This window comes from Medicago sativa, chromosome 7 (assembly GCF_051527215.1).
Source record: "Medicago sativa cultivar Bolivia chromosome 7, Bolivia_mono, whole genome shotgun sequence".
In the NCBI taxonomy this organism is placed as follows: domain Eukaryota; kingdom Viridiplantae; phylum Streptophyta; class Magnoliopsida; order Fabales; family Fabaceae; genus Medicago; species Medicago sativa.
Window position 1 is genome coordinate 74,567,937 of NC_140755.1, and position 121,099 is coordinate 74,689,035.

At 33.1% G+C, this 121,099-nt stretch overlaps 13 protein-coding genes and 1 non-coding gene across 61 annotated transcripts in view; 8 read left to right on the plus strand and 6 right to left on the minus strand.

Moving 5' to 3' along the window:
* The window catches only part of LOC146908422 (rRNA-processing protein fcf2-like), a 7,241-nt gene extending 6,165 nt beyond the window's left edge, over positions 1-1,076 (minus strand). Inside the window, exons 1-2 of the mRNA XM_085723251.1 lie at positions 901-1,076; positions 186-414 (exon numbers count right to left, since the gene is read on the minus strand). Of these exons, the coding sequence (XP_085579377.1) occupies positions 186-412 (227 nt within the window). The 5' untranslated portion in view covers positions 413-414; positions 901-1,076. The remainder of the gene's footprint in view (positions 1-185; positions 415-900) is intronic.
* A 728-nt stretch (positions 1,077-1,804) lies between these two features.
* Positions 1,805-2,596, plus strand: LOC146908423 (uncharacterized). Its single transcript, XM_085729268.1, has one exon. It carries the CDS (start codon positions 1,805-1,807, stop codon positions 2,594-2,596), a length of 792 nt encoding a protein of 263 aa, XP_085585394.1.
* Positions 2,597-3,772: 1,176 nt separating this feature from the next.
* LOC146908424 (RING/U-box superfamily protein) lies at positions 3,773-9,706 on the plus strand. The gene is made up of 8 exons (XM_085723252.1): positions 3,773-4,542; positions 4,679-4,755; positions 4,869-5,037; positions 5,535-5,623; positions 5,813-5,977; positions 6,655-6,732; positions 8,168-8,271; positions 9,315-9,706. The coding sequence occupies exons 1-8, from the start codon at positions 4,047-4,049 to the stop codon at positions 9,418-9,420; spliced, it is 1,284 nt and encodes a 427-aa protein (XP_085579378.1). The 5' UTR covers positions 3,773-4,046; the 3' UTR covers positions 9,421-9,706.
* Positions 9,707-10,847: 1,141 nt separating this feature from the next.
* On the minus strand, positions 10,848-14,088 carry LOC146908425 (heat-inducible transcription repressor). Of its 2 annotated transcripts, XM_085723253.1 has the most exons (6): positions 13,751-14,088; positions 13,277-13,450; positions 12,997-13,116; positions 12,655-12,828; positions 11,959-12,129; positions 10,848-11,490 (listed from the first exon to the last, which is right to left on the minus strand). In XM_085723253.1, the coding sequence occupies exons 1-6, from the start codon at positions 13,985-13,987 to the stop codon at positions 11,143-11,145; spliced, it is 1,224 nt and encodes a 407-aa protein (XP_085579379.1). In that variant the 5' UTR covers positions 13,988-14,088; the 3' UTR covers positions 10,848-11,142. The 2 variants fall into 2 exon arrangements, with proteins under 2 accessions (XP_085579379.1, XP_085579380.1); XM_085723254.1 differs by lacking the exon at positions 13,277-13,450.
* A 10,018-nt stretch (positions 14,089-24,106) lies between these two features.
* Positions 24,107-27,075, plus strand: LOC146908426 (RING/U-box superfamily protein). 2 transcript variants are annotated; one of them, XM_085723255.1, is made up of 2 exons: positions 24,107-24,281; positions 25,231-27,075. In XM_085723255.1, exon 2 carries the CDS (start codon positions 25,235-25,237, stop codon positions 26,795-26,797), a length of 1,563 nt encoding a protein of 520 aa, XP_085579381.1. In that variant the 5' UTR covers positions 24,107-24,281; positions 25,231-25,234; the 3' UTR covers positions 26,798-27,075. The 2 variants fall into 2 exon arrangements, with proteins under 2 accessions (XP_085579381.1, XP_085579382.1); XM_085723256.1 differs by having other exon boundaries at positions 25,235-27,075.
* A 1,879-nt stretch (positions 27,076-28,954) lies between these two features.
* On the minus strand, positions 28,955-33,546 carry LOC146908427 (Auxin efflux carrier family protein). Its single transcript, XM_085722626.1, has 11 exons — positions 33,461-33,546; positions 33,012-33,309; positions 32,854-32,933; positions 32,068-32,192; positions 31,741-31,862; positions 30,941-31,150; positions 30,733-30,807; positions 30,474-30,574; positions 29,727-29,779; positions 29,427-29,615; positions 28,955-29,196 (listed from the first exon to the last, which is right to left on the minus strand). The coding sequence occupies exons 2-11, from the start codon at positions 33,201-33,203 to the stop codon at positions 29,075-29,077; spliced, it is 1,269 nt and encodes a 422-aa protein (XP_085578752.1). The 5' UTR covers positions 33,204-33,309; positions 33,461-33,546; the 3' UTR covers positions 28,955-29,074.
* A 531-nt stretch (positions 33,547-34,077) lies between these two features.
* Positions 34,078-38,190, plus strand: LOC146908428 (stomatal closure-related actin-binding protein 3-like). Of its 44 annotated transcripts, none has more exons than XM_085723274.1 (12): positions 34,078-34,425; positions 34,685-34,806; positions 34,911-34,964; positions 35,105-35,174; positions 35,298-35,448; positions 35,534-35,663; positions 36,449-36,543; positions 36,646-36,673; positions 36,817-36,904; positions 36,999-37,115; positions 37,357-37,420; positions 37,887-38,190. In XM_085723274.1, the coding sequence occupies exons 9-12, from the start codon at positions 36,837-36,839 to the stop codon at positions 38,049-38,051; spliced, it is 414 nt and encodes a 137-aa protein (XP_085579400.1). In that variant the 5' UTR covers positions 34,078-34,425; positions 34,685-34,806; positions 34,911-34,964; positions 35,105-35,174; positions 35,298-35,448; positions 35,534-35,663; positions 36,449-36,543; positions 36,646-36,673; positions 36,817-36,836; the 3' UTR covers positions 38,052-38,190. The 44 variants fall into 44 exon arrangements, with proteins under 44 accessions (XP_085579400.1, XP_085579384.1, XP_085579404.1 ...); XM_085723258.1 differs by having other exon boundaries at positions 35,308-35,448; positions 36,999-37,139; XM_085723278.1 differs by having other exon boundaries at positions 35,329-35,448.
* On the plus strand, positions 37,831-41,577 carry LOC146908429 (vacuolar protein sorting-associated protein 32 homolog 1-like). 3 transcript variants are annotated; one of them, XM_085723305.1, is made up of 5 exons: positions 37,831-37,969; positions 38,374-38,532; positions 40,278-40,369; positions 40,472-40,586; positions 41,012-41,577. In XM_085723305.1, the coding sequence occupies exons 2-5, from the start codon at positions 38,497-38,499 to the stop codon at positions 41,201-41,203; spliced, it is 435 nt and encodes a 144-aa protein (XP_085579431.1). In that variant the 5' UTR covers positions 37,831-37,969; positions 38,374-38,496; the 3' UTR covers positions 41,204-41,577. The 3 variants fall into 3 exon arrangements, with proteins under 3 accessions (XP_085579431.1, XP_085579432.1, XP_085579433.1); XM_085723306.1 differs by having other exon boundaries at positions 37,853-37,969; positions 38,405-38,532; XM_085723307.1 differs by having other exon boundaries at positions 37,922-37,938.
* A 13,520-nt stretch (positions 41,578-55,097) lies between these two features.
* LOC146908430 (uncharacterized) lies at positions 55,098-57,500 on the minus strand. The gene is made up of 3 exons (XM_085723875.1): positions 57,315-57,500; positions 56,459-56,904; positions 55,098-55,713 (listed from the first exon to the last, which is right to left on the minus strand). The coding sequence occupies exons 2-3, from the start codon at positions 56,884-56,886 to the stop codon at positions 55,218-55,220; spliced, it is 924 nt and encodes a 307-aa protein (XP_085580001.1). The 5' UTR covers positions 56,887-56,904; positions 57,315-57,500; the 3' UTR covers positions 55,098-55,217.
* A 3,315-nt stretch (positions 57,501-60,815) lies between these two features.
* LOC146908431 (calcium-binding allergen Bet v 3-like) lies at positions 60,816-62,648 on the minus strand. Its single transcript, XM_085723876.1, has 2 exons — positions 62,104-62,648; positions 60,816-61,419 (listed from the first exon to the last, which is right to left on the minus strand). The coding sequence occupies exons 1-2, from the start codon at positions 62,298-62,300 to the stop codon at positions 61,080-61,082; spliced, it is 537 nt and encodes a 178-aa protein (XP_085580002.1). The 5' UTR covers positions 62,301-62,648; the 3' UTR covers positions 60,816-61,079.
* Positions 62,649-69,831: 7,183 nt separating this feature from the next.
* On the plus strand, positions 69,832-69,918 carry LOC146908432 (small nucleolar RNA SNORD25). Its single transcript, XR_015021029.1, has one exon. It is a non-coding gene; the product is annotated as a small nucleolar RNA SNORD25 (small nucleolar RNA).
* Positions 69,919-95,753: 25,835 nt separating this feature from the next.
* Positions 95,754-96,773, minus strand: LOC146908433 (uncharacterized). Its single transcript, XM_085726594.1, has one exon. It carries the CDS (start codon positions 96,673-96,675, stop codon positions 96,040-96,042), a length of 636 nt encoding a protein of 211 aa, XP_085582720.1. The 5' UTR covers positions 96,676-96,773; the 3' UTR covers positions 95,754-96,039.
* A 3,691-nt stretch (positions 96,774-100,464) lies between these two features.
* Positions 100,465-102,730, plus strand: LOC146908434 (F-box/kelch-repeat protein At3g23880-like). Its single transcript, XM_085727542.1, has 2 exons — positions 100,465-102,023; positions 102,380-102,730. The coding sequence occupies exon 1, from the start codon at positions 100,681-100,683 to the stop codon at positions 101,971-101,973; it is 1,293 nt and encodes a 430-aa protein (XP_085583668.1). The 5' UTR covers positions 100,465-100,680; the 3' UTR covers positions 101,974-102,023; positions 102,380-102,730.
* Positions 102,731-104,713: 1,983 nt separating this feature from the next.
* Positions 104,714-115,240, plus strand: LOC146908435 (mediator of RNA polymerase II transcription subunit 33A-like). The gene is made up of 11 exons (XM_085727543.1): positions 104,714-105,364; positions 106,925-107,272; positions 108,240-108,544; positions 108,708-108,799; positions 108,886-109,249; positions 109,413-109,623; positions 109,706-109,820; positions 110,725-110,886; positions 111,945-112,593; positions 113,033-113,239; positions 113,957-115,240. Exons 1-11 carry the CDS (start codon positions 104,973-104,975, stop codon positions 115,075-115,077), a joined length of 3,966 nt encoding a protein of 1,321 aa, XP_085583669.1. The 5' UTR covers positions 104,714-104,972; the 3' UTR covers positions 115,078-115,240.
* The last annotated feature ends 5,859 nt before the right edge of the window (positions 115,241-121,099 follow it).

Consider the following 121,099-nt stretch of genomic DNA (forward strand, 5'->3'; position numbering starts at 1 on the left):
ATGGATCAAACAACATCATAATGCTCCATCATATGCTAAACGAAATATATTTGATTAAAAACAAAACCTGTTACTAAATGCCCCGGTTAGTGTAAAAATGATATAGACAATCTTCAATCAAAAGATTTCAACCTTAGTTGCATTAAGAAACAGTAACATACTTAAGATCATAATCTATTGCATACCATTGTTTCCCAGCAGTATCCTTAACTTGCTGTCTAAGTAACTTGTTTAATTTTGTGGGATCGTTGGGAGGAACAAATAGGCCATTAACCAATTCTGAAATGGGTTTCGAAATAGTGGTACTTGTTTGAGATGTGGTATGAAATGGATCACCTTTTGACTTTGACAGAGATGGTATAGGCAACTGTGGTTGCCATGAGAGGCCAACCACTGGCTTTTTCTCTGGCATTCCTGAAACAAAATGAAATGCACAGTGAAATTCCAAAACCAAATCCAAAATGATGTGAATGAAATAAACTTAAGGCCTGAGTGATTCTTTTAGTTGCAATGGAAAAAAAAAACTTAAGCCTACATAAAACTACATAAAATCAAAGCTCAAGTAAAATCATTCACAACAAAACCTACATAAGCCTAAAAAATCAAAGCCTAAAAACTTAGGCTCAAATAAACTTAAGCCTAAAAAAACCAAAGCTCAAGCTGAATGATAATTCATAAAACTACATAAAATAAAATCATTTAAAAAATGCAATGAAAAAAAAGCCAAATATTATATTATGTCAAACAAATAAACTTAAGACCTAAGTAATTCTTTAGATGGAAGAATCTACCAATCAGTTTCACAAAAGTGATGACATGAATGAAATTGAATGCACATAAACTATTGTTGGCAAAAATACTAATAGTCATTCCAGAAAATTGGAGAATCAATTGGCTTACCTTAGAGAGTGAGTCGTTGAGCAGGAGGCAGTAGCTGGTTGTTGTCTTGTTTGTTGAGAGACGTGAGGAAAGAGAAGTGAAGGCAAAATTGCCTTCTGTTTGTGGAGTAATTCTGGAAACCGCCGTTCTCTCCCCAGGCTCGTTTTTCTTTCTCTATGCTTTTATTTCTTATTTATATTTTAATCCCTGCAAATAGAGGTATTTAAATTTTAGTCTATGAATTTATTAATAATTTCAAAACTTACCTGCAAATATTAATCACTTAAAATTTAGTATTCCGACCAGATTTGTGAGAGCGATTCATATTTTAAGTGATTAATATTTGTAAGTCAGATTTGAAAGGATTAGTATGTTTAAGGACTAAAATTCAAATGATCCCTATTTGCAAGGGCAAAATGTATAAATAAGCCTGTACTATTAGTAAGTTCAAATGATCGATGTTTTAAAAAATTAAACTAATAATTTTGAGCAACTGCTTAAAATCTCATTTCACATTATGTAGTCCTCAAATTAAATAAGTTTTCAAAATTATTTCTTTTTGACACCAAAAGTTGCATACAGTAAACTAGTTCCAAGAAGATTATCCCATAGCTGACCACTTCTAAGTTCTAAGAAGTCGGTTTAAATTAGTCTAAACACATTCATTTGACTAGCCTAACTACGACATGCATATAAAAAGTAAGATAAAAGTATAAAATAGTGAAAATAAATTTGTTTGATTCATGTATGTCTTTTACAATGTACAAGATAAACATTTACATGCAAATATATTCCTACTTACCAGAATGATGTGGCATACAACATCTAGCCTCACTTGTATAGTTTTGTGGGTAGTGCATTGGTTTTCCATCGTTAAGGATTTCATGGCACCCCACATTTGACTATCAACTTCCTCCTTCACGGCATGTTAAAATGCTGGGAGAATTTCTCAGGTTACAAAGATTTTGTCCGTGAGAAGTGGAGTAGTTATCATTTGGAAGGTTGGGGTGGTTTTGTTTTGAAAGAAAAATTGAAGTTAATTAAAAGTGATTTAAAAGAATGGCATCAACGTCATTCCAAGAATTTACCGTCTAGGATCTCAATTTTGAAGGATCGTATTTCCACGTTAGAATTGAAAAGTGAATCCGATAGATTGGAGGATGAGGAGTTAGAGGAGCTTCATGATCAGTCTGCGGAATTGTTCTCGCTATCTCGGATAAATGCTAGTATTTGTTGGCAACAGTCGCGGATGCAATGGTTAAGCGAAGGAGATGCAAACACAAAGTTCTTTCACAGTACCATGTCTAGTAGGAAACGCAAAAATGCTATTCAATTTATTATGGTGAATGGCGGCCTTGTGGAGGGGGTTGAAAATGTTCGATCGGCTGTTTACTCTCATTTTTCTACTCATTTCCAGTCTTGTCCCGTTAATCGACCGACGATGTTTAACCTTCAATTTCAGTCGTTAACCACTTGTCAAGGTGCTGGTTTGGTTAAACCTTTTTCGGTGGAGGAGGCGAAGGCTGCTGTTTGGGAATGTGATAGTTATAAATGCCCGGGTCCGGATGGTATTTCCTTTGGTTTCATTAAAGATTTTTGGGATATGTTGAAGGAAGATATCATGCGTTTTTTGGTGGAGTTTCATAGAAATGGAAAATTGACCAAAGGCATAAATAGTACATTCATAGCTCTTATTCCTAAGGTGGACAATCCTTAACATCTGAACGACTTTCGTCCTATTTCTTTGGTGGGTAGTATGTATAAAATTTTAGCAAAGATACTTGCAAACAGGCTCAGAGTGGTGATTGGTTCGTTAATTTCGGATTCTCAGTCGGCATTTATTAAAGGGAGGCAGATTCTTGATGGTATATTGGTGGCTAATGAGGTTGTCGATGAAGCAAGAAAATGCAAGAAAGAGTTGATTATGTTTAAGGTTGATTTTGAGAAAGCTTACGACTCTATTGATTGGAGTTATCTGGATGATGTGATGGTGCGAATGGGGTTTCCGACTCTTTGGCGTAAGTGGATTAAGGAGTGTATTGGGTCTTGAAAAGGTCATAAATGTGCAAAGCTTTCCACAAACGTGTTTCCTTACTTGTAGTTATTTGTGGTTAATAACACTATACATATGTAGCATGAGTTTTAAGTCTCATTGTCTAGTTCTACCGAGATTTAACCGAGTCAGAGATCCTAAAAACTCACATACTCTGCCAATAGACTTAAGAAATAATTAACTTTTCCAACTCGGTTTTCTTAGCCTTCGCCTAGCCTTCCGTTGACTTAGAGAAAAACTCACATAACCTTTAGTCGTCTATATGTTGATATCTGCTAACAAGTTAATTATTTAAGGTGTAAACATGAAGAAAGGAAGAAAATGGTGTGGGTTATCAAATTTAACATTCATGAGGGGTATGGAAGACATACACATTTTGAAAGAACTAAAATACCTATTAAAATTCGATAAAACCAAACTTCAACTCCAAATTCTATAACGACTAAAAACATATTTAACCATTAATTTATTTTATGTGCTTCGTATAGATGTATGTACATGTATCATGTATGTGTTCTTTTAGAAAAAAAATGTATCATGTATGTGATCCGCACATACACATACACATACATACATGAGATTTTTTTTTTTTTTGAAGAAAACATACATACACCCTCCGGTCACTAATATAAACAAAAATCTAATTTCTAGGTTCATTCAATCAATGATGTATGTAGTCTTTATTATGGGCTACATACATCATTTATTGAATGAACCTAGAAAGTAGATTTTTGCTTATATTAGTGACCGGAGGGTGTACATGAGATGAAAAATATGAATTGGGGGGATGAGAAAGCAAAGCAAGTATAGTATCCGAAATGGTTGCTTCTCTTTTCTTTCATCTCTTCTTTGTCACATAGCTCTCCCTCTCTCCTCTCTCCCTCTCTCTCTCTGGCGCCATTCTCCCTCACAACACACCAGAGAGCGAGCGAGCGAGAATCACAACGAAAAATCACACAAACCCATTTCACCAATTTCAACTCTTTAATTTTTTCTTCAATCAATTTTCACCCTTTTCAAACCCAAAACCCTAACCCCCTTTTCGTCAACGTCAACGCTTTTACCCCAAATTTTCAATTTTTTTACATGATTTCGAATTAGGGTTTGGGATTTCATGCCAATGGAAGGGAACGGAGCATCATCTTCATCATCGAGAAGATATGGATTCCCGTCGGCTGCAAGCATAATTCAAGCACCGTTATCAGCGCTTTTGGAATATTCCGGTATTCTTCCGGCGAGGTCAAACCAGCAGCATCAACCAATTCCCGATTCTGCCCCTAATGATGGCGAGGTTTCGATTAGGATCATCGGTTCTAACGAGCAAGATAATCATCGGGATGAACAGGGTAGTCCACTGGTGGTGAATGATGGTGGTGGTGGTGCGGCTGCGATGACGAATTCCTCGGAACATGGCGATGTTGAGGGCGTTTTGAGAACAGGGAGTGGGAATGTTGATGCAGAAGCAGGTGGTGGTGGTGGTGACGCTGGTGCTAATGGGAGAGATTCTTCTTATCAAAGATATGATATTCAACATGCTGCTAGGTGGATTGAACAAGTCTTGCCCTTTTCTTTGCTTCTTTTGGTGGTTTTCATTCGCCAACATTTGCAAGGTTCATTCTCAATGAAAACCAAACTATACAAATTGTTTCTTTTACTCTTTTTGATTTGATTGGAAATAATCTGTTTAAAGGGGTATTTTAGTTTGGTTTCCTTGTTTATGAAGTTTGGTGATTTTTGTGGTTGCAGGGTTTTTTGTTACCATTTGGATTGCTGCTGTGCTTTTTAAGTCAAATGACATTCTGCGGAAACAAACGGCGTTGAAGGTACGAGAGTTTGTGATTCTGTGTTCATTGTTTTTGAGATGTGGGAAAAAGTGTTGTTAATGTGTATAAATATTGTGTTGTTTGTTGATGTATGTAAATATTGGTGACTGCAGGGAGAGAGGAAAATGCCAGTTTTGATTGGAATTTCGATTGCTTTTGCACTTCATGTGGTTGGTGTTTATTGGTGGTATCAGAATGATGATCTAATGTATCCGTTAGTCATGCTTCCTCCCAAGGAGATACCGCCTTTCTGGCACGCTATTTTCATCATCATGGTGAATGGTGTGTTTCTCCCTCCTAATATTACTGGCTATGTTTCTCACTGCTTATACTTGTATGCTTGTCTTTTTGTTCTACTAATGGCAATCTTATGTTATTTAGTTTTTCCTTGCAATTAACCTGCTGCTGTTGAGTGTATTCAAGAGAAAAAGTTCAAATGTATCTTACTTTACTCTATTATGTAGGGGTTTGTACTTCCATTATGTTTCCATTGAAATATATCTTCACAAGTGCTCAATTGATTCTTGTTTCTGAGTGTTTTTTTAATTTTTTCCCTATTAGTGGTCACAGATGTTTCACAGAATGGATAATTTTTATTCTGTCCATCATTTACTAGTAGCATGGACAATTCATTCCAGCCATTTCCAGTGATCTCTTTTGACCTGTTAGCATGAAAACTCTTAGAGGCTGCCCAATATGAAATTATTTGTTCTTTGTTTGAAATTCAATGGGCGGAGGATTAATTTAATTGGTTTACAAATTGTATTTTAAAATTTCAGATACTTTGGCGCGCCAGGCTGCAATGGTAGTCAAGTGTATATTGTTAATGTATTATAAGAACAGCAGAGGCCGCAATTATCGTAAGCAGGTGAGGTAATAAATTATGGAGTACTAGGGAAATTTAACCCAAGTGTTTGATGTTTTGGGAAAAGAAGAATATTTAAAGATGACATTTTTCTTTCCTTCTTTAAATTATATTATTATCAAGAGTTTTGGGTTCAGGATCTGTCATTCTCTTTCACATTACATTCTGATTGTACCTTCATTCATTAATCAGGGGCAAATGCTGACTTTAGTTGAATACCTCCTCTTACTTTACCGAGCCTTGTTGCCAGCACCAGTCTGGTATCGTTTCTTCCTGAACAAAGAATATGGAAGCCTCTTTTCATCACTGATGACAGGATTGTATCTAACATTTAAGCTCACATCTGTCGTTGAAAAGGTGAGTTATCCCCTCAATTTATGTTTTTATGTATGTAGCCATGTTTAGAGAGTATTCTTATAGCGTCTCTCACTCGCCTAAATAGAAACAAATATTTTCAGGCTGTGCATAATTCCATTATTTAAACCTTTTCTTTTCTTTTCCTTTATTTATTTGTTAAACTAAACAATGTGATACTAAGTTCTGTTATCTTGCTTGTGGGATAGATCAAGCTGTAAATATATAATATTTGTAGAAACACGCGCCTCTTTGTTAAAACTGTTAATATCAGCTTCAGTAAAAAAGGATGGAAGTTACCTCTTTATTATATTGATGTAAGCATACCTCATCGATAATGAGTAGTTATAAATGAGTCTCTCAAAGGCTTCCCCCCTCTTTTTGATTCATGGTTAGTACCAACAACTATTTTTTAACATTCCTACTATTGGGCTTTGAGGATTTAGAAGAGTTTAAGTTTTTAAGTGAAGTTTGTGAGATGTTTTCTGGTTTGTTAACTGTTTTTACTCATTGTTTAATCATTTGTGTGGATGTGCTAATGATTAAAACTATGATGAAGTCATTTAGATAGGCAACAACGTAATGCCCTTAACTTTTTTTATTTACAATAAAAGTACTGTACATGTATAGCATGGGTTGGCATCTGGTGGTTCTTCTCTTAACTGTGTATTGCTTTTCAGGTGCAATCCTTCTTTGCTGCAGTGAAAGCATTGTCACGTAAAGAAGTGCACTATGGGGCTCATGCAACATCAGAGCAGGTACTTGGTGGCCATCATATGATCATTATTGATCTTGGTGTTGACCAATCAATTGTTAAATTTTCAGTGTTCATCCATTGTCTCTGCAAATTACCGTTTTTGTTAAATGACAATTTGTTGATATTTGATCAGTTTGCTGACCTGTTGTTTCGTGTTTATTTTCCCAATTTTGTTTGTGCGGTCATCTATATTGTTACAGAGAGGGAGTTCAGTTAACTCCTCTCCAGTATGTACAATGTACTCTTCTATAAACCCTAGTTTTTTTTTTGGCTAATCAATAACTTTTTTTTCTGGTGAACATTGGCTAATTAATAAGTGGGTTTGTCTAACATGTGGAATATTGCACATGTTAAAGCAACAATTATTTATTAAAAAGTTACTCCCTCCATTCCTTTTCTTTTGATGTTTTAGGTGATTGCACAAATATTAAGGAATCATTAAATTATAGGAATAATTGTATGGTTTATACTAAAATACCCTTACTTACTCCTTGATTTTTTTTTTCTCAAAATTCTAATCTCCTTAATTATTGAAACTCACCACACAAATTGCATTTATTATTTAAACTTCCAATTTTCAAAGTGTGTTTATCAACAAGGGTAAAATTGGATAAAAAGTATTAAAAATTCTAAAACATCAAAAGTTTTGGAATAAAGTTTAAGCTCTAAAACATCAAAAGAAAAGGAATGGAGGGAGTATATCATTAATATAAAATGCACAAGTTCCAATATAAACTTACTATTTTGAATTTCTTAACATGTACAAATTTGCACATGATCAAAAACCCTTAAAAAATAACTACAATTGAAACATGAAGCGAAAATTGACATTCTAAACCAGCAACAAAGGATCATCAATCCACCATTGGTGTGTACTATATACTTGACGGAATTTCTAATCTTTTTTTCCAACATCTGTAGTTTTAGGCTACCTTTATGAGTGGTGTTTTTATTATTTTTAAGAAATAATGCCATCATCATTATTATTATTTGCTCTGTGGCTGGCATGGCTTTTCATGTCTAGTTTTGAAAAAATACTTATTGAGCATTATAAACCTACAACACAAGCAAATATGAAGCCTTAGTTGTAGCTTGGTTGGGGAAGATATTTTCAACCGGTGTGTATGCATTGTTCACTGATTTGATAAGCCCGGTATTTTTGCCAGTGTATTTGCTTAGAATTGAGTATCACCATGATTATCAAATGGGTAGGGAGTGCTTTAATTTTGTTTAATGGTTGTAGGATTGAGACAAACTTGAGTAAAAATTAACACTAGGAATTGTTGATTGCTTTTAAAGTTTCACGGTCCAATTGATTATGAGATCTAATGTTTATGCACTTCTCATTCTTTCGGGTGTGTTATGAGCTTTTTAACCTGCTATATGTACGTATGGGAGCAGCAAGTTGTTCATGCAAGTAATTTATCTGATGACAGGTCATTGCAGCCGGTGATCTTTGTGCCATTTGTCAAGAGAAGATGCATGCCCCAATCTTACTTCGTTGTAAACACATTTTCTGTGAAGACTGTGTATCAGAATGGTGAGACTTGCTTTGCTGTTACTTTATGCACTACCCTGCATTAGAATATAAAATTGACATTTACATTAGAGTCAAACTAGTAAGTACGGTGCTTATATAAGAAAAGCAAGTACCACATGGGTAGTTTACAAAAGGGTTAATTAAGTAAATGGTCCCTATAAATATTCAGAATTTTGTTTTTAGTCCCTGCAAAATAAAATCACACTTTTTAGTCCCTATAAAATTTTCCATCAACATTTTTAGTCCCTATAAAATTTTTCCATCAGCATTTTTAGTCCCTATAAAATTTTTCCATCATCATTTTTGATCCCTAAAATGCTTAAGGAAAATGTCACAGGGACTAAAAAGTGTGATTTTATTTTGTAGGGACTAAAAACAAAACTGTGAATATTTATAGGGACTAAAATAAGCACCGTACTTACTAGTTTGACTCTAATGTATTTTAAAAGGTATCAATTTAAAAAGGTATTTTAAAAAATCAATTTAATTGGTAAATATAAAAATACAGATTTTAAATGCATTTAATAGTTGAATTATGTAGATATTAATTAAACAAGTCACATGACTGAAAGGTCATGGGTTCAAGTCCTGGAAACAGCCTCTTGTGTAAAAAGTAAGGCAAGGCTGCGTATAATACGCCAAAATGGTGGGACCCTTTCCCTGTACCCTGCGTATGCGGGAGCTTAAATTCACCGGGATGCCCTAAAAAAATATTAATTAAACAAATCAAGTGGAAATTAATATTGACTTGATTTGATTTGACATGTATGGCTGTGATGATGACACATGATTTCAGGATACGACGTGACTTAGTGATGCTAGAACCTAAGATTTAAATTTAATAATTTGGGGTAGATATGCTAAAGTCCCACCTGATTGCCACTATTTTAATCATCTGGTCTACAAATGTAGTTTGGGTTGCTTTCTTAATTTTAGTATTAGGGTCAACATGTTTTGTAATTGCATTGCTTCATGTTTGTTACTATATTTAATTTTTCTTCATATGTTTATTTGGGCTCCTGATTATCTATCTTATTTGCCAGGTTTGAGAGGGAAAGGACATGCCCATTGTGCAGGGCTTTGGTAAAACCTGCAGACCTCAGGTCATTTGGTGATGGCTCTACTAGTTTATTTTTCCAGTTATTCTGAAATCATATACACAAACCAGGAAGTTTTTTCCTGCTTTGAAGCTTTACTTTTCAAAGCAGCATTCCTGATGGATATACATCAACACATGTAAAATTCACTAGAGTCATTTTGGAGACACTCTGAGAAGATGAATGCAGCTAAATAGAATTTAACTGGTCACCTGTTATTCATATAATGTACTTTTATGAGGTGAAATGTATTATATGACCCTGTAAACTAGGAAGTTTATTGAATGTATAATTAAATGTGAATCTTCATTTCCAAGGAATGAAGGTCTTTCTCCCAACTGCTTTCTGTCATATATTGTGAATCAAATTAGCAGTTATATTTTTATTTTATTTTTTTTAATTTCTCTGCAATTGGTTTTTGAGACTCAAAGAAGTGTTTGCTCCACTATCAGGTTTTGGTTAATAATCTCACATTTCAGTGAAGTTAATAGATGTGTGATACTATTATGTGTTGTGGCCATTTCACGGAATTTAAAAGCAATATGGCATCTCCATTATTTTCAAGTCTTGGTTTAGCTAGATTTAGAGATATAAAGAAATGGTCTGGAGTGTGGAGATATATTCTTATGCTTAGAGTTTTCTCATAAAAGCACAATCAACTCAACCATAAGCTATTTAAACTCAAGTTGGATCAAAATGAATGTTAATGACCAGTGGCCATTACAAGTTAGTAAAGATTTGTCATCAAATGTATGTATGATTTGATGAGTAATCCTAGAAAGAAACACACTCTTAACACAGTTACTGTCAAGTGGGTTGATAGTAATATAATACACTCTTAACACTCTTAATACACACATGCTCGTACGTTTGCACGCGCACACACTATTTATATAATTTGCACCCGACCTTATCTTGGATCGCAACTGATTTCAATATAATACATTGTTTTATTCCTTTCATGGAGCATTTTATTCTCTATAACTTTTACTTTGATAGATTAGAAGCATTATCATATAGAGACACAAAAGTTGACCTAAATACAACAAAAAGGAATATTTGTAATTTCCGTTACATAACAATGACATAATTGATATTTTAACGGAAAATGAGGGGTTACCTAAAAAAACTTAAAATGAGGGGTATTCTTGTGATTTGCTCTCTCTCACTCACCATTGGCAACCTCCCATTCTTGATGGATTCATTTGGAACTGACATGAATTCTTTCTGAAGTAATTTCCTCTACTTACCTAAGAAGGCTTTATGATGTTCGGATCAATGTACAATTCTAGAGCTTTTAGGTAATTTATAATTCGAATAATGCATTGTTTCATTCCTTTTATGGAGCATTTTACACGAGCATACAACCTGACCCTGTTGTCATTTTTAATATTCCAGAGATAGGATAAATTGAGCTGATATTTGATGAAGGGTGTGATAACCTTCATTTTCCTATAATTGAATAATACATTTAAAATGTTAAAGGAAGCTATAATATTTGTAATTTTCATAGGCCATCCAACAAAATTTGATCAACCAATACATTGAAAAAATTAAAGGAATTTTCCAAACCAACTATATAGAACCAGTAAAGTTACACACAACAAATGTGGGTTTTCATCAAACACTCCCACCCTCCTAATTCCTCAGTCCTCACATCACATTGCAGTTAGGTATAATAAGTAAATGAACATATGTTACAAATCATGCATACATCCCTTAAAACAAGAGCACCTCATCTAAGGCTATAACCCTATGAACAAAAAAAGGGTGATCATTTTGCTGCATGTTGAGGAGGTGACACACTAGTAGGAGTCTCATTTTCTTCTGATGTACTCTTATCATCATCATCATCTTTTGTTGACCCAAGAACAACCTCGTCAGGCGATGTCGGTGATAATGAGTGTGGTGAGACAGATAGCAACCTAGTGACTCCATTGACATCCATAGGATATAGCTCTGTGACTTCTTCCATTCCTTCATCCAGATACACCACATCTTGCATTGTCAGCTGATGGTATTCTACAATTTCCCTCAGGAAACGGTTTTCTCTTGAGTATGTCTCATTTTCATTAGCCAAACGAGCTTTCTCAGCTAGAAGTGTTTCAAGCTGATGCCGGATCTGAGAAGATCACAAATTCAATATCAGAGTTAAATTTCAAATGGCGGCGGCGGCGGCAGCAGCAGCAGCAGTAGTAGTGTAGTAGTTATGCATGCATTATTCATATACATGATGTTACTTCTATTTTATGCATAAAATACATGGATCCAACTTATAATTTGGCCTATTTGGATTGGTTTTATTTAAGTTTATTTATTGACATGAACATTAGTGAGACTGTTTGAGGGAGTTTATAGAGACTAGTTATGGCATGTTCTTAAACAATTTTCATCTTACTCTATAATTTCTCCATGATAGCTTATGAAAATAGCTTATAGTTTATACGAAAAATAATTTAACGTTATTTTATCATTTGTTATAGAAATAGCTTACGCACAAGCGCTTACTAAATCTTGTTTTGTCAATATGAGTGCTTTATTGGATTCTAAACACAAAATTCACACAGATAACCAACAAACTAATTATTACCAGATCATCATCTTCACGGTTATGTCCCTTGTCGCTGCCCTCTCGTTCCCTGAGTAATTTATTTTCTTCTTCAAGTTGAGCAGAACGCGCTTTAGCAAATGCTAAATCGGCTTTAACGGTTTTTAACTCTCGAAGAAGTAATTTTGCTTTTGCAGCTGTTGCCATTGCCACCTGAAATACAGCAAAAGGAAATGTAGCTTGTTTGGTTACATGAGAAACTCAAAAAGTTAATTCTAATAAAAAACCATCGTAAACTCAATTTTCTATTCGCTATTATAATCAGAAGCAAAAGTTTGAACTAGTACTCCTGCATCCAAATCAAGAAGAGTTTAAAATCTGTACACCGATATCACAAGCACGTTTTGCATAGACATCTAATCATATTTCATTATCTTTTCACATCAGCATATTATTTCTTAAAACCTATTAAGACTGTGAGAAGATGATGAAATATGATTCGAAGTCTGTCGCTATAGGTTTTTGCAGTAAATAAAGTCTTACATGTAGAATATGTATGTGCCATTTGTTGAATAAATTTAAATTAATCACATGATATGGAACTAAGAAAGGATTATACTAACTTAAATTTCTATTAACAATTCCATAATCATATAAGATGTTCTATCATCTATGCCTTCACTACAAGAATTAGTGAGGCCGCAACCATTACACATGATTACACAGTTGGCACCTTACGTCTCGAGATGCCTTGAGTTGTGTTTCATGGCGAGAAGGACACTGTGTCTGATCTGATTGCTGCCATGGATTCCTCATTTCTGCAGTTTGGTTTATGTCTTCAGGGCCATTTCCTCTTCGCCTGATTTGATATCTCAGGTCTGCTGTCTTACTCTCCACCATTGTTTTGCCTTCCTGAAAAAAAATCAAAAGTAACATTGAACTAAAGAATGTGATATATAAATTAAATGTTAAGTGAGTTGTCAAAAAAATCGAAGATATCAATAATTTGATGTACACTATCGAAATTCGGAAACTCATCAACAATTATGTATTGTGTTATTCTTACACAGACAGATTTACCTCAAAAGCCTTCTCAAAGGTGTCACCTAGCTGATTGAGGGAAGTAGTAATTGCATCCAAGCCCTTCCGAATCGAAGGATTGTCCATTCTTTTATTATAGTCAGACGGTTGATATAATGGCTTGAATAACCATACCAAAGCAAAATCACACACAAATAAGTTGATTCCCATTCAACTAATAATGTAAATGACAAACATACATTTAGCATCATTATATTATATGATATGTCATATCATATTATATCCTTGCATTGCATTGAACACAATAAATGGTAATCACCTGAGTTGAAAAAGGACTTGTAAAGGTATTAAATGAGTGTGATTTGAGTGTTTGAGGCATGGTGTCTTGTTGTTGTGGAGCTGGATTGTTTTCATCCAACATTGATTTGGCTTTATGAGCCAAAACACCCCAGAAACCAGACTTAGAGTTGTCATTTCCATAAGCATCAAAGCTCTGCATTAATGCATTCATTCAAGTCATTATATTCAATCTTTGATCTATCTATCTATCGGTCGGTCGGTCCATTCATATTAAATAGATAATGTAAACAAATATTTTCCATTAAAATATATGCTACAAATTTGTAAATGCAATCAACAACATAATATAATACGATTTGATAGTCAAATTGATTAATTTCATATTTTACCAAAAAAATATATATTAAAAATGTCGATATGCTAAGTTTAACACCTGATATCAAACGCATATAGATTCATATATGAAATCAATCAAGAGTTTCCATTGACATACCGTGGATCTATGATGGTCAGGATGAGAGGGGTCAAATGCAAAGGAAAGAGCAGGTTGACGACGAGCAGTAGAGGCTTTGATGGCTTGAGCGGCGAGGGAAGAAGAATGAGAAGAAGAGAGGGAACGTGAATAACCATTTTGTTGATCAGAATCTTTAGGAGGATCATCCAATGATGAATGAAAATCTTCTTTGAATGTTGAAGCTCTTGATATGCCTTGTCTTCTTCTGTACGCCATCTTTTCTTTTGCTTCCAAAACCTGATTGCCTTAGAGAGATAGAGAGAGAGAGAGAGAGAGAGATATCCCAAAAAACAAGCAAAAGTGTTTGATTATCATTCAACTTCTACCTAACCAACTCTTTCCGTTTTTATCGTTTTTTTAGGGGTCATGAAATCAAATATCAACCTAAATATGTATAAACTACATTAATCAAATATAAATTAAATAATAATATTGTTGCTTCTCTAAGACAGATCATACACACGTACAAGCAAAGAGAGTTAGAGAAATAAGAATAAATATAACTTTAATGAACTGTAACGATTATGTATATTTAACTTTATATAATTATATGATAACATTTTTTTAAACATTTTCCAACATTTTAGTAAGAATTTGATTCATATACACTTTATACTATCCAATTATTAAAAATATTTAACTTTAATCATAACAAATTCTAAAGTCACGCATGAACGTGTTTTATTGCTAGCGCAAAATATTTTACATTAACGATGTATTAAAATTAAACTACTAATTTGTAAATCTTTCAAAAATAGCATTTCATGATAGTCAAGTTCATGAGGGGTCACCTTTCTTTTTCTTTTAATAATAATTCCATTTACATCATTATTTTTGTTGATCATGTTTATTGTAAAAGGTTGTGCATCCTTTTCTCCTTTTTATCTATACAAGATGATTATGGACTGACAATACTCTCAAAAGAAAAAAAATAAGGTCAAATTGTTATAGCATAACCCTATATATATATATATATATATATATATATATATATATATATATATATATATATATGATTTTGCTAGAAGACACATTTTATGAAGGTGTCTTTTAGCAGGTTATCCTATAAACATTTGCTAAAAGACACCAACTAATTTTTATTAAGGTGTCTGTTAGCATGTTATAACTAAAAAGTTGATAATCACACTTTGAGATGTTGAATGCTAAAAGACACCTTCATGGGTGTCCTCTAGAAAAACCCATAACTTTTTTTCAATAATTATATTTGTTTTCAGGGTTTTTTTTAAAGGCAAAAAAAAAGCCTTTGGTGACAACTCAACTTAAAAGACCCCAGCTAAGCAAAGCTGTTTCAATCACATATCGAATGAATTATTATTATACAAACACTTTTCACTTATTGGGATCGATTCTTAAGTTTTTTCCAAGAGAAAATTGGAGATGCCTTTCCCATTAAATGAAGCAATTCTATGCCCCCTATTGTAATTGTTTTGTTTAGCTTTTTTATTCACTTGAGTAAAAAAAAGAGCTTTTAGATTCACCTTAATTAAAGAGTCCAAGACCCAAAAAAAGACATTTTTTTGGTAGAGTTGAGTATTGTAACAGAAATCTGCATGATTTGGTTGGCCACAAAGTGTAAACATATATAACAAACAATCTTAACTTTCAAAGATTCTCTTTTATAAACCACTAAATTCACCATTTTTAGTGGAATTTATGTTTGTTGGATTTTTGTTGTAAATTTTGAAATTTAAACAAACAATTTGTAAGAGATGCATTTATATAGATGTTATAAAAAGTAGTTATATAGTTCTTTTAAGTTAGCCCTAAATTTAGATAATTTTAATGATCATACCATCTATGAAACCATCTTGAATATGCTAAACGAACTTAATGATTTTTTTTTTTTTTGAGGGAAAACGAACTTAATGATAATCAGTCCATTACAACGTTGAGTTCTTAATTTAATTTGAAACAAATAAGATCTAGTAGGCATGTATATATAGTGCATAATCTTAGACAATAAGGTCAATCAATTATGAGAGGATTAGACAAACTATCAAGAATTACAATCTTTTTTTTTTTGTTTGTTACAGAATTACAATCTATTTGATTTCGAGGTAAGTAATTCTGAGGATCAGATAAAACCAAAAAAACATTATGAGGATTACATATCGATTGTGATAATCATATTGATATCTATGATTAAGTTACTGTTATAATTCCATCAAATGGAATCAGTACCTTATAGATACACACAATTTTTGTTATGCAAATTATAGTGTTTATTTATTTTAATTCAACAATCCATGCATCCTTGAAGGACCGCTTAAAAGAAACTCTAATGAATTCTTGAAGAATTCAATACTAATGCATCCCCGAAGGATTGCACAAACAAAATTTTCTTAATGAATTATTGAAGAATTCAACATTAATACTAATGCATCCCTGAAGGAGTGCACATATAAAATTTTCTTAATGAATTCTTGAAGAATTCAACAGTAGTACTAATGCATCTTTGAAGGATTGCACATACAAAATTTCTTAATGAATTCCTGAAGAATTCAATACTACTGCATCCCTAAAGGATCAATTAAAAATATTTTTTTTTTATGAATTTCTGATGAATTCAACAGTGATGCATCCTGAAGGATTGCACAAATGATTTATCAAATTTAGTATGTAGTTCTTGCAGAACTCAAGAATTTATTAAGAAGTATATATCCCCGAAGGATTGTAAAAGTACTACAATTTTCGTTATCATTATCGTACATTTGTTCTTAATGTTCATTTTTAATAGTTGTATTTTAATTTTGTGATGAATAATATTTGAATGTGCAAAAATGACTACCATTTTTAAATCTATGATATCACGGTTGCATAAGCATTAGCATGTGAATCCATATTTGTGAAGGAGCAAACTTTTTCTATAACAAACTAATGATGCAATCATGTTACACGTAATCACAGTTTTCCATTTTGATATGAACAAAGTTTTTCATTTTGATATGAACAAAAAAAATTATGGAACAAATAAATTAAAAATAGACACGTAATGATAATTAGAGCACAATTTTTATGGAACAATTAAATCAATGGACACGTAATGTTTTCTTGTTGCTTTTAATCCGTAAGAAATGACACATTACACTGTCAAGAACGAACTATCAATACTCCCTCCTGTCCTTATTATAAGAAACAATTTATTTTTTTGGTTCATTGTATAAATGATGTATGTAGTCTATATTTACAATAAGATACATTAATTATTTTATGAACCTAAAAAGTCAACTTTTTCTTATAATAAGATAGGAGGGAGTAGTTTATTTGTTTATACTTTGCGGAATAATACCTCCTTTTTTGTTGTTTGGAAAGTAGTATGCAGTGCTAAGTGTGTGTTTTGTTTTATTTTCAGTTCTGATTTAGTATAGATATCAAATAGTTGGAAATTAGATCCAAAATTGTTTTCTAAGTTCTCTATATATTTGTTGTAATTGCTTTGAACTTTTCAGAAATAATAAACTAATTCAGGATCAAATAGTTGGAGATTTGATCCAAAATTATTTTTTTAAATTCTCTATAACTAATTCAGAAAGATAATGTAAATATTGAAACCAGAAGACTTAAGTTTAATTTGGTAGAATTTATGTGCTAACCACTATCGTTATATAAGGAAACATATTTGATTAGTATAAGTTTTTTTTTCTTCCTCAAACATGGAGATCATTTTTGATATAGTTCTTGAAGAACTACAAATTTAATAGTAAAGCATCACTTTAAGATTGTTCAAAGAATGAAATTTTCTTTATCATAGTTTATGAAGATTTCGTTTTAAGTTCCTGAAGAACTACGCATATACATCTATGAATATTTATTTTTGAGTTTCTAAAGAACTATACATTTAGACCATGATCATAATTTATAAGATCTGTTTGTTAATCCGATGAAAAATATATCATGAAGGTTAGATGTTGCATTCCTGAAGAACTACACATTTAGATCATGATAGAAATTTAAAAGATCCATTTGATCTTCGCATTGATGTGAAAAGAAAAGAAGAAAAAAAACTAAGAGACAATATGGTAATTTATAGACCACTCAAATATGCTCTTGAAGTAGCAAAATTGAGAAAACATCTTCAAAAATATTTTTGAAATATTAGTTAAATTTATAATTTAGAAAAGAGTGGTTATTGATTAAAATAGTGAAAGGTCACATCATAAATTGAACGTCATTCCTAGAAGTGAATGATTCAAAGTCATAAAGTTCCACTAGTATCATCTTAGATGAGTTGGAAAATTAGTATTTGATCAAAAATTTATTTTATTTTATTATTTGATCAATGAATTTATTTTATGAGTTAATATTTTAAAGTTCCATTATATGTTTTGTTTTCTTTTAGAATCATGTAAGATTGCTTTCTTATTCTATGAACAAATATATTTGATTATGATTTTATTTTTTTTATTCCACAAGATTTTTATCTCGTAAATATTATATGAAAGATATGCATGCTTTATTATTAAATAAACTTATTTGATTTTGATATTACATGTAATATAAACTTTGGAGATGTCAAACTTTGAAAATATTTCTTATTGACAATTTGTGTAGCCTAATTACTCACCTCAGAAATGTGTATGATTTATATAGTCTTATTTGTTGGGGTGATTTTGTGTTTATCTTATGCAAAAGATAAATCAAGGTTTTAGAATATTTATAGCTTCACTTGGATATGATATTTTCAAATGGATTAGAACAAATGAATCATATGTTATTGTAAATCAAAAGTTTACAAATCATGTTTTAAATGCTCATTCTTGAGTATATTAAACAATCTCGGAAGGGTTGCTCAAATAATGACTTATCTTGATCATTTATAATATAGTTTCCGAAGAATTGCATGACTAATAAAGGCTCCTGAAGAGCAATTGTACTATTACATGAGGAACAATGTTACATATTAAGATTGCATTTTTATAAATTTTATTGAATTTTAAGATATTAATCAAAATGAATATCATATGAAAAATGGAGATGTTAAATATCTTTATATTACGAAACACACGATGGAGAAAATTAGTGTAGTGGAAAAGTTACTTGTTCCTCTAGTTTTTACTACACTTATATTAGTGCAATTAAAACGCACATTATGGTAAACCAGAAGTTTACATATTATATTAAGTTTTTCGTTGGCAAGACCGGTTGGTTATCCTAGATCTATTATGATGCAAAAAGAGTTAATAATTTCTATGTACATTTATTGAAGAACCAGAAGATTCTTTAAACCAATAATATTTGTGTAATATTGATTCTCAAATAAAGTTAAAAAAAAAAATTGATAGAACTTATATAAGATGATATTTGTAAATTAATACATCTATCTTATGGATCATTTAAATATTTTATGATTTTATTGATGCATCAACTACATGATCACATGTATGTTTGTTGTCAACTCACAACCAGAAGTTTGTGAATTTGTTTTCTCAACTAAGTTGACTAAGAGTTTATTTTATGAACTTTTCAGAAAACATTTGATAAGTATCAATTATCAGTTGAAATTTATATTGAACAACTTGTAGCATATGCTCGTAAAATGGACTTGAAGATCCGTTCTTTAGACGTCTAAAGTTAATTGTATGATTGATACTTACGAGACAATATCTTCTAAACTCTACTTTGGGAATCAACAATCATGAATGTTGATATATTGATTCGCATTAAGCCAACAAGTTAGCATATGTAAGTCATCCCCTTATTTTATAATTTATTTTAGGTTAACAACTTAATATTTCTCATCTAAGTAAATTTTTGGATGTGTTGTGTCTATCACAATTGCTCCAATGTAATGCACTTAGATAGATCTTGAAAGAATATTGGGAAAATATATTTGATATGAATCTTCATCTATTATCAATAGTATTGAGCCAACTTGTTTACAGCCCGGTAGGCTGATTAAAAATTGATGAATTAGTTTTCCCAATATTAAGGGGAGTGAATAAGCAGCTGAAAATATGAACCTGAAGTTCAAATGGATTATTTGAAAGGAAATATTATTGTCTCATCTTGATCCTCGAGATATAACTCATTTGCAAAGTTAAGCAAATAAAATAGCAGCTGCTAATGCTCCAAACAAAATATATGTCCCTGTAGGATTATTGCGAATGAGTCTCAACCGCATATGAAGTGTTGTAGACCAATCGGTTCCAAATATAAAAAATTCTCAAATAACAAAAGGAGCCAAAATGAAAGATAACCCAAATGAGGATATACAAACTCTAAAAGAGTCATTTGACAAAATTGAATTTCAAGTTCCAGAAGAACTAACCAGGTATCTGAAATTTATGAAAAAGAAAGAGATCTCGATAAATTATGTCATGAATGGAATATGATGGATCCAAAATGAAAGTAAACGTTGATAATGTTTTTGCATATAACATAGCGCTATATGTGATGAGTGATAATGAGGATCATGAATTAAAGTCTATAAAAAATTATAGAAAAGGGAAATATCTGCAGATGGAATGAGACAATTCCAGTGAAATCAAACTCGCTTTATAAAGCTGAACTTTTTGGACTTGTAGTCCACACACTTGAAGATGTGAAGTTAATTTGATATATATGATTTTTCGCGCGAAAAAGAATTATATTGATAAAGTACATACATATAGAGTTTGATATATTCACCGGAAGTGAATGGTAAATGTCTACATTTTATTTTCAAGAGACATATTCACCTGAAGTGAATTCAAAAAATTTTATTGCTTGGTTAAGTTTAATAGCACATTAAAGGCTCAATTTTTATGAAAGATATGTTACAATGTATTTTTATGGCTCACTTGAAATTGATGATTATATGAAACTCCATGAAGGAGCTGATTTTCACGAGACATTGAAGAAATGACATCATATGCCCATCCTAAATATTTGAAAATTAATTTGTTATCAACATTTTAATGACGATGGTATAAAACTCTTGAAGAGATTCTAACATCTATCGATGATAGAAATATTTGAAATTAAATATATTGCATGCTCAAAGTTTGTTTGGATTTGCAGATTTATTATTTAAATTAGATTTTGTGCATCAAGAAACTTATTTGATATGGACAAATCTAGTTGATTATATACTATAACGATTGTGATGTCACTTGATGTTTGTATAGATAATGTCCTCAAGAAAATGATAAACAACTTGAATTGGTCCTGAAGTACCATATCTTAGCTCAAACGAGGACATTAATGTATTTTGTTAATTATATGTATTGTGGTATTTTGTTTTATCAATATTAGTTAATGCAGATATCATAACAAAGTCAAGCATATGTTTTGTATCTTAAAGAAACAACATAATCAAGGAAGTGAAGAATGCTCTTTTATTAAGGATGATGATTTTACAAATACAAGAAACTTGTGGATTTTTTGAAGGGGATCTTGCAACAACTCAATATGAAGAAACTTCTCAAGCACATCTAATTTGAAGAAGACTATGAAGATAAACCAAATCTTTCAACAAAGTCGCTGCAAGTAAACTTTTGAGTAACTAGAACAAATATTATTTGACTTTCTTCATCTCATATATGATTGTCTTTATGAGGGGGAGACATAAATATGTTCTGCACTCTTTTTCCCTTAACCATGGTTTTGTCCCATTGGGTTTTCCTAGTAAGGTTTTTAACGAGGCAGATTATCACACACAAAAGGGATATTGTACTCTTTTTCTTTCACTAGAATTTTTTCCTATTAGGTTTTTCTCTAGTAAGGTTTTAATGAGGCATATCTTCGATGGACATCCAAGGGGGAGTGTTATGAATATTATAAGTGGATGTCCATATAACAAATAGGTTAATGGGCCATACCACTAGGTTATTGGGCTTAGTTCATATGCTACTCTATTTCCCTATAAATAGAGCGCATCGTAACATTAAAAAGATGATCAATGAACAAGAATACTTCTCTCTATTCTCTCTTCTTCTCCTTTTCTCTGTTACGATCTCTATTTACTTATTTTCATAACACGTATTTTATTGTCTTATCAAATCGTTACATTACATTAGACTCGAGTTAGCTTGATTGTCCATATAATAAGAAGATATAACTTAGGATAAAATACAGGAAGACATGATGCGATAAAGAGATAGGATTAATCTTAATAGCTCAACAAATAAAAGATTAATCCCCTTTTTAAAAAATAATTATCCTGACTATAAAAAAAATACAATTATTTATAAATCTATTAATTTATAGATAAGTTGACTTGAAATATCCCCTAAAAAAAGTAGAAAGATGATTTGATATTTTATAGTCTACATATCTCCCGCGGTCTTTTAAGTTAGATATTTGTAATTTCAATTGATTTGATAGAATATATTGATACAATACAAATTCGTTAAAATAAAAAATGATGAATCTCCGAACAAACTGACAACATCCATGTTAATAACAAAAAACAGAAAAATACAAAAGTATACAAATACAACTATATTCAAGTCTTCAGAATATCTATACCTCCGAATCTACAATGTTGGCTACGCCAATGTCCTTGATTGTATATATGTTGAATCAAAGCTGATTTGACAATCTGAATCGAACAAACACTTGAACAAGATGAGAAAGACAAACAACGTCGCACAAAGACAACAAACAAAACATTGCATTAAGGCGACGAAATCACGAGAGAAAAAAACTAAATAAATGTGAAAACACTTATTTAAATAAAAGGGTATGAGAAAAATAATTTAAAGGAGTCATTTGAGGTTAAAGATTGATCGTAAACCACTCTTTTTAGTGGATGAAGAAAGAGAAACTAGAGTTTTAAGTGATGACTCACAAAATAGAGTGTTCCACAAATAGTTGTTGCAAAAAAATAAAATAAAAACTTAAAAATTAATTTATTAAAAACATCTAACTTATTGGTAAAAAAAAAATCTAACTTAAAGACATTGCTAGAGGTATTTGTCATATATTTTATATAAAATTGTGACATTATTAATGAATGTTTTTTTTTATAAAAAAAAAAGATGTTAAAAAAAAAAGATGTTGGAACAAAATTAGTTTGCACAATTCTTTTAAAGTTTTGAGGATAACAAAGTATTAAGGAATAATTGGATATGCTAATTTATGTTCAAGTGTGTAGGACTATGTGTTAAAATTTAACAAGGCCTGAACATGTATAAGAGCATCAGAAGCACAAGAGAAGCTCAAAGACTATGGTAGAAGGTCTGATAAAAAGTTAACCAGAAGTCAACACCTTGGATCAAAAGAAAGGATGTTACTCAGAAGCTGAAGATCTTCGTCAGACTCTGAAGACCTCCCAACTCTAAAGTACAGAAGATCTTGAGGGACATAGACTCCACATCAGATTTGTCCTCTTCTGTAGCTGTCTCTTTCAAAGTCTGATAATACAGTTTGTCCTCTTTTGACCACGTGTAGAAACAAACAAAAAACTTCAAGGACAAAGAGAATGAACGGATAATTTCAGTTTCAGCAAAGAAATTTCAAATGTCTAATCAACGGAATTATCCATATAAGGCAAAGACCCAACATTCTTGATTTGAAATTTCTCAACCGATTCTTAATGCGCCGACACTCTTCTCCAATGTCTCTCAAATCCTTGCCTATATAAGAAGCTCAAGACTTGAAGGAAGATAACAAGACTATGCTATTTTAACTGTGCCCTTACTCTGTCAAATCAAAAAACGCATAGAACACTTAAGAATTTCTTATCAAAGTTTGTATCTTAGAAATTCTAAGTCTTAGAGTCTGTTATGAATTATATTGTTTACACATCTGATTGTATATCAAGTGTAAGAACAAATCTTTTATTTGTAAATCTTTAGAAATTTCTTGCTTGTGTGCTTGAGTAGTGGAAGAAGTCTCTTTCAGTTGTAAGTTGTGATTGAGCATTGAAAGTCTTTTGCTTGTGTGTTTGATCATTGAGCTCATCAGACTCTAACCAATTCAAAAACACTTGGAAAAAAGTTTTGAAAAAACCAACACAATTCAACCTTGAGAAATGATATTTTGACAACCACTTTTTGACAACTTTTGGACAACTTTCTCTCTCATACTCACATGATATTGTTATCTTCCTCTCTTCCTTTTTCTCTCTCCATTGTTTTTGACCAATAAGAAGTGAGAAAAACAAGGTTGTCAACAAAGTTGTCATCAAATGGATGTCAAAATATCATTACTCTTCAACCTTTTTATGTTTTTTCACCTTCAATACATACTAGATAAAGTTTTATTCTTTTAAATTGATAAATAAATAAATTTACATACAATATTTCAGACAATAATGATTTTAAGACAAAAAAAAATAAAAAATAGAAGTGGTTACAGTTTACAGTAAATCCGAAAACGTCGTCGTGTAGTGTGGTCTGTTGACGAGACAGAGTCGTGATGTTTTTTTGATACAAAAATGGTTGTTCCTGCGACTCATTCAATTCTTCTTCTTCTTCTTCTTCAACTTGCTCCCATATTTTTGTGGCTCCTTCCTTCAAATCTGATCTAACATTTCTTCCTTTGAAGATCAAGATCCCTCTTTCAGGTTATTCATTCTCTCTCCTTCAATTTTTTTCTATTTTTTTATTTTTCACTTTCAATACTCAATTTTTTAATTTACTCTTCAAAATTCATTCTTTACTTCACTTTCACAATGCCCACATTCTCATTCAACGTTTTCATCTTCTGGGTATCTCTTAATTTGTTACTTCACATTCATCACAGTTTTTGCATAATGTATTTTTACATTGTCCAATTCAATCGCCTTACAGTTAGTTACACATGTCACAAATTACACACACACACAGATGCTTGCAATTCAATTTGTTACTTGATTGATGCTCAGATTTTAGGATATGTTTGAATTCAGTTATTTGAGCTTATCTACTTTGAGAGAGCTTATGGAAATAATTTACAACGTGTTATAAGCTATTTTCAGTTTATTTTCATAAGCTCTACAGGATAGCTTATTTAAAAATAGTTTGACTATATTTTAACTTTTGTTATAGAAATAGCTTATTCATTAGCAATTATATGATAAGCGCTTAATTAAGTTGTTTATCCAAACAGGACCTTAATTGACCTTTGATTTAAGCTCAACTCACATGATATTATTAAGTGGACGGTGTGTTGGTTTTATGTGATTTTATGAAGTAGATTGTTTCCGGTGGGTACTAGGTAGTGTTACTCCATGAACCACTGACACATGCACAAGACAAACACTAATACTGGCACGAAGATACTGATAATAGTTGAAGAAAATGTAAGTGATTGAATGTAATTACAGGTGTCATTGTCGTGTCTGTGATTGAAGCACCGACACCGGACATACTTTCAATCTATGGTGTCGCTGCTACATAGGTGTTATTGTTATACTTGTTACTGCATGGTTTGAGTGCTTTGTTGCTAACTATTTTTCTAAATTGTCAAATTGCCTGTTTCTTTGGTACATTATATTTATGTGTTGTGGTAATTTGAGATTTATTTGGTTTCAGATAGATGGCTGCAAATTCCGAGAATATATTATCCTTGTCATTGCTTTCTACTTCAGAGGTTCTTGGTGGCGCTGATTCTCCCAGGGTTGCAGTGTGTTCTCTTTGCCGCAAGGCCTTATCGCCTGATGATGAGATAACAGATCTTGCAGCCGGTGGTGTATGTGGTGATTGTAAATTTTTATTGCTTGAAGACTTTGGAAATCATACACTTGCGCAAAGCTCTCATAGGAGGCTAAGAGGAAGATTGAGGCACGCTAGTTCTGAATCATTTGAGAACCCTGCATCTTTAGAGGAAGATCAACTTGTGGATGGTGACAACACTGCATGGTCATTGCAGTATGCTAGTGCAAATACAACTCCTACTGGATCTAGAAGCTGGAGGCATGTTCTCTCGGATACCGAAAGTGATGGTTTTGATAATTGGCGTTCTCTTTATGGTGAAAATGAATCAAATTCGAGTTTTAGACCGTATAGGGTTCCCCATAGTGAGACTGATTCCTTTTCCTTCAGTGCTTATGGTGGTGAGTCTGATATCTCTATGGATAGGCAGAGTTTTGTAGGCAATGAAACTTTTAATTTACCAGATGGGGGAGATGAGTTTGATAGTGACACCGACATCGATCCAATGCATGCTGGCCTCAGTCAGTGGAACTCGGATGATACGGAAGACGAGGAGGAAGAGGAATTACCTGAGGTTGACGAAGCTGAAGCCGCTCGCCTTCAAATTCTTTTAAACTCAAGTCCAAGTGAGAGCCAAAGTCGCATTAATTGGGAGCAAAGGTTTAATGCTAATGAATCTGAGGGAATATTTAGCCGGATAATCAGGGAAACTTGGTTAGCTTTCGACGACTCTGATTTTCCTCAAGGAGCTAATTTTGGAGATTTCCTTGATACCAGACGCTTCAATGATCTGCTTGACCATCTCGCTGAAAATGACAGTTCAAGACGAGGAGCACCTCCTGCTGCTGCGTCATTTGTAAACAATCTACCTCGTGTAGTCATTAGCAAGGAACACGAGAAGCATGACGAACTAGTTTGTGCCATCTGCAAGGATGTTTTGGCCCTCGGCACTGAAGTAAATCAGCTCCCTTGTTCTCACGTTTACCATTCTCATTGCATTTTACCGTGGTTGAAGACACGTAATTCATGTCCTCTTTGTCGTTACGAGCTTCCAACCGATGATAAGGATTACGAAGAGGGAAAACAGAACGTTGATGGTAGAAATGTGATCTATGATAGGCAACAACTACATGTTATTGATGATAGTTTCTCTGATGTTTCTGATGGAGACGAAGCGGTTCAAGACGATGGTACCACTACTCATGATACCGTGAATTCTTCTGCAGTAAGTGGTGGTAGCGGAAGATGGTTGTTTCTTGCTGCAGCTCCAATTGTTAGTCTAGTAGGCATGGTTATTGTACTGTGGTTAGGTAGTAACTCTCGTATTGAAGAGACTAGACATTCGAGTACTCGCTATTTGTCTGCGCAAAATCAGCACCCTGTTCATGTTTCTGGTTCTCAAAACCAAAGGGAGAGTAGAAGCAGAAGATGGTGGTGTCCATTCTAAGTGCTTTTCAAATTCTTCTTCAATAATAACATTCTGTAATAACCAACCACTTGGGATGGAATTTTTTAGCTGAGTTTTTATTCATGTGTGGTATGATGTGGCTTGTATGATCCACTAATTTCAGAAATCATGTGTAGATTTAAGTTTGTAATTACATTTCCTCCCTCTTCCTGTACCCGGTTGTGTGCTTCAAGGACTTGATGCCTGGAAAGTTGACAATCAATTCTTGATGTCTTAGACTGAACTCATGAGAGATGATTTTACTGTGAATTTTTCTACATCCGGTGCCAAGTTATCTAAATTTCAAAATTCTCCACATATGAATGGATTAATTATAATGGATTTGACTCTTTAATGCAGACATCTATTTTACAGGACAAAGTGAGTCAATATTCCTCTAAGTGGGTCAATATTGATTACTCATTGTATTAAGAATGATAAGATATAATAGAACATGTTTATAAGTAAGAACAATCATTATTTTACAAGCCAATTTTGTAATATTAAGTTTGGCACAACTTAAATTTTTAAGATGATATGAGTATATCCATAATCCGTTGGACCACTGCTCGTGGGGGTGTACTACGAGTCTCACATTGGACGAGATAAGATTTATAAGGTTGAGTTACGGCCAATCTAAAATTTAAAACCTTGATCGGAAAAAAAAACCATTATTTTTGATAGTTAATCAGAAATAAAGTGTCAGAACTTATCCTTAACACTTGATGTCAAATTTGTATTCCAAAACGGTGACATTAAAACACGATACCTCTCCTAAATTCTAGAGATTCAGATTCCATGCAATCAAAACTGCAACCATACGTGGCCTTCTAATTAAGCCGGCCTTCTGATTAAGCCTAGACAGTTCAAATTCCAAGCTTGTATTTAAGATTTATTAAAAATAGTGCTTAAAATCTAGACCGTCATCTTAATTTGTCATTAATGAACATGTTTAAATTGCAAATTACTTAAAGCCCATTTCAAAGGTAAAACTATCAAACCTTTTCTTATCAATTTTCTATTACATATTCCTTAAAAAAATTATATTACATATTCCTTAAAAAAAAAAAATATATATTATGTAACCAAAAAAAAAAAAAAATTTATATTACATGTATTCTAAACTATTTTACTCCAATAACATAGATTTATTTTTTATATAAGCTTCATACACTTATTTTAACTTATTATTATTATATCAAATCTAACCGGTGCAAATACATTTTGTCAAAATGCGCAAAATGCAGGTCATCATTTAATTATTTTTTAATTTTGAGTAATTCCTATTGTAAAAGTATACAAGTCTTTATTTTATTTTTTGTCAACAAGGTAACCTAGTGGCTATTTTTTGTCAAGTAACCTAGTGGCTAAAACTCATACAATTTAATTGTGGAGAAGTGGTGTGTCCGGGGTTCGAACCCCGACCCCTGCATATAATATGCAATATCCTTACCAATTGAGCTAAGCTCACGGAGATATACAAGTCTTTATTTCATCCCTAAAAAAAAAGTCTTTATTTTATTCTTGTAAAAAAACGTCTTTAATTTATTTTTAGCAACTCTTGGTACAAAATAAACTATACAAGTCTTCTGTTTGAACGGTAGCTATACTCGTCAAAACATTGTTTTTCTCTAGCCACACATGCTGTCCTTTTGTTTTTCAAAAGATTGGGAATCACATTGAGTGACAATCATGTGGACTTGTTTAAGCCTTACATGTGAAGATAACTCTTTTTGTCTATTCAAATGATAGAATTCAACATATTCTACAATATTGCTGGAGAATGAGTCCTCCAAAATAGTTTGGAATAATTTAAGTAAAATTTATGCCGACTTTCAAGTCTCTGGTCTAACTCAATCCTACAAAATTAACTTGTTAAGTGATAATCGTCTCAGTTCAATAAGATCTTTTTGGGTCATATTTCACGTAGTAGGCTGGCATAGTAATAGTCTAACAGATCTTAAAAGAGGCTCCGGTTCATTGTTTTGGGGTCAAAATGAATCATAAAAAATCGGCTTGCAAGGTAATAATTGTGCCTATTTAGACCGTATCTCAAATCAACGATGAACTTAGGTTTCTTCCAATATATTTTTTCAGTTCTTCTTAACAATGTCTTCTAATGAAATATCAGAAATCGGTATACGGCAAAAATAAAGATCAGCAGATAAAGGCACTATATAAAGTATTGGTGTTTCTCCTAACCTATATTTCAAATGGACAAAATTAATGATATGAAATTACATCATTATTGTATAAACATGATATCTATGTATAGTCTCAGAAGAGTATGCTAAGGTATAGAACAATCCACACAGCCATTGATATTACAGCAAAGATATGGACCCAGAATAAAACAGCAGCTGCCTCCCTTCCACACCCTCTTAAATTAGCAACAGCACCTGTGAACATGTAAAACATTATATGTTAAAAAAATCAACCTCAACAATTTTGTTATATACATGAATTATTATGTAATAATAACAATCCTGTTTACTAATAAAAGAAATTCCTTAGAGTAATTAGATAGCTAGTTATAGCGTATAAGTTCGTAAAATCAAAATATAAATGTTTGGTAATGCTTTTCACTCACGATTGAACTAGAACTAGGATGGATGTGTGTACTATATACCTGAAAGGACAGATGTTGGCATTGAATGCTGAAGTAGTAGGACAAATCGAAACATCTTATCATCTGGGGGTAGAAAGCCGAGCTTGTCAGCCAACATGACGATCCCGAGTCCAACTGGAGGCACTAAAAGTAATCGCGCAAAAACAATGGCAGCAGTTGTCTTGAAACCAAGTTTTGAACTTCCAGGTCCTGCAACCAAGACCAAAAGCAAACCATGATTCATTAAAATGATTCGGTCGAAAGATTTAGACACATTTCTTAACGATGAAATAAAATGAGGACACTGTGAAATAAACTTACCGTCGATAAGGTTGCCTCCCAATGCCAACAATATGCAAGGAATCATGGCCTCCCTGTTCATCAAAAAAACATCTAGACATTATCACCTATAATAGCTTCATAAGTATTCCGCAATGACCTCTGATGATAGATAATATTATAGAATTAAGAAACTATGGCTCAGTTCCATAGTACATACTTTTGAAGTTTATCTGTTTATAACCAAAATTGAATGCTTTCCTCGAAATATTTGTTTTTTCAGAAGAGTTTTTTTTGAAAGAAAGCAGGAAGAGTGAGAGAAAGGATGATAAGATATTTTCTTCTAAACCAAAAAAAGAATGGAAAGAAAACATTGAACTCTAAATGGATCAATGTTTATATTGTGTAAACTTGTAAACCAAAATTTGTATGTTACAGTTAAAAGAAGAATAACTAGGAAAAACCAAGTCACTACATGTACTTTTTGTTATTTCTGACATAATGGTTTAACTATGTCGTTGCTCCGATTTCCCAAAGATAAATAATGGTTAAAATTCTTAAACCATCTAAGCTTTTAAACAAGGACTCGTTTATAAGGTGTCAGAAAAATGTAATATGTAAGTATCCTAGATGAATATTATCGATGGCAATTAGAAAAAAGTTTCATGCTGAAAGTTGTTATGTTAATCAATATAGTGAATAGTTTTCAACTAAAAAAAAGCTTAATTTAACAGAACAAACTATATGAACGCAAAAGTACACACTTCATTAAATATTCAATAGGCATACCCTAGAATCATGCAACTGTCAGTGAAGAAGAATAGTGGAGCTTCCGGCGTAAAGATCAGTTTCTTCAGAAACGGGACTGCACCAAGTGTCATGGCTAGAATCTGCAAAACATGTGTAAACACTTGTCAAAACCAATTCTTTAATATTAGTTGACATGAAACAGATCTATTTACCAAAATACCAGTACACTAAACTAGTTCACAAACATTACTTTCACTTAAAACACATTTATATATAGATTCAATAAGGAGAAACTCACTGATGCAATGATAGGGGGTTGAAGAATTTGCTTAAGCTTCAACTTGTCGTATACTAATGCTAATATAACTTTAATCTGCATCAACAAACATGTGTGAACATTGTGTCCGAGGACGCATGATATACAAATGAGTTAAATTACACCTAGTTCATCAAATCATGTGAAAAAAATAAAAGAAAATGACACCTGAATTTAAAGTCAATCTCACCTTCGACTTCCCTGAAGCACTTGAACTTACTACATTGTCCTCCTCCGTGTCCCCCTCCTCCTGAGCAAGCAACGGAGTTCGTTCCGGTGCAACATCAGCCTTTACAGAAGTGCTTTTTATGGGAAGCCTTTCATTATCAATGTCAAAAGTTCCCTCTGGAGGAGGTGCCAACATATTAAATACATAGGTGTACAAGATGATAGCACCAACCTAAGACAAATGAGAATTGATATATCCCAATCAGTAATACGTTTTTGTTTGAATGAGAGCGCAATTTCTAGAGCAATGTAAATATATGAGCTAGTTTAAATCATAACAAAGACCCTGAAAGAAGGAGCCTATAAACTGAAAATTTCTTAACAAGTGAATGAATTATAAGTCAAGGCACATGATATCAGTGTTGTCAATAGCGGCTATAGCGACACTAGTGCTATAGCGAAGCATAATTTAAACAAACCGTTATTGCTTTGCGATGTGTGATTTAATACAAAGGGTTGTCAAATAGCGGCTGTAGTATTAGTGACACTAAAGCTACTGTAGCATAATTTTAACAAACCGTTTTTGCTTAGCAACACACAACAACAACAACAACGCCTTATCCCACTAAGTGGGCGTTTTTGCTTAGCAACATGCAATTAAATACAAAGTGTCGTCAAATGGTGGCTACAGCAGCCTTATAGCACTGTAAAGTAGCAGAATTTGAACAAACCACTATTTTCCGCGATCCGCAATCGACAACACTGCATGATACCATGAACTAAAATAAGATGTATTGGTCTACAAAATATCTAGAAACTTACCCATTGGCCAAATGATATATAGGCAGTTCCATCTGTGCTACATTTAAGCGAGTCTCCAAAGGGATTGTTTTGGTCTCGACATAAAGCACCAATGAGGACAAGAGGCACATTCCCAATATTCCCTGTTAAACAAATTAACGTGATATGGTTCAAGACAAGGTAAAACTACACATGATGAAACACATATACAAAACTTCAAATTTTCTTCTATTTCAATTGAATTAAGCCAATCACATATCATGCTACATTTCAATAATTCCTTCTCTTCATATAAAGGTAACCAAGTGAAAGTATCAAATAAAAGAAAATCAAGTTTGATTGCATTACCGATTCCAATATGGATAATTGTGAACTTGAAGAAAGGGTACGGTGGACGAACAATTGACGCAACAATAAAACCAATAATTGATCCTACTATTGAACTCAGAAGAACATTCATGGGAATAAACCACCTGCAAAATAATAAAACATCCATCAATTGGTCTCTGCATATTATCTAAATAGGATTTTGTAAATTGTTCAGCACAATCAATTATCCTGCAACATTAAGGGTGTGTTTGGATTGAGGGTTTTATAATGTCCGTAATTTAAAAAAGAAAAATAAGCCCTCCCCTCCCTTCCCCTCCTAAACCCTCCATCCAAACACACCCTAAGGTTTTTTTATCTCTATGCAATAGCAATGCGACCACAATTGTGATGCATTAGCTCTATTCGACTAAAATTCTCTGCAATATTGATCACAGAATTCGACCTCAATTCTCCGCAATATCACAGATCACAACAACAGTTTAATTATTATTTTTTTGTATATATTATTATGAGTTTGATTTGTATATAATATCAGTGCAAAAAGTTTTACACTGTCAACATATCACAAACAATCAAAGGAATGACTTCATAAATATTTATGATTAAAGTGAGTCAATTTTAATGATCTAAAGGATATGATTGATTGACAATGTAAAACATGTTTACACAATTACAGTCTATTCTCTATTGACAGTGTAAACCATCTTTACACAATTACAGTCTATATGAATTAAATCCTATTATAATTATAATTATGAAAAAAATCAAAAGTTGGGGATGAGCTGAGTACTAGTTATCACATACCAATCAAGCATCTTTTGCAAAGTAACAGCTTGTCCCAGCTGAGAGAATATCAAACAAGGTAGCAAAAGTGAAAAAACCAGCTGCAAAAAACCAACAACAGAATCAATAAGTGAATGAGAAATCAATTAGAACACATGCCACATGATCCACATACATACCCCATTCAAGAGCCTTCTACCAGAAGCAGGTAAGATATTAACATACTTAGAAGCCATAAGAAGACCTAAAGCACACATAGTGAAAACTTTAACTATTGGCAAAACTGCAATCTTAATTGAACCCAACAATGATTGTCCTCCTGCTCCCTCAGTTTCCAGAGCCATCAATAACCTTCCCATCGTTGCCATCATCACACGTTGTTCTTCCTCAATAACAATTCAATTCCTTCGAATAATTGATTCCAACACAATAACCTCTGTGCAGTTCGTTCTTTTGAAACTGCACAGAATTTTATACCTTCATAAAAAAAAATAATATGTTTGACAATTAGATAGACACCAAAAAACAAAAGTAAAATACTAAAATCAATAACTAAAAATAAAAGTAAATTTAAATCGATCAACAGTAATAATAAGAGTAATAAAATAAATGCAGTTGATGTACTTACAAAAACGTAAGAAGATCCTGGTCACTGTTTTTCTGATTGAAGAAATTTTTTTTGTTTGATTGAGAGACAGAGAGAGAAAGAACCTTAATCTTAATAAAAAAACATAAATTAAGGTTTTATAATACGTAGGTTGGAGGTGTAACAACTATAAATGGCACGTGACTTCCACGGCAATGGCACGTGACTTATATGAAGAATACGATTCTTTTTCTCAACTTTGATTCAACGCAAATGAGAAAACAGAAACAATAATCGAATAGTTTGTATGTGTTTTATTTCTATATATTAACAAATCTGAATCTAATGATGGAAGCTAATTAAAAAAAAATCTAATAATGTGTTAACCACCAAAGCCTGTTTGTTGGTCACATGAAAGAGACCGGTAGTTGCAAACAACACGCCAAAAGTAACAGCTTGTTCGACACATATGCGGGTACTTTTGTATTTTCTGTTTTTTTTTACGTGCTCTTTCTCGTTTTTTCTCGTGGTCTACTAAACTAGATAGGAAAATAATAGTCCGTGGAAATTACCATTTTATCCTTATTGGGGGTATTATGGTAAATTGGTAATTGGAAGTGCCTTCTACTATATATAGGTGTTGTGTCGATAGAGAAAAGAAAGAAGAAAGAAAAACAGAACGAGAGAAGGGAGGGAGAGGAGAAAAAAGAGAGAAAAACAGAACGAGAGAAGGGAGGGAGAGGAGAAGAAGAAAAGAAGCCGATGGAGGAAGAAGGGAAATTACTAACATGCAAGGCTACAGTCATGACTTAATTGCTATCTCATACTTCCAGCAAGCTCCATTTTGCTCATTTCTTCCCTCTAGGGCGCAGCTTTTCTCTATTCTGCTCTTGGGGTTTATTTCAGAAATTGGATCTAGAATCTCATGCATGTTGTTTTCTGGTGTTGATTTTGGTTCAATATGGTAATGAGGAACAAGGGTTAAGAGCTAATGTCATGCTTTTCAGGTTAGTTTTTTTGTATTGAATTTATGTTCTTGATGTTGAATTATTTTCTGGGTTATTATCAAAATTCGAACTTGCTTGTGATTTATGTTTGGGGTTGGAATTTTGATTCTGGTAGATTGTGTTCATCACAACAAATATTAGGTTTAACATATGTTATTGTTAATCAAATTGTTAATTATGTTGTTAATGTTGTTGTTGATATAATTGATCAATTGAATTGTTAATTTTTTGATTTAATTTTGTGATTTTGATTGTGTAGGTATGAAGAGGGCTAGAGATGATATTCATTAGTGTAAGTGTAATCATGGGATCTTAATACGGAAGAGAAGATTGATGCAGATGGAAAGAAGAAGGAAGAAGGGAATGCATTGTTCAAAGCTGGTAATTGTTCTATTCTCAATCATGTGATTTTATTTAAACAAATGATTTATTTCAGATTTTTGCTTTATAAGTTATCAGTTATGACTTTTGTTTGATGTAAAAAGTGAATTGATGTAAAAAATAAATGGGTTGGGAGTGGCGCTCACCAAGTGTTTGAGGTAATGTCTCAATATGTGAAATAAAATTTCTCAATTTGTATAGTTTTGAACTATTGCCATCAGATTGTTTAGAAAGTAGCAATTAAGTTGTTGTGGGGTATGTTTGAATTGATGTTTTAGTGTTTGGGTTTAAATTGAAGTCTTTAGAAGCAATAAGCTGTCAATTAAGTTGTTTTGCGGAAGCTTAAGTTGGAATACAAGTTGTTGCAGGTATGGTTATGTGTTCTTTATATTACCAATGCTATATTTAAGTTACCATATGAGTAGTTGGTGAACTGATAAACTATTTTGGGAGTTGACAGAATTGCTTAAATCATAATTGAGTTGTTTTAGAAGTTGACAGAAAGTGATTATGGAGGATTAGGGCAAGGGCAGAAGTGGATAAAATGTAATTAGGTTGCTGATTGAGATACAAGCTAGGAATAAGCTGTTTTTGGAAGAAGTTTGGTGAAACCCGTATTTGGGACAGGGCTCCACTAAAACGGTAAGAACTCACTCCCTGTAACTTGGAATCAAGTGTTTTTTGATGCTATGGTTAGCTAACAAAATTCCGGACGTTTTGGTACCAGTTTCATTGATTTTGGTCCAGATTTGAAGTCTGTAGACGATTTTGAAGTTGGGGGCAGAAGTAGGATTTTGTGTTGAACCATGAATATAAGTTGTTTTGATGTGCTAAAGTTTGGTATCACTTAACAATAGGTATTTTTAAGTTGCTAAGGAACAACTATGAATATAAGTTGTTTTGAAGTTTGGTATCACTTAACAAGCATCATTTGTTGCATTTTTATCTGTCGAATATCTTCATTTGTTAATCCTAGCACGATGTATATTAAGATTTTTGAAGCTACTATGTTGCAATTTTAGAGACCTAAAGCAATGAATATGATGTGTACCACTAAATTCATTAAGTTGAAATTGTGATTTATTTTACACAAATGAGTTTTTATTCAATTGTAAAAATAAAAAATAAAAACTTGAGGGTAGGATATGAAACTTTGAACGGGAACTCCTCAGGTATGTTGCCGAAGTTCATGCTCTACATCAAATAGGTATTTTCTATAAAGGTTATGATTATGCAAGTAGCAAAATTTATAGGGTTCTACATTCTGTGAAAACATATTTGTCATCTATATGTCTACTACTCATATTGCCGTAACAAAAATAGGCTTGACAACAAATATGTTAATTTCATATTTGGTTTATTCTTTCCTATATTTTAGCTTTTATGATGTATCATTTTTTTAAAATGGTTTTTGAAGAATTGGCAATTGATAGCAGAATTGAGGTTCTTAAATGTCTAATATTTTCCAGAAATTTAACCAATTGCTCGCCTTAAAATAAATTCCCAATATTATCTCCAACACATGACCAATAAAGAAAGTCTTTCTATGATATTACCTTTCTATGTCTCCCTTGTGTGAATTCAATTATGTCCTTTGATTTGGTGGATTTCATTTCTTGGTTTGTGACTATGGTTTCTATAGTTATCTTTTTTGGTAGGTATTTCTTTTTTCAGAATTTGAGGGAGGGGAGTGGAACCTCAAATCATGTGCAAAATGAGAAGGAGAAATTTGAAGAGGTAATTCTTATGGTTGCTACATTAATAGTTATTTTCTGTTACTTTAAAAGGTTTAAGAAACCGTTATAATATGATATTTATAACTTGACGTGTTCTTGACAGGAAGCATAGAGTGAATAGATCCATTAAGGTGCCTGCTATCAGCAACAAGCTTGCGGATATCCCTCCTGATTTTTAAGTTTATAGCTGCAGATTACAATTTGAGATTAATTTTTGCAACTTGATATGGCAAGCTTAAGTTGTTAATTTGGGTTACTTTGTATTGTGTTTTAGGTGGTATAGGTACAAAGGGAATGATGATGGTACTGATCAAGTTAGTGGTGTTGAACTTGATAAAGTGTCTAAACAATCTGAACCAAAGGTTAGTGGTGTTTAGTGGTTAAGGTATACTGTAATTAGTTATTGTTGTAGCACTTTTGATGGAAGAGAAATGTGATTCCATTTTTGTTCTATAGGCTTCTGAAGATGCTAAAAGGTTGGTTAATCAAGAGAAGTCTTTTGCTTGTGCCGAAATCGAAAGTGCTAGAGCAGTGGTGCTGGGAATTGGGGAGGCACTTGAAGAACAAGAAAAAGTTACACAAGCTTCTAAACCACAGGTTTTACCATGCTCTTTGATTGCACAATTATGATTGTACATGTACAATTTTGCGTTAATGATTTCATAATCAAACACTAAGCACTAAAATAATCTCTTATGTGCATTAGAAAGTGACAGGCATGAGTTAATATGAAAGAATTGCAGTTTTTGCTATTTCCAGCTATTATGTTACGTTAACTGTTAAATATACATTTTTTGTGTTTTCTTACTGTCAGGATGTGGATGGACTGGTGGAAGAGGTTCAAGAGGCTAGAAGAATCAGATTGCTGCATCAGCCAAGTAAGGTACATTGCTTAATTTAATTATACTCCATTTGTTACTGTTATCTACAATTTAATCCTCTCTTTCATTTATATATTCACATTGGTTGCAACTCTTTGTTTGTTTGCTATTTCTCTTATCATTCTCATAATATGTGCGTGTGCATGTGCATTTACATTTCTCTTTTCTTTTATATCTTCATTACTTGGACTACGAATAGGGTAGATGAGTGTAGAATTGTGCAAAAAGTCAAGCTACTAGCAGTGAAAAATAAATATGGACTATATATCATTTATTTACATTGTTAATCTCTTTGTCTATGTTTTTTGTGTTAGTACATGCTTGACAATCATCATCAAAACTGTTAATGGTTCTTTTATTGTTTTCAAAGCAGCTCCTGCCATGGTCAGGCTTCTGTTAAAAAACACTGCCTCATCAGCTAACTGAGATCACTTTCATTGATTGTTGTGTCTTTGTCTGGAAGTGTGAATTTGAATTTGTGCAAGTAGACAAGTCTCTGGAATGTAAGATTGGAGGTGAGTGGGGAATGCTTTGCAAAGCACGCAGGTTAGTCGAATGCCAATGTCTAATTCTTGCTGTTACTGAGGAGAGGGATCATAATATGATCTATCTGCGATTTGTTCGTTGACCATGCGATGATGGATAGTATCTTAGTTCTGTGAATAACCATATGATCTATATTTTTGTTCTTCCGGAAAGGTTTTGTCTTGCTCTCTAGCATTATGCATTGTTTGGGTTTATATTCCCAGTTTTGTGCTTCAAGAAAATGCAGTTGCAGTTTGATTTGAAGGTCAACGTAAAATGCATTCTTCAAATGAATTTTCTGCATATATGTTGAACTTTATGTGGGACTTTATTGCTAATTTTGTACAATTTTTATTCTCTATACCATCATTTAATCAGGTTTGGAATATTAATCAACTAAATGATGTAAATATTACTGTTTGCAGGTTTAATGTCCTGCTATCTGCTTTTATGCAGTTATCTATTCAAGGATATTTGAGATGCTAGCACCTTCCAAAACACCATTGCATCCTCTATCTGGGTAGCCAATACAATTTTCTTCTAGGACAATGAAATTGGTAGTGAATGGATCGTCTATAACTCAGGTGAATTTGTGTTATCAATTCACTTTGTTGATTTTATCAAATTTTGATGAAATGCAAATTGTGTTGTTTTGGTCATTTGGTTTTGTATTCGTGTTGAATTTGTCTTATTTTTGTGTTTGGATCAACAAAATTGTTTGCATTTCATTTGATTTTTTTTTTATTTGACTTGATTTTTATTATTGTGAAATTGAGAACTCACAATAAGAAAACCAATGATATTAAGAGTGAATACTTGGTGTTTGAGGAAATGTCTCAAATAAGAAAACCAATAATATCGTTGGTTATTTTTTGAGGGAAATAATATTGTTGGTTATGGTAATTTGATTTTAGGGTTCAAAAATAAGAGTTAGTAAGATTGTGTTATTTAATTGATATTTCATGAAAATAAGAGTGTGTTATTTTTTACGTGTCTTCAAATTTAGGAGATCAAGATGCAGTCACATCTTTAAAATTTATCCTAAAGAGTAAAGTGCTCTTTGTCTTTATACTTATAGACTTATAGTGATTTTGTTTTTTAAAATTGATACAATGTTGTTGGTTATAAAGTTTTCATGTCTTTGAATCATTTCCTTATCACTTCTGTTTTGATTTAGAGTAGTATAATGAATACTCATGTTGTGATACTATGTATAAACCCAAATGTGGAAGATGCCTGTTTTTAATTTGTGAAACAATTCATAGATTAGGAGTTAACAATTTTTTTGTGAAAAGAATTGTCCATGGCTGATTTAATTGAGGCGTGGATAAGTACATTGAGCATGAATTCGCCGTCCGCGCAGTTTGTTTCCTCAAGAAGGATGAGTGTATGAGTGTATTCACCAGATTAAAATGTGGGGAGAAGGCTTCAAAAGTAACGGCAATTTAAGTGCATCTATTCCCTTAATTAATTAGGCGGACTTGAAGGAGAAATAGGGCAATGGAACAAAACAGGACCCCATTTAGAGCAACTTAAACTCTCTTTTTGATATTTTTTTACTTGATGATTTTGGATGTACCAATTGATTAGGCTCTCTATATGTTGCCACTCTGATTAATTGTGTTGAGTAATTTATTCTTACCAATCAACCATTCATTTTGCCGCTATCCTTTCAGCTTTTAATCAAAATGAAAAGAATGCATAAAAGTTCCCAATAACAGGTGATTTAAATTATCAAGTAGTGAAGTAAGTGCTTAACTGCATATTTAGACTATATATATCATTAACATGCATATTCATGAAATAATTATAAAATACAATATACTCTTAAGAGTTGTACCTGCATATCAAGATGTTGAACACTGAATATTTTGAAGAATGTGAATTGTACACGCTAATATGTATGATCTATAAGCTTCTTTAGCCATTTTGTTCAAAAAATAATTTTCAGCAACCAAATTCTCCTACACAATGCAGAAGTTTCTTTATAACATAAGCTGCAGTTGGTTACTATAATAAATAAAATTCTATTAAAACACAAGAAAGAAAGAATATACCAGGTGAGACTGCCCTATTAATCAGAGTGGTTCTATTCTGAGTTGAGAAATGTACTCTTTTGGTTGTGTGTACTTTTTAGCACTTTAGTGATTTGATGATTAAGTAATCAACAAATTGTGAGATGTACTCTTATTAGTTGCCTTATGTACTTTCTGCTGCCAAGTTGGGTATTAAGGAAAAATTATCATTTGTATTTAGTATTACTTACTTTAGACAATGGTTTGGAACTTTAATCTTCTTTTTCCCCTTATGGTGGTGATTTTTGTAATAGATGATAATGTTAGAAGGTGCTAAAGCCACCACGGAAATAGTAGATGAGTTAAGAACAGGAGCAACTACTATGAAGGCTATGCAGAAAGCAACGTATGTATTGCTATTATATATGATTCCAAGTCTTTAACGATCGAGTTGTTGATTATGATATGTGATATATTTAATTGAGTTTGGTTCTGTTTCTTTTTACAGGAATATTGATGATGTCGACAAGACCATGGACGAGATAAATGAACAGACTGAGAATATGAAGCAGATTCAAGAAGCATTGTCAGCTCCAATTGGTGCAGCTGCTTATTTTGACGAGGTTATTCTATCAAATGTTCATTTATTTGTTATGTCCGTTGAAAACAGGATATTTGATTATGTGTACCTTTTGATTCTCTCCAGACTTAATTATAAGCAAAAATAACTAATTTCACATAGATTAAGAAAAGCGATTAACCACATTATGCTTTTTTGACGTAATCAAAAAAACAATTGCATTTTGTAAATACTCTTTCTCTTTTCATTAAATTTTGTTTTGGAACATATTTCATCCAAGGTTATTTTGAAATAATAACATTAAACAGGGTGAAGTTGGTTCGATTTTGTCTATATTGAGTCCAGGGTAGTGCTAATATACGAAGCACTAATACGTAGACACCAAACATGTGTTCAATCTGAAATGTTGGTGCTACATTGGTTTTAATGCATGTCCATGTGGCATTCTGAATTTATTGTTCTTTTCAGCACGAACTGGAAGCAAAACTTGAAGAATTGGAGAATGCTGAGTTGGAAGAACAACTTCTTCAGCCAACATTTACAGCTCACGCTTCCACAGTGCATGTCTCAGCTGGGAGGCAACCTGCACGTCCTGTTCCTGCAAAGCCGACTCCTGAGGAAGATGAATTGGCAGCTCTGCAGGCTGAGATGGCACTTTGAGCGGATAACTTTTCTTGCCCGTGACACAACCGACAGATTAGTGTTATTTATCTATGCATTAGTTTCTTTCATCTGAACTGATGGTGCATTTGTATGTCCGTTAAATGATACATTGATGTCAAATTTACATGTTTTTTCTAAGCCAGAAATATTTTAGATTGTTGTTCTATTTGGTTTTGCAATGGCTGGCTTAGCTTAAGCCAGAATTTCGCTGGTTTTGTTATCCGTGACGATAAGTGTCTTCCATGACATATTGTAATTTGTACCTAATGACTGATGTGGAGAAATCTGCTTCTTCCTTCTGGCTTTGTATGTGTGAAATTATTGAATAGACTGGAAGATGTATATAAAAGCTGAAAAAGAAGTTGAACATAGAAGTCCCCTTCAACACTTGCTATTTTCTCATTGATGTGTTGAACCCTTTTTTTTTCCTGGTGTGCGTATCGAATGTAGATTTATTTGGCTATCTGATACTTTGTGTGGATATCTCAAGCCCATGTTGATTTATAGGACAATATTTAAGACAATATTTGATCAAAATTTCATTTTCAATTTAATCAAAATTAAGTATTCCTTATATCTGAGCGACTTCATACAAAATTTTCCCTTTTTTTTATATCATAATTTTTTTTTTGAATAATAATTTTTTTCTTTGGAACAAATTTTTTAACAGATACGTTATTCAACCCCCGTGCAAAGCACGGGTTTGTAACTAGTTTCTAGTTAAAAATTAAAATCCTATTTCATCTAAAACTCTAATACCTCTTTTTTTTGTTTTTTTAATTTTCATTTGAACAATTCGTTCTTTAATGAAATTAATTTACGTTATGCTCAATTGTTTGATTAATATTTATGTTGCACTAGCGAAAGACAGGCACTCACGTGCCCGTCTTTCCGCTCTTTTTATTGCGCTAACGTTTGAAAACTATAAACATGTTTTTTTAATGAAATTTTGATTTTGATTAAAACTAAAAATATAAATATTTGTTGCTTTTAAGTTATAACAAAACAAACTAACATTGATTATCTATTTCAATCACACCAACAATATAACAAAAAAAATATAATCTAAATTTTGTTTTTAATGACACCAACAACAATCTTTATTATAGAAAAAGCTATTTAGGGGTATAATTGGGATAACGAAAAACTAAGTATAAATATGATCATCTAGTTTGTTACATTTTTTAAATGATAAAGGAAAAAAAACCAGATATATATATATATATATATATTCATATCGTGTTTGTTACAATTGTTTTAATATTTAAATTTATTCTTATCTTTTTTGACAAGAAATTTATTCTTATCTATTTGTTACATATATTATTTGTATTGAAAATTGAGAGTATTTTTGGAAAGGAAAAAGTCAGCCCAAAAGTGCTGAAAAGGGTAGTTTTATATATAGTATAGATATAGATATTATTAAGTTTAAAATTAAATTAATTTTAAAAATTGGAAAACTAATTATGTTAAGAACAAACATGTAAATAAAATTCAAAATTGGTAGTTACTTTTAATTATGATATTGATTTAAATAGTGTGGAAAAATTGTATTACTAAGGAAAAGTTTCAAAAGGAAAATGCTTAACCAAATTTGATATTTTTTTTATAAAAAATAAAATAAAATATATCAAACCAAGAGAAGATCTGAATTTGCACAAGAAGTGTTAAGGTTATATGAATAAGAGTGAATCTGCACAAGAAGTGTAAGCTTATGAATAAAAAAATAGTTACAGACTGGATTACAAAACCATACACCAACATGAAAAACAACAAAAACACTATCTAGAAAAAGAAAAAAAATATTAGCTAGGTAACACGGTTCAAAGATCGAAAGAGATTTATCCACCAACGATGAAAATCAAAAGCTAAGTTTTAATCTTTAGCTTTCAACCATCAGAAATATAGTAGTTTCACTTTATCAAATAGTTTATGTAAATATAACTCTTTTTGCTAAAAAAATGTAGGTTAAAATACGGTTTTGGTCCCTACAAATATGTTTCGTTTTGGTTTTAGTCTCTGTAGATTTTTTTTGTTGTTTTTGGTCCCTGCAAATATGTCTCGTTTTGGTTTTAGTCCCTGGCCCCACTTTTATGATAATTTGCACATGTGACACGTGATGACTGAACCCATTTTATATAAAAATAGTCCCAATAAAATATTTTGATTTTTAAAAAGGTCCCTGCAAAATATTTTAGTTTTGAAAATAGTCCCTGAAGGGACTATTTTCAAAAACAAAATACTTTGCAGAGACCAAAAACAAAAAAAAAATTACAGGGACTAAAACCAAAATGAGGGATATTTGCAGAGACTAAAACCATATTTTAGCCAAAAATGTAACTATCACTTTCCTTCCACAAAACCCAAACACAAGCCAAGCAAATGAAATGAATTGAAGATAGTTTCTTTTCTTCTTTATTTCTAGAATCACCTCCTAAGATTCCAGATTGGATGAGATGATTAGAAATATGCATTCTGTCTATTGAATGAATATCTAACCATTAGCGAATGTGAAGACATATACTAACATAAAAATCACATCCCAGAAACGGGTGATCAACTGATCAATGCTTTCCTGCATCCCGCAATCACTTGAATAAGGAATAAAGTTAAACAATACAATTCCACGTTGAATCAAATTATCTTTCGTTAGTAAGTGGTTTCGCAACACCCGCCACACGAACAAAGAAACATTCAAATGAGCCGCTTTGTTCCAAATTATATTATAGATGTTTGAATGATCAACCTGCTGCACATATAACAACATATGATAGACGTCGCTTATTGTGTACCTTTGCCCGGATTTAAATTCCAATCCCATCCCATCCCATATAAAAGAAACTCTAAAAGTAACTAGGGTTAGATATGGGACAGTTTTTCAAATTCTTGTTTTTTAAACTATTAGAGCATCTTCAATGGTACTCTTATTAAGACATAACTTAAATGACCTTACGCGTCCACATCACTTGTTTACTTCATTTTTAATGTTAATGCCTAATAAAAACACTCATTCACTCCAACCACCAACTCTTAGGATGCGTTTGATCTCCTAAAAGGTAAGTACTTCATAAAAGAAACTCTAAAAGTAACAAGCATTAACTCTAAAAGTATCTAGGATTAGAAATGGGGTAGTTTTTCAAATTCTTGTTTTTAAACTATTAGAGCATCTTCAATGATAATCTTATTAAGACATAGCTTATGTGGCCATACACGTACACATCACTTGTTCACTTTATTTTTAATGTTAATGCCTAATAAACACTCATTCACTCCAAGCATCAACTCTTAAGGTCGATTTGATCTCTTAAAAGGTAAATATTGGACAGAACAACAGAAGACATAACATCACAACATAAGACTGAACAACAAATGACAAACATTTATGTTATTGAACAATTTTTTGTCTTATAAGATATTTTGTGGATAAAATGTTATTTTGGTATTTTAGACAACTTTTGTTTGGTAGAAAAAATTGAGTTGTGGTTTAGTGAGGGACAACAATTTCAATTTTGCCCTATCCTTTGCTCAGTTCGTCTTGTCCCTAAAACAATCTTACAATCAAACGCATTACAACTGATGTTGTTATGTTTTGTCCCTTACTTTTTAACACATCAAACACACCCTTAAAAAATTATTAAATGGATCATACAAATAACTTTATATTATTACTTATTGACAATAATTAGTTTGTTTGCACAATATTTTTTCAAACTTTTTAATAAAGTATGCGATCAAACCCACATTTATCCAAGAGATACATTGCTTGTGGAAGCATTGCACCCGAAGCAATCCCTATTGATTTTTCTCCTATGAAAGTAGCTAATAAACTGTATGTTAGACAAAACATCTCTCATTGGAGATGCTATAACGGACTAATTCATCTTGAATTATCAATTTTAAGAAACTACTTGTGATTCATCAAAGGTTTTAAAAATGGGCATTTACTCTTTATAGTGTTTTGTTTTTTTAGTTACCATAATATTGATACGAAGTTTTCACAGTCGTATACAACGTCGAAGCTAACAATATTTTTATGAGGTGGCCACATATAATTTTTTTTCTTTCAAAACTAATCTAACTAAGGTAGGCCTAACCAAGAACACATAATATTTTGTTTGTAAGTGTTCTTGGTTCTCTTTATTGTGTTGTTAGTAGGACGATCTAATTGGCAAATTTCATATAAATTTATCATCATTCATAATTTCGAAAATATTATTTGGCTTTTTCCTTGTCTTGACATAAATATATACTACGTTGAATCAGCTGGCGTAAGTATTTATTATAGTCACATTCCAAATTGAAAAGGTAACTTACCTTTTTGGAGCTTTCCTTCCTTCCTTGTTGTAATCCTACTAGTTTAGAGACCCGGCGTTGCCCGGGTTAGATATTAAATAAGTTTTATAAGTTTGTGTGCACGAATACACGTGTCAGTATATTAGATTGAATTTATTGAAATTTACAATAATAATAATATCATAAAAATAAATATAAATATTTCAAAAAAATTAAAAATAAATATAAATGATGAGATGAATGTCCAATGCAAGAATAAAAAGTGTAACAAAATCAGTAATGAATTAGTCCAAGTGGTAATAGTTTTGGGTCCTTTAAACATGGACTATTACTTTCCCACCCTATTGCCTTCTCCCGCGCCCTGTAAAATTTCTAAAAATGCCCTTGTGCATTCCGGATTTTAAAATTCGGATTCATGTTTACTATTTTGGATTTTATAATCCGGACAATTCTTATGTATAATCAGCCATCAGACTCTCTCACATTTCAACAGTTTTGAGTTTTCCTTTTAAAAACAACAAAAAAAACTAAGTAAAAAATGCTAAAAACCTGTCAAATAAAATCATAAAAATATAAAAATAGTACCAAAAAATTCTAAAAATCAAATAAAACTAATGGAAATTTTTTCGGATTTTTCTGAGAATATGAAAAATTAATAAAAATGAAAAATGGGTCTAAACAATGGAATTTTGGATTTTGAGGGGCGGAGTCCCGTAAGAGGTCCCTTCTATGGGAGTCATGGTCCTTGAATTTTTTCTGATTTTCTGGAAATGTTTCGGAGCAATCCGATCAAGTAGCCCGAAAACCCGATTTTTGTTAAATAAAATATTGGTTTTTAAAAATAGAAAAAAAAATAAAAATATTGAGAATGAATGTGGAAGTGACATGTGGCATAAAAAACCTTACTTTATATATATACTATTGATTGATTGATGTGTAGTTTGTTGAGATAAAAAATACTGAGTGCATAAGATCAAAAGTTTGTTGAGATATTTATGTTAAATAAAAATAGAAAAAAAAATAAAAATATTGAGAATGAATGTGGAAGTGACTTGTGGCATAAAAAACCTTACTTTATATATATACTATTGATTGATTGATGTGTAGTTTGTTGAGATAAAAAATACTGAGTGCATAAGATCAAAAGTTTGTTGAGATATTTATGTTACATAAAAATAGAAAAAAAAATAAAAATATTGAGAATGAATGTGGAAGTGACATGTGGCATAAAAAACCTTACTTTATATATATACTATTGATTGATTGATGTGTAGTCTGTTGAGATAAAAAATACTGAGTGCATAAGATCAAAAGTTTGTTGAGATATTTATGTTAAATAAAAATAGAAAAAAAAATAAAAATATTGAGAATGAATGTGGAAGTGACATGTGGCATAAAAAACCTTACTTTATATATATACTATTGATACTATTGATTGATTGATTGATTGATTGATGTGTAGTTTGTTGAGATAAAAAATACTGAGTGCATAAGATCAAAAGTTTGTTGAGATATTTATGTTAAATAAAATAGAAAAAATAATAAAAATATTGAGAATGAACGTGGAAGTGACATGTGGCATAAAAAACTTTACTTTATATATATACTATTGATTGATTGATTGATTGATTGATGTGTAGTTTGTTGAGATAAAAAATACTGAGTGCATAAGATCAAAAGTTTGTTGAGATATTTATGTTAAATAAAATAGAAAAAATAATAAAAATATTGAGAATGAACGTGGAAGTGACATGTGGCATAAAAAACCTTACTTTATATATATACTATTGATTGATTGATTGATTGATGTGTAGTTTGTTGAGATAAAAAATACTGAGTGCATAAGATCAAAAGTTTGTTGAGATATTTATGTTAAATAAAATAGAAAAAATAATAAAAATATTGAGAATGAACGTGGAAGTGACATGTGGCATAAAAAACCTTACTTTATATATATATACTATTGATTGATTGATTGATGTGTAGTTTGTTGAGATAAAAAATACTGAGTGCATAAGATCAAAAGTTTGTTGAGATATTTATATTAAATAAAATAGAAAAAATAATAAAAATATTGAGAATGAACGTGGAAGTGACATGTGGCATAAAAAACCTTACTTTATATATATACTATTGATTGATTGATTGATTGATGTGTAGTTTGTTGAGATAAAAAATACTGAGTGCATAAGATCAAAAGTTTGTTGAGATATTTATGTTAAATAAAATAAAAAAAATAAAAAAAATATTGAGAATGAACGTGGAAGTGACATGTGGCATAAAAAACCTTACTTTATATATACTATTGATTGATTGATTGATTGATTGATGTGTAGTTTGTTGAGATAAAAAATACTGAGTGCATAAGATCAAAAGTTTGTTGAGATATTTATGTTAAATAAAATAGAAAAAATAATAAAAATATTGGGAATGAACGTGGAAGTGACATGTGGCATAAAAAACCTTACTTTATATATATACTATTGATTGATTGATTGATTGATGTGTAGTTTGTTGAGATAAAAAATACTGAGTGCATAAGATCAAAAGTTTGTTGAGATATTTATGTTAAATAAAATAGAAAAAATAATAAAAATATTGAGAATGAACGTGGAAGTGACATGTGGCATAAAAAACCTTACTTTATATATATATTATTGATTGATTGATTGATTGATTGATTGATTGATGTGTAGTTTGTTGAGATAAAAAATACTGAGTGCATAAGATCAAAAGTTTGTTGAGATATTTATGTTAAATAAAATAGAAAAAATAATAAAAATATTGAGAATGAACGTGGAAGTGACATGTGGCATAAAAAACCTTACTTTATATATATACTATTGATTGATTGATTGATTGATTGATGTGTAGTTTGTTGAGATAAAAAATACTGAGTGCATAAGATCAAAAGTTTGTTGAGATATTTATGTTAAATAAAATAGAAAAAATAATAAAAATATTGAGAATGAACGTGGAAGTGACATGTGGCATAAAAAACCTTACTTTATATATATACTATTGATTTTCGTTTCACAGTTACTTCCATTGCCATACATATGTGTGTGTATTTTTCTTTTGTCAGGAATTTACGTGTATTTTGTTTATTAGTTCCTTGCATTGTTTCACTAGCGTCGCTCTCACAGTTCATTGTACCTGGACGGGTCAGATACTTCCTTATTTTTTTAGGAGTGGGTCAAATATATGCTCTCTCTTGTCATTTTATAAACAAAAAATAATTACTTATTACAGTTAAAACTTTATAAATTAATAATGTCAGGACCGGAGAAATTTATTAATTTAGAGAATTATTAATTTATCGATAAATTAATAATTATTAATTTAAAGAGTTTTTAAGTAATTATACTGTACATACCAAACAAAAAGGCAAATTAGTCTATGCCTCTTAGAATTACGTTGCAGCGAACCTTGGGACTCAACGTAAATTAGTAACTACTGTGTTCATATGCATTGAAAATCAATAATGACTTTTGAAGTACAGTAAATGTAAACAAGAGGAACAAATGTGTTCAATGTATTCTCAATATTTTTTTTTCAGTTTCTATGAATTATTAATTTATGATTTTCTTGGGACCGAAAATTATAAAGGGGTCTCCCGAAAAATTATTATCTTATTATTTTATCGAGTTTTTCAATTTTTTACATTGGCCCAAGTCGGGACCGGACAAATTTATTATTTTAGAGAGTTTATTAATTTACCGAGTATTAATTCAAAGAGTTTCTACTGTAGATTTATTGAATAACTAATTTACTTGAACTAAAATAAGCTTTATGCATTAATTTTTAATGAATCCAAAAAATAATATTTTTGTTTATAATAATAACATGAGGGAGTATATAGCTAAACTAACAATGATCAAATTAAAATTTTGGGTTAATTCAAGATGAATGTGTTAATATTAATATTCATAATTTTGTTTTTTTATCTTTACAAAAAATCGCATTTTTTAGTTCCGATAACATTTTTAACGACAAAAAATGCTGACAATTTTTTTCAAAAGATTAAAAATGCATGATGAAATTTTGTACAAGCATTAAAAATGCTGACGAAAATTTTATAAAAGAGTGATTTTTTTCGAAAGGATTAAAAATAATATTATGAATATTTATAGAGACCATTTACTTAATTATTAAGTAAATGGCTCCTATAAATATTCAGAATTTCATTTCTATTCTGATGTGCCCGATGAAGATCTGATAAATGTTGCGGTGAATCTTCGAGAACTGCAGTTGTTGTCGCGGTGGTTCATGGTGATCTTGTGTGGAGGAGAGCAGGTCTCATTGTCAGAGAATAGTGCATGCAAGTGAATGAATAGTGTACATGAGCGTGATGTGGAGTCACGCTTATATAGTCATGGAAAGCGTGAATCTTGAAGTCCGTTAGAAATCACATGAACGACTAGGATTAATCTTGGTGTGCTCCTGTGCGGGGACACTCATAGGTCTTTACTTGCACCTTCATGGTGTCTCTCCGTGAGGGATAGGGGATTTAGCTTTGTTGGGCCGCTTTTATAACACTTGTCGCATTGGGCTTTATGCTGGTCCGATACATATTCCTTATAAAAAAAATCGTAGTTGGAATATCTGTAATATTTCCCCTTAACATTTTTAGGGACAAAAAATACTGAAATAAAGTTTTACATGGACTAAAAATGCTGATGAAATTTTTTTATAAGGATTAAAAATGCCGATGAAAAATTACAAGAACTAAAAGGTGGGATATTGTTTGTAGGGACTAATTTTTTTTAAGATATTTATATGAACCATTTACTTAATTAAGCCTAAAAGTATTATAGAAGAAAAATCGCTCTTCCAAGCGTGTTGCTTAGAGGTCAGAGCCCTAGAAAAAAAAAACTCTTATATAAACTTATCTCCAATTCATTAAGTATCATCATCATAACATAAATTCCAGTAAGTGCTATATATATCAAATAGGTTAAATTACATCATAAGTCCTTTAAGTTTGAGGTTTGTAATATATTGATCCTTATTTTGCTCACACATAAGTCCTTTAAGTTTGAGTTTTGTAACAGATTGATCCTTTAAGTTATTTTGGTCACACATAAGTCCTTTAAGTTTGCAAACATTTTCAATTTAATCCTTCTGGCACATCAACGTTTTGGTTAACAGAATGACTAAATTGAAAACGTTTACAAACTTAAAGGACTTATGTGTGACCAAAAGAACTTAAAGAACCAATCTGTTACAAACCCCAAACTTAAAAGACTTATGTGTGATCAAACTAACTTAAAGGACTAATGTGTTAGAAACCTCAAACTTAAAGGACCCCTAGTGTAGTTTAGCCTATCAAATAAATTAGATGTTTGAAAAGAACATCTTCAACATTCGATCTCTAAAAACATCAAAACTTATTCTTTTTATGAGAAATTTGTTTTTAATTACAAAATTTTTGCATTCATCTACTCTACCTGCATTCATCTACTCTACCTACACTATTTTTGTCTCAAAGAAAAGGTAATGTATTTCTTAAACCATCCTTATTATTATTTTTCTCCTTTTTTTTTCAAAGCTGGATATTTTACATTGCCGAAACTTGCCTTCTGATAGCATCAAATAATGTGTTGAATTATCTTCTTATTTTGCGTTTTAATTGTTTGTTTCTCTCTTTGTTCCCTCAAAAAAATTGTTTGTTTCTCTCTGTGTTTGTGATGTTTATAATTATGGTTGAGCCTCGTGTTGATTCCAAACTAGACATTGTTGAATCAGTGGTGCATGAAGTGTATGATGGTAAAAACTTTTTTATAGAAAAGAAATATAATGTTCAAGATAGTTTGTGTGGACCGTCTAAAAGGCCTTGCTCGACCAATCTAGAAGCTCAAAACTAGACCTAACTACTAAGGTCCATAAAACGTTACTTGCACCCTCACCTTACAAGAGAGGTGTGCTCACAAAGGATAGATACTTCAAATTCAATCATAATCGTAACATACCCTTCATGGCATTCAACACGTAAGGCTTAACGGTTACAATCATCGTCGTCTATAACCGCCAAACAACAACTTTATGCCATGATTGGAAGGATCTTCATCCTTCACATATAAAAGAAGACATTTCACTTCTTCTAAGGTACAATTCACTTTCCCCTAAATATTTAAACTTTTGACTCCGGGGCATCACCCGAAGGGAAAACCTCATCGTTCACGATCTTCCACTCTAAAAGTCGATGAAAGAGGTCCCGACGCCCTTTGACATGAAGAATACATGAAGCTTGTATCCCAACGGGGTTAAATTAACCTCCGCATATGGATCCATACGAGCATATCAAGAACATTAAAGCAATCCTCGGCTATCACAATTTTCGAGGATCGATCAAATGCAGGATGTTCGTTCTCACTACGGAAAAGAACAATTGTTTGGTACAAGAGCTTGAAAAGAGAGTCCATTGACTCACAGGAGGAACTATGCAGAGATCAATGGTTGTGACCTTGGAAGCCATCTTCCAAGGAAGGAACGAACCTCTTTGCGACTTCATCGAGAGGTTCAACAAAGATGTTGTCCAAGTTTGATGAGCGGATGAAAAAAAAGAAAGAAATTGTATTTACTGGAAAATGGTATTCGACCAACGAGTTTCTGAACCTCGCAAAAACCTACATCGGGTATTAGGAGAAACTCGGCGGCAACGATTTGAGGAAATCAAGAAAGGATGATCTCCAAGAAGAATCCTCTTAAAATTCCAACCAAGATAAGCACAAGGAAGAAAGGCCTAAAAAAGACAGGCGAGGTCCTATTGGTCGCTTCCTCCAATATACACCGCTCGCCGTGTCCAGGGATAGATCCTCGCGGAGTGCGTGTTTGCTGAATTCAAAGAAGTAGGAATCAAGTTTTCGTAGCCAAATGCGCCAAAGGCCGGAGTGGACAAAATCAAGTATTGTTATTTTCACAAATTGCATGGGCACACAATTGATGACTGCATCCATCTCAAGGCGATCGAAATCCTCATACAACGAGAAAGTTGAGGCGGTACACCAAGAACCCATCACCAAACAAGAAAAACAAGGGTGTGTCTCCTCATCAAAAGAGGTCAAATAATGTTGGCACAAAAAAAATCTCAAAGAGAATAAGGCCCTCGAGGTAGCTATGGCAATTTCCAAACAAGAAGACTTCAACGTGTTCCCAGAGAACATTCCCATGATGAATACTCAATAGATGAGTACGTGAGAAAATTTTCCTGCTGCCCTCGTCATCTATACATAAGGGATTAGTCCAGCAACTATGGGGACCATCAAGAGGAAATTTGAAGAACTAATGAGCATCACCCAACACGTCGTCACCTTTCTAAGAGCTGTAGGAAGACAATACATCTCCTTTTATGACAACAAATTTTCTAAAAAGGTAACGAACTTCCAAATTCCTTTTCTCGTGCAATCTTATATAGAAAATTTTGATGTCCGATGGATCCTAGTCAATTAAGGAGCTTCATGCGACATCATGTACAACGGTTTGTTCCACACACTACTGGTGACGGAGACAAAGCTTATCCCCTACATTGAGTATGATCTACTAGGATTCAATGACTCAACCAGTCGACCATGGGGTACGTGGAGCTGCTCATAACCTTGGGTGAAGGCGAAGCAAGAAGGATTATAAAGATCTAGTTCTTAGTGATGGACTGCAAATCCCTTTATAACCGCATCATCGAAAGGTCCACCTTAGCCAAAGCTTGGAGTTGTCTCTTTGACGGTTCATCTAAAAGTGAAAAATCATGCTAGAGATGATGTGGTGGCTACTCTGCATGGAGATATTGTAGCTGCAATGAGGTGCTTCATGGAAGCAAACAAGAGTCATAGCATTATCTCCCTGCCCAAGACTCCAACAAAAGAGGAAGAAAAAGGAAAGACAAAAATACTCTTAATTCCTTTTTAATTTTTTTGTTACCACTATCCTTTGTGTTCCTCTCCTACTTCATCATCTTCCTCTCCCTTTTATTTCCCTATTCCTTTGTCTACCTCTCCATCTCATTTTCGAATTCAAACCATTTTCTTTTCTTATTTTTTTGCATTATGATCCATAATTTAACCAAACTAGAGATGTGAAAATTCAATTATGTTAATCCTATTCATGATTTTTTTACATTTGATATTTACGTTATTCCAACTCGTGATTTGATGAATTCAGTTATGTTAATTAAAAAAAATGAACAAAATAAATAACATGTACCAGTTTGAACGACATTGTTGTATGCTAGTCGTCAAGTTTATGACTAAATTTCAACCTATATTATGACTACTTTAGTGAATATAATGAATTAATTGTGACCGTAAAAAAATTGGTGCTTGGTAAACCCACTGCAAATGCCCTGATCTTATGCTCGCAATTCAATGTAAATGTATTCAAATAAATTATTTTCACGTAATAGAATTCAAGTGGATATCACGTATTTCCAACAAAATTCACGTATATGATTAAATAAATAATTCATGTACGTGAATTGAATTGAAGTACGTGTTAAATTTTTCTTAAAAAAAAAGTACGTGTTAAATTAAAAAAAAAAAAAGTACGTGTTAAATTTAAAGGTACCGTCTTAAACGGTTTTGTGTATGCTTTCTAAAAAAAAGTTTGTGTATGTGTTAATTTTGAAAAAACTAACACGTGAACACAATTAACTTACAATTTAAACACGTTATTAGACATAAAATGAAAAGACAGAAAATCACTCAAAATTTCACTTATTGATGGAAGACTTTGTGCTTCAGCCTTTAACTTTTCACCAAGCCTTGTCACCATCATTCCTTCAATGGATGTTTGTGAGATAAAGATATAAAGTTCACAAAATTGCAAAACAATTGTCGGTATTATAATTAAATATTAAGTATCTTTTGATGTAATTGGATAATTTAGGGGTATAAATAGGAAAAATACTTGATTTTATTTTTCTAAAATGATTGAAGTTAGTACTCTCCCGTTCTTTTTTAGTTGTTTTTTTTACTATATATTGGTTTTTACGGTATTATAATTAAAAAATTTACTACATAATTGGTACGGTGGCAGTTTTTGCGTGTAGAAAGGGTCATCCATTTTTTCATGAAAAATATTGCACACTATTTGTTTGTTGAAATGTCTCAACCAATTTATGCTACCCCTCAATTTTTCATTTGTCTTCCATCCAAAGGATCAATTTTTACACCCTTGAGACCGCTTATGGTCGAAATGTGTTTGTCTGAAGCCAAAAATTTGATCTGCAACTGGATAGATAAAAAGAGTGTGGTTTCTCCCTTTTTGTAGTCATTGATTGTGGGCGGAAGTCATTATAAAGCTAGTAGTTAGGTTTTAGATGTCGATTTAGTCGTGCTAAATTGGTTCCTAGTCAATTTTTGCATATTGATGGCCATGTTAGTTTGTACCTAGCTCTTGAAGTTTTTTTTAGAAGGTCTTTCTCGCATTTCCATGTTCTTCTGCCGTGAAAAAACATAAGCTAGAAATAGTTGCTTCTGGCTGGATGCACGTTTATTGTAGTTTCACCGCATAAACAAACATACCATAAGTCAATGACACTATATTGTAATCCTCTTCGCTTAATTTAACGATGAACTGTAAAAATAAATAAATCATAGAGACAGAATAATGAAGATTGGAATTTTTTAATTTGTCTCCCCCATGTTACACATTCAGCATCAGAATTTTTCATAGTATGATTGAAAACATGATGAATAACATATTGAATTTCATTTCTTCTCAATCAATTAGGATATGCTACATCTACAAACCTAGAAGGAGTAGAGGTAATTGAACTTGTGAATGTGAAATCTGTTTGACCAAATGAACTTTTACAATAGGCAATAGCAGCTTGAATAGAGTTGTCTTTTGAAAATCCATCATGAATTGGTGAGTTGTCACATGAAGTTGAAGCAGTTTTTCTTCTTTTTGATCTGCTGAATACACCTCTCAATGCTCCTAAATCCACCTCCATTAACTTTTTACTCTTTCTCAAAGAGGCAGACATGCTATCATCCTCCCTAAAATTCCAATGCTTGCTATTCCTTCCAATTGAGGGATTGACCAATTCCTTTTGATAACATTGAAAAAATGTTATGGATTTTTTGCTTGAGTAGCTGGTTTGTCTTGGTTTTATGAGTGATGCAAAGAGTGATTTGATTTTTATACCTCGAAACTTGATCAATAATTTCATCATAATTCCATTTGCTGTTGTTGTTGCTGTCAAGCTTGGTTGCTTCCTGATCACATGAACAGTCAATGATTCATACAGAAATTATATGTAGTATATAATTCAATTTGCATTGAAATATATGACTATTGCAAGAATTCTAGCAACTATAAAGTTTTGATTTGTTTGTCAAATTAAACAATGATATTTGTTAGTCCAAATGTTTAGTTGCTTCTATTCTTATAGGAATAATACTAAAGTAAATTGCACATGCATATCAAATTTCATTGTAAAGTTAGCTGGAGAATAGAAAATAAAATCACACACACATGCTCATTTTTCTTTCTTGAATGAGTAATCAGAATTAAAGATATACCAACCATAAAACTAGATTTTGAACAAGCCATTCAAATATTTTTTTGATCAAACATGCCATTCAAATATATTTTGCTATCTTGTCACATATATTGTTAATCATGTATATTTGCTTATTAAAATTATCCGAAAGGTGTCCCATAAGTACAACTCGGTTGGGTAGCTGTAAGGACGTTATTATGCAAGGGTCTGGATTCGAATTCAGATTCTCTACTTTTCCATGTGTTAGTCTAACCACTAGGTTGCTTGACCGGAAAAAAAAAAATCTCCGAAAGGCTTGTGATATCATTTTTTTCCTTAACAAGATTTATGTTCATAATACACCAATATATATTTTGATTTTTCACATGTTTCTTTCGGGGGAGGTAATTCTGTTCGAGACACTTTCCGACATAAATATAGATATTGTTTTTGAACATGTGGTTTGTATACATACGTACCTAGGAGCATATAGGACATCCACATTGTCATAAGGAATCGCACGGGTTGAATTTGTCCCCAATACTGTTGTTGGGCCACAAGTTTGAGGACTTTTCCATGGAAATTCAACTTCATCATTATGGCTAACACCAGAATGCTGTTGCTGCTGCTGGAGGGACATTGGTGCCTGTGTAGCTCCAATTTCAGAAGCACCATCAACACTAATTATACTCTCTTTTTGAAGGGAAACAGAAATGGTTGACGAAATTGAAATGCGCAATTTGTACTCTTCCTCTTTTTCTAGCTCCGCATCATCATCATCATCCATACAATTGTTATTGTTCTCATCATTGTGAATAGTGGTGGTTACTGCAGTATCAAGTTCTATTTCAATGTATGGATCCTCCTCATCACTGCAATCTAGGATTTCATTCATACTTTCCTCCATAGTTTTATATTTGAGGGACTACAAATAGCAGAACTAGCTTAGATATATATATATATTCAACAAATATAACAATAAATAACTATTAATGCATACATAGATACTATTATTATTATTATTTAATACATATTGATATGTCACGAAAATATGTATGCAACTAATAGGTGTAGCACATGCACGTTGAATAATGAGCAATGCTATATATCTAGAAAAAAAACATCAAGAATTCTTCAAGAATAAAGAACAACCAATTACAATGCACTATTTGCCACAATTCAAGGAGGTGTGGCTGAAAAATAGGAAATAGACAAATAAATCATGCAATTAAAATTTGCCACATGTGTCTTGAAAAATTCTTGATGCTATTTTTCTAGATAAATAGCATTTTCCTTGAATAATAATATAGTAATTATAAATGTTCAATAGCTTACATTTGGAGTATCTTTAGAACTTAGAATCAATCAATAACTAAATACAAGATCACACACGTCAGGTTGGGGACATAAGATGTGTCTTTACTCCTTAGTTTATATGTATATGAAATAAAACTATTGAGTCACGGAGTGAATCCAGGTAGCTTCCCGATTTTTCGATATTTGTTTCACAAGAGGCAAAATTCTCCCTAAGTTATGGTCCTCTTAAAGATTCCAAAAGATATACTAAAATAAGGACAAAAGTAGATTACTACAAAATTGAAGAAGTTTCTTAATACTATTAACTTTGCCATTTAGCACTCTAGGAAGAGGAATTATCCAATTAATAAAGGTTTAGGGACACTTCAAAATTGAATAAGAAGCATCGTATCAAATTGAAAGCAAACAAGTAGTCTATCTTGGAACCCACGATTGGAAGAGAATCTGCCCCTTGTCTGAAGATCATCAATGATTAAGCATATTTAACTTCCTAATAACCAATTCAATTAGTCTTGAGGATGAGGCAAAGAGGAAAAAAGGGAATCTAATAAGGTTGAAGGTAGAATTTTAAAAGCATAATGATTAAATGGAATGAGATTATTTGGATTTGACCATGATGAAAATGATTTTTTTTTTCTTTTGTGTTACTCGATGGTAGTTCTATTGAAGAGTTTTTTTGTCGTAGTTTTCGACAGGGCGATCTTTTATCAGCGTTCTATTTTTTTTTTTTTATTGCAACTCTGGATGAATGATATGTTAAGATTTTCGGCGAGTTTGGATGTTTTTCATGATTTCAAGTGGAAAATGACTCAAACTTTAGAGCATCTCTTGCTAATGATATTTTGGTTTAATGTTATGTTGGTTATGAGAGGAAAAAAATTTGGACTAAAGTCGTAAAGTCAAATTAAATACACATACAAACAAAAGAAGGTAGGAGTTCGTGATGAGTTGAACGATTTTATTATTTTTAATGAGAGGTATGTGCCCTATTGGAATATTTATCAAATATTCTATTTAATAATCATACTTCAATATTATTATGTGGGTATATGTGTGTAATATATATATATATATATATATATATATATATATATATACTATTTATCAACTAGAAACCTTAATTTTTCTATAAAAAAAAAACTAGAAACCTTAATTTATTAGTGATTAAATAAATAAGAAGAGTAATTAGATTTCTAACTATATAATTAATTAAATATTTAACTATTTTAAAATAAAGGGAACCTGATTGGCTGTAATACTATACATGATCTCTAGTATGCTAGACACATTGCATGTAATCTTTTTTCTCCATCAGAAGAGTGCATAAACCATAATGAGTATTATATGTTGAAGGAGAACCACAAATCAATAGGTTTTCGATCATATATAGGATCAAATGACACCAAGGTGTCAAATTAAATTTGACACCAAATCCTAACCATTAATCCAACGTCTCTTATCAATTCATTAAATGCTCGCATGCTTGATGAATTGATCCAAATTTTAATTTTAGAAATAATTTATTCTTTCTTTTCTTGGTTGATTAGTTCCCATTTTTGTTATATTTTGCATCAATAGATAGATGATTGCCATTTGATTTCTCCCTACTATTTTTTAGAGATTCTAATTACTAATTTTTGTTGGCTTATCTTTGTATCATGTTTATATTGGCTACACTTTCATTTGTTGTATGGTATTATTCTTGAGTTCATGGTGCTAATTTTTTTTTTGTTGACAAAATGCTGCTAATATTATTGTGTCGTGTGTTTTAGCATTTGTGCTTTGCTTTCGTTTAGTAGCATATGTTCTTTTTAATTTTGAAACCACTCGTTCATTCATTATCTCAGGCACTCTTTATAAATCAATTTTCTTTGGGTTCTTATAAGAAAAACAAAAAATAAAAAAGGTTAATATGAATAAAGAAATAAAGATGATAAGCCCTTCAAAAAAGATGGCAGTGAATAGTGTAACGAAACCATAATAATACTATCATATAATTTTAGTAAATACTTAACCAAGAGAAGAAAGAATATTTTATTTCTAAAATTAAAATTTGCATCATTTGATCAAGTATGTGAACATTTAATGAATTGATGAGAGACATTGGATCAGTGTTGGATTAATGGTTAGGATTTGGTGTCAAATTTAATTTGACACCTTGGTGTCATTTGATCCTATCTCATATATATATATATATATATATATATATATATATATATATATATATATATATGTTTCAAGATTATTTTCGAGAGACTTTTAACTGTAAATCTATGTATTCCAAATATTTTTGATAAATCAACATGTTGAAGATCATAGTTTATTAGCATGCTCATATGTTTGTTTGACTTCCACGCTAAACCATGATTATAGATATAATATTTAGTCTGTAAAAAAAATAGATATAATATTAATTCCAACATGCCCTGCAGTGCATGCTCTTCTTGTTGCCAAGTGTTGTTGCTCCACACTACATCAAAGGTTGAGCACAAAAATGAATCTTTAAAGGTTGAAGATGTGTGAGCAACTCAAAGTTAACAATAGAGAAATAAATGGATGAATACTATGCAATTTTGAAACTGAGTATGAAATTACAATCAGAACTAGAATTTAAAACAAGATGAAATCAATCCATTGAGCAATAGAAATACTATCTTCTTCAAAAAAAGGAATAAAAATATGGAATAGTATAAAGATTTTTTTTTTGAAGAAATGGAATAGTATAAAGATATTGCACCAAAAAGAAAGAGTATAAAAAGATAGAGAAGGTCGTGCAGAAGACTAAAGTTATTACTTATTACTATTTTATTGAAGAAGCTAAATAGCTCACTTAAATTGACACCGGTAAGAATAACCTGATACCTTGAAGAGGAGCACACTCCAAGATTCAAGTGAACAACATCATACCAACCCAAGGTTTATTACTATTACTACTCTACAAAAGAGAGAATCAAAAGGAAAAAGAGATTCTCATCAATTTTCTACACACCAATCATTGTCCTATTGAATCACATGTCACCAATCAATTTTCTACACGTCACTTAAATTCCACATGACACATGATTTTGTAATCATAACAAAATCATCTGACCAAAAATGTCTTATTATGACTGAGCATTTTATCACTATGACATTAGTTTTTCTTTTCAGATTCTCAGCCAATTTATGCAGGCTCATTCTGTGCAACATCATCAAGATGTTAGAATCTTCACATACCTAAAAAATTTCCCTGCTCAAGATTTATTCTTACCAGTCAAACTCTATTGCAAGTTAAAGTCTTCAGTGATTTTAATTAGGCATTTTGTTTGGTCACTTGATGCTCCATTGAGGGCTTTAACGGCTTATGCATCTCTCTTGGCAACTCATTAATATCTACCATGTTTCCAAAGGATCCTTATTCTCCCAGAAGACCTCTAACTTAAGATAGGAAAAATTCAAAAGTCTCAAATACTTGCATATCATTTATAGCGCACGACAAATAAATTAAACACCACTACTGGCTGAGTTTAACAAAAGAGATTAAACTCCCTCAACATGGAGAACAAATGTTCAAATTCAACTGAAAAGATACATACATTTAGTATCCAACACACGTCGAATTAGACGTCACAAAATAACCCGTACAAGTTTAGAAAGACCATGGAGAAGTATCCATCTATCAATATTCATCATATATATATATATATATACCTCAAAAGCTTAAGCTATAGAAATAAGCATGGCTACAATACAAGGAGTATATTCCAAAATTACAACAAGAGAGATTGACTACAACATATGTGGTCAAGAGCTAGAGACAGTAGTGGTGCGCATCATATCCTTGAATTCATGAAAATCAACACGACCATCATGGTTGGTATCAACAGACAAAATCATTCGTTGAACATTATCAATCAAGTTCCCTTCCACAAGTCCAAGCTTCCCTAACACAACTTGCAATTCCTTAGCTGATATGTAACCATCACCATCTTCATCAAACACCTTGAATGCTTCCCATAGATCTTCATTTTGTGTTTCCTCATCATTTTCTGAAGCCACTGCAAAATATGTATCCCCAAGTGACTCGTGCAATCCCACGAAATCTTCATACGTTAGTCCTACGTTGCCCGGCTTTATGTATGACCTGCCACAATTTTTATTAGTATATTTCCAATTTCAAACTCTAATTATTATTGTAAAAACTAGCAATAACGAAGTGTTTAAATAGTAGTGGAAGACAAATTAAAGAGAGTAAAGGAAGATATGTACAATGATAATTGTGGTCTTATCTTATGTACAATGATAATTGCAACAGTAATATAAAGAATTTTGAGGTCTCTCTAACGACATCATGGTCGCAATCAACCACTTTTTTACACGATATAAGGCCCATAACATAATTACGACTGTCATGTATAATCATGGTGGTTGTAAATTGTTGTTAATGTGTGAATCTTGATATTAAAGCAAAATCGGCTGAAATTGCGTTTGTATAGACCTTAGAAATCTTTATATTGCAACCACGCGCAATTGAGATTAGGAACCAAAAATTAGAATGATTTTGAATTGTGGTTGCGGTCGCAACCACTACGATTGTGCTTATTGTAGCTGTTGTGATATGTATTGCCATTGATGCAGCGTGAATTAATTATTGTCAGCATCAAATATTATTTATCATATACCTCACATATCTAGTCTTTTCTCTCTATAATCTCGTATTTTTAATTCATACTTTCAATGGTCCGTAATTTCAAACCATTAGAAGTATGAATTAAAAATATGAATATATATAATTGAGTAAATGAAAGGTGTGGATGAACTAACTCACTTGATCATGGAATCAACCTCTTTGAACTCAGCTTCTAATCCCAACAGGTTGAGAGCCTGGCTTATTTCCTCCACAGTTATCATTGAATCTCCATTTTTGTCAAACATGTCAAATATTCGTCGCAGACGGAGCGAGTTGAGACTCTGACTTCGAAGCCGAAACGACTTTGATGGCGATGATAGGTTCATTTCCCCCATTATAGTACCCTCGAGCTTGAATGAAAGGATGGAAAAACTGTGGGAATTGGAAGAAACTGTGTATTGCGTGTGTCTATTGCAAAAAAAGTGGAAAAATCTTAATACTAATAAACCTTGTTGCTATGTTAGACCAATGAGTGGTTCTTAATTTTGTTCTATCTGTGTGTTGTGTTTATGTTATGTTATGCTATATTATAAGGGACAGTGCGTGTTTGGTGGCACGCCATAGGTGACTATTTCCATTGTTCACGCTGCTTTCTTTTGAGTGAAAATAATGGTGAACATTAGTAGTGGTTATGGGCCTTTGGTTAGTCTCCCTTGACTTGAAATTGTCTATTTTGGTTTTTTCTAGATGAAAATTAAACCTTGAGGTAACCTTAAGAGCATGGCTCTTTGACTTTTGGAACATGCATCGTGGACTAATTCAAGTCATTCATTAAATTGCATATAGTTTATTACTAGTAGATTATTATCAAGGGTAGATTTTTAGTTGTGCATAAGGTTCATTAGAATCAGGATATGTCTAATAAATAACACTTGTATAAGATGACACGTTATTTTTTTTAATTTAATCTATCGTGTGTTCGAATATAGCTTTGGCCATGTAACATCATTAAAATTTTAAGGGAGGGTTTTGCAGCACATTTAGGTATCACTCGACTCTAGAGATTAGTAATCGTTGTTGCTTATGAAGGATACTTAGTTTATATATAAAAAAAAATATATATCAGAATATGTCTAAAGGTTCATTGAACATTGATAAACTTATCTACTAAGAAGATTTTTACACCGATAACGGAAGTTGAGCCTACTCTCTTGTATTATATAAGTATGAGTCAAATTTTTACCAATTGAACTAATATAATTGGCTGCTTCTTAGTTGCATAATTGGCTGCTTCTTAGTTGCTTAAGTTGAAATGTATGTATTCACACCAAAAAAAGACTTGAAATGTATATAGATGCAAAAGTGAATGATAGGGACCAGGAATTCAAGGTCCTCTCTACTCTCATTTTCAATGAATAATTTTTAATTTTCTTTCTACAAAATGGAGCACATGTTAAGTTGTTGACTAATAATTGAATAGGAAACTGCCCAACCCATAAGTATGGGACCAGCCTCCCATTGCAAGTGGAAGAATTGAACCATCTAAAATTTAGTTGTAAAATTATAGGCAACTATTAGTGAAATTTTAAAATAATTTATAAGATTTAAAATATTTGATTTAAAAAAACTAGTATTTGATTACATTAACCTTTTGATTTAGTCAATTTGGTCTTTGATCATATTGTATTACATAAACTAATATGGTCAAAGAATTTTGTAAACAAAAAAAATACGGTCTAAGAATTTTAATTTCATAGATCAAATTAAAATTCATTTAATATATATATATATATATATATATATATATATATATATATATATATATATATATTTTGTTTCTTTTAAGAAGTTAAACTAGTCCACTAAAACTGACCTCAGAAGAATCGAACATGTAACCTCGAACATGTAACCTTGAGAAAAGCAAACTTCAAGATCTCAAACCAACATCATCATATCAATCCAAGTGGATTTTTTTTGTTGAGAGAATTCAGTTAATATCATAGACAAAATTGTCTATTTAATTAGCAATGACCGTCACGCACGCACACCTACTTATACCTATATATAAAGGGGATATCTTATTTTGAGTGACTTTTTTCATTTCCAACTTTATCGTTTATTTAAATTATTATATTTATAATTTTATCCCCTTTTTACTTTATTATTCAAATTATTAATTAAAAAAATGTTTAATATCCTTAAAATAAGAACAACACCACTACAATAATAATTCTCTAAAACAACAACTACAATAGAAATTTAAGTTATTAATTAAAAGAATAGCTAAATCTTATTAAAATATGAACAATATTTAAAATTATTAAATAGTTTATTTTAATATTATTTATTTGATACTATCAAACGATTTTCGGATAATTTGGCATGCCGTAATGAGGGTTATTCTGAAAACAAAAAATGATAGGATATTGAAAGATTCCATTAAAGAGGTTGATGAGGTGGTGGATGAAATTAAGGTATTGTTTTGGCATTGGGTTTGAGTATATCAAAAGAATACAACTTGTTTGTTTTATATATGGCGTTGGAACCCGAATGATTGTCTAAAGAGGTAGTGGCGGGAGAGTGCTGGCCGGGTGTGTGATTGGGGTGATATTTTTGGCTCTTCTTGGCGTAGCTGTTGTCTATTGGGTGTGAGAGGCCTCGATGTCTTGTACATTTGGGCTTGTATGATATTTGTACAACAATTTGATGACAACTTTATTTCTCTCTCTTTTTATTGAAAAAAAATAATATATATATATATATATATATATCATATCTTTTTTTTGCTCGGTCTTTTTCGGTTTTGTTCCTAATTGTGAGTTTTTTTTTTCTAGTGTTGGTAGCGGCTTATATACAACTTCATTATTTATTGTTTCCACTAAACACGTTAGAAAAATGGATAGACAGACACATTAATATACATTTTTTTGTTATTAATAAATAAAGAAGAGGTAAAGTGGGCAAAAGTTATGGTGCATAAGCCATTTCCTTATGCACCATGCATAAGGACTTTACAACCATCAGATTTATTGGACACTTGTAATAATCCTAGACTCTCACACTCTCACAAAAAGAAAAAACAAGGGAAACAAACATAATTCTCATATGTTCCTCTCTCCTCTCTTCAACGTTCTCTCTACTCTCATTCCTTCTTCTTCTTCAAAATAAAACGCAGAATCCGATGAAGATTCTGGCCGACCAACCCCTCCGGCGCGGTGGCCGGATTTTTTTTAACTCTTTTTTGAAAAATGAAAACAGCTTTTGAATTCCTTTTTCGTCCTGATTACGAATCCGAACTTAGATTTTGAAGAAGATGAAGAAAGGTTCGTAGATCTGAGATTTTGTTTCGAATTTTTTTTATGGTTTGTTGTGAACTGTGAATCTCACTTTCCTCAGTTCCGAATCTCACTTTCCTCAGTGTAATGACTTCTATTTTCGCTGCTGAATGGCTCGATTTCGTCAGTGTAATTATTTTGGTTTCGAATCTATGAGCTTAGATCTTGGCTATTTGAAAACTTTTTTTGAGAAACTAAGGCCGGATCTAGGACAAGGAAGAAAAAGGATATGTGACGATGTAAAAATTTCTGAAAATACAGGAGTTTTTGAACTCCGGCGCGGTGGTGCTACCACCGGCCACCACGCCGGGGAAGTAAGCTTGCCGGAATCTTCATCTCCCTCACTGGTTTTCTGGAAACCATCCACAACAAAATGGTTTTGGAGTTCAACTCACAGAAACCATTTCCACAGCAAAATGGTTTCAAAGTACAACTCACAGAAACCATACCCATAGCAAAACCATTAGACAATTATTTTGGTTTCTCATAGAAGACTATCAAAACCATTAAACCATAATTATGGTTTCAGTAATAATTTCAGTGTATAACATCTTAATCATTATTTAAAACCATTTAACAATAATAATTTCATTAAAAACCATTACACAATTATCTTGGTTTCACATACATGACTATCAAAACCATTAAATCATACTTATGGTTTCAGTAATCCATAAGACCAACCATTAAAATGACTAAGAGATGCAATTTGACGTGAATATTACTAGTTTGGTGAAAGTTAAAAAAATTCCCAATATGGTGTAAATGAACAGTGCTCGGTGTAAGTCTCATAACTGTACGACACAACCTATGTTAGTATCTTTTCCAAATATATTTTATTGAATGGATAAAGGCTTATGACTTAGGTTTGGATCACTATTTTTTGCTCACATAATTTCCTACTAATGTTGTGGCTCTAAGCAATAATTAAGGTAGATTTTCCCCCAATGGAAGTCATGGCTCAAAGCAATGAAGAATAAGGTTTCTATGTTTGTAATATTTTTTTTAGCTGAAGCTTTCAATCATTAGAAGAGTTGAGGTGTCATCTACCTATGCCATAATTTCCTACTAAGGCGCGTGATGCTTTGTTTTGATTTGTTTGCTTTCTTCACCTGTTTTTCTTTAGGGTGCAGGAAGTAATTCTGTTGGGCTAGGTGCATAATGGGCTGGACTAATGCAGGCTTATGCATGGTGCATAAGTTATGGCTTATGCATGATAACCACACCCGGTAAAGTGGAGCAACCTCACTCTATGCGTGAAACAAAATTCAATTATATATTTTCTTCATTACGTTAAAATATACTTTCTTCCTTTAACATTCTAGATTACTTATTGAGTCATGCTAACCCTCGATACATTGGTTAAGAATGTTAAAAAATGAAGTTGCTATTAAAAAATGAAACTTTTTTGCTTTTTAATAGATTGATTACACAATTTTCAATGCAATAACTATTATATACTTTCCTTTTTTAATATCCTTAATTAGTATCGAAAACGTCAGTTAACATTTCCCTTATTTATTTTAATATAATGAAATTGCAAATGTGCATTTTTTTCTTTATTGTCGGTTTTCAGCATCATTTAAATCTTTTAATATATTTCTCAATAAAAATAATAATTACATTTTCTCTTCCTGTCCGGCATACTTTTAAATTAGATCTTCTGCTTTTTACCGCACATGACTTTTATTTTCTACTGAATCGATTAAAGTCTTTGAATAAATGTTTTTTAAACGGCCAAAATACTTTGAATAAGTAGAAGTTTCATGTTGAACTTTTCTCTCTGGATATAGGGTCCGTTTGTTTCAGATTTTTTTTTCAAAAATAAATCTATTTTTTTCCTTAAAAGAATCACTTTTTTCATTTTTAAGTGTTTGTTTAGGATTTTTAGAAAAATCATTTTATCAAAAAAATCTATTTTGACCCTAAAATGAAAAGCTATTAGGATTAGCTTTTCTCAAAATCTATTTTTTTTCAACAACAAGGAGATAACACATATACATGTTAGAACTCATTTTTTTTAAAAAATAGATTTTTATGGATAGTAGACAAACACAAATAACTTCAGATTTTTTTTTTAAATCTCTAAAAAAAATCTCTAGATTCTTTTGACACAAAATCTATTTTTTTTTAAAGCTGAAACAAACGCACCCATAATATTGTTGAGAATCTGTAAGGGTTTGGCCCTTAAGAGTAACAATTTCTCAACTAATTGAATAAGAATTGGATAATTGGTATCATTTATTGATTGCAAAGAAACATTACAAGATAGTTTGAGTAATATATTGAAGTTGCATAGAAGTACCAAAGAAAGGGATAAGAATAGGGGTGGCAAAAAAATCAGTGTCCGCGGGTATTCGCGGATAAAATCCGTCATGGGCAGATGCACAAGAGCATCCGGTGCTCGTGGATGAGTCTAATGATGTTGCTTCAAATGTTCTGATTCTTCCAAACGCAGAAACTAATTCAAATCCTAATGAAATTGAAAGTCCAGTCCCATGTGAAATTGAGGTTGAAGGTGGTAAAAGAAAGCTTACTTCTGAAGTATGGAAACATTTCAAAAGGAAAAGAATAGAGGATAAGTGGAAGGCTATTTGTAACTATTGTGGCAAGAAACTCTTGGGTGACCCAGCTCAAGGAACGTCACACTTGAAGGCACATTGGAAGTCTTGCACAAATCGAACAAGTCGAGATATAAGGCAAAAGCTTTGATCAAAACTGAAAAAGTTGATGGTCAAACTATAACAGTTGGTTCTTATGCATTTAATCAAGACATAGCAAGACGTAAAGTTGCTAAGATAATAATTCTTCATGAGTACGCTTTATTGATGGTTGAACGCATTGGTTTTAGAGAATTTTGTGCTTCTATGCAACCTTTATTTAACTTAGTTTCTCGTAACACTATCAAGGCTGACATCATGAAAATTTACGAGGATGAGAAAGAGAACACAAAGAAGCTGATGTCAAAAAATCAAAGCCGGATTGCATTTACCAGTGATATGTGGACTTCAAGTAACCAAAATAAAGGATATATGACAGTTACAGCTCACTTTCTTGATGATTCATGGACCCTTCAAAGTCGACTTGTAAGGTAATAACACCAAACTACTTAATTTATGGTATTTTATATAATGTTAGTGATATAGTTTTTTGTTGTTATGGTATTTTGTATAATGTTAGTGATATAGTTTCAGCTCACTTTATATTTTATATTTTATGTATAAGGTTTTTTAAATTTAAATTTATGGTAGGTTCATTTATGTGCCGGCTCCCCACACTAGCAAAACTTTAGCTGACACCTTATATGAATGTTTGTTGGATTGGAATCTAGATAGAAATGTGTCCACAATAACTCTTGATAATTGCTCTACGAATTATGCTATGATTGGACGCCTTTTGAATAAGATTACACCTAGGTCACTTATATTGGGTGGTAAATTGTTCCACATGCGCTGCTCAGCTCAGCTCACATAATGAATTTAATTGTGAAAGAGGGCTTGTCCACAATCGCGGCTGCCATTGAAAATATTAGATTAAGTGTTGGCTATTGGAAAGCAACACTGAAAAGAGAGGAGAAGTTCATAGAGACGTGCTCAAGTGAACATATCTTATGATAAAAAACTTGTTCAAGATTGCAAGACTAGGTGGAACTCTACCTTCTTAATGCTTAATGTTGCCATACAATACAAAGATGTTTTTGATCGCTTGGCAAAACGATATAGTGGATACGAAACCGTGCCGAGTGAAAATGAATGGATGGAAGCAAAGGAAATTTGTGAGCATTTGGAAGTTTGTTATGAATTCACACAATTGTTTTCTGGTACCATGTACCCAACTGCAAATGTTTATTTTCCCAAAGCATGGGAAATGAAATTGGCTTTGATTGGATGGTCAGATTCTTCTGCTAGCCATCTCATTAAAAAGATGGCTACAAGTATGCTTTCTAAGTTTAACAAGTACTGGAATGTGGTAAATGAAGTGATGGCAGTAGGCATTGTGTTGGATCCAAGGTACAAAATTGAATTGATGGATTACTTTTATCCTCAAATTTATGGAGATGGATCTGACTGTGAAATTGAGAAGATTAAATCTTTTTTTCAAGATATGGTAACTGAGTATGATTCAAAAATGAAGGAGAAGCAGAAGGAGAAGGAGATTGCTTCTTCATCTTTAAGTCAAAATCAAAATTTATCAGAAGTGATTGTTGTTGGGAAAAAAGAAGCTTGGAAGGCTAATTTTGCCAAACATGTTAGTGCAAAACCAAGTGTTGCATCTAGTAGGTCAGAATTTGACCTCTACATAGAGGAGGAAAGGTTACCGGATGATGAAAATTTTGACATCTTAGGTTGGTGGAAGGCAAATGGATTAAAATATCCAGTCATGCAAAAGATTGCAAGAGATTTCTTAGCAATTCCTATTTCAACTGTTGCTTCAGAGTCTTCATTTAGCACTAGTGGTTGGATTCTTACTCCTCATCGTAGTAAACTGCGTTAAGATACTTTAGAGGCATTGATGTGTGTCCAAGATTGGCTACAGAGTGGTGTGAAAGGTAATCAATTCTATAACAAGTTTATTTTTTTTATCAATGTTAATTGACACAAATTATTTCTTTAACAGACCTGTAATGAATTGTGGGTATGATCACATTTTTATTGAACATCTAAGGGACTGAGTTAACTAGTTATTATTTCGCTTTTCTTAATTTCATGCTTATATAGTTTATTTGTTAATTGACACAAATTATTATTTGACTTTTTCTTTTTCTTTTATAGGTTCTACAAAATCAAAGTTTGAGAACATTGAAATTAACTCAATCCTGAAAGATATGGATGGTGACATTGACATAACCGGTGAATGACATTGTTAGTGAATGTTATAAGATTTTATTTCAAATTTCATTGTTATGTCGATTTATTTGGATTTTTATTTGGAGGTTTTTATACATATATTTCAGGAAGTGGGAAGTAAAGTTATTTAAGATTGGAAAGCATATGGAATTAGGCATGGCATTGGGGCGGGGTGGGGACGGGTTTTACATTCCCCGTCCCCATACCCGATTCTCATATACTTACCCGTTACCCTACCCATACCCAACGGGGATAAGAAATTGAACCCCATCCCCGTCCCCGACGGGTTCGGGTATCCCCGCCCCATCCCCGTTCCTGCATTGAATAATATTTTTTAATAAAACATAGAAGTTTTTTGCAAACCCTAGATAAATGTTGTAATGCATTATCAAGAAATATGCTTACTTTAACATTTGTTAGACCGATTGATTTAGTTGCTCCTTTAAATATCAATGGTAGTTTTTATAATACGGCAATTATCAAACAAAATAACATGACATATCAACATAAAGTAATTTTCTGCAATCGGGACGGGTTTGGGTATGGGTTCGGGTGGGTACCTATATACCCGTTACCCGCGCCCATACCCGTGTTTTGAAATCGGGGAAAACCCAAATCCATACCCAAACCCAGTCAAAACGGGGAAAACCCGTCAAATTGGGTTTGGTTCGGGCGAATAAGCACGAGTATGGGTTTTGTTGCCATGCCTATATGGAATTGTGGATGTTTATTTGGATTTTAGGCTTTTCTAGCTTTTATTTGGAGATTTTTATGCTTTTTGGATGTTTATTTGGATTTTGCATGTTTTTATCTTTTATTTTACTTCAAGAATTTGCATGGATTATGTAAGAATCATATCTATTATGGTATGATGAATTTGCTTGGGATCATGTAAGAATCCTTTTTTTGTTGGTTTATAATATGGATTATGAAATTTGAATAGAATATTTTATGTATGGATCTTTAAAAGTTGAATTTTTCTGCACAAAAAAAAAAAATCCATGGGTACCCGCAGATATTCGTGGGTATCTAAATACCCGTGGATTACCCGTATAGAGATACCCACACGGGTATGGGGACGGGTACGGGTACCATATTTATCCAATGTGGCGGAGACGGATATCATACTACCCGTACCTGCGGATACCCACTAACATCCCTAGATAAGAAACTGAGAAGAATATTCAGAGGATAAATAGAGACTTCAATCCATTATTTTCATGCCTTCACATAATTCATCATTTCTCCTTGGGTTGTGTTAACCGGTGCCCCCGGGGCATGATTAAGGAAACCAAAAAAAGAAAGTTTTAGTTTAAAAATAACACTTTTTAAACCTTTAAAAGTTGTCTTCACAAGTTTCAATGCAGTATTACTATACATATGCTTCCTTAACCAGTATCCCGGGGTACTGGTTAACATTTCCCTTTCTCCTTTTATATCCATTTCTGTTAGCAATTTATCCTTAATTATTGAATAAAGTGACACGTGTCTCTTTCTATTAACTAGATTGTTGACTCAACTTTGATGATTTGGCTTATTCTCCAATGATATCATAACAAAATCTTTGATTATTTTTTTTGTTATTAAATAATCTTTGATCCATTGAGTAGGATATGAAGTTGCAAATTTTCTCGTTAACTAATCATTCGACCTATCGGCTAACTATAAGTCTATAACTGATTTCTACAATTGACTTCAGTTAATTATTTTTGTGTGTAATATATCATCAAGATGCATTTTGCTCTAGAGTGCTAACTAAGTTTGATAGACAAATGACAACTAAGGGTAGGAATATGTCAAATTGATAGACAAATAGCCTAATGACATTGCCTACATTAAGCTCAGGTCATGTTAGAGTGTTTTTAAAATAAACAATAATAAGGTTCTTTTAAAAGTATTTTTAGCTATTTACTTAAATAAAAATGAATAATATATTTTATAACTAGTTTTTTGAGAGGAACATTTTTATAACTATTATTTAATTAATTTTTTTTGGCAAATTAAAGCCTATATACCGCAAGTCATATATGAAAGAAATACAATCCCTAGTTATTTGTAGACAAACCACAATGTAACTAACATTGCATTTAGAATCAAAGCAGGCCAGTTTCTGTAAGCTCAAATATATTCTAAAGTTTAACAAACTTGTTTTGAAAATTCTATGCCTAGCCTTAGGGAGAAAGAGCTAGATTGATTTGCAAGTATACCACATAAAAATTCATTATTAGGGAGAAAGAGCTAGATTGATTTGCATGTATACCACATAAAAATTCATTATAATTAGAGAGAAAATAACTTAGAATTTTTTTAACTTGTTGAATTTAGTTGCATAGAAATATGTTTGTCGTAATACTATTGAGAGATGAAAACAAAGTTACATGGACACAGATTCCTGGTTTTGGGTCAATCTGAATGTGATTTTCCCATGTTAGAAATAACCAAGTCCCCTTAGCTAATGATCTTTTAAAATATACTGATATCAATTTAATATTATTTTAATATTTAAATTATTTCTAATTGGTTGAAAATGTTGGGTAAGTCCCTCTCAAATTGGAACCACACACAAAAGCAAAAGAAAAAGAAAAAGAAAAAAAGTAATAAAAGAAAGAACAAAAAGAAGAGATGTGTGATGGGTGTGTTTCAATAGAATTGCTTTTCTAACATTCATTATTTCTTAGAAACGCATGGAAACGACAAAAATCACCTCAGCGATAGTTAACTACCGTTAGCTTATAACTAGAAAATTGACCGTAGTTAACTACCGCTGGGTTTTTAGTCATTTCCATGTGTTTTTAGAAAACAATGGATGTTAGAAAAGCAACACTACTCGTGTTTTAATTGGGCCAAGCCCATGACTCCGCATGACATATGTGTGTGTGGACTGTGGACATATAAAAGTGATTTTATTCCTAGTGTTCAATGAAAATTGCTCTTTAGGCACTTATTTTGCTCACACACACCGTAAATTATAAAAAATATCTACAACTAGTAATAGACTCGTGCTTTAAATTGATCTATTCTTAAGTGAAAGCACAAGAGCGTAGGAGTTGGCAGATAATCTCTAGCAAACGTGCATCGTGAGTGTGTTTTCTACTTGTGGATAAGATTGAAAGAGATAATAGTATGAACAATGATCTGAGTGTTGGTGTAAGCCCTAGAGGCCAATAATTTATGTTAAACTTATCTTATGTATCATGACTTTTATTATTGAATAATATATGACACTCTTTATTATATTTATGTAATGTTAATAAAGTCCTTAGAATAGATAGTTCGTGTAATAATATAATTAAGTGTGACTTAATCATGAGATTACATTATCATAAAGAACGTTATTCTTAAATGCATCCGTAGTCAAAGCTTTAATATGAATAAAGGATAATAATAAAGCATCGAGACTATTATGTATGTAGACTAGGGGTGTTCAGAACCGAACCGATCAAAAAAAAAACCGTCAACCGATCCAAAAAAACCGAAAACCGCAAAAAACCGATTTTTTCGGATGTGTTTGGGCCATATAGATTAAAAACCGACTGGTTCGGTTCGGTTTTCGGTTTATAACTTAAGAACCGGACCGAACCGAACCACACTTATTTTAATTTTACTAGACTCTTCTACTACTCTAGACCGGTCCATTACCATTTGTTAACTTAAACTCTTCAATAACTCACCAATCACCAATGAATTTTGCTGTTTAATTCATTCACACATGTTTAAGAATTAGATAGTCCATTTCTTAATCCGCCAACACTCCAAACGCTAATCAAAAGTTTCTTTATTAGTTGGCATTGGTTTTTATTGCTACAGGTTACAAAAGTTTTTTTATAATTGCATGATATTTGCTTAATAAATTGCTATAGGCTATATAATTATATGAAAGAAAAAGTTGTTGCATATGTATAAGGAATGTTTGCAGCAACTTATATGTACACAGTGTGTAATCTATGAAAAAAGAAATTATAATAAATCTTACTTATACTTTATATGTGTACAACAAAGGAAAAAGCTTCTATCAAAATTATTTTTAATAAGAGCATTACTATCACTTGTTTACAATTTGGATAACCGAAAACCGATCCAAATTAAACCGCGTTAAATTGGATCGGATCGGTTTGGATTTATTTTTTAGCACAAACCGAACCGAGCCGAACCGCACATATTTTATTTTTTGGATCGGTTCATTTTTTGCCTCATAACCGAGCCGAACCGCACCGCGAACACCCCTAATGTAGACTGATGACCGCATCTCATGGGTCATAGATATGAGATATTAAGTCTATACATATGTATAAGTATTAGGAGTAATGTTTATACTGGATTAACCCACCGTGAGAATACTACATAGTATGTTATGATATTGTCATAAGATATTCTCACAATGATAATAATGTATATCGCTCTTAGACCTGAAACCACTATGATTCCTAGATGTGGACTCAAGTGCTTTGTTGCCATTCTAACGTTGTCTGTAACAGGATAACCATAACGTTGGTTGATGGGTACTTGATGAATCATGCTGAGGGACATGAGTGTCCTAGATGGGATTTGTCCCTCCTCATAAACAGGAGATATATCTTTAGGCCTCTTGATGAAATATGACTGTAAAACTGCATGGCCATGCCGAACTAAGTCAGTATAAGATATTGGACTTATTTGTTATTCAATATATTTTGGAATCAAGAAATATAAATATTGATCTATACAAGGGTGACAAAATATCTATGCCTTGGGATCAATGAAGATATCGAGACAAAGGAGTAATTATACACATGAGTATTATCATGGAAAGGTTTCCTCAGATCACTTGACATTCTTGTCACTTGGGTAGCAATGATGTGTTGCTAGATACCGCTCATTGTTTATAATATTAAATATTAGATTTAATATTATTGCCTGAAGGTGAGAAAAAACACAAGAAGGGGGGTTGAATTGTGTTTTTGGAAAATTCTTCGTTTCTCCTAAAAACTGAACACACTGATCAGAAGCTAAGTGAGACAGCTTCTGAAGTGATAATCAGAATCTAAATGCAGCGGAATAAATCAGAGAGAGAGAAGAAGAACGACACAAAGCAATTATACTGGTTCCTTCCACAATCCGGAAGTAGTCCAGTCCCCCTTGCACTTCCAAGGAGATTTCACTATGAGTAATATCTGATTACAAATGCTCAAGCACACAAGCAAGAGACTTCCAATGCTCAAGCACACAAGCAAGAGACTTCCTTTGCTCAAGAACACAATCAAGAGACTTCCTGCTCAAGCACAACTGCAAGAGACTTCCTAACTAAACAAAATTACACAGAAAATTGTTTAAGGTTGAACACTTGATATACAATCAGAGGTGCTCACAATACAAATCAGATACAGACTCAATGGACTTAAGAATTTCTAAGATATGACTTTGAGACACAGAAATTCTAAGTGAATGCAGAACAATTTCAGCAGAGGTTTGGTACTTGTGAAAATCTTTTTGAGTCTTTCGTTCAGCGTTCTTGCATTACCAATTCTCTAGGTCTTCACTCCTTTATATAGAGGTGTGAAAGAGACGTTGTGAAATTGCCAGCACACCAAAGAGTCGTTGTTGAAGCTTGATCTTTCACCAATGATCTTTTGCCTGATTTGGTTGTTGTCTTATGAAGAACCAATTTGAAATCCATTCCTTATCCAAAGGAACATCTATGCAGGCGAGACCGTATTCTGGAGCTGTTTTCTTGTCTTGAAGTGCAGACACAAAACAGAGTAGTGGAGAACGTGGTTGTACAATTCGTACAAAGTACAATGTCAACGCTTTCGTCCAAATTGCAAACACATGCCTTCAAACACCTTTGAAATGACCGTTGCAAACTCCACTAATCCTTTGTTTGTGTTTTCGAATCCAATAGACAGCTTTTGCATTGATGATTCTTCAATTCTTGATTCTTTGCAAATCCAGTTGATATTCAGCTTCTGGTGAAATGGCTTCTGACGAGGCAGCTTCTGATGATGCAGCTTCTGATGAGATGACTTCTGCAGCTTCTGATGATGCAGCTTCTGATGATGTGACTTCTGGACCTCTTGTCTTCAGGAGCACTATTCTTCAGGAGCAGCTTACTTCAGGAGCGCTATTTCTTCAGGAGCAGCTTGACTTCAGGAGCGCTTTTTCTTTAGGAGCAAGTTGCCTTCAGGAGCGTCCAAGCTTCAAATTTTTGTTGTTTCCATAGCTCTTTATTTGCTCATTCAGAACCAATGATGATGTAACTTTATAATTATGGTCCTGTACACTTGAACAAATATTAGCTAATCCAATTTACAATTTTTAATACCTTGTTATCATCAAAACTCTTTAAGGTTTATTGTTAAACACATTTTGTTCCAACAATCTCCCCCTTTTTGATGATGACAAACAAAAGTATTTAAAATTGATCAATTGTTGTTAATCTAATTAACAAGTTGACTTTGGGGTTCTGAGGTTTGTAAGCTCAGAATCTGAGGTTTGTAAGCTCAAACTCCCCCTGAGTCTGATAGTCTTTAAGGTGAGGTTTGTAAGCTCCCCCTAAGTTCTATCCAGGTTAATTAAATTCATTTTGCGCGCAATAATTATTATCAGAGCTTAAAAGCAAAACTGAATCAATGAAAGAATTTACTTATAGATAAGAAGAATGGTTCAATTAACTTTACTTGAATTTTGATACTCCTTCGTTCATTCATAGCTTATACCAATAAGGTAAAAACATAGAAGTTTTTCAAAAATTTCAAATGCCATTAATGGGGCTCAGAGCCTTTAAATACTTGTCACATATACTCCCCCTTTTGTCATTATCAAAAAAAATTAAAAAAAATCTAAGCACAAAATACAAAAAGATATGAGAAAAACTCAAACGTGAGAGAGTATACTAAGCAATGAACTAAATAAATCAGAGCAAAAATCATGTATATTCAATTGTCAGAAGCAGCTAAACAGTCAGAATCAGTAAGCATTCAGAAGCAAAGAGAATTAAAACAGAATGGTTTCAGAAGCAAGGACTAGGAATTCAAAACAAACAACAAACAAAAAGAAAAACACAAGGGTGTGCAACTAAGTGTTGGTTTGATGTTGTTTCTTCATCTCCTCCATTTCTTCAATCTTCTTCTGCAACAGTTCTTCAAGCTGTTGTTGCCTCTGGAGAAGAGCCTGTTCCCTTTCCTTAGCTTCTTGCTGCTGCTGTGCCATCTGTTTCTTCAGAAGCTTACACAACCTTGCTTCTCTGGTCAAGTAATCCGTTTCTAAAAAGAAAGGCTGGTTTGCCAGGAGCAGTGTAGAACTTCTTATTCTGAGACTCTGATTCAGATGCTCCATTAACTTCCTGACAGAAGCTTCCTTGCTTCTGATGCACTTAGCCCTTAAGCTTTCAATTAGCTCAGTTGCCCGGTTCTGAAGTGATGCCCAGGAGTCTTCATATGCACTTGTGAGATCAATTGTCCTTCGTTGATCCACAAGATTAAGCAATTGACTAAGGATTGTCTGAAGCTCAGAATTGATATATCCAGATTCCAGGATGTTTGTGGGTGGATGTTCAAGGATTTCAAGATCAGAATCACTGATTTCTAAGTCTTGAATAGGGTTAGGAACTGGAATGGTAAGGTGTGTTTGTGTGTTAGAAGATGAGGGCTGGTCAGAATCAATGTGTGTGGTGGAGGTTGAGGCTTGAACATTGACTAGAGAGATGTCAACATCCATGGGAGTTGGTTCAGGAGAGTGTTCAGGTAAAGGTTGAAATTCAGTTTCAGATGGTGGTTGTTGTGGTGAAGTTGATGTTTGAGTGTTGAGTTGGGGGTCAATGGTAGCTGTTGGTGATTGTGGGGGTGTTGTGGGTTTATGTGGTTCAGGTGTTTGTTGATGAGGGTTTTCTGAAACAACATTTTCAGAAGCAGCTGCTTCTGGAGTTGTTTCAGAGGCTTTTTCTGAGGTGGACTCAACATTTTCAGGAGGAATCATGTTGAGAGGTTGAATGCAAAGGGGTTGAGGGTTAAGGCGAAAGATAGAATCAATGACTCTTTCTCTTTGCACAGCCAGTTCAGCTAACTTCTCATTAACTATGTGGCCAACTGGTTCATAAGAAGTTGACGAAGAGGGCTTATCGTTGGTTTTGGTTGATGTTGATTGGCTTTTTACTGGTTTTTGAAAAAGTTGAGCTAAGGGTACATCATCATCAGAATCATCAGAATCTGATAATGATGCGGATGCGGAATCTGAAGATATATTAATTACCTTTTCTGGTTCAGGATCAGAATCCTCTTTAGCAGATTCACTGGACACCTGCAACAGTTGCTTGGCTTCTGAAACTACAGACTCTCGTAGCTCAGCAGCAATTTCCAGAACTTTTTCAGCGGCTGCTTTCTTCTCTTGTAACTCTTTTAACTTCAAATCAGAAGCAGCTTGAGCTCTTAAGGTGATATGAGGAAAATCCTTGGTTCTCCTCAAGGCTGGCTTTCTCTTCCTCTTTGGTATAGCAGGTTGATCAAGAGAAATGTCAACACCCATGATCATCCTGGAGTCCATGTCTTCAATGGCTTCTTCAATAGAAGGTACTGATGAACTTCCAATTTTGAGCTTGTCAGCAGCAACTTTTTTAGTAGGTTGTTCAACCTCTAGATATTGCTCTGCAGTCATCTTCCTTTTTGACTTTCTGCCTCTGGCTCGTGGCAGAGCACCACCATACATTTCCTCTGGAATATCTTCCAATCTGATTCTCTCATTGGTTGCCTCAAAATGTTCCTTGATATAGTACAATTGCACTTTAATGGGATCCTTCTTGCAGATGGGTGGAAAGTCCTTCATAAGATCAGACATAACAAGTGATTCACTTAAATCAGTTTGAAGTTTGGTGACTTCACTGATTAGCTTCATATTCAATAGAGTATGAGCATTAATGAATTTTCCAGTTTTTGTGTCAAGTAGCTGATCTGTGAAGCCTTGAGATTGACTGAGACTGTTCAAGATACTTCCTTGATAGAATATCTCTGAGAGGAGTCTTCCATAAGGAACCCAGGGTTTATCCAGTAGCTGACTCTGCTTCAAACATTCTACCAAGTACTTGAACACGTATTTGGGCACATTCACCTTTTCCTTCTTGATGAAGTGCTGGAGAAGGACCTTCTGAGCTAGATTTGGTTTCACACAGTCACCACTTGGAAACAGGGTCTCATTCTGAATCTTCAGAAGCATCTTGGTTTCCATGCTCAATTCAGCATATTTCTTCTCCTTCTCAGAATTGTAAATCACCAAGTTGGCTTGCTTTTTCCAAATGCGTTTTTCAGCAGCGTCTGAAAGATCAATTCCAGAGTAGTATCCAGAGGCTGCAGCCTTGAGAACATACTCTATGTGCCATTGTGCAATTCTTATTGGAATACCACAGATGCTCGACCTGATTTCATCTTCAACAAATGGCGCAAGACCCATTTCTTCTCTTGTTTTCCCTTCTAATTCAGGATACATTAGCACCATTTGACTTTCCTCAGATAAAGATGCCGCTTTGTTGTAAAATTTTGCTCTTACCCAGAAGTGTCTAACCAGAGCTTCATATGTTGGTCCATTCAACATTCTGAAATAATCCATGAGTCCTTGCTCTTCATAGTAGCTTCTGATAGAACACCCATGAAAATTCAGAGAATCAAAGTCCACTGGATTCTCTATCTGAACTTGCAAATCCCATTCTTCCAATTTCATGCTTCTTCCTCTGTAGTCATATTCAGGGACCATTCTTGAAGTAGATACTGAATCTTTTCGTTGCGAGCTTGATGATGCCATTTGATGATTGACGAAGATTTGAAGAAGATGAAGATTTTTAGGGTTCTAAGGTTGAGAGAATGCGCTTACTTCGCAAACGGTTTGAGAGCAAATGTGTTTGTTGTGAGTGAGTAGTGTGTGAATTGACAAAGTGTTAAAAGTAAAACGATTGCAATTCAAAAGAGACAAACAAACATAACATTAATGACAAAATTGGGGGCGCGTGAAAAGTACTTTCAAAGCTTTTAAATCATCATTGCCCTTTTAGTTATACACCAACACATACAGGCCACGTAAGAAGTTCACAGAGTAACTACCAAGTTAGTGGGCCAGAAGTTACTTTAAAAAGTAACTCCTAACGTTTCCACTAATCCAACTATTCAGAAGCAACAAATCCAGCTTCTGGACTTCAGATGCTGATGTCATCATCAGAAGCGAGTTTTCCTCAGAACCTCAATAAAGAGCTTCTGATGGACTACTGCTTCTGAACTAACTTCAGAACCTAAAATCCTATTCAGGAGCAAGCAAACATTTAATCAGACACGAAGTGCATGTTCAAATTTTTCTTAATAAAATCAAATCTTTCAAAAGTTAAAGGCTTAGTAAATATATCAGCCCATTGATTTTCAGTATCAATGAATTGTATATCTAAAATTCCTTTTTGAACATAATCTCTGATAAAATGGTGTTTGATTTCAATGTGCTTAGCTCTTGAATGCAAAATTGGATTTTTAGACAAACAAATAGCAGCAGTATTATCACAATAAATGGGAATACTGTTAGCAGTTATCTGATAATCTTCCAACTGATGTTTCATCCAAAGTAGTTGTGTACAACAACTTGCAGCTGAAATGTATTCTGCTTCTGCTGTAGACATAGCAATAGTTGTTTGTCTTTTGCTAGCCCAGGATATAAGATTATCACCCAGAAATTGACAATTGCCACTGGTTGATTTTCTTTCAATCCTATCACCAGCATAATCAGCATCACAGAATCCAATTAGCTTATAATCTAAGGATTTCCTATAAAGGAGTCCAAGATTAGTTGTTCCCTTCAAATACCTGAAGATTCTCTTGACAGCAGTCATATGAGATTCTCTAGGATCTGATTGGAATCTTGCACACAAGCATACACTGAATAAAATATCTGGCCTAGATGCAGTGAGGTATAACAAAGAACCAATCATACCTCTATACAGCTTCTGATCTACTTTAGCTCCTTCATCTTCTTTGCTCAGGTTGCACGTAGGATGCATTGGAGTGTTCATCACTTTACAATCTTCAAGTTTGAACTTCTTCAGAAGCTCCTTTGTGTACTTTGATTGATGAACATAGACTCCATCTTTGCATTGATTGATTTGAATGCCAAGGAAGAACTTCAGCTCTCCCATCATGCTCATTTCAAATTCATCCTGCATTAACTCAGAAAATTCCTTGCAAAGAGATGCATTAGTAGAACCAAATATTATATCATCAACATATATTTGCACAACAAGAATATCTTTCCCAAGGGTCCTTCTGAAGAGTGTAGTGTCAACCTGTCCTCTCTTAAAATCATTTTTGATTAAGAAATTACTTAGTCTATCATACCAAGCTCTGGGAGCTTGTTTCAAGCCATATAGTGATTTCTTCAATTTAAAAACATGGTCAGGATATTTAATATCCTCAAATCCAGGAGGTTGCTTAACATACACTTCTTCTTCTATGACACCATTGAGAAATGCACTCTTGACATCCATCTGATATAATATTATGCCATGATTAACTGCATAGGAAAGAAGTAACCTGATTGCTTCCAATCTTGCAACTGGAGCAAACGTTTCAGTGTAATCAATGCCTTCTTGTTGACTATACCCTTGTGCAACAAGTCTGGCTTTGTTTCTTGTTACTTCACCTTGCTCATTCAGCTTGTTTCTGAATACCCATTTTGTTCCAATAATGTTCTTGTGCTGAGGTTTGGGTACCAGATCCCACACATCATTTCTTTGAAATTGATTCAACTCTTCTTGCATAGCTAGGATCCATCCATCATCTGAGAGTGCTTCATCAACTGTTGTAGGTTCAATCATTGAGATTAGTCCAATCATTGACTCTTCTTGTCTGAAATGTGATCTTGTTCTTCTTGGACTATCTTTGTTTCCAATGATTAGCTCCTCAGGATGTGAAGACTTGTGTTTGAATGTGTTTCTGGGAGGATCTTCTTGATGTGAGCCATCTTGTGCTTTATCAGAAGCAGTTTCATCTTGCGCTTCTGATGTGGGTTCAGCTTCTGGACTATCTTCAGACTCAGCTATCTGATCAGGTTCTGGAGTAGCTTCAGGAACCTGTATCTCTGCAAAACTTTCACCCTGCTTTGAAGTTTTATCTTCAAGCTCCTTGTCATCAAATTTAACGTGCATAGATTCTTCAACACAGAGTGTTTCTGAATTATACACTCTGTATGCCTTTGACCTTTCAGAGTAACCTAAAAAGATTCCTCTTTGGGCCTTGGCATCAAATTTCTTTAGGTAGAGCTTGTTGTTCAGAATGTAACAAGTACATCCAAATTGATGAAAGTAAGAGATATTGGGTTTTCTTCCTTTAAAGAGTTCATATGCTGTTTTCTCCAAAATAGGTCTAATATAGATCCTGTTTTGAACATAGCATGCTGTATTCACTGCTTCTGCCCAAAAATGTTTTGGTAAATGGTTTTCATGAATCATGGTTCTGGCCATTTCTTGTAAAGTTCTATTCTTTCTCTCTACAACTCCATTTTGTTGTGGTGTTCTAGGAGAAGAGAATTCATGGAAAATTCCATGTTTTTCACAAAAAGCTTCAAATGGCTCATTTTCAAATTCTCCACCATGATCACTTCTGACTTTCAAAATTTTTGATTCTTTTTCAGATTGAATTTGAGTGCAGAAGCTACTGAATACATCACACGCAACATATTTACTCTTTATGAATTTCACCCAAGTCCATCTGCTGTAATCATCAACAATGACTAATCCATATCTACTTCCATATAAGGATGCAGTACTTACTGGTCCAAATAAATCAATATGGAGTAATTCTAAAGGTCTTGAGGTTGAGACAATGTCTTTGGTTTTAAAAGATGATTTCACAATTTTCCCTCTCTGACATGCACCACAAAGTGCATCTGAATGATAGTCAATGTCTGGTAGCCCTTTCACAAGTTGTAACTTACTAAGCTTAGAGATTAACCTCCAGTTAGCATGTCCCAACCTTCTGTGCCACATCCATTTCTTATCATTCACTGATAGTAGGCAGATCACCTTCTGATCAGCCAGTTCAGAAAAATTGATTTTATAGACATTGTCAACTCTCTTTCCCTTGAACACAATGGATTTGTCTTTCTTGTTGATTACTGTACAGTTGGGTTTTTCAAAAAGCACATCATAACCATTATCACAAAATTGACTTATGCTCAAAAGGTTATGTTCAAGACCATCTACCAACCATACATTATTAATTGAGGTAGAGGAATTACCAATAGTTCCTGTACCTATGATCCTGCCTGACTGGTTGCCTCCAAATTTCACATTTCCTCCCTCTTTCATTGTTAGGCTGAGGAACATGGACTTGTCTCCTGTCATGTGTCTTGAGCAACCGCTGTCTAGGTACCATGATCTTTGCTTTGGCACTGCTCTTAGACATACCTGCATCATTGACATTTTTAGATTTAGGTACCCATTGTTCTATGGGTCCTGGAAGGTTAGTACTTAAGGCTTTACTCTTCACTTCTTGTACCTTGTGCTGTGAGTTGGGTTGCTTCTGATTAACCATCACCTTAGGTTTTGGTACTTCAGAAGCAGCAACTGTCTTCTTCTGAAACTTAGACTTCAGAACCCCAGATTTTGGTTTCACCAGACTCTGAGGAATAGGTTCTGATCTTTTCAGGATCCTAACCTTTGAAGTTTTGGAATCAGATTTGATCATAGCCTTTGACTTAGAGTTCTTTGGCTTTGAAGTAATCTTAGCCTTAAAACTGGAAGCTTCAGGTTCTGATTGAACAACAGTTTCCAACTCAGCCCCTTCTGGTACAAAGAATGTTTTCAGACCTTCCTTGATGCATTCACAACAAGACTTTAGATTGGTTTTCTCCAGTTTCACTTCTGGAAAACCAATTCCTCTGCCATTGTTCTTGTAAATGCTATAAATCATAGAAGCCACTCTGCTTCTGTCAATGCCAGATATAATGAAGTCTTCAAGAGCAATTTCATGATTACTTAAAGGTTTTTCATTACACTTTTCTTGTAGCTTCTGACATAAGAACCTGAGCTGGTCTTCATATGTTTTACACATGAAGTCAAAGCCCCTAAGTCCCTGTTCAGAAGCTTTCAGATCCAATAGAGTTGATTTTTGCTGTTGTACCAAATCAGCATATTTTTCTTTTAAATCCTTCAACTCATTGGTTCTTACTTCAAAATGTGTAAGAAGTTCTTTAAGTGACTCAACAAGTTCATCTCTGGGAATTTTGGAATATACCTCATTTTCATCTTCTGAGTCTGAATCTGATCCAGCTTCTGAAGTTGCTGTTGCTACCAACCCAACAGCTACCTTTGCATCTTCATCAGCTTCCTCTTTATCAGATCCAGATTCACTACCCAAATCATCCCAGGTTGCCATTAAACTCTGCTTAATCTGCTTCTTGAGTTTGCTTGGTTTGAAGGTAGACCTCTTTGACTTGTCCTTTGACTTTTCTCTTTGAAGATCAGGGCATTCAGCAATGAAGTGACCTGGCTTCTTACAGTTGAAGCATCCCTTCTGATCTTCTTTCCTTGAGCTTCTGGAGTTACCCCTTCTGGAGAGAAACTTTCTGTTCTTCTTGGCCAGATATTGAAGTCTGTTTGAGAGCATGGCCATTTCTGCAGCATCTGGTTCAGAATCTGAACTTGACTGTTCTTCCTCTTCAGATTCAACCACTTTGAGAGCTTTTGATGACTTGCCTTTGGATGGAAGAGCTATTGATTTACTCTTCTTAGTAGACTCATGTTCATTAAGACTTAACTCATGAACTTTGAGAGAACTAACAAGATCTTCGACACTTAAAGTGTTTAAATCTTTAGCTTCCTCAATGGCAGTCACTTTTGGTCTCCATCTGGCAGGTAAGCTTCTGAGTATCTTGCTTACATGATCAGAAGCAACATAGCTCTTCTTTAGAATCTGTAGACCAGAAACTAAGGTTTGAAACCTTGAGTACATCTCCTCAATAGTTTCATCATCCTTCATTTTGAATAACTCATACTGATGTACAAGCAGGAGAGCCTTTGCTTCTTTGACCTTCTTGCTCCCTTCATAATTTGAACAGAGAGAAGCAAACATAGCTTTAGCAGTGGATTTGTCACTCATCTTCATGTATTCTGCTTTGGGTATGGCAGTGACAAGAGCTCCTCTGATAATATGATGCTTCTTGTAAAGTTTCCTCAGTTCTGGAGTATGTTTCTTTCTATCCACAGCAGCTCCTTCTTCATCAAGGACTAAACTACCAACGCCGTCTTCCAGAATATCCCACAATTCTTCATCTAGGCTCATGATGTAACTGTAAAAATTGGTCTTCCACCAAGAGAACTCTTCAGCATCTCCATTGAACTTTGGAATTTTTCCAACACTGGTTTTCTTACTATCACTATAATCATGTGAGACATTTTTATAGCTAGTATCACCATCAGGAGGAGGAGTAGTCATGTTTTTCTCAGATCTTTGACTGTTGCACGGTTAAGTGATACACAACAGACCAAGGCTCTAGATACCAATTGAAGGTGAGAAAAAACACAAGAAGGGGGGTTGAATTGTGTTTTTGGAAAATTCTTCGTTTCTCCTAAAAACTGAACACACTGATCAGAAGCTAAGTGAGACAGCTTCTGAAGTGATAATCAGAATCTAAATGCAGCGGAATAAATCAGAGAGAGAGAAGAAGAACGACACAAAGCAATTATACTGGTTCCTTCCACAATCCGGAAGTAGTCCAGTCCCCCTTGCACTTCCAAGGAGATTTCACTATGAGTAATATCTGATTACAAATGCTCAAGCACACAAGCAAGAGACTTCCAATGCTCAAGCACACAAGCAAGAGACTTCCTTTGCTCAAGAACACAATCAAGAGACTTCCTGCTCAAGCACAACTGCAAGAGACTTCCTAACTAAACAAAATTACACAGAAAATTGTTTAAGGTTGAACACTTGATATACAATCAGAGGTGCTCACAATACAAATCAGATACAGACTCAATGGACTTAAGAATTTCTAAGATATGACTTTGAGACACAGAAATTCTAAGTGAATGCAGAACAATTTCAGCAGAGGTTTGGTACTTGTGAAAATCTTTTTGAGTCTTTCGTTCAGCGTTCTTGCATTACCAATTCTCTAGGTCTTCACTCCTTTATATAGAGGTGTGAAAGAGACGTTGTGAAATTGCCAGCACACCAAAGAGTCGTTGTTGAAGCTTGATCTTTCACCAATGATCTTTTGCCTGATTTGGTTGTTGTCTTATGAAGAACCAATTTGAAATCCATTCCTTATCCAAAGGAACATCTATGCAGGCGAGACCGTATTCTGGAGCTGTTTTCTTGTCTTGAAGTGCAGACACAAAACAGAGTAGTGGAGAACGTGGTTGTACAATTCGTACAAAGTACAATGTCAACGCTTTCGTCCAAATTGCAAACACATGCCTTCAAACACCTTTGAAATGACCGTTGCAAACTCCACTAATCCTTTGTTTGTGTTTTCGAATCCAATAGACAGCTTTTGCATTGATGATTCTTCAATTCTTGATTCTTTGCAAATCCAGTTGATATTCAGCTTCTGGTGAAATGGCTTCTGACGAGGCAGCTTCTGATGATGCAGCTTCTGATGAGATGACTTCTGCAGCTTCTGATGATGCAGCTTCTGATGATGTGACTTCTGGACCTCTTGTCTTCAGGAGCACTATTCTTCAGGAGCAGCTTACTTCAGGAGCGCTATTTCTTCAGGAGCAGCTTGACTTCAGGAGCGCTTTTTCTTTAGGAGCAAGTTGCCTTCAGGAGCGTCCAAGCTTCAAATTTTTGTTGTTTCCATAGCTCTTTATTTGCTCATTCAGAACCAATGATGATGTAACTTTATAATTATGGTCCTGTACACTTGAACAAATATTAGCTAATCCAATTTACAATTTTTAATACCTTGTTATCATCAAAACTCTTTAAGGTTTATTGTTAAACACATTTTGTTCCAACATTGCCAACGTGACTAGAACCTATAGGGTCACACACAAAGAATAGTCAAAAGAGAAATATATAAGTATGACTTATATAAGGGGTGCGTTTAGTAAATAACGCTAATTAGTTAGCAAAATTACTAAACTCGTTGTTGGGCTTACTGAAGCCCAATAGTGACTTATGACTTGCAGAGCACACTAGAAGTTCTATAAATAGAACTCTGGTGCTGAAGTTTTTGGTTACACGTTTTGAAGCAACCCTCTTCTCTGCACTTCTGATTCCTTGGCTAGCACCGAGTTTTGGAGGAGCACTGTTCGTGTGGACTTGCTAGAGGCTTTGCTGCTTGCTGCTTGCTTGGCTGTGATCGAGATTCCAGTTTTCAGTTTTCAGCTTTCAGATTTCACAGTTCGAGGTAACAATCGAATCACTGATTCATGTTTGTTCACTCCCTTCTGTTGTATTCGATTTTCCTTCACTGAGCCCCAATTTACAATTAAAACAAATAATTGTCGTTCGACAACGAACTGTAATTAATTACTATTGGATGGTATTTTTGATAGATTATGGTGTTTGAGCAAACATAGATGTCCAAAGAGCAATTTTCATTTTCAATAAGGTTGCAATATTAGCTTGAAAACAATTGCGCATATGCGTGTGTGGAGAGTCAGGGAGGGAGGGAGTGAGAGAGAGGATGAATTGTGGCTCCAATGAAGAAAGTGTCTTTGTCAAATGTTCTTTGTTTTGACTGAAAATTAGTATGTTGTTTTTGTCATCAAGTTAGTGATACACATATAGACAATTAGTAATTTATCAAATAAATTATTATGTGTGTGTAGTGTGTGTATATACACGCATGCACACACACACATTTATAAAATATTTATATACAGGTGGTTAGTAGAAGTTAAGAAAGGATTGACAAACTGTCTCAACTCCAAATTAGTACCAGTTATGATGGAGTTGTATTTATATAGTATGTTGTACGCTAATGGAAGAATATGAAGAAAACTATTTTTTAAAAAATTCCAACATTTCCTCAATTTTGCTTAGGCCCTAATAAAAGTGATCAATAGATAATGGGCTTTTGGGCACTTAATCTGATTTGTGTAGAAACATAGTGTAGGCCCAAACACTAGGCCCATGATGGCTGGTGCCTAGGGTTGCACGGTTATAAATAGAGAGGCTAGGTCCCTTTGCCATCACTCTGACTATTCTGCTCATTAGCGGTTTGCCCCATTGAAAACCCTAAGTCCGGAGCATGTGAAAGGTAAAGGAAGAGTCTTGTCTCAAATCTCGGCGAATCCGGTAATCATCGTTTACAAGTAAGTGTGTTCTAATTTCATGTAATAACTCGATCTTGACGTATAGATTGTTTACATGTGGTATCAGAGCCTATTATTATATGATTTAGAACCCTAACGTTTGATATTTGTAGACTGCATCACATATTTAAATTAATATAAGCCTTGTGCTGCAAATCGCAATTTATCTCTATTGAGTTGTATCAAAATTTGTTTTAAATTTGATTTGGGATTACAATCGCCGTTCCTAGGCCTCTGTTATACCGTATTGTTGTGTTCTTGACAAATCGTTGTTGTCCCAAACTGTATTTTTAAGCTGAATTCATACCCTTTCTCTAATTTTATTTTTGGATTGCTATAAATTAAGAATTCAGCTTTTACGGCATCAAAATTTTATTTAATTCAATTTCAAGTTAAAGTTGTTGAAATTGTGTGCCAACTCAGTTTTAGTTTCATTCAAATCATATATGCTAATTTTCTAAATCCATATTTTGTATTCAACTGTACAGAAAACAAAAATTTAGAAAGCTTTTAACTCCCCGAATATTTTGTTAGTCACCATTGTTCTTTGAGGGGACTATAATTACACGGTGATTGCCTTTTTTAAATTTTGTTTTGTTGAATTTATGAATATATATGTCGCTCATAGACATATTTGTATTCAATTATAGACAAAAAAAAAAAAAAAACTTGTGCATCATATACACCGCAGTTAATCAAAGGATGTTTGAATTATCAAACTGGATTTCATTGTAAGACTGTTAGGTGTTGACTCAATATGAATGGGTGCACCTTCTATTCATCTTTTCATGAGTTTCCTTTTCATATGCTCTCGTAGCTTTTGGAATTCTTGTGAACCACTATGTGATATTGATTTTCAATTTCATGCTATGATTTTTTGTTTTTGTTTTAATTTGGACAGAATTTATCATATTTTGGCATGAATTGATTGAATCATATGCTATTAAAGTGATATCCTTTTGGATATTAATTTATTTTACATTATGGATCGGAAAAGATATGTTTCTCATCATACAATTGAATTCAAGTTCTTAAAGTGAATATGGATATCGATTAATTTTGAGTGATTTGTTTCTAAAGATTTAGAATCAAATCTTTTCACTTTGGCTCATTTTTCTCTAATATCGTTGCCATATCTTGGAATTTGATATTCTTTTCAACCTTGGTATTTTTTTTTGGCTGATATATTTATATATATGGTATGTACTTCACGGTGAATTTGCATGTTTGTTTATAACGTTCAACTTTGTTCTCAAGAATTTGTTCTTGTTTTAAGCATTCAGTTTGAAGTTTTGAATTGAAAGATTTGTTTGTTAATATTCAATTTGAATCATTGAAATTGTTTCAATTTTCAAAATTATATGGCTGAAAGGGAAATTAAATATTTTCTATTGTTGTATGTGTTTGATCTTTGTTTATCTCACAAACAATTTTTAATCAAAATAAAGCTACTTGAACAAGAGTTTTGATTATTTTTTTTGTGGAATTTTGGTAAATTTCATTAATCTGTATCAAAGATTGTTTGAGTTAAATAATTGTTTGCTCAATTATTATTATTATTATTATTTTTATATGTGTCATAGATGTATTAATATGTGTGAATTTGGTAAATTGATCCAATTTTGTGTGGCTCCTTCTTCTGTTAAGTTTATGGATAGTTTCCTTTATATATGACTATAGTTTCTATTCTATTATTTGAGTGGATTTGAGATTGGTTTATGCATAGATTGAAGTTGCTTTAAAAATATGTTTATCATGATTGAATTACAATTGCATGTGTGGATTCAGAGACAATTTTGAGTAGTCATGTTCAAATTAAGACCATGTATTTTTGTGCCACTCCTTTTGATGTTGTTTTTGTCACTAAAAATTGATGTTATATTTGTTTCTGTTGCCATAAGGTTTGCGATTTTTGAAACAAATTTCACATGTTGTGATTCATTGTGCATGTGCATCTAATGTGAATAAATATTGGCATGATTATTATATGAATATTCCATCATGCATAATTTTATTTTATCTCAAATCCGGAAGAAAACACCATGATTAATATTTTATGGATCAAATTTTGCATTTTCAAAAGGATTTGATTTGATTTTGGTGGATTGATTTGATTGGAAATAATTTCCAAACATTGTTTTCACATTTTTATTTATGGGAATAAATTTTATTTTGTGAAATATGTAAAATCTTTTTTTTTTGTGAGATATATATTCCCATGGATGAGTTTAAAATATTATTTGTGAAATTCTCTTTTATAGAAGTGAATTATTCTATTAAAGTGTTGTAATTGTGAAATTACTTTAGACTCAATTTTGTCAATATCATCAAATACCAATGTATATGAATTTATTTTGTATAAATTCTATATTGCCTTGTTCTTATTGGTATGCTCGCTTGTGGAATATCATAAAAGTTAATTTTTGAGCAATTCTGAAGGCAATTGAAAACTATTATCCTTGTATTGTATTGATATATTATTGGAGTCTTTCTTTTGTTATACTGGTTTGTTGTTGAATTATGAACCAATTGAGATGACAATATGCCAAATTGTGCGGAACTTTAAGTCATCGAAGCTTAATGACTCTACAAGGAGAATTGATTACACTTTTCGAGGTTAGCCATGATTTAATTAATTTAAATTCTTTTATTGAATTTGATTACACATGTTCCCTTATTTTATAGGGGATGGGCATATCCTATTGGTGTAATATTAATTGACATAACCATTGTGTGATAGAGAATATAGTTGAATATTTGTTTGAATGTTTTAAAAATCTTGGATTGATAATCCAACTATCATTCTCTATCAAGTGGGAGAATCTTACATGTCATCAATTATCTATAAATGAGAAACAAATATCCTTTGTTGAAAAATACTCTTTTGTTTATTATGGAGACTTACATTGAGGATATTATAGTCTTTTATTAAATATTTTTTTGTGACTCTTTTGTCTTTTATCCTCAATTGTGGTAAAATTCAAGTCTCATATATTTCCGCTGCGTAGATAATTGATTTAAATCATTACTTGTTAATGAGATTATGAGTTTAGCGGTAATAGTACTCTTCCAAAAGGATAACAGATAATGATATCTTGATTTTCTTCTATGTGCTTTTAACGTACTATTCTACCGCATTGTATCAAACAAAATTATGATGAATGCAAATTGAAACGATATTGACCAGTCTAGATGCATTTAAATGATGCATATTTTTTCTGTGTCATATTTTGACAAGAGTAATTGATTCCTATGCAAAAAGAATTTCTTGCGTTGATATAGGTCGTTACCACCAAAGTGGGACCGCCTCTATTGATTGATTGATGAAATTTCCTTTTGTAGTTTGAGGAATGTTTTTAATTGTAACATGTAGTTTCCTGCCCAAAGGTGGTTATTGCATTTTACAATTAAAAATTTATTTGGGATAAGTTATTGGAGAATGTTTTGAACTAAGGAATTTGCCTGCCCAAAGGTGACAAATTTCTGAATTCAATACATGCTCGTTGATTAACTTACCTGAGGTTTTGACTGGGGTTATAACCTTAGTTTGTACATTCTGCCCAAAGGTGATTGTACAATTATATTGGCCTCATCGTGATAGCTTGTTTATTTTGAGCTATATCTTGTCAAAAGATATATTTTGATGCATTCATGTTTTGTCTCGTATATTTCCTCAATGGATAATTGTTATGCTTTTATTATGCATGCTCATTGATTAACTTATATAAGATGGAGTTATTGGAGTATATGTTGAACCAATGAATTTGTCTGCCCAAAGGTGACAATTTCCCAAGTTCAATGTATCCTCATTGATTAACTCAATTGAGGTTTTGGCTTGGGTTTCAACCTTAGTTTGTGCATTCTGCCCAAAGGTGATTGTATAATTATATTGGCCTCGTTATAATAGCTTGTTTATTTTAAGCTATATCTTGTCTTATGACATATTTTAATTCATTCATTTTTTTCCTTATCAATGAATGATTGTTTTACTTCCATTGAGATCTTAACCGAGTCAAACCGTAAGAAATGGAAGTAAGATCTGGAGTTATCTCTAGGAGAACATGTCTGAACTGAAATAACCTTTTGGTAAGTGGGAGATGACTCACAAGTTAAAGTATCTGACCATAATGGTCTCCATGTGTCAATGAAAAGTTATTGGACGTAAAAATCTGACAATGTTGTAATTTAGGAGTAATTGTGAAGTCAGTGGGAGATGTCAACTTAATTTCAAATTAATATCTAGGAGTAATTTTGAAGTCAGTGGGAGATGTCACCATAATTTAACATTCTAGTTTTGAACTTGTTTTGAAAAATATCTTTCACGTAACCTTCATTTAGGATGAAACTTGTTTGTGTTACCTTGTTGGAGCAAATTTGTTTTAGTTTTACTCTTGGAGGTAGAAAACTAAGTTTGAGTTTAAACTCACATAACCTTGCTTCATCCTTTGTTCATCTATATAAATTGTCTCTAGTAGATGGTTCATGACTCCCTGGATCTTTTGTTAATAGTTTATTTAAGTTGTCTTTGATTTCACATAACCTTGCTTCGTCTTTCATTGTCAAAACTTTTGTTGCTATTAGGTCTAATGTTGAGGAAGACATCCTTTACTTTATGACATAAACACTTGGATCATATTTATTGGGGAAAGGGCTGAGAAATTAATCAAAGTAAATATTCTACCTTTCTTAAAGTTTGATGATCCAGGTACTTGTGTGGATTGCATTAGAAGCAAACTTACTAAAACCAAAGGTTACAACTAGCATTTTTGAACCCTTTGAAATTGTCGAAAATGAAATTAGTGGCTCCCAACTCCTATAATTTATGGTAATGAATTATTTATTACATTCATTGGCTTCCTAACCTTGACATTAATTGTTCTTTTAACCAAATGACTTAGGTTCATTGTTTTCAAGAGTCATTTTGAATAACATGAATACTGTGAATTCTTTTGATGCATTTGGTTAGTGGGAGTTTGAATTTTATATTATTAATTTTTTGATGATGAATTTTTCTTTCACTTATTTTCTTTGATATATTGATGTGAATTTCCATTCAATTTAATTATTGATGATGAGATGAATTCTTGTATATATCAAATATCAAATGTGAAAAAATTATAGCTCAGTGTTGAAGGGATCACTATGCCGGTGATCGACACTATTTTGGAGTTGAGGCATTACATGTGAAAAATTTGAGCTCAATGTTGACAGGATCTTTATGCCGGCTGTTAACATTATTTTGGAGCTGATGTATTATGTGTGAAAATTAGAGCTTAGTGTCGTTGGGATCACTATGCCGGTGATTGACACTATTTTGGAGCTGAGGCAATGTGGTTTTCCGTGGACCGCATAATTTCTCTGGCTTTTAGGCATTTGAGAGAAATCACACAATTTCTTTGGCTTTAAGCATTTGAGGGAAATCACATAATTTCTTTGGCTTTAAAGCATTTGAGAGAAATCACATAATTTCTTTGGCTTTAAGCATTTGAGAGAAATCACATAAATTCTCTGGCTTTAAGGCATTGAGAGAAATTGAGGATCGACAATGAAAATGATAGTATGGTCGATGATCACGTAGACATATCATTTCTTGCTACACTCTACACAAATGACTAGTCGACGGAATTGGTGATATTTGTAACCATGGAAGGTGTTGTATCAATTAAGGATATAACTACCGCCATGATTCGATATCATTCAGTTCTTAGTTGGACGGAGTCTTTATTAAGTGTTGCATCATGGGATCATGTAGTGGCCACGTTAGGAAGTTTGTTATCAGTCCGAGAGTCGTTTTCAAAAATATTTTTATTTTATTTTTCATTATTTTTATTTTAAATACACAATTGATTTTGCCCAAGTGGGAGAATGTTAGAATTTCTTCTAATAATTTGTGGGCTGCAATCAATTGTTGGTTTTGGTTTTAATAAAAACGGACTGATGTTGTGATCCATTTGATGATGCTTAGGCCCTAATAAAAGTGATCAATAGATAATGGGCTTTTGGGCACTTAATCTGATTTGTGTAGAAACATAGTGTAGGCCCAAACACTAGGCCCATGATGGGTGGTGCCTAGGGTTGCACGGTTATAAATAGAGAGGCTAGGTCCCCTTTGCCATCACTTACTATTCTGCTCATTAGCGGTTTGCCCCATTGAAAACCCTAAGTCCGGAGCATGTGAAAGGTAAAGGAAGAGTCTTGTCTCAAATCTCGGCGAATCCGGTAATCATCGTTTACAAGTAAATGTGTTCTAATTTCATGTAATAACTCGATCTTGACGTATAGATTGTTTACAGATTGTGCTCGTCAATGGTGGTTTTGGCAGTACCATCATTATCCACATGCAAGCTGGGAACTGTTCAGTGACACCCTTATATGATATTTCCATATGGAGTTTAGTGAAGTTTTGTCTTGTCTAGACGAGGGTAAGGCAATAGAAATTGACGACAACGATTTTGAGATGCATTTTGGGGTTGAAACTGTACAAGTACCAAACTCTAATGATGATTCTGATTACTTTAAAGTTATGATCGATGAAACAATAATCCATTCTTCCAATTTTTTGTGTCCACCACAACTTTCATACTTCACTTCTTCTCACATGCATGTCTCTTGGTTTTGAGACCTTATCACCACTCACGTTACACAAAAATTTAAACATTCCTCAATTGCGTTAAAAGTGATGTTGGATATTACCATTAATTGTCCAAATTGATCAATGGTTCGAGCAATCAGCGACACCATATTTATGGGATACACCACCATATGACCTAAGTTGGTGCTTTGTTTGTGCTAAAGTACTAATTACAACCTTGATGACAAGATTGTTGTGGATGGATGGGTCCAACCACAATTTCAAATGCCTAATTTCTACATTTAGTATACTAACATATGTCATATGTCGTAAGAACACATTTTAACATTTTCCTTAGTATAAATATCCCCCAATCCCTGGTATCGGTTATCATCATCTTTAATCAACTTGAATTCTAATAGGTAATCCTAGAAGCCATATGTAAAAATGTTTATATATTTTCTAATTTCTAGCTAACCATCTGATTGCCAATATACAGTAGAGGTTTCTATACTAAAACTTAAAATGAATTTTTCATTCCTAACACTAAGTGTCGAAATAGAAAACAAACTCTTAAATATATATTTATCTTTTACAACGGTACAACTCAATTAGAAACAAACCAAACTATTCTTACAGACAAATTGAAGTCAAGCATGAAAGGATTTCACAACAGTAAAGAAAAAACAATATGGAATCAGATGCAAAAATAAAGTCAAGATTCGTAATCCTCATGCAGTGAAGAGGGTCATAAAACCACATAACATGTTTCAAAAGTCAGAGTATGCCTAATATATAAAATATAAATAGTACTCCTCAAAATAGAATTCCTAAAATTTTCAAAACCACAAAAAACTTCTAATAGGCAAGCATACAAATATATATAAATACATGTAACACTATTATTTATATGAGTAAAGTATGAAGTGGTCATATAATCTACAAATCTATTTCCTCCATGCATGATTCACTACATATGGACCGTCCGACTAAAATGGACGGTCCAGACTTTAAGTTCAGTATTTTAGATTTAAAAAATTATAAAATCTACATTAAAATCTAGACCGTCTGATCAGATTTGGCTGACTTCATGTAGTCACACTGCACACAATCCAAATACATTCACAACTTAGCCTTATTCTTGCAGATTTGGCTTTTGATCTCCATATCAGGAAAACCAAAAACAAATTGACAATTAGACTCAGCAACAATATGCTTCTTGATAAATCCAAGAAAAGTAACTCTTCCAGGAATCCTAGTAACTGCTTCCAAAGAGAGTTGACCACCCATTAAATCACCTAAAAAACCTGTCACATTGGATGCTAATTTATCAGCTTGAAGGGTAAGTCTACAAGGAAGAATAGTAGAACCTCTTGCAGCAATCAAACCAGGATATATATCTGTGTCTCCAACTTCAACACCTTTATACATCAAAAGACTAGTTCCATCTGCATGTGTGAAGCTTACACGGTTTTGATTATCGACTTGAATCTTGAGATCTAGAGTAACATTGAGTTGTATGTCAATAGCAGGAAATGTTAGACGAGGTGATATACCTTCTAAAGTAGCTGAAACAACCGTTGCTTTTGGTTGTTTTGGCTTGAAAACGGTTAAGGCAAGAATAACACAAACTATTACTAAAACTAGTAATAGTAACAAAACTATGCATATGCAAGTTACACATCTGTTTCTTCCCTTTTTTGGTGGATTCATCAAGGCTTGTTCTTCTTGGTATTGTTTATTTTGTGAATCCTTCATGGCCCTTTGTTTTCTTACACAAGCAAATTAAAATTGAGAAATGGTGAAATAGAAATGCTACCATAAGGTTGGATTAATAAATGAGATTTGATATGTATGGTATGAAGAGGCTACATATATAAGAGTGACATTTTGCCAACCATAATATTATTAATGAATCTGTATCTATAGGTGTAGTTGGTAGTTGTGGGGGTCCAATTGAATTACTACTATGCATGCAGAGTCAAGAGTAAATGCGCGGCTATAGCCTTTCCGTGTTGTAACTGCCACCACTACACGCTTCTTTCAAATCCATGTATGCATTGAATGTACTTATTAGCATGCTCTCTGCATATTCCATCAGGTTTAATACTAAGTTAATAGTATTATCGTCTAAATAAAAAAGTTAACTATATAGAATAAGTTAATTTCATTTTGTCACAAATTGTAACTCAACTGGTAAAAAATGTTGAAATTGTTAGACCGAACATTGTGATTGAGATTCGAACATCAACTTCGATACATGTACTAGTTTGTAATGGTTACTATTATTTCAGCTATCTATATAAATAAATAAAATATTCTACTACGTGTCTACTATCCTCTCTTCAAATAGAAGTGTCCATTAAATATAAATGGTCTTAAATTTGATTATCTTGGAGGAAATATGAAAAAAATGATTTTGTTTGTCCGGCGACAAAGTGACAAGCACAAGAAATCAGTATACATAATTGTGAAATTTTGGCTTCAAACCCATATAAAGATGTATAACTCAATAATATCGATATTATCAATTTGACCGATCCTATGGACAAAATGATTCTTTTTGAAAAGGCCAAATACCTCCCTAAGTCCTTTAAGTTTCACGTTTGTTTTAGATAGGTCATTTAAGTTTCTAAGGTTTCAGATAGGTTCTTTAAGTTTCGAGTTTGTTTTGGATAGGTCCTTTAAGTTTCTAAGGTTTCAGATAGGTCCTTTAAGTTTCGAGTTTGTTTAACGGACATATCAACTTTGACTTAACGGAAGTTGATAGAAAAGACCTATCTGAAACAAACTCAAAACTTAAAGGATCTATCTGAAACCTTAGAAACTTAAAGGACCTATCTGAAACAAACTCGAAACTTAAATGACCTATCTAAAACCTTAGAAACTTAAAGGATCTATCTAAAACAAACATGAAACTTAAAGGATCCGGAGAGATATTTGACCTTTTGAAAATGAAGGATGAGCACAACGACTCGAGAGATGTAAACATGGTAATAATAATATAGTAGAAAATGGACTATACAACATTTAATGAGAGTTTGACAATCGTATGTACCTACATAGTGCTATAATTTTGTGGGAATAATTCTAATTATTTCTTATGAATTGTATCAATAGGAGAACCGGACCTATATATACCTATGACCTACATATAGGACCATTTTTTAACATTGAATTCAATTGAAATGTGATGAAATTTATGTGTGTGAGAGAGAGTTTGTACAAGCCCTGCATCTCGGTATCAATTCTTCTTCTCCAATAAGCTAATAAGCTCTACATGCTACAGGAAAAACATCCCTTATTGGAGATGCTCTAATAATCTTACACATTTTTTTACAGCTTGTAATAATAATAAGTACTATAATAGAAGCAAAAATTAATTATCTCTCTTGAATGATCAACTTGTACATAATATCAATTGTCAACAAATTGAATAAATTTAAGGGTCTTGCTAACTAGTGCTCTCAGAGCAATAGTTAAGGGTTCTACAAGTAGAATTTTTGTCTTAGAAATATATGATATTACTTTTGATCAAATAATGATTACACACTTTTTTTATGAAAACTTCTTATTTTGCATGTTTAACCAATGCCATTGCAGCACTAGTTAACATTCTCCTAAATTTAATTAGCTTAAATGTATTTCTCATCCCCGTATTTTAGCTACAATATAATTTTAGTCCCCCTATTCAATAAGTTTAATTAGCTTAAATTTACAATCCATATTTTTTACCCAAAACTAGTGATTTTTGAGCCCAAAGGTGGAGATTTTGGCCCTAATTTCGAATTTGAAAAGAAAATACATAAAATCAACACTTTGGAGACAAAATGCGGGTTAAAACTGAAATTACAATATCGTCGGAAACTCGGGGACCAAAAATTAATTAAACTAACAAGTTGTTGTGGTTTGAACACTGTAAATGCTAAGATCACTACTGCCAACATAAACAGTGACGCATTATCTAGTTTAAGACTAAATATCTATTTGTTTTCAAGTTGAAAATAGGCCGAATGCATGTCTATTTTTTGTAGGTAGAAATGCCTTGTGACGCAAGAAATTGAATTTGGCTGTAGTATTAAATATATAGGCAATAACTGTTCTGTTTTCATCCTGCATTTATCAAACTTTTCATTTTCTAGTTTAAGAGAAAAAGGAAATTGATATTATCTATCTATACTACTAAGCTAAAATTTTGTATATTACCGTAACTATAGTCAAGAAGTAAATATTATCAGAATATAGTAGCTGTAGGTAATTCTGCTATACATGCACATTGGAATTGAAATTGATGACAAAATAAAGTGCATATAGTGAACTAAAAATTAACTCTACCTGACCTAGACAAATAATGTTAGGTAAGGAAGTTTAATTGATAAAAGCCACTCTTGGCAACTTTTTCTTTTCAAACGAATATCTGAAAGTATACATAACCCTATGTTTTTATATTTTTATTTTATATTAGCGTGCAAGCCTGACATAAAAAAAGAGTATGAAATCCAAACTTATTTTGACTTGAGAGAAAACTTAAATTCCTTATGGATATCAGAAAACGATTCATGAAAAAAATATTCCTTGATTTATGTATGATCTGTTGCAAAGAATTTGATTTTTTTTTTAAAATTTACCTACCATTTCCAATTAATCAACTATGATCATGCAATTGATAATTAAGTTTTTTTATTCCTAATGATGATAGTCGTATAAAATTATCTGGGACTAGTCCCCACATTGATTGTGTTATCTGGGACTAGTTTTTTTATTCTTGATGATACTTACGCAAAAATGCATAGCTCATATAGAGCCACCGACACTGACACGTTACAAGTTATATTCTTTTTTGTTGCTAAGTTACAAGTTATCTTAATTTATGTGTGTATATAGCCGGGACATATATATTTTAGTTTAACTTACCTATAAAATTAACTTAAGGTTGATGAAGTTACCAATTAATCTTTATTCAGAAAAAAAAAGTTACCAATTAATCAAACAAGTGGCCTGAGAACACTTGTTAACATTTCCTTTAATTATAAAGTGTCCATTTCCAAACATGATTACATGCATGCAACAAAATATTGCTTTGACCTAATTCAAAATGAACATAACACAGAATGACCAATTTCATATAGAAAATGCGAACTCCAATGGCAAATTGAAACAATGACCAAACAAGAGGAACAAATAATTATAACAAGAAACGTATCAAAATGCACATGTGAATTGAAGCTAGATTGAGTTGATCAATTCCTTTTATTTTTCTACTTTTAGTTTTTTTTTTTTTTGAACTCCTAAATACCTTTAAATGATTGGTTGAAGGGGTCCATACCCAACCAAACTTCATGGATGTCATTGTTATGTCAATTTAATTTTATAAAGGGAAATGTTAATAAGTAGCAAAGTATTTGTGAAAAGGTGTGTAATCATTGCATCAGAAATCGAAATAATTGACTTTTTAAAAAAATAATTGCTTATTTGGGATGCTTAAAGAGTGCCCGGACACTCGTTAACAAAACCCTTTTATAAATGACTAGAGGTGATCCTTGTTTCTCTCGAGAACTAGTATTTGCTCTATTGTATCTTTTCAATCATAGAGTTTCTGTGATTGTGTTAGTTCGCGGGAAAGAGTTATATTAATCTAAAGTTCGGTAGATGTATAACTAAAATATTGTTTTAACTAGGAATTCTTCTGAACAATTCGTCTTGAAAAAAACATATCATTGAAAGGATTTCAAATTCTTGCAACCATTTCCTTTGATCCTGAAAATGGCGTCAGGTAGCAACGACGATGACGCTGATCCTTCTTCGCTTTCACTGATGGTGGAAACAACAAACCCTAAGAAGATGCAGCAATTCACCGGAACCCTAACATCATCTCCGCCACTTCCCACTCTTACATTCGATCTGATCGCAGAGATTCTGTGCAGGCTTCCCGTGAAATTACTACTCCAACTTCGATGCCTCTGTAAGTCCTTCAATTCTTTAATCTCCGATCCAAAATTCGCCAAAAAACACCTTCGCTTGTCAACCACGCGCCACCATCTCATGGTAACCTCTAAGAAGAACAACTCAAGCGAGTTTCTTCTCTTAGATTCTCCAATTTCCTCTGTTTTTTCAACTTCTAGGGTTAGGCAGACACAACACATTCACCCAATTCATCCTGAAAATGGATACAATCCTCCTTTGGGCTCATGGTTTCTAGACGTGTGCTCTTGTGATGGCATCCTTTTGTTCACTGTCCGTGATCGTCTCTTGTTCACTGTCGGTCATCGTCTTCCTCTTTTGTGGAACCCTTCCATTAGAAAATTCAACAAATTGCCTCCTTTGGATAAAAATCACAAGCTAAGGGATCTCTTTCCTTCATATAGTTTTGGGTATGATCATTTCATTGATAATTATAAGGTCATTGTTATTTTCTTAGCTGAAAATGAAGGAAAAAGAATAAATGAAGTTAGGGTTTATACTTTGGGTACTGATTATTGGAGAAGGATAAAGGATCTCCCATCTTCTAACCGATTCCGTGGGCCCGGAATGTTTTTGAGTGGCACTGTTAATTGGCTGGCATATGATGATTCAAATGGTTATAAATTGCGAGTAATTGTTTCTCTTGATTTGGAGAAGGAGTTGTATGAAAAGCTTCCGCTGCCCGATTTGGAGGATTCATATCAAAAGCTTTCAACGCTTTATTCGGAGAAGGATTATTGGACCTTAGGCGTTTTCAGGGATTGCTTGTGCCTCTCAGCATGTAGTTTTGATTTGATTATGGATTTTTGGATTATGAAAGAATATAGAAATAAAGAGTCATGGACTAAATTGTGCAATGTTAATGTTTCTTATGTGGAAGATTGGGGACAACTTTTATTACCCTATGGCAAGGCTTTATATATTGCAGAGGATGACCAAGTGCTAATGTATTTTCATGAATCCACCAAATTGAAGTTGGTTGTTTATGATTCCATTAATGGTACTTTTAAGATTCCCGATATTCAAAACATCAATACTTGGATGGACCCAGTGGTCTACATTGAAAGTTTGATATCACCTTGTTCTCGTCATTAGGATGTAGACACTATGCTATGTCACTTGGGCATGAGATTCAACTGCAACATGTATGTCGGTTAATTTCTATTTATGTTATTCATTTTGTCTTTGTTCTCATTACTGGTAACTTCGGGGATCATTTTTAATTAAAGTTTCATCTACAGGTTGGACAAATTGCCCTGTTATGTTCACTTGTTAGTTAGTTAGAGTTGTTCATTCTCTCATTGTTCATTGCATATTTAATCTGTTTCAAACTTTGCACCTATTTTTTTACCTTCAGCTACAAGTCATCCCATCTAAAGGAAAATTATTTTGTTTCTTTGTTTCTACTTGATTTTGATTTGTTTTGAATAGATTATGAAATATTTGTTAGTTGGTCTTGGATTGATACCAACCCTGTGAATATTTTTTTACCTTGGAACAGTTTCACGGTGAAAGAAATTGTGACAACTGACAACTAACAAACATTGATGTTGATCAAGCAACATTGAAACTCTAACCAAAGGTATTCTGTCTGCAAAATTTCAGCACAGATGAATTTAAAGAACTCAGTTATGCAGATTTTCTTCGTTCTTGTTCCCTTGTATACACAACCTTTAGTGCACTTGTAACTGACTGGTTCAATGGTAGCTAACATGTTTAAGAGTTTTAACCCTCTTTAGAAATACCACGTGTTTTACACATTGTGTCCAAATAGTTTACAAATCTATTTGTATTGAGCATGAACAATGCAGATTTTCTTAATTTATTCTTTATATTTATGATGTTGGTCTGATTACAGATTGTTATGCAGCATGTGTAGTAGCTCCCATCAGCAGATTCATGCTAATAATTATATGTTAATTTAGTAATTGATGTGAGTGATGATTTACTTAGGAGAAATTGGAGGTAGGCATGGAAATGTGGTGGGTTTTTTTCCCTTCACACCTTAGTCTACTCAATGTCCCGTCTCAATCTCCATGATGGGTACATGTTTCACATTTTTTTCACTTCTCTGACAAAGTTATAACTTAAATATACTCCCTCCGTCCCTTAATGCAGCCATTCATTGTCTTTTTGACATTTCTTAAAAAAAGTTGTCTGTGTAATTAATGTGTCTGTTTTGTGTGTTAATATTACGAGATTGTTCTTTGTTTGTATGTGTATTAAATTTGACTTTTCATATTTCAAGACAAGATAGTAGTATTAATTAGGGGTATGTTTAGGAAAAAAATAATAAATACATCTAGTAATTTGAAAAGAGTTTTCATGTAGGGACAAAAATAAAATCAAATGGATGCTTAGATATAGGGATACTGGGAGTATATGTTAACATTGTGTACTCAACCAACTGAGAGAGTGGCGTAAAAGCATTGTTTTTATCATAATAATACATATCAAACACGGGAGAGGATCCTCTCTGAAGAAAAACTCTGCAGTTTTATGCAATCATTGATCTCAGTCATTAATTACGCCCTCTCTTCACTTTCCATCAAACACGTATAAAAGGTACAATTACATACTCCATCCGTTACTAATTATAAGCAAAATTGACTTTTTAGGTTCATTCAATTAATGATGTATGTGGTCCATATTATAAACCACAAACATCATTAATTGAATGAACCTAAAAAATAAAATTTGCTTATAATTAGAAACAGAGAAAGTAATTTTTAATGTAAAAATTCATACTAATTTTGATTGTTTAAATAATGACTTAAAAGCATATGTTAACATTTTTCATTTATTTATTAGTATCTTTTCCAAATATAATCCTTGTTAATATTATCAATTTATCTTAGAATACTATCAAAATTTATCATTAAGTATATATCTATACACAAGGTAATTTAGTAATAACCACACACAGACATATTTATTATTTCAATAATTCTTCTTAATACACATGATTTTTGTTATAAAATCCTGTAAAAAAAGGATGAAGGGAGTATATTTTTGATGTTGTTAGACAACAACTTAAGGCAGCTTTGAAATTATTCCTCTTTGTATTGAATACTACTATATTTTCTTTCTTTCGTTTTTACAAGTACTACCATTTGATTAATAACATGAATTAAGTTTGTTTTTAATCTTGTACCTAAGAAAAAGTTTGTTCTTATAGTCACGCACATTTAAAACAAATTTATTATTCCAACAATTTATTTTAATATCCATAATTTTTGTTATAAATTTTTATAAAAAGGGATTAATGAAGTATATTTTTGAGGTTATTAGACAACAAATGAAGATAGTTTTGAAATTATTCCTTTTATGTTGAATTTAATCAAATAATAGGAATAAGCGGCTTGCTGGTGCGCTCGATATAAATTCCTCAGACATAAGCGAGAAGTCTATCTTTAAAGACTTGGAACAACCCGGAGGAGAGCCCACACCTCAATCAGAGGTTGCGCAGCGGGGGCAAGTTCCGAAAGGGCCATTGGGGAAAGTCCTTAAGAAGATCAATACAAGACTTCTCTTTGCTTCCTCTAAAAAGAGGGGATGACATCCCCCATAAACGAGATTCTAACTTTGATTAACCTCAAAAGTCAGGTTATATCTCAGATGACAAAGCTAGGTCCAGATCTTTTCTGGGTCGAAAACCGAACCAACCTTCTAGTTAAAGAACAAAAAGACATTTAAGCCTATTCTTTTTATTTTATTTTATTGAGAATAATAAATTGCAATAAATATCTTTATCCATCTGTACATCTTTGAATAAAGTGGCTCCACACATGGAAATAATGTCTTTACTCTATTCTATTGAGCTTTGGAATGACTCACTTTTGACTTGAAAAAACGTTTATACTCTCATCTCTTCAAACCGACCCCCAAATTTAGTTTGTTGGGGACAATAAGCGGCGAGTAGCACGCAACACAAGTAAGTGTTTGTTTATCTGCATCACTAACTCAATTCACCACCATCAAATTCAATTCCAATTCCACAGAACCAAACACTTCCTTATCCTAACCTAACCACCACTCTCTTCTCATTACTATATCATCAAATTCAACAGCAACTAACCACAGAACATTCTAGAATGGAGCCGTGGAACGAAACCGTAACGGAATCCGTTACAACCCGTTTAAAGCAATTTCAACAACGAAGCAATGAATCACCAACGGTATGGGTAACGGAGTTAATCGTATACTTTAACTCCGTCGGAGTTGAGTTACCGAGTTCCGAGTTAGTTGAGCTTTTGGTTTCGCAAATGTGTTCTGAAAATGTGAAGGATCATCCTTCTACATGGAAGTTTCTTCATCATGCTCTTTCTTCTAAGCTTATTTTTCCGCTTCAGTTACTTTCGCTTTTAGCTTATAAGGTTTTTAGGAATCGCTTTTCTCATCCTCATGCTTACGCTCTTTTTCTTCCGCTTCTTGATCAACATGCTTTCAATTTTCAACCAATCACTTCGGTCTCATGCAGTAACAAGTAAGTGAATCTTAATGTTTGAGATGAGTTTTGTTTGTGATAATTAATGTATAAGCTATTTCTATAATTTAATAAGTTATGTGATTAAACTGTTTTCTTATGAGCTAAGTTTTTCCATAAGTTACATTTTAAGAGTTTAACCGATTAAGCTGAAAATAGTTTATGGATATGTTATAAGTTGTTATTTTCCTAAGCAATCTCGATTAGTTATCAGCTATGAAGCACGGATACGGACACAGACACCAGACACGACACTGACACGCCAACACCGCTAATAATTTGAGAAAATCACATAATAATTCAGTGAAATTATATGTGTCGGTGTCAGACACATCACGTGTTTGACACTGGGCCACGCCTAATCCGAGGAGTGTCCGTGCTTCATAGGTTATCAGTATCTTATGATGCATGTATGTCCTATCTTATTTGGTACAAAATTGAACCCAATTGATAAGAATCTTTAGTGTGTATCTATTTTGAACAACAGTAGAGTCATCTTGGATCCAGATTTGTTCTAATGAATCATTATCTATTTAGTGTAGTCAACCAGTTAGTAATGTATCTTAGATTCATAGATAGATAGATAGATAGATAGATAAGCCTAAATGAGTTGTTTATTAGACAATCCAAACACAGCCTTATTCAATAAGCATTTAATAAGGTTAGTTTGTCGACTTTGCTCAAACTCGAATGATGTTTTCTCTGTCTTTGTTATTTTCCATTTTACCTTGTATATATTTATTTATTTTTGCTTTTGAGAATCTATTATCCTACAAATCCCTTGCGCTTTTTTCCCTGGATGAATTTATTCTTTTAGGAAATAATAGAACTATTGTCATTGACTTATTGTTGGTAACTAGGCCACTCAATAGTTAAAACCGTACCTCAAATGCATTGGTGATTCGTTACTTGCACCGTTGTTAATATGATAATATGGTTTCCTTTGTGTTTATGCTTATATAAGTTTGAGGTTGAAAATCCATGTGATAATGTGTACTACGTTATCCAGCTAATCTTCATACTTAAATACTGTAACCGTATAGCTAGATTTTGTTGTGAATGACCTATTAATGGATATTTCATGGGTATAGCCCATAAGTGTGAACTGTACAAGTTCACAATAACATTGATTGAATGAGGATTCAATGAAAGAAAGGGCTCCGGTGTATAGAAAGGACCTCACCGTTTAACAAGTAATCATAGAAACGGTGGAACCCACCATTTTTTTTTGTCTATTTCTATTAAATTAACTATGCTTTTTGAATACCTAGTATCAATAGAATTTCTTATTAAGAGGTTAAATACTTAGAATAAAATAAAAAAATCGAGGCTGGAAAGGTTATAGTAGCAAAAGCCATTGGAATTTTTATTTTATATATTGGAAGAATCCATTTTGTCATTAAATTAACTATGCTTTTTTGAATGCTCTAGTTCTATGTGGTTGTTTTTTCTTGTTGCTAGTCCTAGTTAGTGATTTACTTAAGTTACATGATACTTCCTGAATATACCTTGATCAACAATGTTTAATTCTAAAAATGTCTTTTTTGTTTTGTTTTGCAGGATAATTAAGTCCGTTGATTCTGTCCTTCATTTTTCTGAAACATTCAAAATTCATGACCTGGAGCTAGGGCATGTATTTGTACTGTTCTTTTTTAACATCATCATTGCTTTGATTGATAGTACGTTAAATGACTGGGGATTACAAGTGAACTTCAATGAAAGATCGTGTTTAGTCCCAACAGGTGACCAACATATGGAAATTGATCATAATGTGACGCACAATTTAAAAAAAGGTGATTATCGTGAACAGATAAGGAAGAGAAATGCGATCACAGCCTTAGAGGTATTGGAAAGACTAAGCGAAAGCAAAAAAGCAACGATTCTTCTGCAGTCTGTTCTCTTAAACATGTACCGTCTCCCACCTTTTTATATTTTGGCCTTTATGTTTTGACTTGATGTCTTGAAAGTTTAGTTTGGTATTTTAGAATTGATTGCATCTCAATTCATCACTATTAATATCTCTAATCTTACTTAACATCTGAATAATCAAGACACTGAAATAATCTTTTAGCCTATTCCGTTGAGCTCCAAAAATTGATAATATCGAGTTTCAACATTGCCAGACTGAATATTGTAGTAACGATGATTTGCGGATATTTTAAATTTTACACTTCAGATATTGTTTTACTACGATATGACATCTCTATTTTGATTCTCTACTGTATACCATAATATGGTTTGATTATGCTACTGATACAATCAATTTCACTTTAGCTGGTAAATGCTAGAATTCCTATCTGGTTATTTCTAGGTGGTTTGCTAGAAAAAAAAATCCACTACCGTGCATCAAAACAGTAGTTTGAAGTAAATGATTCCATTATCAGATGGTTTGGGAAATTTTATTTAACAGCACATATGCATAATGCATTATGCCCCCAGTAGTCCTGGTTTCTCTTGTCTGAGCACATTTGTGCATAATACTGTATACCATAATATGGTTTGAATATGCTACTGATACAATCAATTTCACTTTAGCCGGTAAATGCTAGAATTCCTATCTGGTTATTTCCAGGTGGTTTGCTAGAATAAAATCCACTACTGTGTATCAAAGTAAATGGTTCCACTATCAGATGGTTTGGGAAATTTTATTTAACAGCACAATGCATAATGCATTATGCCCCCGGTAGTCCTGGTTTCTCTTGTCTGAGCACATTTTTGCATAACCATTTATTAGTTCTTCACGTGTTGGTGCTAGTTTACTTACATAAAGTTTTACATGAATTTTATTGTTCATATATCTTACTTGCTTTCTAGGAGTTGTGTTGGGAAGCTGACGATCTATTTTCCCTATTTTGTGTTTCATCATATTTGATAGGCCTGAAAATTTCAATTGCCTCCTGCAGAGGCTTCAATTTCTTGAATCCCTTGACTTAGCATCATCAGAATTAAAAGTAGTAAATCAAGTCCTTAGAAAAGTGTCTGGAAAGATCCGTGGAGTGTCTCATTTTGATTACTCCCTAAATAAGCATCAGGTGGTTGGGATAAGTGTTGATGTTGGACCTTGTAAGACACTGTTGAAGTGCAACTACAGATCTTGTTGGATTCCTTTGGACATTTATATGGAGAATGCTATGGATTCTAAACAGATTCCCATCAAATCAGCTATTGAGGTGCTTACAGGTAAATCTTTGTGATGGTTTTCGTTGGATTTGTCTTTGCTTGCTGTAATTGTTCATTAGTTATTTAGGGTTTATTTTCTGAAAGTTATTTATTAGATTTGTCTTTGGTTCCATTATTTTGGGTTTGATTCAGATCTTTCTTAATGTTCATGGCCTATTTGCAGAAGGAATCAAGACACTTCAAATATTTAACCAGGCCAGCTGGCATGAAACTTTTCTAGCACTTTGGCTTTCAGCCCTCCGGCTTGTGCAGCGAGTTGAGACTGGTCCATACTTGATTTTTTGTTTTCATGAAAGTATTAACCAAATAATTAATATTTCCCCTCTCTTTGTACATTGTAGGAGCGCGATCCTCCTGAAGGTCCAATTCCCCATCTTGAAGCCCGTTTATGCATGCTTTTGTCTATCGTCCCTTTGGTAATTGTGAATGTTCTAAGGGATGACACTGAACATAATCTGTCTACCGTTCCAGTTTCTCTGGGATCAGAATACAAACATGAAATGAAGAGTGATCGTTCAATGAAACTTGGGCTGATTTCGTCTGTTCAAGTGCTTGGACACTTTTCTGGTCTTCTCTGCCCTCCTGCATTAGTTGTTGATGCAGCCAATCAGGCAGCTAGAAAAGCATCCAGCTTTATTTATAACTCAATGAAAGAAAAGGGTGAATCGTTCACTAGCATTAATGCTAATGCCAATTCAAATGCAGGTAGGTTGATTTTTGTCACTTTAAATATGCTTCCTTTATTTCGTTCTTACTTTATTTACGATGAATAAGGACTACTATCACATGCATACAACTTACTCCTTGTTTTTTTTTTTTTTGTTTTGTTTGCGTATCTCTATATACTTCATAAATAATTATCTTTTAGGTGGGAACTTGAGGCATCTCATAGTGGAAGCTTGTATAGCAAGGAATTTAATGGATACATCAGTGTACTTTTGGCCTGGTTATGTGTCTACATCTGTTACGTCTTTATCAGATTCAACACCACTAGGAAAATCTCCATGGTTAACATTTATGGAGGGAACGCCATTGAACAATTCTCTTATAAATGCTCTTGCGGCGACACCTGCCTCAAGGTTCGTTTTTATGCAAAATAGTGATTCAATTTTGGTATTATCTTACTGATGATTGGTTTTCACAATTTTTCTTCCATACTAGCATTGCGGAGATAGAGAAGTTATACTATATTGCATTGAGTGGATCAGAGGTGGAAAGGCCTACAGCTGCAAAGATTCTATGTGGTGCATCCCTCAGCCGTGGATGGTATATTCAGGTGACAAATCCTATTCCTACCAGAATACTGGACCATTGGAAGTCCTTTCAAAGAAAAGTTTCTTAAATTTGCTTCAAAGGTTTTCTTGGATGTATATTCTTTATATGAGTACTCTTTGTCTCCGTCTCTCACTAAAAACAATCTTGTTACTAAAGGAGAGAGTAAAATCATAAATTTAGGTTTGCATATTTTTAATAAGGGAGGGGCACTAGTTAAGGACCTTAAATAGTAACCTTTTATGAAAGTTGGTGTAATCAATGCATTGGAAATTGAAAACTTTAACATTTTTAAAGAATAATTACTTAATTTAGAATGCTTAAAGAGTGCCCCGGGGGCACTTGTTAACAAGACCCTTTTAATAATATAATAATGTGAATATCAGCTTGAGAACGGATTGGTGCTTGAATGCCAACAAATAGCTCCAGGGGGAAGATTGCCCATGTCATTATAAAGGGCATTTTGGCTATCAACCTATTAGGGATGTTAATTAAGGGAACTAGAGTTAGTTTTTATTAGTCATGGCTTCTGTTTCTCTTTTCTTCTTCAAAAAGGGCAACCTGATGCTATGAAGCTTTCGTTATGGCGAGGTTCAATGAAGGATTCCACATAAAACAATGGTCCTCTAGTCGCAAGGCAGCAACTTCAATCATTGCTTCAAGGCTCCCCGTCCTCCTTGCACCTAAACTAAGAATAAAATTTTACCACGCTTCTGTTCATTGCAATGATGACACTTGGGGATAAGCATCATGTGAATATAACATGTTAATTTTACATCATTTAAATTGTTTTGTCCATTGTTATACTGGATTAATATTTGAATACTCCAGTTCTTGGTATTGTATTTATGAATATTATGTTCCTCATCACTTATTGTTTCTGATGTAAAATGTTGTCTCCTTTGTAGGAACATGTGGTCCACTATGTAGTCAAACTACTGGCTTGTCCTGTACCTCATAGTAACTCTGGAACTAGAGGCCTCTTTGTTGATAATATGTCCATGATAAGTGCTGTCCTCCGTGGAGCTTCCTCTGTTGATACACTTCACATACTTTCTTTACATGGTGTAGTAAGTGAATCTCTCTAACAATTTATTTGATATTTGATGGCTATATGAATATGATACGCCATTTTGATTCTCTATTTCAAATTTCTAAGAATGAACATTTTTGGTTTTCACTTGATAGTTGGCAGTCATTTGTCCATGTTCCAGATGTATAGTGTTGGGTGTGAGGGTGTGTGCTAAGATCTCACATCGACTGATATGGCCAAATTAGTTCTTATAAAGCTTAGGCAATCCTCATCTGTCGAGCTAACCTTTGGGGCAAGTGAGACTAATTCAAATTCTAAGATGATATAGAGCCTATCCTAGATATGTTATTGGGCCACCTGCATTTGTCTATAGCCTCTGGATGTCTAGTCTAGTTCCAAATGTGATGGGGGTGTGTTGAAATATGCCTCCTACATTTGTCCACCCTTCCACTGTCTACACATGGGTGTAAAGTGGTGAGCTGAGGTCCTTCGATTAGAGATTTGGCCAAATTTGTCCTTTTAAGGGTTTTTTGGATAGATAAAAATAAAGATTAAATATATTTTTCGTCCCCCAACAAAAAATCAGTTTTAGTTTCCCTTTTGAAAATTGACATACTCTGCTCCCTTGCATTTGAAATGTGTCAGTTTGTGGTTCCCATGTCTTTTGAAATTTATTGTTCGTGGTCTCTGTGGCAGACATCAAAGTGGGTATTAAAACCGAATGAATTTTAGAAAGCATTAATGACATATTTCAAAAGTCCAATGTGAAAATACTTCACTTTATAAAGATTCAGACAAACACTGAATTTTATTAACTTTTGAGGGACAAAATCATATTTAACCTTATAAATAAAGATGGAAAAGATAATTAAAGAGGAATATTGAAAGTTAAATGATTCCTTATAGTTCCAGACGGAGATGCTCTTGGTTAAGCAAGTTAAGTAGCATTAAAAAAAGAAAAGACTTGACATAAATAGTTAGTTTATAGTTCAAATGTCATTACTGAGCTATTAGTATATAGACTTCATTCTCAAGCTTAATTTATTTTCCAGTTACTTTTTGATGTCAAATGTTTTTAACAAGTTTTTTGTGCAGGTTCCCACAGTTGCTGCTTCTTTATTGCCACTTTGTGAAGCATTTGGCTCCATTTCACCGATTCCAATTAGCACAGGCGATGAGTCTTCAACATCAGTTTACATGGCTTTTTCTTTAGCATTTCTTTTCCTCATTCGTTTATGGAAATTCTGTAGACCCCCTCTTGACCAGTGCATCACTGAAGGAGGAATAGCAGTTGGAGGTTTGGAGTATCTTTTGTCATTGCACAATAACTATGTCATGTCTTCCCAAGATAAGCAAAAAAGCAATCAAAATCTCTTTGATTCTGCATCATTTAAACCTGTTTATATTGATTCATTTCCAAAATTACGGGCGTTGTATTGTCAATACAAATCTTGCGTTGCTTCAACCCTTTCTGGTATTTCTACCGGAAATTCCATTCATCAAACTGCTAGTGTAATCTTAAGCATGATTTACCAAAAGATGTCTAAGGGTGGGATTTCATCAAGTAATTCTTCATCACCAAATAGCAGTAATGCATGTAGCTCTCTCATAAATTCTGGTGAAGATGCTCTTCAAAGACCTGTGCTCCCTGCATGGGAAGTACTGGAAGCTCTTCCTTTTGTCCTGGAAGCAATCTTAACTGCTTGTGTTCATGGGAGGCTTTCATCACGAGACTTGACAACAGGTTCGCTTGATGCTAGCTTTACTTGTATGTGAATCAAAGATTCAAGTTTTATTTGTTTCCATCAATTTGACCTCTCTTTCATCTTTAATAGATGATAGCTAAATCATGAAAAATAAATAAAGTTGCCGGTCCCATTTCGTTTTTGTCAATTTTCTTTTCTGATATCTTAAAATTTTGTCCCGCTGGTCTTAGTCCGTGTCCTAAATCATGTTAAGTTCCATTGAAGTAACTATCATTGACTTGTAATTGTAATATAATGATTAAAAGGAGTTCACATCAAATTAGGGTAATTTCGGTATACTTATACTTAATTGTTATAACTTATAATGCAACTAATAAACAGAATTGAGTTGTTACAGTCAGGAAAAGTTTACTGGACAAAAGGTGCTTGTGTTTCCGGTGCATCTTATCACTGTAACTCGTGCCGTTTCACTTTCAGGTCTGAGAGACCTTGTTGATTTTCTTCCAGCATCAATTGCTGCCATTATTGATTACTTTTCTTCTGAAGTTACTCGTGGAGTATGGAAACAGGTTCCAATGAATGGAACAGATTGGCCTAGCCCAGCAGCAGTTCTTCAGTCTGTGGAATCAGAAATAAAAGCTATACTAACTCATGTTGGCGTTGAGGTTCCAAACTGTTCATCTGGTACTTTGCTGGTTCTTATTCTAATATACATGTTTGATATTTACTAGTTCTCATTATGAGTCCTACCAAATCCAAAACATATCATACATATCTACATGCTTGGGCAGATAGGTGGAAATTGCAGAGATAGGCACATGCACAAACATTTTGTATGTTGCCGGAAGTTGTTGTTGACTTGCAGTGACCAGAATAAATTTGTCTTTCCCCTCTTTCCAAGGAACCGGTTATGTTATGATTTCATCAATACTTTTAACTAATATTTTTATTTTTTTTTGCTTCCAATTTTCTCTCATGTTCATATTGTTGTGACTTTTGTCTGTCCTGTACATTTATGTTGATAGCCAATTCTCTCATTTCTTGCATCTGGCCGACTCTCTCATTTGAACTACACTCCATGTGTCTGTGCATGTATATATGTGTTAGTAAGTAGGTATATAGGGTTGTTTGTGTGAAAGGGAAAAGAGAAAAAGCAGTGGTGGTTTTTTTTTTCCTTGATTGAGAATATGAAATGTCAGCAAATATTATGTCCATGTATTTCTGTGTCAGAGACAATATGGATGAGAATATGAATTTAGCACTATCATTTCTTAAGAGAATCAGAAAATTTTATTGTTTTCTTATCTTTTCTAATCATTTATAAGGGTACTTTAGATTAAACAATGCAGTGGTAATTATTACATTTGCATTGCTTACGAGTTAAGTCTTTGTTGCTGGCAGGAGGTTCGCCAGTAACGCTTCCATTACCAATGGCAGCTCTTGTTAGTTTATCCATTACTTTTAAACTTGACAAGAGCCTGGAGTACATCCATGCTATCACCGGAGCTGCTTTAGAAAATTGTGCATCAGGTTGCCCTTGGCCTAGCATGCCTGTAATTGGATCTCTGTGGGCACAAAAGGTTCGCCGCTGGCACAACTTCATTGTCGTATCAGGTTCCCGCTCTGTGTTCAGACATAACAATGAATCCGTTGCTCAGCTGGTGAGAAGTTGCTTCACTTCATTCCTTGGAGTATTGTCTGGTTCAAACTCAAAGTTGACTGCTGAATGTAGTGTGAATGGCCTGTTGGGTAGTTCCATTACTGCCCCTGGTGCCTTTCCTTTTGTTGCACCAGGATTCCTTTATCTTCGATCCTGTCGAGATATACACAACGTGCAGTACCTAAACGATGTGATTGTGGGTCTAGTGACAGAGTATTCCAATGAATTGGCCGGAATAAGGGCGAGTTCTGGATCTAGCCGTTTAAAATCCAATGAATCATCATCACTATTCCTAGCTGCTCAAAGTGCAAAAGAAATGGCAACACTTGGTGCAAGTCTCTTATGTTCAGCTGGTGGTATACAACTGGTCCAGGAATTGTACAAGGAGACTATTCCTACCTGGTTGCTGTCGTCAAGGGATGTGAAGCGCAAAAATGACAACGTGATGTCATATATACTTGAGGGCTATGCTATAGCATATCTGTTGACATTTTCAGGATCAATTCTATGGGGTGTCGGGACCAAGTTACCATCACCGAAACTGTCTAGAAGGAATCACACAATTGGAGTCCATTTGGACTTCTTGGCAGAAGTCATGGAGAGAAAAATTTCCCTAAGTTGCAATCCTATTACATGGAAAACTTATGTTTGTTGTTTAGTAGGATTAATGGTTAGTTTTGCACCTGCATGGCTTCAAGAAGTGAAGGTAGATAGTTTGAGGAAATTGGCACATGGATTAAGCAGATGGAACGAACATGAACTAGCACTTTCTCTACTACAAAGAGGTGGGACAGCAGCCATGGGAGCTCTTGCGGAACTTGTCAATGTGATTGAGTTTGAGCATAAGAAGCCATACTCATAATTCAATGCGGCTGCAACTTGCAATTTGCTCTCAATCCTGTGAACTATAGCTGTAGTGTCATAATTATAATGTGCTGCACCATAGTTTTGGTCAAATGTTTTTTTAGGAAAATTATTGCATATTAAGAATGAAATTATTTATTATTTATTAAGTTTGATAATTAGATTTCGGTGTATATTAGTTAAGAAATTTATTTATTATTCAAATAGCACTAATTTTATAGTTAATTTCGAAGACATAAAAGAAAGAGTGCTAAGAAGTTACAGTTACTGTGTCAAAAAAAGAAGTTACAGTTACAAGGGATGCTACTGTCTGATATGTACATTGCAATTGTATTTGTACCATTCAACTAATTAATCCATTTTTTTTTTTGAGGAATCATATTATTACTGTTATGAACAATAATGAATAAAAATCGATATGAATGTCCATGATCATCGATAATGAATAAAAATCTAATTAATCATATTACAAGACGGGGCATTCAATAATAATGGTCTGACAATAAATCAAAGGTTAAAATTACAAAAATAAGATGAAGTTTCTTTAATCCCATTGCTTGAAATTTACCAATGGGAATTCAATGAAACAGCCACACAGGAATATGGAAAATATATATAATACGTCCGCCGCAAATTGCTAAGAAATTAACACGCCAGAATGGAATTAAGCAGCAACAGCTATGGCAGCGTGAATGCAAAGAAAATAAAGGAAAAACTGAAACTTGGAATTAAATTGAATGGAAAATATTTTGCTGGACTGTATTGTAAACTATGGTAGCTACAGGTACAATGATCTAAGTGTTTGGCTCTTTTTATAGCCTAAATTCTAAGCTGACAACTCTTAAAATTGTGCAGAAAAAGTGCTTTCTTGTTGGATCGCGGGCAGCCAGTTGAGAAATTCTGGAATTTGAGTTTATCGCATGCATGACGGGTGTCAGCTTGCGTGACGATCAGCCCGTCATGGGATGTTGACTTGATCTCCTGATCTGTTGATTTGGGTGGTGACGGCTGTCATGGACCCTTCAGTGCCCGTCACAAGTGCTTTTTCAGCATTTTTCTTCCGTTTTCGCTTCTAATCACTTGAGTACCTGAAATGTAAACAAAACACCAGCAGACACCATGCAAAACACGACAAATGACTCTAAAACAAATGCAATTTAAGCTAATTAGACAATGTATTCTGCGTGTTATCAGCCTATTCTCTTGAGCTCCAAAAATTGACAACATCGTGTTTCAACATTGCTAGACAGAATAATGCAGTAGCCAGTAACGATGATTTGCAGAGATTTTAAATTTTACACTTTATATACAGTTTTACTACTGTATTTTGATTTTCCACTGTATACCATAATATGGCCAAATTTGTCCTTAAAATGCTGATGATAATCACGAGCTCTGTTTCTCTTTTCTTCATTAAAAAGTGCAGCCTGATGCTATAAAGCTCTCCTTATGGTGAAGTGCAAGGAAGGGTTGGATTCATTGTGGAGCTATTGCCTATTGAAGGCAGTGTTATTCAGCATTTGTAAAAGACTGATTCCACGACTCAAACCCATGGCCTTCTAGTCACATGCCAGAAACTTCAATCATTGCACCTAAACTAGGAATAATATGTCATCACACTTCTGTTGCTTTTGTTCTACAGCATTTCAACAATTGTTTTGTCCTTTCCTTTGTCATTCTGGATTATTGCTGAACTTGTCAATGTGATTGAGTTTGAACATAAGAAGCCATGCTCATAATTCAATATGAGGATTGAATCATAAAATGATAAATTTGCAGAGAAAATAGTGAGTTTGCTCGTGGATGCAACTTGCAATTGTCTGTCAACCTTTGTCCTACAAATTATAACCGTAAAGTTACTTCTGTAGAAAGAAATAAATTATTTGTTTGATAGTTAGATTTTAGTTGATATTGGTTAAGACTCTACGTATTATTGAAATAGCACCAATTGAAAAGTTAATTTCAAGACAAGAAAAAGGAAGACTGCACATTGCAATGATGGATTAATATTTTTACGTGTGTTTTGGACATGTTATTTTGGTATAGATGCAGTATCGACTAATTTGACACAAGTGTAATCTTTTTGGTCTGAAATGAGGTTTTCTGGTTTTTTTCTTTGATCAGTGAAGTAAACAAAGAACTGAAATATGGTTAAGTGAGTATGAAAGTAACTTGAAAGCAAGATAACTTTGTTTAACCAATATGAAACTTTTACATTATAGGTCAAGTAAACCGATGAACCCCTTTTACAACCATTAACCTAACTTTTACAAGCACCACAAACCATTCTTTACAATATTCCAAACTAAACATCTTGTATCATTAAACCTGTTCCGAAGTCAGTTTAGGATTCGGTTGGTGTTCCGAATCGAGGTGGCTCTAAACTCATCCCTTCCACTATAACCCTTCAACACTTTTAATCTTTCATTTCCTCTTCCTTTAACAACTTTTACTAACTGCCACTTTGTGTCTGCAAGCTTGATATTTAATATTCATGTCACAACAGAGAGATTAGACATAATGAGCATTATAATCCTAATGATATTGAAACTTTGCATACAAACGTACGATATTCATTGACAATATTGAAAAGCTTAGCAAACCAAATATGCAAATTCCACTGTCTTAACAATTTTAACTCAAGACGATAAAGCACATAGTTTACAAGTAAATCAGATTCTGCATAATCCCTTCTTAGTGAGCAAACTAAATTATGCACTCTCCATACCTGCACTGTATTTCTCTGTCAACAAATACCAAAAAAAAAAAAAAAAATCCAAATACAAAAGGGGAGAAACAAACAAATCTGAAAGACCTCTGCACCATCACTAATATATTAGACAAGGTGAGTTACTGTAAAATTATCATTAAGAGGCAATTAAAGGAAATAAAGATAGCGAAATAAAAAAAATACTTCTGTGTTGTGTGCCTCTTTAAACCCATTCCCATAAACCTTCCCAATGGCCAACAAGCCATAACGAGTATTCGGGGCACCATACACCTCATTTACCTTATTTGATGTTATATATGTTCCTCATTTTTCTTTCAACCTTATTTCAGTCGCTAAGCTAACTAATCACTCACCATGTTTTGTTTCCTTTTATGAAGATCATTGTATTGTAAAGGAAATGAATACCTTGAAGATGATTGGCAAAGCTAGAGTGGCTCATGGATTATATGAAGTTGATCTTCCTCAATCTAATCCGTTTCCATTTCCTTTTAAACATTTTGCAAATAACACTTGTACAAACATTGCTCATTCCAATATATGGCGTTATAGATTAAGCCATCCATCTCTACAATGTTACACTCTTATATAAAAGAATGACAATTCATAGATTTTATCTTACAATTGTTGACGACAAGACACGTTTTACTTGGATTAGATTAATGAAGTATAAGTCAGAAATTAGACCATGTTTAAAATAATTTGTAAGTTTTGTAGAGACACAACTTTATTCAAAAATAAAATCAGTAAGATCTGATGACAATTGCGAAGAATTTATGTTCAAGTCTTTTTACAAAAGTAAGGGTATTTTGCATTAACTTTCTTGTGTTGAAACACCCAAACAAAATGGGGTGGTTGAAAGGAAGCATCAACATATTCTCAATGTGTCAAGGACCTTAATGTTTCAATCTCATATTCAGATCTCTTTTTGTTCTTATGTTATTTCACATGATGTTCAGCCAATTAAATTTTTTACCATCTTCAAAATTGAACAATGAATCACCTTATTACGTCCTTTACAAAAAAACATTCCTGATATATCTCATCTCAAGGTCTTTGGATCTTTATGCTTTGCTTCTACCTTAACTTCTCATAGAAAGAAATTTCAGGCTAGATCTAGAAAGTGTGTTTACCTTGGCCATAAAGAAGGTGTAAAAGGGTTCATTTTCTTTGTTCTTATTAAGAGAGAATTCTTTTTATCTAGACATGTGATTTACACATTTCCTTTTACTTCTTTATTTGCGTCCTCCAATTCATCTACTCTTACCTTTCCTATTTTTTTGCCTCATTGCAAAAATTCCACTGATATATCAGTTATCTCTCTCTGCAGAAAATTATGTTTCTGCCTCTGCAAATAGTTATATTTTTGCAGTTCCTCCACCTACCCTAGGGTATCAACCTAAACCAAACACCCTCCTAAATACCTTATGGATTATTATTGAAATATAGTTCACTCTCAGCAAGCATTAAGCCAATCATTATGTATTTCATATCCTCTTTCTGTTTATATGAATTTTAATCATTTGTCTCTCACTTATAAATTATTTTGTCTTGCTGTCTCTCATATTACCGAGCCTAAAACCTACAATCAGGATGGAAACATGCTTGTTGGAAGCAAGCCATGGACCAAGAAATTTTAGCTCTAGGGCAAAATCACACTTGGAATCTTACTGATTTACCAATTGGCAAACATCCTATTGGATGTAAGTGGATTTATAAAGTTAAATATAAATACGATGGTAGCAATGAAAGGTATAAAGAACCCGTTGTTGCTAATGAATTTACACAACAAGAAGCCCTTGACTACTGACACTTTTTCGCCGGTTGTAAAAATGATAATTGTGAGGCCTGTACTACTTGCTTCAGCAGCTGTCAAAGGGTGACATTTCCATCAATTAGATGTAAACAATGCATTTTTGCATGGAAATTTACATAAAGAGGTATATATGACTGTACCCCTTGGTTTTTAATCTTCTCAACCCAACCAAGTTTGCAAATTAGTCAAGTATCTTTATGGACTAAAGCAAGCAAGTCATGAATGGAATTTCAAACTAACTTATGCCCTTTTGAAGCTTGGTTATTGGAAATCAAAATCTGACTACTCTTTTTCTGTCGAACATCTTGATTCCAAGATCATAGTATAACTTGTATACATTGATGACATTGTCCTTGCAGGAATTAATCTTGATGAGATTGGTTTGGTTAAATCTCAGCTCGATAATCAGTTTCGGATTAAGGATTTTGGTTTCTTAAAGTTTTGCTTAGGTCAACAGGTTGTAAGATGTACCAAGGGAATTTCTGTTTGCCAAAGAATATATGCATTAGAACTTTTGGATGATGCAAGCCTTCTAGCATGTAAACCAGCTTCAAGACTAATGATTCCAAACCTCAAACATTCTGTTACTGACAACGATCTTTATTCTGTCCCAGGTGCATATAAAAGACTCAATGGTCGGATGATTTACCTCACAAACACTCGACCTAATTTAGCCTTTGTAGTAAACATGCTTAGTCAATTTGTTTTGGCCCCTACAGAGGCACATCATGCAACATCCATACATGTTTTGCAATACATTAAACACTCTCATGAAAAGGGTTTATATTTTGCGGCATCTTTTAATCTCAAACTCTCCGCCTTTATTAGTGATTCTGATTTGGCTTCCTACCCGGATTCTAGACAATCAGTCACAAGTTATCCAATCTTCATTGGACCATCTTTGATATCTTGAAAATCAAAGAAGAAACCAACAATTTCATGCTCTAGTTATAAAGCAAAGTATCTGTCATTAGCCTTTACAACCCGTGAAGTTCAGTGGCTACTTTATATTCTCCAAGATTTGAAATGTGAAAATGTTGGCCATGTCTTGATATATTGTGATAGCAAATCTGCCATTGCAATTGCTCGAATTTTTGTTTTTCTAATTTTTTCAATTTTCAAAAATTAATTTTCAAGTTTTTTAAATTTTTTTGTTTTAAATTAAAATAAATGTAAAAAAATAATAATTACAAAGTCAACATGCACATAATCAAAAAATGTTTGACTCAATGAATGTACAGTCAGGCTATTATTTTGCGTCAAAAAATAACTATGCTTTCCTTTTTTATTTCAATGTTTTTTTGACTCAAAAGTCAAAACTATGTTTTATGTTTTTTTAAATTCAAAAACTACCATAATTTTTTTTTGGGTAGTTGACTAGCGAGCTAGGTCATGCACCTTATCAACATGTCATGATTTGATTATATTTTTTTATTTTTTTAATATAGGAAAAAAACCATATATTTCAATGTTGTG

Coding starts and splice junctions, on each gene's coding strand:
- LOC146908434 (XM_085727542.1), top strand. CDS start 100,681: ATGGCGTCAGGTAGCAACGACGATGACGCTGATCCTTCTTCGCTTTCA.
- LOC146908428 (XM_085723258.1), top strand. CDS start 36,837: ATGATGATGGTACTGATCAAGTTAGTGGTGTTGAACTTGATAAAGTGT. Junction 36,905..36,998: donor CTAAACAATCTGAACCAAAG/GTTAGTGGTGTT, acceptor TTTGTTCTATAG/GCTTCTGAAGATGCTAAAAG. Junction 37,140..37,356: donor CACAAGCTTCTAAACCACAG/GTTTTACCATGC, acceptor TCTTACTGTCAG/GATGTGGATGGACTGGTGGA.
- LOC146908424 (XM_085723252.1), top strand. CDS start 4,047: ATGCCAATGGAAGGGAACGGAGCATCATCTTCATCATCGAGAAGATAT. Junction 4,756..4,868: donor GGAAACAAACGGCGTTGAAG/GTACGAGAGTTT, acceptor TGGTGACTGCAG/GGAGAGAGGAAAATGCCAGT. Junction 5,624..5,812: donor GCCGCAATTATCGTAAGCAG/GTGAGGTAATAA, acceptor TTCATTAATCAG/GGGCAAATGCTGACTTTAGT.
- LOC146908426 (XM_085723255.1), top strand. CDS start 25,235: ATGGCTGCAAATTCCGAGAATATATTATCCTTGTCATTGCTTTCTACT.
- LOC146908425 (XM_085723253.1), bottom strand. CDS start 13,987: ATGGCGTACAGAAGAAGACAAGGCATATCAAGAGCTTCAACATTCAAA. Junction 12,130..12,654: donor AACTCAAGGCATCTCGAGAC/GTAAGGTGCCAA, acceptor GCTGTATTTCAG/GTGGCAATGGCAACAGCTGC. Junction 11,491..11,958: donor ACCGTGAAGATGATGATCTG/GTAATAATTAGT, acceptor TGATCTTCTCAG/ATCCGGCATCAGCTTGAAAC.
- LOC146908433 (XM_085726594.1), bottom strand. CDS start 96,675: ATGAAGGATTCACAAAATAAACAATACCAAGAAGAACAAGCCTTGATG.
- LOC146908427 (XM_085722626.1), bottom strand. CDS start 33,203: ATGATGGCAACGATGGGAAGGTTATTGATGGCTCTGGAAACTGAGGGA. Junction 30,808..30,940: donor GTGCTTCAGGGAAGTCGAAG/GTGAGATTGACT, acceptor TTGTTGATGCAG/ATTAAAGTTATATTAGCATT. Junction 29,780..30,473: donor GACAGTTGCATGATTCTAGG/GTATGCCTATTG, acceptor TTTGATGAACAG/GGAGGCCATGATTCCTTGCA.
- LOC146908435 (XM_085727543.1), top strand. CDS start 104,973: ATGGAGCCGTGGAACGAAACCGTAACGGAATCCGTTACAACCCGTTTA. Junction 107,273..108,239: donor CAGTCTGTTCTCTTAAACAT/GTACCGTCTCCC, acceptor CATATTTGATAG/GCCTGAAAATTTCAATTGCC. Junction 108,545..108,707: donor AGCTATTGAGGTGCTTACAG/GTAAATCTTTGT, acceptor GCCTATTTGCAG/AAGGAATCAAGACACTTCAA.
- LOC146908429 (XM_085723305.1), top strand. CDS start 38,497: ATGAAATTGGTAGTGAATGGATCGTCTATAACTCAG. Junction 38,533..40,277: donor ATGGATCGTCTATAACTCAG/GTGAATTTGTGT, acceptor TTTTTGTAATAG/ATGATAATGTTAGAAGGTGC. Junction 40,587..41,011: donor CAGCTGCTTATTTTGACGAG/GTTATTCTATCA, acceptor TGTTCTTTTCAG/CACGAACTGGAAGCAAAACT.
- LOC146908423 (XM_085729268.1), top strand. CDS start 1,805: ATGTTAAAATGCTGGGAGAATTTCTCAGGTTACAAAGATTTTGTCCGT.
- LOC146908430 (XM_085723875.1), bottom strand. CDS start 56,886: ATGGAGGAAAGTATGAATGAAATCCTAGATTGCAGTGATGAGGAGGAT. Junction 55,714..56,458: donor GATGTCCTATATGCTCCTAG/GTACGTATGTAT, acceptor TCATGTGATCAG/GAAGCAACCAAGCTTGACAG.
- LOC146908431 (XM_085723876.1), bottom strand. CDS start 62,300: ATGGGGGAAATGAACCTATCATCGCCATCAAAGTCGTTTCGGCTTCGA. Junction 61,420..62,103: donor GAGGTTGATTCCATGATCAA/GTGAGTTAGTTC, acceptor AAATTGTGGCAG/GTCATACATAAAGCCGGGCA.